The sequence below is a fragment of the Sander vitreus genome, chromosome 14 (genome assembly GCF_031162955.1).
Source record: "Sander vitreus isolate 19-12246 chromosome 14, sanVit1, whole genome shotgun sequence".
NCBI lineage: Eukaryota > Metazoa > Chordata > Actinopteri > Perciformes > Percidae > Sander > Sander vitreus.
The window spans coordinates 15,537,537-15,651,758 of record NC_135868.1 but is presented as its reverse complement, the minus strand read 5'-3'; the positions used below and the strand labels follow the sequence as shown (position 1 = coordinate 15,651,758).

General features: G+C 40.6%; 8 protein-coding genes across 13 annotated transcripts in view; 3 read left to right on the top strand and 5 right to left on the bottom strand.

Moving 5' to 3' along the window:
* Window positions 1-2,833: 2,833 nt before the first annotated feature.
* fam91a1 (family with sequence similarity 91 member A1) lies at window positions 2,834-31,655 on the bottom strand. 4 transcript variants are annotated; one of them, XM_078267105.1, is made up of 24 exons: window positions 26,789-27,084; window positions 25,924-26,008; window positions 25,099-25,250; window positions 22,055-22,112; window positions 19,502-19,569; window positions 18,948-19,061; window positions 18,255-18,345; window positions 17,433-17,495; window positions 17,092-17,198; window positions 16,857-16,895; window positions 14,840-14,952; window positions 14,313-14,422; window positions 13,634-13,746; window positions 13,428-13,514; window positions 13,192-13,321; window positions 11,092-11,240; window positions 10,317-10,451; window positions 9,169-9,282; window positions 8,899-8,971; window positions 7,907-8,053; window positions 7,347-7,448; window positions 7,028-7,151; window positions 6,843-6,912; window positions 2,834-5,180 (listed from the first exon to the last, which is right to left on the bottom strand). In XM_078267105.1, exons 1-24 carry the CDS (start codon window positions 26,858-26,860, stop codon window positions 4,995-4,997), a joined length of 2,502 nt encoding a protein of 833 aa, XP_078123231.1. In that variant the 5' UTR covers window positions 26,861-27,084; the 3' UTR covers window positions 2,834-4,994. The 4 variants fall into 4 exon arrangements, with proteins under 4 accessions (XP_078123231.1, XP_078123232.1, XP_078123234.1 ...); XM_078267106.1 differs by having other exon boundaries at window positions 7,347-7,433; XM_078267108.1 differs by lacking the exon at window positions 16,857-16,895.
* On the top strand, window positions 31,645-34,693 carry klhl38a (kelch-like family member 38a). Its single transcript, XM_078267110.1, has 3 exons — window positions 31,645-33,000; window positions 33,210-33,315; window positions 33,847-34,693. The coding sequence occupies exons 1-3, from the start codon at window positions 31,645-31,647 to the stop codon at window positions 34,134-34,136; spliced, it is 1,752 nt and encodes a 583-aa protein (XP_078123236.1). The 3' UTR covers window positions 34,137-34,693.
* A 3,039-nt stretch (window positions 34,694-37,732) lies between these two features.
* On the bottom strand, window positions 37,733-71,639 carry spire1a (spire-type actin nucleation factor 1a). Of its 2 annotated transcripts, XM_078267402.1 has the most exons (18): window positions 71,096-71,639; window positions 67,288-67,319; window positions 56,415-56,675; window positions 52,519-52,644; window positions 49,292-49,366; window positions 48,999-49,163; window positions 48,653-48,739; window positions 48,096-48,225; window positions 46,149-46,196; window positions 45,658-45,812; window positions 44,876-44,957; window positions 44,625-44,767; window positions 42,595-42,624; window positions 41,544-41,681; window positions 41,371-41,441; window positions 40,799-40,826; window positions 40,505-40,668; window positions 37,733-40,400 (listed from the first exon to the last, which is right to left on the bottom strand). In XM_078267402.1, the coding sequence occupies exons 1-18, from the start codon at window positions 71,445-71,447 to the stop codon at window positions 40,130-40,132; spliced, it is 2,358 nt and encodes a 785-aa protein (XP_078123528.1). In that variant the 5' UTR covers window positions 71,448-71,639; the 3' UTR covers window positions 37,733-40,129. The 2 variants fall into 2 exon arrangements, with proteins under 2 accessions (XP_078123528.1, XP_078123530.1); XM_078267404.1 differs by lacking the exon at window positions 42,595-42,624.
* A 965-nt stretch (window positions 71,640-72,604) lies between these two features.
* LOC144529124 (uncharacterized) lies at window positions 72,605-75,924 on the bottom strand. The gene is made up of 3 exons (XM_078268075.1): window positions 75,624-75,924; window positions 75,241-75,365; window positions 72,605-73,838 (listed from the first exon to the last, which is right to left on the bottom strand). Exons 1-3 carry the CDS (start codon window positions 75,760-75,762, stop codon window positions 73,713-73,715), a joined length of 390 nt encoding a protein of 129 aa, XP_078124201.1. The 5' UTR covers window positions 75,763-75,924; the 3' UTR covers window positions 72,605-73,712.
* A 3,417-nt stretch (window positions 75,925-79,341) lies between these two features.
* Window positions 79,342-87,846, bottom strand: atp6v1c1b (ATPase H+ transporting V1 subunit C1b). Its single transcript, XM_078268005.1, has 13 exons — window positions 87,680-87,846; window positions 86,350-86,530; window positions 86,196-86,263; window positions 85,908-85,993; window positions 85,597-85,691; window positions 85,081-85,172; window positions 84,699-84,797; window positions 84,002-84,070; window positions 81,538-81,630; window positions 81,079-81,172; window positions 80,632-80,729; window positions 80,356-80,479; window positions 79,342-79,548 (listed from the first exon to the last, which is right to left on the bottom strand). Exons 2-13 carry the CDS (start codon window positions 86,479-86,481, stop codon window positions 79,450-79,452), a joined length of 1,149 nt encoding a protein of 382 aa, XP_078124131.1. The 5' UTR covers window positions 86,482-86,530; window positions 87,680-87,846; the 3' UTR covers window positions 79,342-79,449.
* Window positions 87,847-94,687: 6,841 nt separating this feature from the next.
* On the top strand, window positions 94,688-101,495 carry azin1b (antizyme inhibitor 1b). Its single transcript, XM_078267530.1, has 11 exons — window positions 94,688-94,872; window positions 95,678-95,821; window positions 96,256-96,454; window positions 96,613-96,786; window positions 97,007-97,179; window positions 97,332-97,545; window positions 97,789-97,863; window positions 98,190-98,355; window positions 98,637-98,746; window positions 99,660-99,874; window positions 99,982-101,495. Exons 3-11 carry the CDS (start codon window positions 96,353-96,355, stop codon window positions 100,055-100,057), a joined length of 1,305 nt encoding a protein of 434 aa, XP_078123656.1. The 5' UTR covers window positions 94,688-94,872; window positions 95,678-95,821; window positions 96,256-96,352; the 3' UTR covers window positions 100,058-101,495.
* Window positions 101,496-103,962: 2,467 nt separating this feature from the next.
* adnp2b (ADNP homeobox 2b) lies at window positions 103,963-112,733 on the top strand. Its single transcript, XM_078267175.1, has 4 exons — window positions 103,963-104,263; window positions 105,077-105,198; window positions 108,644-108,745; window positions 108,972-112,733. The coding sequence occupies exons 2-4, from the start codon at window positions 105,091-105,093 to the stop codon at window positions 111,675-111,677; spliced, it is 2,916 nt and encodes a 971-aa protein (XP_078123301.1). The 5' UTR covers window positions 103,963-104,263; window positions 105,077-105,090; the 3' UTR covers window positions 111,678-112,733.
* Window positions 112,734-112,929: 196 nt separating this feature from the next.
* The window catches only part of ggcta (gamma-glutamylcyclotransferase a), a 2,348-nt gene continuing 1,055 nt past the window's right edge, over window positions 112,930-114,222 (bottom strand). For both annotated transcript variants that reach the window (XM_078267176.1, XM_078267177.1), the window contains exons 2-4: window positions 113,795-113,940; window positions 113,574-113,706; window positions 112,930-113,441 (exon numbers count right to left, since the gene is read on the bottom strand). In XM_078267176.1, the coding sequence (XP_078123302.1) occupies window positions 113,319-113,441; window positions 113,574-113,706; window positions 113,795-113,940 (402 nt within the window). In that variant the 3' untranslated portion in view covers window positions 112,930-113,318. The remainder of the gene's footprint in view (window positions 113,442-113,573; window positions 113,707-113,794; window positions 113,941-114,222) is intronic.

Sequence of the window (114,222 nt, the reverse complement as noted above, 5' to 3'; positions counted from 1 at the left end):
TCTCCATTACATTTGTAGTGGCTTGTGGCCTGCCTCGACTTGCTCTCAGTTATGGGCTATTTTCTCACAACTGTAGCAAGGGGAATGTGCTCAGTATGCCCCAAAAATGGCACACGCTGCAGCAGCCTCCATGTGAAAACACCTGTCCTGGAAATGGTATGGCTGGGAGTGAGAGACTGGGAGAGATGCTAAGGGGTAAGAGCATGCCAAGCTGTAAATGGAAACAATTGTTCAACTCTGTGAAGAAGAAAGACAGAGACACCCTTTAAAGGTCCAATGTGTAGGAATTTCTCCCATCTAGCGTTGAGATCATATATCGCAATCAACTCTCTCGCACAACGCAGTTCAAAGTACGTATTACAGCTACGGTAGTCTTCACGCTTCAAAAAGTCGGTCTCTTGCTCTTTTCAATATCCTTTTTCTTTTTCTGGGCGAAGAAGAAGACTCCTTTTCCTGAAATTTTTGGATTTTGAATATGTGTGGTCCTCTATGTTTCCTTCTTCAAACTTGCCGGGGCCGGGAAGCTACGACACCCATTAGCAGCATTAGCAGCACCTGTGAGATTATCATGTGACAGCGAAAATGCGAAAGGCGGAGCAGTATGTCCTGTATGTCCCTTACTGGCTAACGTATTTCAAGATGACGCATGAATATGGAGCGTCTACCCCAGTTCATGCGAATGCAAATGTAAAATTTCAAGCCAAAAGGAATACTTGGAATTGATGGTGGAGGTAAATATTCATGAAAAAGGACAAGTTTGTGAACGGGCAATCAAGATTTTGATAATGAACAACTAAACACGTTACACACTGGACCTTTAACAGAGCAGATCAATATGCGTTTGACCTTAACACTGTTCTGAGTACCCACTGCGGGGGCCGGTTACAAACAGTACAGTAGATATGATAGAGGACATGTCTCAACAGAAAAAAAATCTCCTTCTGATCCATTCATCTAGTTTAAACAGGCAGAATGGCCTCATTGGCCACAGTGGACTCAGCAGATTAGCATGGAGGCTTTTGGGCAGCACTCCCTAAGACTATCAGGTTAGTTAAGAGACTGAGCTTTCTTCGAGTTGCACAGGATCACGCTGTGGGATTTCCAACTCTGACTAATCCAGACTGAATGTTTTCCCTGGTTAATACATTTTAACCTGGGTCACAGGGTTCAAATCAAATGTCTTCATGCAGGTTTCCAAGTCAAGACAGAACGAACATTTAACGATTTTAGCTGTACAAGAAGCGTGGCACTGTGTCAAGGTCCATCTGTTGGTCCACAACTATTTCATGGATTTTTTTGCAGGCATTCATGGTCTCCAGAGGATGAATCGTAATGACTTTGTTTAATCCCCTGATGTTTCCTGTAGCACCACCAGCACACGTCAAAATGAACTTATCCGCTAAGTTCATTTTGCACAAAATTTTGTACAGACATTCATGATCCCCAGACAATTTATCCTTATGACTTTGTTGGTCCTAAACTTTTCCTCTTGCACCACCACGAGGTTGACATTTGTGGTTCTGAGTGAAATTTCTATTGGATGGATTGTCATGAAATTTGGTACAGACATTCAGGATGAATTGTAATAACTTTGGCGATGCCTTGACCTTTTAACTAGCACCAGCACTTGGTCCAACACTTTTGTTGACTAAATGCCTTCAAAATGAAGAACATTCCCCTCAGCTGTACCTTAGATTAGTGCTTTAGCATGCTAAACTAAGATGGTAAACATGGTAAACATATCTGCTAGGCATCTACATGATAGCATTGTCCTTGTGAGGGCGTTAGCATACAGTACAGCATGCATACAATGCTGTTCTTAAGTACAGCCTCAGAGAGCTGCTAGCATAGCTGGGTTTTTGTCTCCTTAGGCAACACAGCTACACTTTTATAAGTTCTTTTGGAGTCTAGGTAAGTTCAATACAAAAGTGGGCATCTATGACAGCCTACACCAGGATGGATGAACTATAGCATCGTGAACTGACGTCATAATGATGCAATACAATTCAAAGGAACATTATCTAAGATGTTGTACTTCCAGTTTTACTTGAAATGATGATAAAGCAGCACAAAAATTCAGTGTTCAAGGGGCCAGTATAATTTTGCAATCCTGACCTTTCATCAGTTTTGTCTCAAGCCTATATGTACTGTGCATGTGCACAACCTTTTGTTAGTATTCTTCTATTCATGTCTTTTCTCCCATTTCAGCCGAAAGCCTTGCAGCAACTACAGTTTGACAATGATGGAAGTCAAACATAACAAATCTGCAGAATGAATTCAGCAAATGTATTACACATTTCCCGAGCATCAGTGCATTTGACCGCTTCTTGGAGCGTCTTATCCTCTGGTGGCATGACCCAGTTTATGCCCTTGGTGCACCCCGGTGACACACTGTAATTTGTGGTGCTGGGAAATTACTGGAGCAGGGAGGCCTGGGAGACATAGTCAATTAGGCGGGGCTCCACCTGTCCATTAGGGGCATAGCCAACCACAGACTGACACCTATAATTTTCCCCTAAAAAAATGTGGGTTTTTCATTCTGTAGCTTTTTTTTTTTTTAAAGGTTTCACATCCGCGTATCAGACTTGTTTTTCAGCTAAGTGTTCATTTAAATCTACAAGGATGGGTGAACAAGTCTGTACTTGAGGCCGATGGACATAGTATCCAGACCACTGCATCTTGCACACCATCTGTTCCACCTGGCTAGGAAAAACATCTACCAAGTATGGCTTAATATCATATAATGTGATCGGCTACAATTCAGAGCCAGTAGGGGCTGAAATCCGTGATATAAAACCTCAAAGTATAGCTCAGGAAAAACGAGACTGAGACATTTTTAGGGAGGAAAAAGTTTGTTCTTATTACATATTTATTTATATTTTCATATACTTTTTACATATTTATTTATACTGTAATAATAACATGTATCTGGAGCAAGGATGGAGGAAGGGCATGTTGAAGGAATGTCACTTTGTTTTTTTTAACCCATTTAATTACAAGAGCATCATCATTATTCAGTCAGTCAATGATATTCACAGTCCCATTAAACAAGCTACAACAAAGAGTTCCTATAATATAGGTTGACATATAAAACTAGCCTTTGTTTTTTAAACACTGGTGGATGTATACCTGGGGGAGGATGGGGGATATCTTGGATGACCAAGCAACTACAACTAGATAACAGACAGGCAGGATGGGAGTGGGCTCTTATTGTGAAAGGTAGGCGTGTATTAAAACACACCAATAGTGAAGTGTACAATACACACGCATACACAACATACACACAACAGTTTGTACACAGTCATCATGCTTCAATGGGACCTCATGTTAGTCTTTTTTTTTTCTATTTTAGCATCACGGCATTAGAAACAACCACAAGTGGGTCAAAAACTGCAGGAGGCAGACACCTTCAAAAAAAGAAATAATCAACAAAATAGGTTAGCATTAAATGCAATAAAAAGTACTCTATATTCTTGGCGCCACACTAAAAATTCATGACAGACTTCAGACACTTTTTGGGCCATCACAGCTCTGAAACGCTGGGCAAAGCATTAGCATTTCCATCCCATGGGTCTGTGACTGCCTTCACAGCGAAGTTGCCTTCTACTCTCTAGACTACAAACCCCATTTTTCAAAACATGGTGTAAACAGAATCCCTTGGAGAGTGTGGCGGGCTGGCCAAGAGTGCACTGCACTACACCGCACTGCACGCAAACTGGAGTCGATCCAGGGAGAGATACTGGCAGGCATCAGTGGCAACAGGCCTGGGTCAAACAGACCTGACTGTTCCAGTTCTATGCAATTAGGTACACTTGGTTAATCTTGTCAAATTCTTGAACATGGGCAATGGTTGGTAGTTTGTGGCCCAATGTTGTTGAGTTTATTGGTTACAAACACCATTCAAATATCATCAATATCATTTATAAAATCTGAAAAAAGGTGAAAAAAAAGATAAGCAAATCAAATCCAGAGATTTGATCAAAGACCTATTAGTTTTTGATTGGCTGACAGCGATAAGGCAGCGAAATAAAAAGGACAGTAAAACAGAAGATAAAAAAAAATATCATTATACAAGAAAGGAAAATGGTCTTTGGTGTTCTCTTTTAATGATAAAGAATGATAACAAAGAATTAAAAAAAACTGCAGTTTCTCTGATGCCCAGTCAATTTCCAAGAGGAAACACTTTCTTGTGTTAAACGTGAGCTCTAAAACCATGTGCACACTACAAGGGATCCAACGGTTTTAAAAGAAATTACATGTCTTCTTCCACAGGTTTGGAAAAATCCTGCACAGTGCAAATAATAAATGCCCCAAATATTGACTACAAGTAGGAAAGTATTCTTTTATGGTACGAGTTGTGCAACAGTATCATGCATCAGATCACTTAACGTGAAACAACAGCAGGGAGGCAGCGGGGTCTGTATCTGTACTCTGTCTGGGAAGTCCAAAAACTTGGTCCTAGAATATGCATTGTCAAATGATTCCTGAAGATGTCTGTTCAACACTTCATTGCTTATTTTGTGGGTCATTTTTAGAACATCTATACAATTATTAACCACTTTACACTCCGCTCTCAAGAATCACAGAACATCCAGTGATTGAAGGGTAGTGTGGAGGGCTAGTCGGTGAAGAACGGCACAAGTGTTTCCAGTTAAATGGCCTTACAGGTCATATGCTGTTGACCTGCATCACTGTTATATACTGTGATAATAGCACCACTCCAACAGATAACAATGTCTTGCTAAGAATATGAGGAATCACAGAGGGGAACAGCTAAGGGGGTTCAAACTAGTGTTGGCAACTCTGTCAGAAGGATGATTCCTCATACGAAAGGTGAATGAAGTGCTGGCGGGGCTAATTTTCCAACAACTGGATACTGATAGACAAGATGCAAGGTTTGAATCACAATTTCCTCAGTGAAAGGGTGGTCTTTTTCAATGAGATGATGTTTTTCCTTGTGACCAAATCTGAAGGTTTTGAGGGGGGGGCGGGGCTTATGAGGGTTGGTCCTTCTGCAGAGCTGTGATGTCCAAAGGAGGAGGGGCCCGCCCGCTCCACTCCCTCAACTGCCCGTCCTTGAAGAGGAGGTTGAGGGCAGGCAGGGGGACACCGGACTCCGCCGGGGGCTGACTGAGAGGGTTCGACACGCCACTGTCTAGGTCAGAGGGCTGGACGCCGTCCTGCCAACACAGGGCAAATGTCACAGATCAGAACACCAGATAGAATGGATATGTGGGACAAGGATACATTTGTGTGATGGTTCCTATCTGATTTACACTACAGTATGTGGCCGCTTTTATAAAACATCCATCAGCACTTTTAAACACTAAATCATGTGGCTTAAAATCTGTGTATAAAATATGCAGAAAGGGTAAGGAGGCTCAGTTACATCAGGAAGGTCTGCGACACAAAAGAGACAGGATGTTTTAACATTTTAAAACTAAAACTAACATCATTCACCATGCTCTTCCACTTTCTATTAAATAGTTTTTCCATTCTGCTTCATTTTGTCTTGTTTTTCTCTTCTCTCTCTCCTCACCCTTACACACATCCATCGCAGACTGAAACAACCACCAAAACATTTGCAAATCAACAGAATATCTCATATCTAATTCAACCCAACTCCCACATAAACCTGTGTTACTGCACTCAATTTCAACTATGGTTATTGTTTTGCATTTTTGTTTTGTTTGTTTTCTCCCATGTCCTTTTGTTTCTCCTTTCAACTTTCAGGACACTACATGTGCAGTACAATACACACTTACTTTATGTTTGGTATGTTAATGCTTTACTTTTTCCAATAAAACAAAATAAAACACTTTAGTCGCTATATTTACATTTAATTTGAAGTCTCAAACTGGCTGTGGGTCATCTCATGATGAATATATTTATGGTGTTAGCAAATGTACAGTATCAAACTGTGGAAGAATAGTATTCTGTATTATTTAACCAAAATAACGCGTTAAAAAATAACGCAGATTAATCCATTCCATATTGACGTTTGACCCGGAGCCATTCTAGCCACCATTCAACTGTAAAATGAAGGAGGGAGATGAGAATGTGCTGCCTGGATCATTAATTGGAACATTTACTTGTAAAAATCTTTTTCCTGCCAACCCTGGCTACCGAAATCTGGTGCCACTGATATGTCTGCGGTTCTCTCTGATGCTCTGAAAACGATACAGGCAACACAAACACCGCTGCACGTGACGCTAGTTAACACTATACTCGACAGCAGCTAACGTTAGCCTACCGCTAGCTAGTAGCTGGATTAAACACGGTTACAATGCTGACAGCTAACGCTAAACGGTGTAAAGTTTGACTGTGTTTTACTGTAGAGGATTCAACACCGGGATGTAACAATCTGCAGCTGCCGACGGAGAAACAACACAGACGGTGCGTTCAATGAAACTGGTAAACTACAGCCTCGTGGTGCATTTTAAGTTATTGTAAATGTCCTTTTCCCATCTGGTTGTTGTTTTTGTCGTTCAACAGCAATTTACTAGTGAAATAAGTTCGTGTTATACATTATTATTAAATCATTTAATTTTGACCATATGGCCTTAGCAATAAACAAGCCGTTCTTTAATGTCGCCGACTGTTGTTTCGTACTTTTTTTTTCTTTTCTTCTTTTACTTTCTTAAAAAATATCGGTTCAGGCACCGTTAATTATGTATGCGATGTATGCGAGTATGTAATTAATTAGATTACATTTTTTAATCGATTGATAGCCCTAGTAAAATTAAATTCCTGACTGCTGATATTTCCACTAGACATTGTTATTTCTTTTCGGTGAGTATTCTCAAGTGGCCACCTGAAGACACGGCAGTGAGTGTTTTTACCTGGAATGACTGAACAAAGCTCAACACCTTCAGGGATAGCTTTCTGCTCGAGTGAAGTAGCTCTTGAAGGCTGAAACAACAACAGAGCTAAAGTTTAGCACCGCTACAACACACATCTTTACACTTTTCTCAATGCTTTAAACAAAAGTAAAATCTTTGAGGATGTTGGGTGGGTTTATTTGTACCTTTCGTTGCAGCACAGTTTGTGCGAGGCAATTTTTTGACACACTTTGCGGTTTAGCTCGGAGCTGAAGAGGGGCATGCCGAAGCACAGTTCGAGAGGGACCCACTCATCTTCAGATGAAAGGCCTAAAGAAAGGGATTGGCAAGGAAGAGCAGAGATGGTGATGACAATGATACATTACAACATGACACAAATACAATTAACACGGACATTCTGGTCTTTACCGTCTCTTCCAACTCTCAAACATTGGATTGAGTAACTTGAAGGGATTCTAATAGAAAAAGAAAGAAATATATACATTAACCAAAAAGTTGACTTACTGTCTGTCTTTCCTTTGCTTTCACCGTTGTTTTCTTCTGTCACGAGCTCAAAGGACTCAGTGCTGCCGTTGGTGTCCAGGCCTCCACCTAGATGGGTGTCGCCTTGAAGAAAGGCAACACATCTCCATCAACATTACAGAGAGGTTGTTTCACAGCTAGATTACAGCTTGAATGCCTTTCAGTTAAGAGGCTTCATTAAATGCACAACTTTTTGAACCATATCCCTTTTGCTGAATAAATATCAGAGGTCTGTCAATTAACAAAAACTGTGCAAAACTTTTAAAGTTAAATAAAATCTGTGATCAATTATGTCAGCAACATTCAATCAGTAAATCTCAAAAAGTAAAGGCTAATACTGTTCGATCCATGTCCATTAGCAAAGGCTATCGCAATAAGGGATACAATTAGGCAGACAAACAGAATAATTAAACTGGACTGTGAGCAATCTGTATCTAATTTGCACCATCAGTGTCAATGGCCATCAGAGGCAAGGACATTGTTACTAATTCAACTATATGTCTCGTCTCTCACGTGCAAACATCTGCATGTGCACACGCTACCTCTGCACTCAGTGCTGTCGCTGCCCCTCCGACGGTGCCTGTTGTTGGAGTTGAGCATGGTGATGTAGCCGCACTGGTGCTCCAAGTCCACGTTCTCCTTCAGCTTCTGCAGCGCCTTGTGCACACACATGTTGGAGTAGGAGAACTCTGCACAGGAAGAAAACAAACAATAGGAGGGATGCTTCAAGTCAGCACTGAAACTGATAAAAAGGTATCTTTATTATACTTCTATTAATATCTGCGTAGCATAGCTTTCATATAAAATGTCTTTCTCCAGACGGTGTAATATTGTGACAGCAAATGTATTAGGGGGATGAGTGTTAGTGTTAAGCTTCACACACAAATTCACAAGAGAAGGATTTCACAGGATTCAAATCCTTTTTATGATGTTTGACGAGTTAAACCCCCAAAGTCAAAAAGTGAATATTTGAGTCACCAGAGAAAGACGCACAGCTTGACTGAGGTTAATCATTCACGCACAACATGGCCGTGACATTCCATTAATATTGACATTACTAGTGTATTATTATATTATCGGTTACTATGTTAATCCTGCTGTATACCAAGAAAAGTCTGGCTTTTATCTCCCTGACCCCGAAGTCAAGGGATATGAATAGCAATGTGAATGACAAAGTCGGCCATTCCTTTCTAAGATAGCCAATACTAAACTTCATTCTGTGGTTTTAAGGTTTTTGAGAGAATGGAACCTGCTCACAGAATGAAGAATGAAGAAATGAGAAGTGATGCTAAAATAAAGGGAAGAAATGTCTTTCCTTTAGTTTAGCATCACTTCTCATTCTGTGCCAATTACGTAAACATCCGATAAAAAGGCGCCACATTCAGTTTTGTAAAATAATGTTCTTTGCAAATAAATGTAAAAACCTTGCACTGAATTACTTTGAGTGAATTGTTCTTGTATTAGCATAACATATAGGCTGTATGATGTCAATTACTAAGTGATTTTAAAGCTTTAGCCATGTATAATAACTCACCTCCTTTCAGATCTTCTGCATCAAAAGGGAACGGGATGTGAACAGTTTCTCCATGGCCATGCATACCGTGACCCTAAGGGTTACACACACACACATACAGTACAGTTTATTAGTTTACCACAGTTTATATATTGCACCAAATATGTTATTGTTGGAAACACATGAGGAGTAGATACATAACATTAGATAATGCAATGTTGACAGGTTCAAATTCAAGCAATTACGCCAAAAGAATATCCTGAAACAACCGCTTTGTAAAACCTGGATTACCTGGATTAGCACAGCAGAGTGTGTGAGGGCATCGTTGAGCATGGTCAGTACGTTGGATGTAGGCACGACCCCGGGATCGTGACCCCAGGAGGTGATCAACAACCTGTCGTAGACCTGAGTGGAGAAAAACAGGTTAAGGAAAGCATTCCTCCACAGCTGCTAATCACGGAAAGCATCTGTGGTGTGATGGTGTACGGCATCATGGGAGTACAACAACTCATCACTCACCATATTGAGTAATGATAAATAAGAAGAATGCTTTTCATAGAATATAAAACTTGACTCTTGACACAAGGTAGAGGGAAATGTTTCAGTATGTATGTCCTCTATAACAATAATTACATATCTCAGTCAAAAACAAAGTCCAAGTACTAAGTAGTTCATACTAGCATGGCAACTTGTCAACCTTCCAATACGCCCAAACATAAACTGATTAAAAGAATTAAACCTCCACCCTGCGGCTGATTTTACATGTTATGATACTTGCAAGGCTTTCACTAACTGAGTCAGAGCTTATCCATGAAATGAAGGTTTTATTCTTTTCTGTTTTGGTAACTATGTTCAGTTGTGAATAAAAATTGCGAAGGAAAAACATCCTACAGTTAAGTTCACTGTGAAGCAAAACAGTTAAATTGAATAAAATGACAAGTAGACTTTTGGCCTATTTGCATATTATTACTGGTCCTCCCTTGAGAATGTACTTCAAATTCTTTTTTGTTCCCTGTCCCACATTCCCAAGATAGTTAAACAATTCCAAGACCATCAGGAAGCCTTGGAGGGGGGGAAATGCAGGTGCATGGTGTGGTATGACTGTGATTGTCCAGGTGCTTTGTTATGAAATGAAGATTGACAGGGACGAAGGAAAAGCTTTGAATTTTACCACCAGTGCTCTGATTACCAACTGTAACTGCGGTCAAAAGAAGGTCAAAATAAGAAAGGGCAAGGAGTTAAAGACAAAATGAAAAAGTGTCCAATTGCATCTTTGATTGGGCTCAAAATGTCACATATAGGGCTTTTCTTATCTGACTTCAAAGAGCTTTCTTTAGCTTATACAGTTTCTTTAACAGCATACATTAACTTACACAACAGTGTACCTACAGTACACGTATTAAACCTACCTACCTGATTAATTATTAGTTTGGGCTAACCTGGAATAGCTCTGGCAGTTTGCGGAGTCTGGAGCCTTTGGAGAGCAGCAGAGACGGCGGGCCTTGGCCGGTCACATGGTACAGGTATAGCTTGAACCAGATGGAGCTCACCTCAGGGATGGCCGGTCCAATGTGCTGCAGGGAGAAACAAACATGAACACATACATAAGTGTACAGCAGTAGAGCTAATGCATACTCACGTAAACATCCTTACACGGTTTTTCCATTTCATTTCTTACCTGAACACATTCTTTAAATAAACAACAATGTTCTTCTGTCGGAGAAGCAGAAATTGAAGCAGCTTTTAGAGATGTGAGCAGAAAACAAAGAAGATAATTCATGGAATTCCACTTCACCGAGTCCCAGCAGTGTGAGAATACACAGCAGCGTGAATGGCACAACAAGAGTTTAACTTCTTTCCTCTGTCTCTCTGAGCTCAGCTAGAAAGCTGGAGTGTGGCCAGGCAGAGGAATTACTCATGAGCCTTGCTTCCCTTCCTTCCTCCCTTTCTCTCTCTTTGTGTAGCCTTGTTGTTGGGGGCAACTGCAGGCTGAGTGCCCACAAAGCATACATACACACAGTCACAAATCACTCCAGGCACACAAGTGTGTACACACAGCAAGAGGGCAAACACAACCAAACAGAGCACACACGCACAAACACATGAACTGTCGAGTTAAACACAAACACAACTCTAAGACAGTCAACATTTGATCCAACATCCCAGCGTGACGCACAGTATACCCTCTGCTCTCCCTCCCTCCAGGCGTCATACCTGAGGCGTGCAGCTGCTGATGGGTCTGATCTCGTTGCTAAGCGGCGCCATTGAGACCAGCAGCTTGTAGTTCTTGTTGAGGACACGGCTGCAGGTGGCCTGGTCCAGACCCAGCAGGCTCTCACAGCGCAACATGTCCAAGGGGAAACCTGGTTCAAGGAAAAACCAAGGCCAGTTACAACTTCTATACAAAATAGGCTGGGATCCAAGTGCGAGTCAGTAGGTGTATGCATGTAGTATGTACATAGTTTGCATTCTTGTGTCTTGTGACATGACTAAAGACTAGAGTAACTGCATGGATAGTAGAAGAATAGAAGTAAGCAAAAGCAGAACATTTTGGCTGTTTCCCCATGTTTCCAGTCTTTATTCTGAGCCAAGCTAACTAGCTGCTGGCTGTATCCTTATATATACACACACTGGACAGACATGAGACTATTCCTTGAAATGAAAAGGAGCATAGGGAGACTGTAAATAAAGATCCTGGAAATGAATCTGTCAAGTGTGGATATATCAAACAGTAACTGGGTTGAAGCAGTGGAACTCAGCCAGAAAGCACAATAAAGAGTCTCTTTATAGCCGTGATGCTAAGAAGAGTGTTCTCTCCAAGGTGACTTGTAAAGAACGTCCTCTCAAAAGGACACAAGTGTCAACTTGGCATTTGTGGATTTAATAATCACCTCTTGCCTTCTAGATATACATCTAAGAGGCAAGAGGTGTCTATGAAGTGCTAATGTTGATAATTAATGGGATAAATCAGTGTAGTCAAGTTTTCGCAGATGCAATCAACTGGCTGAAACTGTTCAAGGACCATATTTTTTATACATGTTACAACATAGAGTGGAACAAACCCTTACAAAGGCCAATTACAATATGCAATGAGACTGTATCTTCATACTGTATTGTCTAAAGGAGGTTTGGATGTTGATTTTTGTAATGCAACAATAATTTATTATTATAATAATTTGTATCATTGTGAGCTTAGTTCAGCTTCAGCCTGTGGGCTCTCAGTGCTCTCGCTCCTCGGCAGACGCCTGGAGCAGCAGCTGAGGACGACTGCGATAAGACAATCACAAGTGAGGCACTCTGCCAAACCAAACAAACAGCATCTGGTGGCACAACAGTTGCAACAAACTAAGAGATTTGCTTTGTCGTCATTGGAGGACTCACTCTCTCCTGCTCCCACTAGAGAAACCAGTAGAACAATACAGCTTCACTCTGGATTTACTGGCATAATATGAACATATTCAAAAGAAACTATTTAGACACAGGTAAGAGACGAAAAAGACAGCAGAGAGAGAGTGATACAAGTTTGCCAAAAGCAGCACAAATAGAAGACCCACTTCCTCTTTGTTGCTTCCAGAAGAGTTTACAGTCTTATCCAGAACCTTCACATGAAAATTAGGACTGCATGATTTCTAATAAAATAACTTTTTCTTTACTTATTGATTTATTATTGAATACCACAGAGCAAGCTTAAGGAGTTGAATAGGAGTCATTTACAGTAGTTGTTTGCTGCAATTGTGGTAATGATAGCTCAGAATATAGAGTCAAGATGGTAATTGGGAGAAAGTTGTAAACAGCTGCTGATTGTTGAGAATTTTCTTTTTCTGAATTTCTCATGGTTTTTAATATTTACATAAATAATTTCTGTTTGTCACTGAAAATAATGAGTTGTGCTTTGAGTCATACACACATTTAGACACAAACACACACACACTGTTCACTCTGTACGTCCCAGCTCTCACCTTAATATTCTGTTTGATTGATATTTGCAGACATGAAAGTGATTTTGAAGCAACCATTATAAAATGTTGGCTGCATTTGTATCACAGATGATGTCAACTGTTGGCAACAAACGAACTACAAAGCTAGGGAAACTATGAACATAAGAGTTTCTATTTCATTAGCTTGCTGCTGAGGCTGCAAAGGCAGTAAGAACTTAAAACCAAAACCAGCATGCTAGCTGCGTAAAAATATACAAAAACAAATCTGGCCTTCAAGCTGCCTATTGATCATATGTATAGAGATGTATGGCGCCTGGACCGTGCATACATTTACCATTAAAAGGGGATGAAAAAGAGGGTGCAACTGTATAATTACCTATATTTGGGATATCAGGTCCTTGGTCTTGAGTGAGTTCTTTGTTGTAGCGCAAGAAAAGAATGGTGTTTTTCAGGGTCAGAGCATGGTCAAAGTAACGCTGGGCCTCGCCCTCTGCCGTGCTCTCCACCTGGAGACAGAAAATAGGAAATAAATACGAGTATCTGTGCGCATGTACACATAAGGCTATAATTTATTTTCTACTATTATTTCTTTGTTTCCATTGCTGGTCTCACCTTCTCTAACTCAGCCATGAAGCTGTCCAGAGTCTCATCAGACAGCTTACCCACCTCAAACATGGTCACTGCATGACTCTTCAGGTTCTGATAGAAGGACAAAGACACATGAGATCACAATGTACAGTCCATGTCCAATTTACTCTGTCTCTATTAAGCCTTTTAACATTGAGAAAGTGTTCTCATGTCCACATTCAGTCACTAACCGGAGACAGGTTGCCCATCATGAGGAAGGCTGTGAGAGTGGAGTCAAAGAGGAAGGCAATCCTCTTTGTGGGTGGAGCTGGGATGCTCAGGCTGCTTACGCTTCCTGTGTCTGCTACAGTGACACAGAAAAATAAAAGACATAATAATAGCAATAACTCTGTGCAGCAACATTAATGCATATAATAGCACAACTGATTGGCTCATAAAATGAGAATATGAGATTGTGAGCTTATGAAAATGGAATGTGTTCACAACCAAAACCATACCTTTTGCTCAAATAATTTTAATTGATTATTAACATGTAAATGTGGTTGATGAACAGCCACTTTGATAATATCCAATTTGTTAGTCTGAGCAAACCAACAGTGCTGCCTTAACATTCATAACAAAGACCACAAATGAAACCTTTTTAGACAAACACCTATTAATGTGAGAATTGCTTTCAGAAGCATAACTGTGCTTTCTTTCAGATTAATTAGCACTGCTGCTTCAAAACTTCCCAAGTCACACAAAGCACTTTCATTCAGAAAGTGCTTTGTGTGCATACATCAAGATGGGTATTCATTTGCATACACTGCAGCGTGTGTGTGTGTGTGTGTGTGTGTGTGTGTGTGTGTGTGTGTGTGTGTGTGTGTGTGTGTGTGGCGTGCGTGCGTGCGTGCGTGTGGCCACACATACCTTGGTCCTCCAGACTGGTGGTGTCGGTGTCGGTGGCCGAGGAGCCCCCCTCCATGACAGGACTGCCCTGCTCCCAGGACAGCAGCATCTTCTGAGGGTCCATGGTGCTCCTAACACATAGTGATTAAATAAAAGAGCAATCTCACCACAATCAAGACCTCATGTGTAGGGGTTTATTAAATTAAATTAAATATTTTAACATGTAGAGAAATGTATTTCTCCTGATGGAGAGCTTAAATGATTTACTAGGTGGATGTAGGTGGACGAATGGATGCGGGAGACCCTAAGTGTAATTTTCTTCCAACATGACAGTAAGTATCTTAACATACCAGTATGTAAAAAGTTAATTCATTCAACAACAAAAAAAATAAACAAGCAAAATATTATTTCGTTAACTGAAATGTTTTGGGGGGGGGGGGAATTTTCTTAAAATAATGCAAGTTAACAGGCAAACATGGTTCAACATATGGCGCCACTTCCAGTGTTTTGATGTGGTGGATGGTTTGATATTGGCTGCCTGTACGTACTTGAGTCTGTTGAGAGATGGGGCATTCTTCCAGGTGGGGTGGAGCTGGTCTGAGCTGATCACCTGACCTTTCTTTACAGCAAAGCCAAGGCGACAGTACATGGAAACTGCATTCTGATAATAAAAAACAGTATAACACAGTCAAAAGACCTTTGATACAAACAATTCAGATACTCTTTCACTGTCATATATCATCAACCTGTGACCTGTCACCCTCCTGGACATTCACTATTGAGGTGAGTTATATTTTAGGTGGGGAAAGACAATGAGAATGGGGAATGAAAGAGAAAGCGAAAAAGTGGATTGCACCACTTACAGTAAAATGTCTGGTAGGGAAAAATTGTCGTTCTCCTTTTTACAATAGATTTCTTCCTGCATGATTGCTGGTACATCTCAAACATCTCAAAAGTGCTGCTCTTTGACATTTTTATCACAGATTGTTTTTCTCCTACAGAACTCCATAGTAGCTACAGTGAAAATAACGGACACTACATTGTCTACTTTTAGTCAGGTATGTACTTCAGAATTGTCTATACAATGTGAAGGATGGATGAATGTGTAGTCCAAAAGATGTAATCACTTTACTTGGACTTGGTTCGCTGGTTATAAGAAGACTGCTTCTCTATCGCATAGTCGAATTCTACTGATGTCAATGTTGACTTGTGAGGTTCTAAAAGAGACTAAACACTAGATGAATACTCTTTTGGGAGATGCTCTCTCAATGCCCAAGAGGATCTACATTAAAAAGTCATGACTTAACGTCTAGTGACTCAAACCGATTCAAAAAAGAAAGAAAAAGGTAACTGTGTCATTTCTACTCAACAGTTTGCTGGCTTTTCCATTATTTACAGTCCTCAACTTGCCTTGCCTTTAAATATTTGATTCAGGCTGAACAGGCCACCTCAGTCAAGTATAGTGGGCTTGATTGCTTTCTACACCTCAACACTCCTGAGGTACAAGCTTAGGTCATCCTCTTCTCATATCAAAAAAAGCTCAGTGAGTTTTTTTTCCCCCCCTCAGGCCATGAAGCCATAACACAAGAGACAGTTAACCTCACGAACTGATGGGAAAAGTCTGTCTTGCACAAAGCAGACCTGTCAGACATCTCAATCATCTCTGAAGTTACAGAGTTTCTCCTGGAGAATCGCTGCAACCGCTGCCTTCAGGCACTTCTCTTAAATGCTGCTTTACAGCGGCGGGAATGGAATGACACGGACAGGGGAAGTTCAGCTCTTCACACTGGAGGTCGCAACACTGAGAGGGAGTTTGGCTCCATGTCTGATAAAGAGTGAATAGGAAACTGGGGAAAACTGGGTCAAACTCGAGCACCAATTCAACTGGAATGGTGCTGCTTAGCTCTCTGGATGAGTCATGGGGCATCAGTGTCACAGTCTATCTCTTAGGTGTATGTCTGTGTGAGAGTGTATGCAGAACGAAACAGCCAAATTGTGCAGAAATATCTACTTGCTGGGCTACATAATATCCCTGCTTGCACAATGCACACAATTTCATCTGAACTGCCTACAACCAAAGAAAGACAGCAATGCCAATGTACTTCTGTATTAAAATTATATAATATATATACTTATACAACAAATTGCCGTTAGTCAAATTTAAAGTAACTGGAAATCACATTCAAATGAATAAGGAACTGAAACTTAAATCTCTAAATATTTGGCTACAAAACATCAATTAGCAAAAAATGAAAAAGGCTGATTTGTATTCCTCTCTGCTACACTCTGTGCCTTCAAGTATACAGAGAGGCAGAAAGGATGTCTCAAAATCTGTTATAAACCACAGTGGAACCAGAGGAAATTACCTCCCTGTTTTGTCAGTGTCAATTGTAGAAAGCGGGGCCATATTCCCCAGATCTACTTTTTTTTTTTTCCCCCCCTTTCTCTTCCTTTCTCCTCAGGTATGACTCCTGGAAGGAGGGAGAGAGCTTTCTCTTCTGAAACAGTGCTTTCGTCTCTACATTACAATAGGACTCTCACGTTCTGAAGCAAGTGGCTACCCACCTTCACTAAGTCCAAGTCAATCTCCAACACATTCGCCAGCTGAGAGGCACAGGGGTAGGAAGGATCAGGAAAGAGATGGAGAGAAGAAAAAAATCTCGGTTGAAAAGTTGATAGATATAAACACACACACACACACACACACACACACACACACACACACACACACACACACACAGTCATTTACATTCAATGAGCACAGCAGGCGAGAACAATAACACACATTTCAAAAGCCTACCTCCGCTACGTTTGTCTGCTCATCAATGGACACAAAGATTTTGTAGAGAAGCGTTTCAAAGTAATCGCCTTGGACACGGTTCATTACAAAACCTTCCAGCGGGGGCACTGAAAGACACAAACAGTGACAAACAGATGTACAAACATTTCCACAAACTTTTTTTTTTTTTAACATCGTTTTATTTTGAAATTAAATTGTTCTTTTAAATACTGTATGTATCTGTAATAATAGCATTGTTTCAGGTCAGTCTATTAGACATTGGAGGATGTTTAAAACACAGACAGACGAGAGAGAGAGAGAGAGAGAGAGAGAGAGAGAGAGAGAGAGAGAGAGAGATGTACCAGAGATACAGCTGTCATCAGATATTGGAACATCCAAGTAGATGAAGCCCCGGTTGTACAAGCCTGGAATAAAAAAACAAACATACAATAATAGTCTGTTAGCATAACTGACATAGTATCCATTAACATTGTTGTTGCCATTTTCAGAAAAACAAATCTAGTAGTTTTTGATTATGCGTACAACTTTCTGTTCTGTGTAGAACAGAAAATTGCACATATGAGAATGGTGAAAGAAATCTAAGCCGATCAAATTTCATTTGAACACATTCTTGTATTCAAATTGCCTTTGTCTCCTGTATTTATTTGTATTTGTTTCCACTTAGTCCCCAGCACTCCAGTGGCCGAGGTTCATGACTGTCAAACTGTGCTCTAATTAACATTTAGGCTGCATGAACACAACCTCAGTCCCTGTGCTTCATCAGTATTAGCCACTATGCCCACACTTTAGCTGTAAAAGATGTTTGCCCATTGGTAGCTGAATTTTAAAGATGTAAACTCATTTATCCATTAATGCCACTAAATCCCATTACTATTATTTTCCTGAGAAACAGTTACATTTTGAAGGTTAGTTCATGCTGTACCAGCATGAACCGTAAAACCAAGCTGAAACAATAAATCCAACAGAGTTTCAAACAACTCTTTCTGTCTCCAACTGCTATTGCACTTTTTAATGATCTGGTCTGCTCTGCACTTATATTCTAGTGTGAGATGTTGGTGCAAAAGGATTGTAAATCAATTAAGAAAGTATCTCGTTTCCCACCCTTACATCCTGTTGAAACAGGATGTTTAAAATAGGAACATAACATGTGACAGATTACTCACTTAAAACCACGTTGTACTCTGTTGATCCAGCCAGCTGAGGACCAGAATCTATCATCTTATCAATGGCTTTCTTCTCTCCTGGAGAACAGATCTGTAATTACACACAACAAAAACACAACATTAGAGCGTACCTGTACATGTGGCTTTGTTTATAAAAAATAAAAAAAATCCCCTCCAGTGAACAACAGTGGTATTGCAGTCTCTGGGAGGATGAATGCATTTGCATATAATAACTGTGTGGATTCCTTCGACTGTTTTCCAGTGTTTCTTTTTTTCTTTTTCTCGTGGAGGGGAGAAGAACTGTTGGGAACTTGGCAGGTATTTATTTTCAGTCAGGTGAGATCTCCACCTGCAGTGCAGGGGCTCATGGGATGAACAATTGTAGCTTGGTGGGTAACATGTATGAATTTCAAAGAAAGCTCAGGGTAAAAGTAATTTGAACACATTATTCTCTCCCTTATTTTGTAGATAAAGGATACATGTAATGTACATAGAAGGAAAGGAGGATTAAAAGAATGAACTGGAACTTCCTAAATCTATTTGCTTGATAGAAAATGAAATATCTTAATGTGGATAAATGTGAATGTTGTCCTCTTTCCTCACACTGTATCCATCCCAGCCTGCTTTCACTAAAAGTTAAATATCCAAACGCATGCCTATCATCAAAAGAAGAAAAAAATAAGCAAACCTGACCCTGATATCATCCTCGGTGATGTATCCCGTATGTGCCATCCACCATGGCTCAACAGAGATTTCCACTGGTTTGGCCGGTAGCAGGTCCCGCGCTGATTTCCTGCGAAAGAATTTCTGACAAAAGAGACAAACGGGGACGCAGTTAATAACAGTCTGTGCCTTCAGCAGCAGAATAACATGGCTATTAAGTGCTAATATTGTAATTTTTAAAATGGAATTATTAAAATAGTGGAAAAAGATTTCCAAACTATGCAGAAATGTTTTGTTAATGGTGTTTAAGCTTGAGTGCGCTACATTTTCTGGCTATTATAGTCACATGTATGACGCGGTGTCTGCACATTGAGAATTGCTATGCAGTTTGTTGTTGACCAGCCAATCAGGGGAGGTACAGCTGGACTAAATATTCTAAATCAGCTCAACTAAATACTAAAATCAGTATTCCCATATGAATTTTTACACCAAATGTGCAAACAAGAACAAATAAATGAGCCTAATGTATGAAATGTTGTTCTATAAATGATCATTTAAAAGGCTTTATTAGAAACATGTCTTACTTTGGAAGACCTGCACTGGTTCATTAGGTCTATGTATTGGTTTCTCCCGATGCCAAGTAGCCGCAGACCTGTGGGATGATGAGAAAAGGAGCAAGTCAGTAAGACTGAATCATGCCTAAGTAACTGGCCATGAACTGGTAATCGCTGCTCTAAGGCAAATACATCTGGCTGGAGTGCAGCTGCAAGTGTCTCTGCCATTTTTTCAATTACAGGCTGTGAGGATAAAAAAAAAAAGAAAAGAAAAGAATTACAACAAAACAAATTACATAAGTTTGAGAATTAGTTTTTCTGGATATTCCAAACTTCATATTGGAGAGTTACTTTGGAGAAAGAAGAAGCTTGACGAGTAGCAACAGTGACTCATCCAAATTCATCCAAAAGGGAGTATGTCAACACAAATACCCACACATCTTCTCTGAGACAATCCTGACACTGACACACACACACACACACACACACACACACACACACACACACACACACACACACACACACACTACACACACACACACACACACACACACACACACACACACACACACACACACACACACACACTTCTAATCCATCTATCAACATACACAGAGTGCATGGATTTTTATCTGTAATTAATTCTGGCCCATAAAGCAAACATTTCATAGCCTGTATAGTGGTAGAGGTATGCATATTTTGGCTCCAAATCCCACCTTGCCCCCTCCTCTAGCCCATGATGCACAGGCCTGGAAGGGGCATAGCAAAATGTGCTGGGAAGGCTGCCAGTTCAAACCGGGACCAGTCAGGGATGTTCACATTTCGGTCTTCTAACGCAGTAGAATGCTGCATGCATATCCTGCTGTTTCACCAAGAATCAGACGCAACACACAAACATGCGCCCACGTAAAACTCTCTCACACACACTCTCACTGCCTCTCCATCCACCCACTTCTGCATGACACACTTCTAAACCTCCTCCAGAGAGATTAGAGGAGAGAAGCCCCTGCAAGCACAGCTCTGACGGCCCACTGGCAGCCTTCTGTCTCCACAGCATGAAGGTCCTGTACAGCCAGGACTCAGACTGGAGTGACTTTGGCGGCCAAAGCCCATTTCACTTGACAGCAGAAAGTCTAAGAACTGCCCATACACTTGACTTTCAGCTTTGAAGCAATCTTAATCTGATTTTACAATAATGTCTGAGGAACACAGCTCCATTGTGATGTAGTGAGGAGTAATTTTGATTCACCATGGAATGGGATATACTATATATCAGGCAATCCTAAAACCACTTGGCCAGTGCTCTGGTTTGGTTATGGAAATACAAAGACATGTTTTAGGTGGATTAGTAATGCTATTCAGTGGGTTTTGAAAACCATTTCTCTCATAAACCATGAAAACCAGCAAATCGAAAGAAAAAAAAATAGAGAAGCATCTGTCAAGAAATATGAGCAACATACATATGATACTCCATCCAAAAGGCTGGCATCCAGCTGCCAATCGTTATCTTTATCAACAGACAAAAATAACCCAAATAAAAATATTAAGATTGACTTAATTTACTTCTGAAATGCTCTGTGTTAGAAAACCAGTTTTACAAAAGCAGAAAAAAACATTTCCTAAAGCTGAAGATGACGTCTTCAATTGCTCGTTTTGTCCGACCGAACAGTCCAAAATACAAAGATATTCACTTTATTGATACAAAACAGAAAAACTGAGAATTCTCACAAGCTTGAAAAGCTTGAACCAATAAATGTTTGGCATTTTGCAAAAAAAAGAAGAAATATTACGTTAACAATTTATCAAAACAGATAACTCAAATAATCGGTTGTTCCAGCTTCTAGTTTTCTTTTAGGTGCTGAAGAACTTATATGCACAGTGAATAATGCTACAATGTCAGATAACCCATGAAGATTCTCAGTTCAAAAACGGTACCCTGAATTCAATACCGGTTCCTGAACGATAATGTTTTCGATACAATTTTTTTTAATCCATTTTAACAAAAAGAAATTACAACATTATTGTACAAATCTTTTTTTTCAGCTCCTTTACACCTATGTGAGACAAACTGTCTTCAAGTCTCTCAAAATACCACAACAAACACACGTGTGCCCCGTCACTGTCATTGCATGCCGCTACGACATGTACCATTAAACAGCCAATCATAAGCACTACTGGATCTAGGTACAAGAATGCTGCATGCTTATTGGCTCACTCACGCTAATCAGATTTACTCCTTAATTATTGAAATTTGGTATTGAATGAGTAGGCTTTTTTTCCCGATACTCCTTACTATGGAGGCAATTTGGCCTGTGCCTATAAGTATCCAAGTTCGGTACCCAGCCCTACCCTCCATTGACCTCATGACCCTGATTAAATCCCTAAGCTTTCTAAAAACTTTGCATCTTTTCACTGTGACTGTTCTCCCACCTCATACACTGACAGCCCTTCAAAAACAGAAACTGGGAAAGATGTAAAAACACAGAGCGCAGAAGTGGGAGGTACACAGAACCCCAGTAAAGTCATTTCAACAGTGTGGGAGAGAAGGGGGGAAACTGAGAAAAAAAGAGGGAAGGAACTCACAGTCAGCAGCAGTGAAGTTGGGCAAGGAGTCATAACTCTTCTCACTGTTCATAATATCCTGGAGGTGCAAAAAAAGAAAGGAGAAAGGAGACAGGGGGAAAAAAAGAATTAAACTCATTTTCCTCTTTCCCTTCCTATGTCCCTCTGCCTCTGATTAATAACAGGATTAGCAGATCTGGGCGGCCGTGCTAATTTCTACACCCCATTTTCATTAAGTGCTTAAAACGGATTATCAGAATATGACATAGCCTTCGGCAATTCAGCGGCCACAATTAAAGCTCAGTCAAGTTTTTGCATAGGAAAGTGGGTGAAGCCTTTTTAAGTATAAGCTGAAAACTAAATGGTTCATCTTTATTCATGTGTATAAGTTAAGTCATTAGAAAGCACTGGGCATATTAGTCTGTTCTGATGAAAGGGGAAGTATGCTGAATGTGGATCAATCAAATGTGGCAGCTTGCATCTGCACACACACCCTTTCTGTGTAAACACACAGGGTGCTGAAGTTAAGGAAATACATCGAAGGGCATTATGCAAAGAAATTACACAATACATATATCTGTAACCAACTTCAAGTGCAACAAAACAAAGGAACCAAATTGCAAGTGCATTACTTTTATTAAGAAATCATAATCATAAATTGTTATATGGGTTACACTACCAGCCGTGTGAACACATAAGCTCAGTCTTTGTAACTTGTCTTTGTAATCTAATTGATAATGTCAGAAGTCAAGGAGAACTGGCTGGTCAAAGTCCCAGAGAGGCTGGTGCTTTGTGAGCCTGACTGTGCCGGCCTCAAACAACAGACTGGCCTTTATCAGGGAGAGTGAGCCGTCATGCAGACAAAGCCCAAACTGACTGCAGAGCAAACAGCAAGATTTTCTCAGGGTGTGTTTGTCCTGGGATCAGTCCTCTGTGTCTCCCTGAGCTGGTAGTACATGAGGCTTCACTAGACACTGACTGACACCTAGTGCCTGACTGATGCCAAGTTATCAACATGGGATAGACATTACACAACATGCTCTTCTAAAACTGCAGAATATTTTATAGACTGACTAAATATATTGGATAATGGTGGTAATGTATGCCATGTTTCATATTATATTCCTTCTCTTTTTTTTTTTTTACATGCAATTGACATCTAATTTTAAGTGTATGACTAACTAATGCTAGCCAATGACATACAGACATTTCTACTCTATACATACTGACTATACAGTAAAGGTGTAGCTGTACAAAAGGATACCTTTTAGTAGATCTATTCAGGTGTACCATGAAATGTGGTATATTTCCAAGTATCAAATTACACAATAAACATGGCAGCAGGGGGATGTAAAAAGCTCAGATCCTTCTTATTATAATGGCTTCTTAGATTCCCTGTTTTGTCTGAAACTGCCATTTCCGCAGTGGTTTCCAGGGATGCCAAAATAGGAGACATTGTTAAATGAACAGAGACTGGATGTTTCTAGGGCTGGGACGATTCGACATAGTCAACGTAATCAATTACGTAAATGCGTCAACGCAAATAATTTGTGTTGATGCGTCACGTGTAGAAATCTATAAATAACCGGCTGCCTCCAGCAACAGCGCAAGTATGGATTCCTCGCAAGTTAAACAACACGTTGAGAAAAATGCTCGCACACGATCTTCTAAAGTGTGGGAGTATTTTACTCTTAATGCCAACAACAACAACGTGGTAGTCTGTAGACTTTGTAAAATGCATCCCTGAGTCAGGACAACAGCAGCAAAACACCGTAAGTTCTGCTCACCTTTTTGTCCCTTTCCCTCTCAAGTAGAGTTTAGATTCTCTAAATATATTTAGAGAATATTTGGCCGATATGTCCCCCCACTATCCTCGGGGATAGAGGGAGAAAGCTATGCCTCTCCAGCTTCTCCCATAGCTCTGGGTGTATGTCCTGCACTGACTTGAGTGTGAGGTAAACTGTGCTAAAATCGTGTCTCCCCCATCTGTAGCACCGGCTTCGATAATTGCGCAACCAGGCCAGATTGTTTCAGATATCTCACGAGTCCTTTATAACGGCCCACGTATTAAAAAATTGTCGGGTTAAAACGTGCTCAGGCTCATAATTCCAGTAAATGTGTCGGGCCGGGTTCGGACACAATGTGCACTGTAGACGTGTGCGATTATCAACATAGTGACAGGGAATGTGTTCCCAGTAGTAGCCCAACGGTACGTTAGTCTGTTGATTCGTTTTAATGCCCCGCTATGACTTAACATCAAGCATCATCAAACGCTGTCAGTCGGCAGTGTTATTTTTTTGGTTTACCATCATCCTGAGTGACCCAATCGATTACAGACTGTTATATTAGACACTCTGCAACTTGCCTTATGTTGGATTTATTTGATACATCTGATTTCATATGTTGCTAAAATTGCACTTTTTTTTTTTGTAAGATTAAAGGGAGAAGAGCTTGGATGTTAAACAATAGTTTATTCATTATTTTACCTACTACTGTTAAAAAAAGCAAATACAGGCTACTCTTTTTGCACTTGCTCTGTTTACTTTAAGTTTTTATTTTTGTATTCCTCCTGAAAGTGACTTTATTTTGTTGTTGGACTGATAGCCTACATCTGGCTTCAGGTTGCACTACAAATTCATTTTACTTGAACAGTGCAGTGTTAAACAATTTTAATAAATAGAGATTTGAACCTCATTGAAAGTTGTTTTGTGTAAATTGTTAATAAGTGAGCAATGGGAAAATAATCGCTAATTGAAAAATGAATCGTTAGATTAGTCGACTAATCAAAACAATAATTGCTAGATTAATCGTTTAAAAAAAGAATCGTTTGGGACAGCCCTAGATGTTTCCAAACCAATTAGAGAATTTTTGGTGCTGCACAACAAGAATTCCTGCTCTTTGCATTTGAGTTTACCTAGCTCATTGTTCTGAAAGCACAGGTGCAATTCTGAAATCACCATTATGTACTGTATGTACAAAGATAGATTTTCTGGTGTATGAGAAGCTCCCCACATCAAACACCCATCTTCTCTTTTCTGTTCTGCAATGCAGCAGAAGTGGTTTACCTCCATGATTCCTATGTAATATGAAAACGGAGTGACTCGCAGCCCTTTGACCATGATGTCAGACAGGTGGTAGGGGTACAGCATCAGGTGGTCCCGGCTGTACTTCAGGAGCTCCTCATAATACTTGCGCTCATCCTTCCTCACGTGGCGCACTGCTCATAAAACACACACAACAGTCAGGTCACAACCAGGGCTGAGTGTTCATACAATAACACTAAACCAGCTCAATCCAGGTTTAAAAAAAAAAAAAAAAAGTATTGATCAAGTGCTGAACAAGCTCCAGAAGGTCACAAGGGAAGTAAGACAATTAATCACATAAAGTGTTTATTATTAAAGCTATTTAGAGACTATTGCACATTATTTTAAGAGACATATTAAGGATTATTACAATGTATAAATATCACTAAATCTGCATTACCTGTTCATACACATGTACCAAGAGGGGAATCAAGTATTACTGTGATTCCAAGTATATACCTGTGATATAAAATGTTTGTTTGCAAGCTGACCGGGCCAAGTGCAGTTACAATTTACACTAAACTGCCAGTTTTTAAATACAATAAGTTAAGGCTAATACAGACCAAATAATGTGATTTAGTTTTTGCAGGGCATTCGCAGGCATTCGTTTTAGCTAAACAGTACCTGATGAACTGGAAACTGGGCATACATTTGGTCAGTCCATAAACTTACTCACATGCTTTATTCTTGAACTATTTAATGCAAGAATATTTGTTTGCCCTTTGTCTTTTAATCTCACAACTAATCATGATGTGTCCTACAGTACAAGTATGTTTAGCACTGCCATGAGGGACAAACTTAACTCACCTAGGTTATTGCGGAATCGAAGCTGGTTGCGGATGCTGTACAGCAGCACATGTTTTTCATACTCACGCTGAGAGTTCCCCAAACTCTGCAGAGCAAAAACACACAGCACACAGGTGAGGATCATGGCTGGATTAACTTGCAAATGAGTTACTGGGCCCCTTTTAACCACACTTTCCTTGCCACTGTCCATGTAATGTGTATAATTTCCCACACTTGAATATTTTCTCACCCCAATTTACCCATCCACATTAAATTCAGTTTCTTTTGTCGGTGTCATTATAAAATAATAAATAAGATTCTGAAAACTTGGTGCATCCCTAATATTTTCAGTTATATAGGCACAGATCAGTTGACACACAATAATGCCTAGAAGTCTGGGTCCCCTGGAGGTATGGGGCCTCTGAGCAGTTGCCCACTTTTTCTGCTTGGTAATCCATCACTGGTGAGGATGCACACAGGGATGCAGGCAGGCAGCTCAAACATCAGCACAAAGCTGCTTTAACGTTATGTACATACACCTGCCTCCACTTCACCACGATATTTGGCGTATAGGCACAACGTATGCAGGAGGAGGGATTTATGCAGATTATTATTAAACAACCTTCGCAATATTCGACATTGCAAGTACATCCACGCGCTAAAATCATGTGACGCCACCTATCAAAATGTCTGTCATGTGATGCCAGTGTAGTTAAGGGCTGTAATGTAAAGATGGCCAGCTGTGGCTCCGGCTGAATGGTGAAAGCCCTGCAGAGGAGGTTAGCAAGTCGTGCGACGCTGACAGCTGCTGTATGACAGAGTGCACCCCCCCAGGACACAGCGGTCTCCCCCTCACCTTGCCCTGTGAAAACGTTAAACATGGTACCTGTTTGACATTAGCTGGGAGCTTGGTCCACGGATAATTCTGCCTGATGTGAAATTCCACGTCCGTGTTCATCGCTAGCTAGCTGGCTAAAAGCAGAATCCCTCGAGACGATCAGAAACGGGCTCTCGGGCAAGTCCACGGTGACTTTACCCCCCGATACCCAACAACCGAGCGAAGCGACCCCCGACTTGAAGAGAAGTTTTATCCGGTGATTATTTTCCTTTACAATAAAGGGTCACTTCCTTGTTGTATTTTCGAACAAGCCGTTCGTCACGCTCGTGGCTACATTCGTCACTTCCTGTCGAGGCGTGACATTGGATGTGAATGGAGTTCGAAAGCGAGGTGACAAATGTGAGATGATGGGACTATCAAACCTTATTTATGTCATGTAAAATAGTGTTCGCCGTGCATCTCAAAAACTCGTCTCAAATGAGGTCTATTTTTTTATTATTTACTATTATACAAACCTAATGAAAAGAATAAGCTAACAGTTGGTCCACCATCCCATTACGTTCCGACGACAGCTTTATTCCTTAAAGGTCCAATATGTCATATATTTATATATAAATCCCAAAATGATTGATGAATTAGACCTATAATCTATTTATACGTTCCTCTTTTTTTTAAAGCCTATCGAATTTTCTTAAACAGCGGGTCATTGTAGATTTTAGCTAACATTACTCAAACAGCAGTAAATAGTGTAGCCTATAAGGGACTATTTTCAGTTACGGTTATGTGGGATTGACTCAAAATAAACAACAGTGCCAGTGTTTATTCACCCAGTGTGCCTCATTGATGTGTTTTTAACAGTTTTAGGACAACAATGGAGGTCTATAGCTTCAGAGGAATATGTTATATAGCCTAAGGTTTGTGTACCACTTTAGAATAACATTAAATAGGCTAGATAACAAAAATAATCTGATTTTAAAAAATAGTGCAAAATGAAGATTAACCACTGCACACTTTCAATGAGCTCTGTCAGTGGATTTAAATAAATGTCCCCAAAGCTTTTCTGCAGCAGGAATATTATTGGATCAAGAAAGTGAAGTTTTAAGTCAGTAAAATGAAGCAAAAGTGCAATGCACCTCAACCTGAATTTATTAAGAAACTGGTCTTAGTCAGATTTTGAACTTGGCCCCTGAAGGAGTCTGCACACCATTACCTGCATGAAGCTGTCACTTGGTAACTGGTAACAGAGTGTAGGATTTCACTGTGTGACAGAGTCCACCAAAGCTGCGTGTGCTCACATGTCATGATGTCTGACTTGCTGACAGCTCACTATCTTGCAGCTTTGTCATTCAACCTATCCACATGTAACTCCAGTTCCTTGTCATATGCCGCTAAACAAACATGTCAATAATTAATCTCACTGCCTCAGGAGCTGCAAGGAGTACAAGTGAAAGAGGGTCTGAAGATAAGCCCCCCTTGTGAGATAAAGAAATGCAACTTAGAGATATCAACTGTGAGGAAAAGGAGCCTTAAATGCTTCAGAACCATAGCTCTCTCCGGAAGGTATGAGTGGAAACATGAGGTTATGACATCAAAGGAGGTGTAGTTAATTTCTCCTTTAATCTTGCCCATCAGTGACTTTAAATAATGTTACAAGAGATTCTATCCAGAGTAATTCATACCTTTCAGCAAGGTACGATAGTACACCGCTTTTTCCTCCCTATCGCTGTTTCCCAGCCTTTTTGGCTCCTGACTCGTTATAATGAAGCAATGTCTACTTGTGACTTCTTGTCAGAGGTTCTGGTTAGAATGTGGATATGAGCTGGGAGCAGTTTTCCTTCTCAGGCTGTTTCATTTGAAGAATGTGTATAGGCCTTAAGAGGTGAAGGTAGACATAGATATTAGAAAAAACGGTCTGCATCAAAAAAAACTAATTTTGTTAACATAGGTTGCAACCCACTCATAACACTGTTAAACATCTCCATAATATCAAGGCATTTCAATTTGAAACAAGTTGACGTAGAAGTAGTCTCACTGCACTGGCAGATTTGTTATCAAACTCCGTTTTGGATGCTATGATATTTTCTAGCAATAGCCATCACTGTATTCACACTCTGTAATCACTCTCTATATAGTGATTTTTTCATTGTTAGTGGCGGAGTCCACCATTATCACCCTGGAATCAAATGCACATGTGGGATTTGCAGGAAACAGTGCATGTAATCGTAAGTTTGACTGTTTATAGCCTCACTTTTTGTTGTTCACTCTTCTAACACCTTATCAGAGTGGCATTAAGTTACTGCTAATGCAAAGTAAACAGTCCCTCCAGGTGCTAGTTCACATTTAAAGTGTTCAACTGGAAAAACACGGTGACCACTAGTAACCACGAGTGTCACCAAATCAGGACCCAGCAAAAATGATTTGGTAAGAAGGATATTTTTGCAATGATCTTAAAATTTGATTTCTCTTGGGACCCCCAGGTTGGAAACTCAATATCAGTCAAGAGTTCTTCACACTATTTTAATGGGGTAGTATTTTTAGAATGGAGCAGTATAGTAAAACAATATCATATGGATTATCAAACAATGGCCTCAAATACAATCACAACTTGATTTCATTGTCCAAATATGCCAATGAGACCACAGTACATATATCTCCACTATATCCAGGATTGAGGGTTTTGTGTGCTATTTGGCAACGTGACACATACATGATAACTGACACTTAAACAGGTGAGTAGAAGTAGTCGTAGTAGTAGTAGCAGTAGTTGTAGTAGTAGCAGTAGTAGTAGTAGTAGTAGCAGTAGTAGTAGTACAAACAGTAGTCATCTTCAGTTGTGCATGAACCATCGCACAGAAACAGCACCACATCTTGACGCAAACTGTTCTTACAGCTGTTTCTCCTGATCAAGCTGGCCCATCAGCGCTGCTCTATATTTACACTTACCCTGGGTTACCCTGGGTTGGAAGAGGAGGAGGGGAGGACTTAAACAGCACAGGAAGATGGACAAGGGTTAGCAGCTCGGGGAGAAATTGATTATACACCAGCTTGGGTGTGCTCGATGGCTGAGTCAGGAACCTATGATGGTTCTCCCTCCCCTGAATGTAAACACTCTCTCCACTGGACCCTGGCAGAGCTGTTAAGCCGGCAACTGGGTACCAAACAGCCCTGTGTCACATGAGAGGCCCGGCTGGAGTCACAGTGGCCTGGGATACTATTCTTAGCTGCAGGAATGTACACAGTGGCCTCATGGCGAGCTCCACAGCCTTGTCGTTTCTCTGTGTCATGCTTCTTTTCTCTCCCTGACTACTCTACCCGCTTTCTCTCTGGATAATGTTTTGGTCCTCTTTTGATTGGAACTGATACTTTTTTTTCTGACCAGACAGACCAGACATTTTGGATATTATTTATTTTCTGAGCAGGAGGTAAGGATTCACTTAGTCACAGATGTTGCTAATGTACTGGCAACAGGTTCATCAGCAGCCCGTTTCTTTCAGTGCTTTTGTTCAGCAATTGCTTCAGTATCTGCATTAATTGTATTAATTGATTTTGATCATAAATGGTCTTATTGAAGTTTGGGAAATCAGAAACTAATATATATATATAAAGTATATATATATATATAATTTAAACCTGGGTTTTATATATAAAACCCAGGTGTGCCACATTTACAATAACTTAAATAACCATTACTGGAATATTTTGTTTTGATAATATATTAAGAAATCAGATTTCTTTATGGTCAAAAAAACGTTAGTTGTGAAATGTCACTCACAGTCATTTCATAATATACAATAATGATCAGAGGTCCAAATATATCAACCAGGCTGGGCCCCGTAAGTGGTAGTAAATCAGTAGCTGTCACAGGGGGTGATTAGAAGACTTAGTGTTGCTCATAGCCCCATGATAAGTACCACTCTTTAAACCATCACAAGCCCTCTGACCAGGGAGAGACAGACTGAGACTATAAGAGAGGAGGAATATAGTGGAGGAAAAACATAACATATAGAAAATAGCAAAAGTCAGGGAGGGAGAGGTCCAGAGAGAGACATTAGAGGGGATGGAGAGACAGACACAGATGGTCTGTTGACACGGTTCTGTTAATGTTAGCAGTGATGGGCTGCTTGATAAGGGAGATATGGCCTAATGCTTCATTGATGCATCAAGCTAATTTAGAGGGGTTAAAAATAGAAATCAGTGACTCTGTAATCGTCACATTAAGGACAGCTGCTCAGCCGAAGTGTTAAGAGTTTGAGAGTGGGCTAATAAATGAAAGTGTTTTCTATCACAGGGATCTGCATGGTTAGTTTGAGGGCAAAGGTGAAAGCCAGATAAAATGTCAAATAATGCTATAATCCCTACATTCCTTGAAAGCATAATTCATAATACACTGTTTAAAAATAACTAACCTTACCTTATTGGCTGAAACACCAGCTTCTGTCCTGGTAGAAAAAAAAACACCAGGACAATATGTGTAATTTGGTAGGTTATTGGTAGATCCAAGTCTTTTTGTAGCGGCATTACTTTCTACTTTTGGACCTTAAAGGAATAGTTTGACATTTTCAGAAATAAATGGTGACTTCCTGGCAACCTTACGGTGAGACTCCAGGAAGTCCCTTTGAGGTTCAAGAAAGAGTCCAGCACCTCACCTCCTGTAAAACCACGTTTTTACGTTTTTGTTTTTTTACGGAAAACAAATGAGATATAGAGATGAAGAATGTGTTATTTAGTGAGATTTATGGTATGCATATATATATATATATATGTGTGTGTGTGTGTGTGTGTGTTTTAATAGAACTGTGTAATGTCAGAGTAGGCCTGTGTTTTTGTCAATCATCTCTTCATTTCAGTGGACACTAGAAATACAACACTATGATCATGGAGTCTCTCGTTTCCTACTCCACAGAATGGCCTTAAGACCACGAGAAGTTTTCTCTTTCAAAGACTCAGAACTTCCCTCCCACCTTCTTGCCCAGCTCAACATCCTCCGTCAGGAGCGTATCCTGACAGACGTCCTGCTCTGCACCGAGCACCAGGAGATCCCCTGCCATAGGAACGTCTTGGTGTCCAGCAGCCCATACTTCCGCGCCATGTTCTGCAGCAACTTTCTGGAGAGCAGTCAGGCCCGAGTGAATCTGAAGGGAATCTCTTCAAATGTCCTCAGTGGCATCGTGGACTATGTCTACACAGGCTGCATCACTATCACCATGGAGATTGTGCTCCCACTCATGCAGGCAGCCTCCATGCTTCACTATGGAGGACTCTTTGAGGCCTGTTCTATGTTCCTTCAGGAGCAGCTGAGTCCAGAAAACTGTCTGAGCATGATACGACTCTCTGAGATCCTTCACTGTGAAAGTTTGAGGGAGAGGGCGAAGGAGATGGCTGTGAGGTGTTTCTCTGATGTAGCTGCTACAGAGGACTTCTGTGAGTTGTCTCTTCCTGAGCTCATGTGTTACCTAGAAGACGACCGACTTTGTGCTGAGGAGGAGCAAGTGTTTGAGACCCTCCTGGCGTGGATCCACCATGACCCGTTCTCACGACGTGGCGCAATCCATGATCTCTTCAAGAAAGTCCGCCTTCGCTACATCCATCCAACTTACCTCTTCCAGTTCATTGCCAATGACCCACTGGTGCAGTCCTCCACCCTCTGTACTGAGATAATCGAGTCAGTGCGCCGCCTCATGCTTACAGTCAGCACCAAGTGTAGCCGCGAGCTCAAGCCACTTTGGACCACACCACGACGTTACACCTGCAGAGAAACACTGGTGGTGGTTGGAGGACGCAAAAACAATGAGCAGACCTCACGAGAAGCCCTATTATATGATGAAAGGACTCATCGTTGGCAGTGGTTGGCCAAACTCCCTCTGCGCCTCTACAAAGCTGCATATGTGTGTATTCATAGCATCCTCTATGTGCTTGGTGGGCTCAGCCTCTGCATGACATCAGGTGACAGCTCAGTCAGCTCCACAGTTTACACACTCTCCCTGAAGACCAACCAGTGGCGAACTGCTGAGCCCATGTTAGAGCCACGATATGCCCATCAAAGTGTGTCCTATCTGCACTTTATTTTTGTGTTAGGAGGTATTGGGGTAGACAAGAAGATCTCTCAGTCAGTAGAGAGATATAACAGTATGTTTAATCAATGGGAGGCCATGGCACCAATGCCCACAGCAGTGCTGCATCCAGCTGTTGCAGCCAGTGATCAGAGGATCTATGTTTTTGGAGGAGAGGACGCCATGCAGAATCCAGTCAGGCTGATTCAGGTAGAGTCAGACTTCTCATTTTAGCTGCATTGAATCAGTGTTGAAGTCCAATTACTGCATTGTTGCCACTCAAATACATACATGGCCTTAAACAGAATTCATTGTCATTAATTGCAGATAGAAAATTAGAAATTCACTAGTTGACTAATGTCACACAAGCAGTCAGAAAACTGGTTGACGGTCTGTTGATATTTGTGGTCTGTCAACAGGTGTATCACATCTCTCGCAACTTGTGGTCCAGGCTAGAAACAAGGACGGTGAAAAATGTTTGTGCTCCTGCTGCTGTCATTGAAGACAAGATCTACATCATAGGAGGTGAGCTCAGAGAATGGTTTCCCCAGCTGTACAGTTTTACATTATAGATGTAGTTATTAACATCTTTACAGTAGATGGGAATTTTAATGGATTTTTAAAGGCATTTACAAATCTGTTTCTGGCATTGCTGCCTACTGAAGATGTAAATCTTGAAAAAATAAAATAAAAAAACACCTCACAAATATATAGTTAAAGTTTTTTCAAGGGTATAACTTCCTAAAACACCTGGGCACTGTAGTTTTTATCAAACGTTACAAAGACTCAAAATAAACTACAGTACCCACGTTAACTGTAATAAAAGAACATGTCTCCCAGTGCAACAGTGTGACTCAGTGATGTGTTTTTAATAGTTTTCGAACAATGGAGCTCTATGACACAGAGAAATAAACTAAATCAGGCTTTGAATACATATACTGTAAACTACTTGTCATTGTTGTTTTATTGTCTTTTCATTGGATTTGTTGAAAAAATATAAACCATCACCACCAAACTGATTCTTTAAAGTGTGCTCAATGAAAATCTAATTTCCAGGATACACCAGGCGAATGATCGCCTACGACACCAAAGCCAACAAATTTGTCAAGTGTGAGAACCTGAAGGAGCGACGGATGCATCACAGCGCTACAGTGATCAACAACAAGCTCTATGTCACCGGTGGACGCATCCTCAACGGTCACGATGTCATCGAGGACTCGGACTGCTTCGAATGTTACGACCCCAAGACAGACGTTTGGACCTCGAAAGGTTCTTTGCCGTACAAGCTATTTGACCACGGCTCCTTGCCGCTAGTCTGTGTTTCCAACAGACCCAACCCACCATGACCCACCAACTACACAAATGAACCACTAACCATTTTAAACTGACTGCATTCCTTCATGCAGCTCAGTCTCTGCCATAACTTAGCAGCATGTTAGGCCAGGCTGACTTTCATTTGAATCAAAGGGGAGCTCAGCAGATGAGCAGAGGTGTCATCCCTTAGACACCTGGGGTGGATCTGAACTGAGAACCCACGACATGACGAGAGGCAGACATGCTTACACAACAAGCAGCTGTTCAGACACAATCCAAAAAGCTCTTTCCGTAGATGGCTGCGCTCGTTTCATGGTAACTAAGTGTTAATGCTTTAATTTCCCAGACATTTATACACAGCATACAACTGCCTGGCAGCTGCAGTTGAATTCCCTCTAACAATTAAATACATAGGGAATGGCTGCTTGTTAACTCAATTAGCTCTGCTTCTCATGTAAAACTAATAGATCAGACAGCTAATATAATTTGCACTTTATAGTAAATACATTCCTCCTTGACTCACAAGCTTCTATCAGAGTGCACTCGCTGAAATGTCAATGAGAAGCACAATTTCACTTAAACAAAATGATCTGGGCCAACTTTATTCCAGTTTAGCTGGCTGACTTTGAGAATTTTTACTGCAACCCCCCAACGAAGCATGTTCTCTATAATTGTCTCTGTTTTTGCTTGCAACATAGTGTACGTATGTAGCGTATGCAACATGAAAAGAATAAAAAGATGTTTATATTAGTTGGAGCACTGTAAACACCAAGGTTGGTGTATTTCAGTGGTGGTTTACTTTTAATTTCACCACAGCACAGTTGCAGTTGTTGTTGGATAAAGAAAATGGCTTCACAGGCAGCTATGTTGATGTGAGGACATGTGACAATGCTGGCTTAGAGGCAAGGGCATGGGATTCTGCAGTGACCTGATAAAGACAACTATGACTGGAAATGGTGTTGGTGTGGGGAAGATTTTCAGGGTTTGCAGCCTGTACAACAGGCACATGTACACATGTAACCCGCAGATGGTTTCTCACAAACATTTCCACTGATCTGAAATCAATCTTTTATTCATCTGAGAACAAAAGCTATAATGTATGGGAGTAAAATGTAAGACAATGAGACTATGGAACTACTGTTACTTCCGTCTTGGTCCTTATGGAGCATACATTCAGTGTTGTGCTCCAGCCCCTACCCCTGGTAACAGTTGCCATGGCAACCATATTATCACCCCTTTGGATCATGCATGGCACGCATCCCTGTAGTGAGTCTATTTAAGATTGCATCACTGATCAAGTGACAAGTGTGTTGCTGTTACTTGCACAATTGACTTTCTTTAAAATGTGTTCTTTCCTACTATACACTATGCTTTTATTTTGAATATTGATTTCCCTGTTTGCGACTTGGTTTATAAAGGAACACAGTAATTTATGTATGTGTATGTGGTGATACTGCAAAGACAATTTCTTAATTTAGTGCTTTAAATTTCTATGCACACGAGAACAAATAATGAATCTGTTTTGGACAGTGGTACAAATGTTGTTATTGCTTTACTGGTCTTTGGTGCAGATTTAAATGGGTATCTGTCTGCAGACTGGCTGAGTCATGTTGCTATTATACCCAAGGGAAACATTGTTGACACAGGCATAGAAACATGTTAGCTGGCTATCAGGTGACACATTTGTTCTCCATACATCATTAATGTACCAGTGCAACAAATATACTTTGGTGTGGTATTATAGGAATTATGATAGAAAGTTAAAACAGTTTAGCTGGCATTAAAACAATACATGCTTCATGTTACAGTATGACTAGCAACCTCTTGACCCTTCAGGCCACATTCTCATCATAAAGAGCTCCACATGTAGACTAAATATCTAGTTACCAATTTCCCTCCTGAGAGGCTCACTGTTTGCATGGTATGGCCTGATTGTATGCAGTCATCTGGTGAAGCTGACCTCAGGGGAAAAGATGCAGGATCATATTTCACTTATACATTTTAATCCCGGCCCATTAGTGGGGAAACATTAAAACTTGCCTAGGAGCAGTGACCAAAGGGGAATTTCATTACACTCCACATTAGCAAGCCCAGACTGTCATAGAGTTAAATGGCTCCTTGTTAGCCCGGTCACTTTGAATGACTCACAGTAACCCTCTGTGTATGTGTTTGGTGTGGATTCAATACCTGATGTCCAACCAAATTATTATCAAGACACAAACTGTGCAGAACGATACATGACAGCCAGCAGAATGTCTAAACTCAAACATGGAACTTTAAAGTTTAAATCAATTAAGACTGTGACCATTATGAATAGCTTGCCATCAGCTGAGTCAGATGTCATATGCTCAACTCAGTTAGCCAGAGCAGCATTTCAGAACAACACCCTGTTAAACTTTTTATTGAGCTTCTGCTAAATACACAGCCGTTTGACTGTGTGTTTGCTTGCTGTCTTTCCATAGAAACCAGTGTGTGAGGGTCACCCTTCAGAGAGCCTGTGGCCTAGCAGGTTATTTTCAGTGTCTGTTACTAACACATCAAGGGATAGCATTTCATTTCTAGCCCTGTCTCTGTGTGTGTGTGTGTACACATACAGCAATTGTTAGAAGAATTATATGCATAGGAGCAACATACATGCTGCCATCAACATCTACTTACCCTACGCTACATAACACGTAGGGGAAAGAAATGGATTATAAAATATAACCTAAAATCAATCAGTAACATCCCTTTTCTCCTTTTTTTAACAAATGTGTCAATGCCCTTTAGTTCTTGATTATAGACTCAGATCTCAATGACTAGAAAAATACAGATTAGTTTACGGTCTCATTAAAGAGAAACCACAAGTAGTTTTAAGTACTAAGTGAGGGTTTCCCTGCTGTGCTATGTGAGTTGGCCTATTCCCAGTCTGTAACCTTACCCCTGTATTAATGTGATGGACAGGGGGATTAAGAAGGTTTACACCTATACGGCCAGAGGTGGAGAAGAAATGCAAAGAGATATTGCCTATTCTTTCACAAAAATCCTACTAAGACCAGATACATCACCCTCTTCGGATACAGTATGACTTTAATTTGAAAATTAGGTGCACGCTACAACTAAAGGTTTTGTTTGATATTGTTTCGGCAATAATGCAAAATTGGCTGCAATATATACACTTAACTTTCAGTACTCTGAAAATTCACTTAATTCTGAAAGCTACTAAGCGAGAAGAAAGTTACATTTCAGTAAAAATAAGCAACATACAATTTAACATTGTGAATTATTTTTGATTATTACTTATTTAAAAGTCTGTAAAATAAGGAAAGTAAACTATTAGATTAAGTTAAAATAGTACTACTTGCTAAGGGTTTGAAATGTAATGTACTTTTCTAAAACGTTAACTACTGCATCTGGTCAACTGCAAACATTGTTTGTATGACAACAATCAATCAGCATAATCGGACACATCAATTCTGAATATGGCAATACCGGTAACTTAAAACTGTAATACACACCTTCCACCACCTGATGTCCCCATGACCACAGGGTGATGTGAAGTGCAACAGAAGGATTTCCTCTCATTGTACCTCCATCCCCCTCTGCTGTCCAATACTGCACATTCCTGAAACTAAATTTAACACCAGGCTTTAAATTCTGCATGAGTCAAAGTATGAATCATGATGGTTTTATTAGAATTCTTTTGATAAAAACAAACAGATCACAGTACAGCATGCATACATTCGTTACAGATGTCTAAAATAAAACTGGTCAGATGTACGGTTTCACTGGCACATAGCATCGTTATTGAACAAGCTGGTTAGGCTTCGTATTCATTTGGTAACGGTCACAAAACACACTATATGAATATATATGCGTGCGTGTGTGTGTGTGTGTGTGTGTGTGTATATATATATGTATATATAAATAAAAGTCTTTTGAGAGGAATAACGCGTTCATAAAGCATATTCAATGACCGTTATATACTTGCCTACATTCAATGAATGGAGTGTTTAGTTTTGGCCATTATTCCATTCCAAAAAATCTGCAGCCATTCAAACACATTTTCATTCATGGGGAACTCTGGGAAATGGCACTATGGACCCCCCAAGAGGTGAAAAACAAGATTTTAATTATTATTATTATTAAGACAAGAACCCAACATAAACAATAAACTGGTCCAACAAAAGTGCGATTTAGAGGAGTATTTTAACACTGAGGAGTTTATAAACTATACAATAGAAATCAAATTTTAATATTGACACAAACATAACAGTAACAATAAAAGGTTTCAGAGAAGAATTTCAAATAAACTCCAGAGGCAGAAATCCTAAAACATGGTAAAATTATACTACTGAGTTAAGTTTTTTTTATATTAAATTTAGAACAATTAAGATATACAGCATGTACACATTCACAACCCTACATTTCTGTGCTTCCGTTGCCTAGCTTTTAACATGGAAAGGGCCAGAAACCTTGGATTACCCTAAAAAGGTCCCCCATTAAGTTTATCACATATATGTACAATAGGTCCATAACTACAAAAAGGCATTTAAAGAAAGAAATTACATTTTGGCACCAGGCACAGAATTGAATATACATTAAAACTCATAGCTAAAACCCCACCCAGAAAAATAATGTGACTATTCTCCCCTTCAACGTGTCATCCCTACAACATGAGAGAACAGCAAATATGCATTTAAACTGGCTAAAAAATGAATGATGTAACATTTGGCATAATTGTTGCTGGAAGAATAAGAGCGGGGGCAGGGGAGTGGCAGAGGTCTACCACAAAAACAACTGACAGGAGGATCTACAGTGCATTTCTGTCAAAAGACAATCTGTTGTTCATCCTGAGTGCTAGAAGTAAACAGGAACTGGAAAACGCATTTATTAGCCAAGATTAGGGATGGGCCGTTATACTATTTACACATTATCACTGCTGCTTTTGGCTTTCTGTATCATCTGATCACGCCCGTGTCAAATATACATTCTCTTACCTGGTTCACACTAGCGACATCAGCAACTTAAAGGTGCAGTAGGTAAGCCTTATAAAACTAACTTTCTGTCATATTTGCTGAAACTGACCCTATGTTCGAGTAGAAGTACATGAAGCAGCTGGTGTCTAAAGGCCGTTTTATGGTTCTGCGTAGAATCGACGGCGTACCCCTGCAGACCCCCGCAAACCCCTCTGCGTCTACGGCGGACCCTACGCTGTAGCCTGACATGCACCTCTCGAAAAATGTAACTACACGTCGCGGCCATGCACGTCGCTCGGCCGTGGCTTGGTAGCGTTGTATCCCCCCCTCCGACTAATTTCCTGGTTCTCCTTCTCCATAAACAACATGAAATCAAGGAGAGGGTTAACTTGTCCTGCTACAGATTTCCCACCGTGGTCAGAAAACACAGGGGAGACACTTTGTTTCTCTCACTATGCCTCTAGAGTCACAACTTGCTCCGAAGATTATCGCCGTCACTCTCTCACTTTCTCCCTCGCTCTATCACCCACTCCCCATACACCCTGACGCAGAACTCCGAAAGGGTCACGACGACGTAGGAGCGACGGCGTAGCTACGGTGTAGAGTTTACGCACAACCATAAAACGGCCTTAACTGTGTATCAATCACTTCTCATGCACACGCATTCATTCTCCATTGTGGGGGGAGGGGCTTAAGAGACTGTTTTTGGGCTTCAACGGGAGGGGGGACACTGAGAAGTTGTCAATGTTAAAAAAAATTCGCTAAGTCCTGGATCTTGGCAATCATACCTACGGCACCTTTAATTTAATTATTTTACCCACTGTGTCCTGACGATCACTGACTTATAGAAACATGGCTCTCCTTTGTTATCTGGCAGCTCTGATACAGTCCTGACCAGTCATGACCAATCATAGCGTGCCAACCTTTCCTGAGACGGGGTAAAGTATAATAACCTTTACTAACTTTGGAGAGGGATGGACTGGCTTCATTAAAGGTTGTTTCTTCTTCATTGAACAACTAAGCTCTGGGAGAGGCGTGAAGAAAAGTGCACAGGGCAGTCCCGCTTTCTACACCTCATTGATGGCGCGTTCAGACGGCCTGAAGTTGACCGAGTTAGACGAGGACAAATAGAAGGATTGGGTTTTGCGATTGAGACGGGCACGTTTGGTGGCCACGCACAGGCTGCGCTTGCTGGAGGAGATGATCTCCATGATGAACTTTTTGCAGTCTACGCAGATCTCCATGGTGACCCAGTCCTCAGTAAACTCCTTGGGCAGCTCTGGCTCGTCCTGCGACCGGCCATCTTTGCTGCTACTACTGCTGCTATGCTTAGATGACCTGAGGACGGAAAGAAACAATGAACTGATCTGAAAAAGCATGACATTTTCACCATATTTCCTCAGTAGATTTAAAAAAGAAAAGGGAGTTCCACAGTAACATACTTGTAAACACTTCTGCGTTGGCTGTGTCTGCTGTGTCCAGACCCAAATGGGTGCTTTTCTGGCTCAGCAGGGGCAAACGCTCCACTTGCCTCTTCTTTAGCCACAGCACTGGGGCCCAAAGAATAAATGGGCAAGGTGGAGTAGGGCTTAGGTGGCAGTCGCATCTGAGGTAAAAAAACAAAAAAAAAAATATACACAAAATGTTTTTTTCTTCTTTTTTAAAAAGAAATGGAGGACCTGTTGCGTTGTGAAGAGCGTCAAATTAAAAAAAGTGAGTGTTCAACAGCCGCCTACCTTTTTAGAGCACTGGGAACACACAGGCCTGAAGAAGAAAAGAATGAGCCGTTATGTTGAACATTATTGAACCGACACTATACTGAAACAGCACTCCACCAATTTACTCCGATAACAATGTTAGAATCATGGTGGACAGTTTTAAACCAAAAGGATCAGGACTGATGCAGCAGAACCAGAGATATCTTTTTTTATTCCACACATTCATTAACCACAATGCAACACAACCAGAGACAGTTGGGTCGGAGATTTGAGTGTGTTAAGCTAGTAGCGGTTAGTCTCGAGTCGCTAGCCTCAAGCTTACATGAGAAGCGGGCTACAGAGGTCTGTAAGCTCGCTTCCTTTCTAACTCCACAAACGTGTCGTCTTCAGACCCAACTGTGACTGACTCAAGTGACATCACTTGAGGAAATGTAGCAGATTTCATACAGGTCGGAAGCCACAAAAAGGCTTTATACTACTTTTTTAACATACAGTAGTACTCCCCAACATGTGTAAACAGACTTTGAGGTGTACAATTGGTGGAGCTCCCCTTTAAGTTGAGTAGATCTAGTATTAGTGATTCAATTTACCTTTTGCAGAACTGGCAGGTATATGACCAGGTAAAGAGAGAGAACTTCTTCATCCGACATGAGAAGCAAACCTAGAGAGGAAAGCATGAGGTGAAGAAGGTACATAGAATCTGTTGCATTGAATTGATGAGTGAGGAGAATTATCACTCCCGAAAACTCTATGCGGTGTCTACCTTTCCTTTCTTGAGGGCGGTGTAGATCTCTTTGTACTGCTGAAACTTCTCCAGCTCGGCCTTGACCAGAACCTGTCTGATGTGCATCACCTCCTCCACAGTCAGAGCCAGACACTCCACCGGGTAGCAGAACTCCTCCTGCAGGGAAAAACACACATCACATCAGCAAACTACTCTTATATATGCAGATTAGGAAACAGATTACCCAACAACAACAACAACAACAGCAAGGAGTGATGTATCTACTGCCCATTGCACACCACGTAACCAAAAGACCAAGCATGCAATGAGATGGTGAAGGTGAAAACACCAATCTTCTATGCTCTCTGTGACCCACAAATGATGCTTCCACTGACATGACAGTGTGACAATAAACAGGAAATGCAGAGCATGCTGGTAATGAAACATTCCAGTCATGTTGGTGGTCCACAGCTTTTGGCTATCAAATTTACTTTATTCCTGATCACAGGTCCATATTAAAAAACAGATCTCTGATAAGATTTCTAACTTTAAAATTCAGCCAGCTCAACATAGAGAATTTTCTTTTCTTTTTGCACCATGCGTTTACTTTTGACATTACTCAATGGACCTATAACGATACTATGGCTGGTTTATAACCACTATTTTCATGCAACCAATTTGCAAGCTGTAAGCTGTGGTCGCCAGGAGATTTGTGACATAGTTGGGAGCCTATTTAACATTTTCAACATATTTATCCATCTTTTGTCTGAACTTAGTAGCTTAATGCACCCAAAGTCAAAGTGAAAATTGCTCAGGGAACTTCTTCACCAATCATTTGCTCTCACTGTACTTCAGTTGGCTTGGATTAGAAAGTGTTAGACTCTGCAGTAAATGTTTACAGATACTTTTTTTTTCCCCTTTCCAACCTTCCCCGAGCTATTTTCAGTATGCCGCAGATCTCCCATTCACACACAAATGGTCATACCACAAGGTCCCAATCATCTAAAACAATTTAAATAGATGGCATTCTGGATGGGTCCTCCAGTGTTTCAGTATGTGCCTTTGATGATATGCAGTAACAGTAACATACCGTGCCCTGAGCACCACTGGCGGCTTCCACCTGACCAGCAGACAGAGGGAACAGGACGTTCAAACAGAAGCTTATATTCTACCAAGCTAAACACATACAGTATGCATAAATACAATTTAATAAAAGATTGATCTAAAGGATATTTTTGAGAGGCTGCCAGTTACATTATTATTTATAGACAACTTTCAAAACGTTCACCCATTATTTCACAAACACTCTCCTAGCACAAGCTTGTACCATTAATATAATAATAATAATAATAATAATAATAATAATAATAATCATCATCATCTGGTGTGGCATGAAATTTAATTTAATTTAATAACCGCAAGTACCATGACAAAACTAGAATTCTGCCTCTCCTTTGTATGCTTCTGCCAACCAGTCTGTCCAGACTGGTCTGTTTTTGCAGAACATGATGATGTCACAGTGAACTTGACCTTTTGGATGTACAATAGTATTACTTCATCATCTTAACCTATTAAATAGTTATGTGAAATGTTGTTAGCATAAGAATTCTTGAGTTATGGCCAAAAACGCTTTTTGTGATGTCACAATGACCCTGACCTTTGACCTCCAAAATCTAATCCGTTCACCCTTGAGTCCAAGTGGACGTTTGGCCCAAATTTGAAAGAAATCCCTACAGGGGGTCCTAAGAGATCGCCTTTACAAGAATGTGACAGACGGGCAACCTGAAAACATAAGGCCTTCGGCCACGGCTGTTGCAGAGATGTAAAAAAAAAAAAATCATCTGACAGCAACCTTCTCAAAAGGAGAAGTGTTCAATGAGATAGCAGTCTTCATATCTCATGGCAGGACAAGCCAGCCGGTGTCTAGGTCGGATGCTGCCGACCTACATCTTACACATCCTTGATAGTCTTCCCCGCTCTCCTGGTTCTCCCCTAATCTGTCTCGCTCTGGTTTTCTAATAATATGAAGCACAATTTTAAAATGGGGTGATGGATAGAGAGAAGGTTGACCAGGTTACCTTGGCGCTGGGATCCGCCATCAGCTGCAGCATTATATAAAATAGGAAATGACTGCAAGTAAGTCTTTGGGGTTAGACAGCTATCCAGTTTAAACATTTTAATGAAATATAATACAATTACCAGAAAGGGAGGGGAACTGCAACAAAGACCTTACTGTTTAACATCTACTAGAGAAACTCAACTTCTATGTATCTATGTGAAAGGCCACGCATATTTGAGCATGTGCTTGTATCAAAAAAGGAAGTAGAAATCTGTAAATGTTTGAGTTTTTCATACCTCAATCGGTCACAAAGAAGTTTAATTATTCTCATTTTTAAATGAGGCAAGACAGGATTTAATCACTAACATTAAAGGCATAAATATATAATAAAATGGTGCAACTATCCCCAGGAGAGCAGTCTCCAAGGGTTTAAAGCATATTTCTTCTGATTGATGATTGAAACCAGGGCCACTAGTTTGGCGCCAGAGGTCTGTCATTAAATTAGCAAGTGGTGAGAATGAACCGATTCCATCTAAAATCGGCCTGTCCTGTGGTTTCAATTACATCCATCAACCTCACTAGAATCATACGACCACTGCAGAGTTATTCAGAAAACCAATGACCTCATAGCAAATGAATGATCGGTCACAGGACGGGAGTAAGTACAACAGATACATACGGTGGTCTTGGTAGATTAAGAGTTCATTTGAATTGTTATGTGTATGAGTAGTTACTCTACAAACTCTGCAGTTCCACATGTATGCCTGCACTTAACCACTTTTTACTCTTTTCGCATATTTCATTTTGTTATATTTTATCACTGAGCAGACCGATTTTCATTTTGACTGATAAGAAGCTGATAGAGACATTAAAAGGAGAATAATCTCAGCTATACCAATAAAAAATGTAATTTGACCATCTTAGTTTATAACCTAATATACGTTATTTGCAACTCTGAAGCTCTGTCATCACCCTCAGAGGTTTCATCCATTCGTTCATCAATTCATTCATCCAGGCTGCGATTGGTTAATCCAAGGAGATAGCTACCACAGTTTACATACCAAAGACTTGGAGCTCTGTCTGGATGGAGGTACAAAGGGGCAGACGCTGGTGGGGGCCTCCTTCTCAATAGAGTGCCGCCTCTGTGGAGACTGACGCTTGTCTGGCTGTGGCGTGGCCGAGACAGGCAGGAACTTTGGAGGAGCTGGAGACATAAAAGAACAAAATGTGAACATTCTGAAGACAACTTATGTTTGAAGTGGCCAAAAAGCAGAATTTAATATATTACAATATGTTTCAGGTAAGCTCATACCCTTCTTCCCTGTGACAGACTCGGGTGACGTGTCCTCCATCAAAGACGTGGACATACTGGAGCTGCTCCGTGTGGGCTCCTCCTGTCAACCACAAAATGACACTGATTTAGTTGCATGATACTGCTTTAAATGACTTGGAATATTGCATGGCAAAAATAAATAATTATTATTATAAATCCAATGACTTTCTTCTTTTGGAAAGTTGAGAGATACTGCATCAACATTGTTAAAGCTGCTAACTTGGAACTGGATTAAGGGGGTGATAGTCTACATCCACGACGTTCCACATCCGGGATTGCTCCATTGCCGCCAGAAATTCCGCCGGATTTCACCCTTTTCGGCCGATGTACGGTAACTTCCGCTTCCTTTGTGTTGGAATTTTAAACTCCGGTCGATTTATGAGGACTATGGTTAACTGCTCCTCAGATCTCTGCAGGGTAAATCCAGACAGCTAGCTAGACTATCTACTATTAATCTGAGTTTTCTGTTGCACGACTAAAACAACTTTTGAACGTACACACGTTCCACCAAAACAAGTTAATTCCCGAGGCTATTTTGCATGGACAGCGTGGCTCTGCCCGGTGCTTAGCACCGCCCATGACGATTGTAATTGGTTTGAAGAAATGCCAATAAACCAGAGCACGTTTTTCTCCCATCCCGGAATTCTGTGTGGACTAGCCAGACCCTCCTCCGCAGCGCTGTGGAGGAAGGTCTGGCAAAGTGAGATTAAGGGGGTGATGATCATTTTATGAGCACGGACAATACGAGTCAGACATCTTACATCAGATTCGGAGCTGTCCAACTCAGCCAGCGGGGGCGCTTTGAGCAGCCTCTTCCTCTGGCTAAGGGGCGGCGCTCCACCTTGATTGGCTCCCAGGGTGCCAATGGCCAGAGACTGGGTGCTGATGGCTAATTTTCTGGGCGCATCAGGAGTGTCTGCGGGTGAAAGATAAGATTTAACTTGTATTACAAGTGAACCATAAAAATTCTAGTGAATCATCTTATCTTAACAGCTGGCCATCATAACTCCTTTGTAAACTATGGGTGTCTTTGTATTATTACTTCATGATGCCACAGAGTCAGTATACACAGGCCACATGGTGACCAAGATAAGCCCCAACCATATGCTTATTATATTACAGATTTCTCCTCAATCATTTCATCTAAATGAAGGAAACTAGACTAAAAAAATCTTCATGTATTTTGGTACAAAAGGCCAAAAGATGACACCACTGATACTGGCTCCATACACATGAGACATTGCTTCTTTACCTGAACTGCGGAACAAGTCCTGAGGAGTGCTGATGCTTTTCCCTGCACCTGTGAAGGAATTAAGGGGAATATAACTGTAAGTAGGAGCACACACACATTTATATTTTAATTCCTGATGCCAGACTAGTACCACAGGGAGGACTTGACAGCAACAAGCATCTGTCAGACCAGGTGTTTACTGAGGGGATGCTGTGTAGTTGTGGGCTATGCTCACACAAATATGTTGTGCATAGCTGGAAAGCACAGAGGGAGTGGTAAGTGATGGGGAAGTGCCAGGGGAAGCAGAGAATAACAATGAGTGCAGCCACAGTGCAAAAAGTTTTTCATACACCCATCTGGATTGCGGTCATCCTATGAAACTGTAGTGCTACATTCAGATGGTCATCTACCAATCAACCAATCATCTGGAGGTAGACTGCTGACACTAGTGTTATGTAACTCGTCATATTCCTCAGTGAGAGCGGATTAGGGTGACGAGCAGGGGCAGACTGGCTACATGGGCAGAGTGATTATCTGTAATCTCACCATACTGGCTCAATGGCTATCCCTCATCACCTAGATCACAGATGGTCCCTGTCAGAAACTACAATATCCTGGGAACGCTGTCAAACTTACAGTATATCATTCATAATGACATGCCTTAAATTGAGGATTCCTGCTCTGAAGCTTTATGTTTTTATTCTGCCTCCCAGCAAAGACCAAGGTGACCATTTCACACAGTCTGAGATTAGATTGCACTGTGTTGACCCATCTTTTCTGCAGGTACAGTAGTAGATGTATGTATCGTAATTGCAGAGAGAGAGAGAGAGAGAGAGAGAGAGAGAGAGAGAGAGAGAGAGAGAGAGAGAGAGAGAGAGAGAGAGCGAGAGAGAGAGAGAGAGAGAGAGAGAGAGAGAGAGAGCGAGAGAGAGAGAGAGAGAGAGAGAGAGAGAGAGAGACACAAGGGTGTGTTTAAAATCAGGGAGAAGCAGGAGCTAACCCTAAAAATAGCCTGGAATGAAACACAAGGTACGACAATAGGAACACAATAGGTGACGTGAAACTTTACCTGATGAGTCAAAGCTGTAAGACATGCTAAGAGGTCGCATGACTGACAGATATGCCCATGTTTGAAATAAAAGAAATGGGAGCAAATAGGAGAAAGAGAAATCCATGAGAGTTAAAATGCATGGTGAAGTCAATGAATCAGCCAAGACATATTTGCAAACATAGACAGTTTCTGAAAATCGAACATTATGAAGGACATATTATGTTTAGGATCTATAGCCTCCCATACGTATGATTATGCAACCACTGCTCCATATTACCCCCCTTAATCCCCTTACAAAAGGCATCTTGTGTTACCACATAGAAGCACTGTACAGTACACACCGACAACATATTTGCTGTTTTTATCTGATTAAAGCCTTAAATGGTTTGAAACATTAGATCCAACTGGCTAATTATGACGACTGCATACCACAAGGATTATTTACCTCAATGCATTGCTTTTATAAAAGTAACCACAAAGCAGCATGACCTACCGGAATCATATTATTAAGTTCAAACCAAAGAATTTATCAGTTATCAGTAGTAATATCAGTACATTTGTCAGTAACCACAACTCTTACTTTTGCAGTGCAGATCTAGCAAACAACTCGAGACTCGCTGCTGCAGTAAACGTGATCCTTGTTTAAACACTATGACACTTCTGATTAAGTGAAGTAGGAAGAGGTCTGTTAGAGTAATCATGATGGATGTGGTTAAGACATGGTTAATGGTTTTTGTCCTGAGTGAAGGGGTTAGGCTCGTAAAGCAGAAAGTTAACAGACATAGCTCACGGATTAGAAACAATCTTCAGATAAAACAAAAAGGTTTAGTAGATAGTTTGAACAGAGTGTCCAGAATGCTGCAGTGTTTCATACATTTGTGCAGGTATGTCAATGTGTGCAATTGTTAGCGGCTCACCTAGGCGGCTTCTGCGGATCATGTCTGGTGAGACTGGCCTGAGCTTCCTTTCAGCTTTGATGCCCTCTAGCAGTCGCTCGTGGAGGCTCCGGGGACGTGGTGGGTGGGGTTTCAGTTTACGGGCTGCAACCTGTCATGAGTACACCAAGTGAGTACTCAACTGCCATCACCAGACCCCCCCCCTCACGCTTCCCAGGAAATAGTGTATGCTTTGTAATTGCATTAGGCCTTTAACACTTCTATTAGTCAAAGTTTATCACTTAAACAACACCACCATGTGATGATGGACATGCATGTGACATTATGTTTCCCATCGTTCACACCAAGTCATTTGGCTTTTACTGTGAATTCTGGTATAACAAATGACAACAATCTGGTTGAAACATGAGGATTATCACGAGGCACTCTCTAAATGTTACCAAACTGAATACTGAAAATACATCAGATATCAGTATTATATACTGAATACTGTATAGACTAAAACTGTAAGGGCACTTTGAACTACGTTTGGGGAACATATCTTCTGACATACTGGCACGGTGCTGTGTACTACTCACAGGGTTGAGAGGCGGTCGCGACCTGATGAATTCAAGAATGATCTCATGTGCACTCTTCTTTAACTTTGGCGGGATGTCTCCATTCACCTGGAATGACATTGTTAAATTTGATGTGGATTATGACTTAAATTAATACCCGCACTGTAGAGGTTGTCTAAATCTGCAGAGAGAAATTACCATTGCCATGTAAGAACATTAAGAAATGTGACTATTATTAACACGGAAAAATAACCTAAGCAAAAAAAATCAAAACATCTCATTTTTACGTTTAGGTCTAGAGTTTTTCCAAACAAAGAAAAAAGCTTAATGAAATAGAAATAAATGCTTGTCTTGACGTTTCCCATACCATGACTTTTCGCAGCTTGTAACGTTTGGAGCGGATGTCGTCCATCAGCATTTCATACGGTGTCAGCTGGTATTCTATGGGTAATGGGTTATACTGACGCTCCTGAACCTTCTTTAATTTAACACCATCTCGTAGATCTCGCATCACCTGCACCCAGAACCGTGCCTGGTGGGGACAAAAAAAAAAAAAACATGCAATATGATTAAAATACTGCAGCACATGTTTTGTAATTACCAACACATGATCACAGAGTTAAATCTATTGGTGCTTCGTGTAGGAAAAAATGATCTTACCCAATCTGCATTTTGCAGCTCATCGAGGTCTTTAACAGGTTCCCCTCGAGTACTGCCCTCCATTTTTCGAAGGTTCTGGCAAAGAAAGAAGACAAGAAATACATAAGAAGGGGGGGGGGATTTTTTTTCAATGTCATGATATTCAAAAGTTGTACCACTGCATTCACAGTACTGGCTGAAATTAAGTTGAGGTAACTGGCAAACTGCCATGTTGAACGTTGTTTCACATGAGTGTGTCGATATCAGTCTCATTCTTTATGGGGGAAAAAAAGAAGCCAATAGTCAACTAATGGCTGCTATTAACGTCCGCCTGTTCAAATGTCAAATGTCGTCAGCTGCATGTGACGAGTCTAGATATTGTAAACAGTTACTCTGCTGTCACACTATTCTTTCAGTTGAGTTGTTTTTCACTGACTGACTATCATGACAATGCAATGAGTGAGGACAGACAAAGTAGCTTCCCAGATTGGATGGACGGGACAGGATGCTTTTCTAGCAGCTCCACCACCAAAAGAATACGGCCACTTTTAAATTTCCTCTATCATAGGCACAGCCAAATACTATACTCATATTATAAATAAAAATCTATATTAAGTTTTGATTTATCTGTTGTTTTAGGTCAGATGAAACCAAAATGATCTACCATATCACACTCAGATCAAAAAAAGGAAAAGCTGGGGCACCCTGGTAGCTCACTTGGTTGAGCGTGCGTCCCATGTACAAAGGCTCAATCCTTACCACTGCATGCCCCGCCGCCTACAGCTATGCTATCAATTAAAAGGCCCAAAAAAGCCCAATAAATTATGTTAAAAAAAGAAAATCCTAAAGGGTCCTCTGTTGACAGCTGCAGCTGCTTTTCGTCTTATCTACACATCTATTCATCCGCACGACACGCCTGTGTTTACTGTTGAAACTCCTTCCTCCTTCCTAAGCCTAATCTTTTTTTCTGTTGACCTGACCTTTCTCTTCCAATATCCAAATGCATTTCTGCTACCTGCCAATTTACCCTTTAACTTTGTTACCAGGACTTCCTTCCTTTTTTAAACCGTGGCAACATTTAACCTGTGGCTTAGTGAGCTTTCACAACAAATGATATAATAATTTGGTTTATCTCTAGACTGGCAGAACAGACCAGGGAATCCAACAAAAAGAAGCTGATAGTTACTTAATGACGACTCTAAATTACATCTGCTTGGGAGACAGAAGAAAATTTGGCTAGCCGGCTCAACCGCAACCAAGAAAATGATAGCTCAGTGCTGGCTCCCCCCCACTCGCTTTGTATAAAACAGTGGTTGGCGTACTTCCTAGACATAATTATGCTGAGCTCTCTACAGCAAGGATTAACAAAGCCAAGTCATCAACTATAGACCTATGGAAAAACGTAGCAGTACAGGTATCAGTCCTAATGACCTCAGCATCACAAGAAGTAGAGTAGAGCGACTAGGCATGGTGTGATTTTTGTTTTGTTTTCTTGTATATTGGTTTGTTTTGTTTACCCTGAGACCGCAGAGGGTGGGAGAGGTTTTGGTTCTTGTTTGATTGTAGTTTGTTCTGTATGTTCTATGTTCAAAAATATAAAAATAATAAAAAATGTATCATAAAAAAAAGAAGCTGATAGACACTGACAGAAAAGAAAAACAACAATGAGAGAATCTGAAAGAAAGACTAGCCTCTTAATTTTTAAGCATGTACGATACTATGTTTAAAAATATAAAATAGTATCACACATGATAAGTAAGGATGATTACTTATTAGCAACTGTCCAGTGACATTCAGTGCTACAGGGAGTGCAAAGCAGCCCCTATACCCTGGTGCCCCCCTCCTGTAAGCTTCTTAAATTGCTGTAATAAGGTTAAACTTGATTCTATAACCATATATTACATAAGGTTGTTTGCATGACTTGCACCTCCTGCAGAGGACACAGCCAGGACATATCGCATGAGTGTGTACATACATATTGTGCAGCAAAGCTACACCGTCTGACCGGCTATGGAATAAGTCATGTGGCTACATCTACTCTAAACCTCAACCCAATCAGGGGACACAAAGTGTGTACTTGTTAGAGTGTATAAGAATGTAATTCTATTTTGAATACTTGAGTGGGGTAGGGCAAATGTTTTTTTTTTTTCCCCCACCAGCTTTGTACTACACTTTTCTAAGACTTTATAAAAGGTTGTCCATTAAAATTTCTACAAGGGTAACAGGGCCTTTATTATTATTTTTTTTAAGAATTGCGTTTATGCACAACACTTTCACACACAAAATATTCACATCATCCAGAAATTTCTTACGGTTTGTATTTTGTGCCAATAATTACACATACATGCTGGTCTGTAATATCTGGGTCTGCTCAAGCTGCTTTTGGACATCTTCTATGGTGTATTTCTTTAATAGTATGTTTTCATGCTGACACATTTTCAATGAATGATTAAAAAGAATGAGCACATCTTGATTAACAGTTAACGGTTAATAGTCTAAAACATGCTGTATCTAAGAAGCTCTATAGGGAATCCATCACCAATCAGACTCAATTACTTCAGTACCGATACTAAATCAGAAACAGGATGCCAAATCATGTCCATGAAGAGTAAAGTCATGCCAAGTAGCGTTAATCAATGATGAGTTCCTAACTGATCTGACAAGGAGGTCATACAGGGACACCACCATAGTCTCAATCCTTCTGGACCATTACCACTTTGTGGGCTGTTTTGTTGTTATTGTGCAGTTTCTGGTCATCACTCTGGTATTTTCTTTTCCCAGTGTTAAAAAGCCTGTTGGCCTTAAAGATCCTAATTCAACCAATTTAATTCTACACAGTAAGTCCACATACCTAGCAGCAGAGTGGTAACCCCCAGGGACAAGAGAGTTTGGTACTTTCTCTAATCTGTTCTGTGCCTCCAAGCACAATTTTCCCTAACACTTTTACTTCCTTTCATATTTTGATTTGAGACGTGCAAATGAGTCAAATGTTTTTTAAGTATGACTCATGGACAAAATAAGCCAACTTTGGGAATGGGGATGAATGATAATTATTTAAAAGTAAGAGTAGAGGTTACTTATAATTTCTGAAATAGGTTAAGGTGAGTCACTTCATATGCAAGTGTATGTTCAATTGTTGTGGTAAAGAAAAGGGTGAGCAGATGGCATCTTAGGGTTTTCAGCTTGACTGTTACTTATTCTCACCAGATTTATCAATAACTCGCAGAAGTCACAAGCCAGTTTCTTACCTCCTTGGCACTCTTTATCTTCTCCAGAAAGGTGTGTAGTTCCCTGGTTTCGGCATAGAGAGCACGACACACAGCCTGGTAATGGCTGGGGGCGTCTGATGGGCTGGGCAGGTGGGAAGAACATAGCTGTAGAGGAGAGAAGGGAAATAATTAGTTATATATAGTGATACTTTAAAAGGGACCATCTTTATTTATGTATTTATTTGTTTATTTAAAAAGGGACAATGCACATCAATTGACATTTTTTGTTTACACTCAAAATGTAAATGTGCCAGAGTTAGCAAAAAAGCTAATTGTCATCTGAAGTCCCTTGACTTGTAGTCCCTATAGCACTTTGAATGACATTTGTGATATTGGGCTATATAAATAAAATGTATATAGCACTTACGTACTTATGCAAAAATCAGTAACTAAACTTGGCCAACATAAAGTACATATATTTTGTATCCCACATAACTTCTTTAATCTTGTATAGTTAAAGCAAGGTGAGTCTTTTTGATCAATTATTTATTACATTTTGAAACAAAAACATGCATATCAAGAATATACACAGAGACAATTATTACATTATTCAGGCACAATTTTATGGAAATACCCACCATTTGGTTAACATGTACAAAGATAATATAGGCTTTTCCATCTGTTGAAATCATTGACAAATTCTTCGGTCAAACCCAAACCTTGTTAGCCTAGAAATCTAGACGCACCCTAGTGGCAGCAAATGTAATTTGCAGCCAGGGTCAGTCTAGCAACTCTCCGTTGGCTTGCGAGCTGGAAAAACCAAACTCTAGTCAGTCCAATCACATCGTGTATAGAGTCGGTGGTTGGGCTTAACATAATGACGGCAGAGTTGCGACAGTTCCGCGTGAATTCCCTACTACTTGAAAACAAAGAAGATGGCTGCTGCTGCTGGCAAACAGTGGTCTTTCTTGGGGGTTAAGCTTTTCTTTGAGAAAAGAACAAAGAACGGCACTGAAGTCATTCTTAAAAAAAGGATGATGCGTTCAGAGTTTTGCCGACCGGATACGGCAAAAGTTTAATCTATCAATTAGCGTTGCTCTGGTTGGTTGTAGCGCTATCCTATTGCGTGCAGAGAGAATTTGAAAGACAACCGTTTATCCCGCCCCTCGGATTGAGCCCTGCCAATGGTTTGGAGTTCCCAGACCCAACATCTTGATGTGGGTCTGGCTTGTCAGGCTAAAACCTTGTACTAACAAGACTAAGGGTCTATAGCCATGCTAGCAGCTGAGGCACAGTGGTGCTTCGAGCTAAATGCTAACATCAGCATGCTAACTTGGTTACAATGACAATGCTAACATGTCATATTAAGCAAGTATACCGTTGACCATGTTCTCCATCTTATAGTTTAGCATGTTAGCATGCTAACATTTGCTAATAAGCACTAAACCCAAAGTACTGCTGAGGCTGATGGGAATATCATTAGTTTTAGTATTCTTTCTAGTATGGCTAAAAACAGTACCAGAGCTTTTAACAGCATGAACCTGATTGTCCAGATGAAGAGACATTGCCTCTCACTAGCATCACATATGCACCATTTAAAGCTCTGACCCATATGGTATTTGACTGTGATTGTTAACACAAGCTGCCTGCCAGAGTAATGGATGAGCTGCCAAATTATGTCCAGTGACACAAAGCAAGGAAACTTCAAATGAAGGAACAGTCATTACTCATCACATACATCACTGGTGCCAGGCCTTTAGCATTGTACATGTATTTTATTGTAAAAGAGCATTTTTGTTATCAATAACTAAAAAACCATCAAACTGTTAGCCACCTCTATCAATGTTTCCTATTATTATCATCATCATCATCATCATCAGAAGGTGGCACTAACTGCCAAATTTTATATGCCTCAATTAATCTAGATCTTTATCATTGACCAGTATTGTGTTAGTGAATTAACTCAGTTAGCATTTGCACTTGGTTTAGCTAAGGTTAGCCAGCAATATCTCTGTTGAGAGGTCCTACATTAATTTGGAGATAAAACCCCGTTGGTAAGAAATAATCCTGGTGAAGGTGTAAAAGACACAGGCAGTGTTGGTGAGTGACAGAAAATGTTACGTTACAGCCTCTCTAGCTTAACTGTCATGATTTAAGTGTCGGGATTTGCCCCATTTGGTCATTTATCATGATGTAGAAGCTATCTTGGACCAAACAGGGGCTTGAGTTGAGCATTATGCAGCTGCTGGCCAGAGCCATGATCTGTTTGGAGACCAACAACAAGGAAAACAAATGTGCACATTTAGATTAAAAAACAATCAGTCAACCTAACATAATGCATTTTATTTGTATGATGTGGAAGCATTCTTCACTCAAAAGGTGAAACAACACATATGATGGGTTATAGTGGGACTTAACCCCAACCCAATCCCAACCCATTAACTTCAACTAGAACTAAAATCTGGCACCAATGCAAATTTCTAATGAAGTAGGAATCTTCCTTTTTTCGATTTTCCTCGACACAAAAGAGAAAACCAGACGAGTGACATATTCTCACGTTCTCCTGATGGGCTTGGCTAGCCACAGGAATGTCTGACTCAGCAAAAAGTGTCTTCTTCCTCATGATGCGTGAGAAGGGAGTCTTTACGTCCATGCTTAAAATAACGCTACATCGGTGGTTTCCACCGTTATGCTAAAAACGATGATCTGTCTCAAGCACGAAACCTTATCTTTTGCAAAAAAATAAGGGAAAGCAAAGGTGGAGTCTGTAATTCTAATCCAATAAACAGTTGTCTATTTTGAGTGTGCACTGAAAATCCAGTGTTTATACACTGCCCTGGATCTGTAAATGGGAAACGCGCTACGTTCTGTTCATGCTTGTGCACAGGGGAAAGGCCATGGATGTACAGAGAAAGACAGCGGGAGGGATGCTATATCTGGTACATGCCAATGTTTTGAAGGAGTACTAGGAGTGGTGTATTTGTTTGTCCAAATGTCTTTCTTCAAAATCGCAGACTCCACCTATATCAGCATGTACCTCACATTTCAGCATTTGATGAGCCAGAATTAAAAAAGGGACTACAATCCAAACTCCAGATTGACAGCTAAATTCACTACATTTCACCAAAGCAATGAGGAAACTCATTCAGCACATTCAACGTCTAACTATTCCTGTTTTAGTGGGATGCTTCACTCGCAAGTCAGGTCATCTTTTGCTAGCTTCACGTCTTGCTGAACTCTTATCGACCCAACCTACCTCTGCCTGACAGCAGAGTACAAGGAAGGAGGTCAGTCAGGAATGTGCAGTTATCTACTCCAGCCATGTCATACCAACATATTGCAGTTTACACTCAAGAGAATGATTGTTGGAGAAATTATGAGCCAGGCAAGGCAAGACACGCCGCACTGACAGCAAACAGACCTAATGTTTGTGTTCTACACCAGGGTTTATTATATGGAAGGAATGGGCTGTGAAAGTTTCTAAGCCAATTCCCCAAATACCAGAGTGTTTACACAGCTATAATTGCCAGTTTCACATTGAAAAGCTATTTGGGGAATTTACAGCATTACAGACACATATCAAGGGAATATGTTTGGAGGTGTATTAATGACTACATGTGGATGCACTGCTCCCTTAACAGATCTGATGTAAAAAAAAGAAATTTAAAAAAAAAATGGGATAAAAAGGAGGAAATAGTCAAAGCAAAATAAAAATCTGAACATTTAATACGCCTATGACAACTTCGATCCGTCTCTGATCCCTCAAAAACATGACTGATCAAAATGTTGCAGTAAATGATAGACTTATTATGGGAGTGTGACAGAGTGGGAGGATTGTACTTTAAACACACCTGATGTATCTTACTTGAAGAACCCCCCCCACAAAAATCAAGCGTTCATCAATCCGCAATCTCCCCCCCCCAACAAGAACCTACCGTGATGAGGTCTCGATAGCTGCGAATGCTGGTGACTGAAGTGGTGGTGGCAGAGACGGGCTCCTCTTCTTCCTCTTCGCACTCATCTTCCTCCTCTGTGGCTTCGTAGCCCTCGTCAGGACAGGGGTCACTCTCGGTTTCTTCTGTGTTGGTCATCATGTCGATCAGGCGCTCCAGCGGCGGGCTGAGTTCACGCTCCTCGTTTTCTTTGAGGCCAAAGTCCAGAGCTTTGTAAATCATGACACCGAGTGAGTCAATAACCTGTGGGACAATGGACAAATGGGATGGTGTAGATTATTATTGTGTACTGGAAAATATACATTTTATAGACTTTGGTCCAATGGAGGTAAAAAAAAAAAAAATAAAAATAACGGTGCAGGATGGGGTCTAGTTAAGATTGACATCCACTGCCTTCCACAATATCAGATGTTTTACTTCTAAGCTAGATATGAAAAGATAAAAAGAATAATTAGAATATGAACAATTAGTATATACACACAAATGAATGGCTCTTTAGCTTGACAATTAGGTAGGGAAACTGAGGGACATTTCTAATTTAGCAAGGTAGTAAAATATTTGTTTTCCTGTCCACTGACATTTTTTCCCTTGCTGTTATGTGTCAACATGTGTGCCACAATGTTCTATATAAACTATATCTACAACAAACTCAATTTACCTGAACAGACAAGAAGACAGTTCATGTCCTCATACCAGATGTGAAACGAGGCCACAGTGTTCCTCCAAACAGCGCGATTATTACCATAATCTGGGGATGATTTTATTTCATCACTGCTTCCCTACATTAACAAGCAGGGTATGACCTTTGTTTTGCAGCTTGTTCCAAAATGTCTCAAACAACTACCCGGTTTAGGACGAGACAAAGTTGTTCTTTCACTGCAGAATGACAAGTTGTCCCCTCTTGATTTAATCAAACCACTGATCTCCGTTCAAGGAGTGTCTAGAGCTATCGGTTCTTAGTCAATTAGATCGGACATCTGGGCCTTTGTTGACCAAATATGTTTGTTTAGTTAATTAGTAATAAAAGAAATGAAAGATATTCTTTTGGTTTTTACAAATGAAATAAATGTTCTTTTAGGACTTCAACTTTAACTGACACTTTCAACTATTTCCAGCACTTATATTTTAACTGCCATTGAAGTTAAGTTAGTTTTTTTTCCCCCCCGTGATCCAACAGAAGTGTATTTTCCTAAATACAGCATTACAGCTTCACAGTGCACTCTAAGACAGCAAGAAAATATACTTGCATCCCTTTTCCTATTTCCAGTGATCTATTATAGAGTGGCCATCATTTTTCTACAACATCCAACAAGAGAGTTATGTCAGTGTACAACTGTTGTGGCTATAAGGTTTGCACAGGATTTGAATGAGGATAGAAACTGCTGGCTGCAATCTATTTGTTTGTGCACAAGCAACACCTCAAAGCTATTCTGAATTTGTTTTGAGGTATAAAAATAAAATGATGGGCTAACTCACTGCTGCATTACGTCATTACTGTACTGTATGTTGTTATTCAGAAAGGAATGGAGCGACATTGTTGAAAAAGGGAGGTGTCCCAATAAAAAAACAGTGTTGATGTGGGTGGAGCTGGTGTTGTCAGGCATGACTGGCTATGCTTGGGTGAGGTACCAGAGAACAGTACCTGGGCTGTGGTGTCTGGGAGTGTAGTGCACAGAGGAAAGGGCTTTGACTGAGCATGTTCGGGATTATTGACTGCAGGTACAGAGGCGGAAAATCATTAGATAACTGACTATACTGTAGTAATACTGTAGAGTCAAAGTGCCACCCCTCAAGTTTGGACTAAACTCACTTAGAGGTTTCCTATAGATACTTTTTTTACATTGATCTTTCTAAATAGCATGACATTTCTCAACATGTTGCACTGTTTCTACATTTAACAGTGAAAATGGGAGCCTATTACATTCAAATTATAAGCTGGTATCCACTTCCATATTTATCTACGTCTTCTTCATCTCTGCATTTAAAATGGTGTAGACATCACAGTTCTACATCACCTGACTAACAGGGCCTGTCTCTACCGCTTTAGCTTCATGTCTATAACAGGACAGTCGGGTCGTTTCATGTTCGTGGTGTTAAAGTCACAAGAGCCTTGAGAGAGAAATCATGTATAATAAAACTTGGTAGAAATAACAAATAAACAAGAACATTTGTATTTCTTCACTATGTTCGTCTTGTCAAAAGAGTTAAGTGTACAACACTTTTGAGCAGGATGGTAGGTCTATTTCGGAATTTGTATCATTATTATTCTTTACGGATCCAATCCCTGACCTGTCAGTTTAACTCTACTCCCTATTCAACATCTTTCTATAAATCTATGTACAGCATCAGTAGGCTAACATAAAATACCAATACCGTGAAAGTAGCAACAGCCTTCTGAATGTGAACTTATTGATCAAATTTTTCCTCTCCTTATCATGTATCAACCATCTGTGTGTGCAGATGATAATCCTGTCCCAGGGCCAATATATATCCTTTTCCTTAGTGTCTTATTATGTAACCTTATAATCCAGCTGTAGGACAACATGCACTGTAGTGGGCGGAGACTAGGGAATTCTGTGCAGACAGCACAAGGGGTGTCACTCATGGGCCAAAGGGACGCAAGGGTTTACATTGGACCAGGCAGGTACAGTGAATTAACAAAATGTGTGGAAAATCCTCTTGTATCCATGTGTAATTTAAGCAGTTGCATTAGACTAGATTTACATTTAAAAAGGTCCAATAGTAATATATTTACTATAATAAATCCAAAAATGACCCCAATGAGTCATCAGATATTAAGGAAACATGCTAAGTTGAAATACTATCTTTTCTGACAACAATGCCAATGCCAGTATTTTCTCCTTTTGAAATTTCCATTCCGTGACGGAATTTCTTTGTGTTTTGGCCTGTTTGTTGTTATCAACCCGCCCAGTTTGACAGGCAGGCCGGGTTGCCAGATATACCTGTAAAAACGTAAACCCAGCACACTACAGCTGTAAGGTTAGTACAGCCATAAAAGCAGAAAACCAACGAACAGGATCAACGGAGATTGATTTTACCAGACAAAAAAAACGGCACATTTCTAATAGTTGCGTGACAAGAGACGTAACAAACCCGTCTGGGTAAATATTGGAGATATTGGGCTGTAAATCGGAAAGAGAGGACCTTGAGTTTGCAGTGCGTTTAGCGATTGTTGCCGTAATTCTAAGCCAATAAAGTGTGTTCAGTCGGGTGGAAAAGGACGGCAAGGTAGTGGTATTTTTAGCGGTTCCTATCGTAATTCTAAGCCGAAAAAGTGTGTTTGTCAGTTGGGTACAGAGCTCCGCGTGAGCACGGGCTTTTATGACAATAAAGGCCTATGTCAATATAGCCAGCATCTAACGTTAGCTACTCCGCTGTGCTGTGGAGTAATGTCTGGCTATGTGAGACAAGCGTCTAGCAGCATTGTTGTGGATGCTCCGGTATCAGCGTGGCAACCAACGTGAACGTGGGGAGGAGGGGGCGGGGGAGACGACTCTCCAGTATTTTGAATTTGTACTGCAGTAACTATTTTAAACACTAGTTGTCAGTATTACATATTGCACCTTTAAAGGGACATCTGCTATATGGACAAAGCATGGGTAGATTAACAGTTATTGTTTAAATCCAATTTCCCAACACAAAATGGCTTGTAATAATTAACTGCCTGGTACAGAATGGCTCGCTGTTCAATACAGCATTAATTACAGAACCTTGTACAATAATCTGGTTTATGTTGTCCAAGCTTTAGGCACTCCAGAGCATAAATAACAGCTTAGACTCAATTCAACAAATACAGTTAAGTCCAGATATGAATGGCTAGAAAAAAATGTAAGTGAAGGCTGTATAACTCCACCAACATGGTAGTATTGCAACAGCTTCATGATTTTGTGATCAAAGAATGACATCAAGTCCACTATGAGCTGATGGCAGGTGGAATGAGGAAGAGGCATCTTAAGTATCGATAGCCAGCAGCATCCAAGAAAGAAGAAAAATTACAGCTAGGTTTTCCTACAATCTCATTTGAAGACCTGTGACTCAAAGGAATGAGGCACGGAGCCAAAGCAGAGGAGGAAGGAGGGGAAACAAGTATGCGGATAAACAGTTGGGGAAAAACAGCCAGAAAATCCACTGCTGGGTTTCATGCACAGGCAGAAATGCTTGGTAGCAAAACCGCTAATTGAAACCAGGCTCCACCCAGGATAGGTGGAAGCCTGCCACGGTGGATGAAACACTCATGTTCCCATCGCTGTGGTCTTGGACAACCACAGGTGACACAGAAAATCGCCTACATTTGCATCAAATGCTGAAATGTAGCAGGATGAATCATCTGGGTGCAAAAAGAAAAAAAAAATAATAATAATAGTACCCTGTGTGTCACAAAAAATACTCCCAAAAAAATCCATTCAGAATATTCCTCCCTCGGAAGCAATGTTTCTCACGCTCCACAAACAAATAATGATGCCAACAAGCTTGTGCATGACATCATTGCTCATATTTTCCAACAATGAGTTGTTTTATATTACAAAATCTCCTCACATGAAGACCCGTGTCAGAGACATCAGCTTGACAATCAATGACGCATAGGAAGAGAATGTTTTACTCCTGAATAACCTTTGTCTCCTGAAGGAACGCTGCGTTTCACATCAAATCCTAATTGCTAGAGCTAGCCAGCATAACAGTACAAAATAGCTAAACTCTATAAAAGTAAGACTTCAAATGATGGATAAAATCATTAAAAAAAAAAAATAAAATAAAAATAAAAATAGGACTGGGCACACTCAACTTGCGTGTATACTTCAAAAGCTTTGAAGGTTGGGTGCTGGATCCTAAAAGTGAATAATCATAAATAAAGCTACTAGGACAGCACTCCAATTTGATCGTTTCTTGCCACACAACGGACGTTTCGGGTAGCGCCCAAATCATACAAATGAATACAGATTTTTTTCTAAAAACATTTGTGCCCATAAAAAATTAAGAGCACTTTTTCCACTTAAGCACATAAAATGGGTCAAGCACTTGGCAAAACACTGGCCTTTTGACTATCAGGGGCATATAATTAAAAACATCTGTTTGGTGTGCTCTCATGCCAAACAGCTCAGACAGGCAAGCAAGCAAGTTTGGTCACTCATGAGAATAAATGCGATCTCTGTTGAGGCTAAAACTCATGCATTTACCGTGTGTGCTGCTTTCTTGACCAGAACTTGTTCTGAAAAGTGATTCATTCTAAATACGACTACCTCCGGTTAGACGATTTTAAATAAATGAAGAAAATCTCTGATTAACTGCCAGTTTAATTCATATTGGGCAAACTGAAAGGACAAATAATCCTAAAAAAAAAAAAATTAAATGAAAAAAAAAAATACTAGATTGAAAAATATAAATATACATATTCTCAGTTGTATAAGATGGCTCAACAAGCAGTGCAAGAGGAGCAACCATAATGGGGAAAGCATCAGTTATCCAACCAGTACGCAGAAAGAATGAGTCGTTTGTGTGAACGTTAATGATGCTCTTTAACACAAACACAGGAGAAAAGGAAAAAGTCAGGCTTATGTGCTGCTGAGTCTTTTACCACACAGCTCAGTTTACACAGAAATATACAACTACTACTAGTTTTCCATGAATTAATTGTCAATACATATCAGCTGTCATGTTGATGTCTATGGATATGCCAACATCTAGAGCTGATGAACTGACATGCTGATCTGCACCATCGCAGGTGACTTCAGATTAAGATGGAGTTAAAGCTAGGGCACGTCTGGGAGAGGAGGACGTGGAAGTATCATAGTGAACAATATGAGTTATATACTACGACGGAATATTTACCAATTATTAGCCCAACAACATGTCCTTACAGCAGCATGGCTAACACCAACAACAGACGCTAAAGTTACCCATAATCCATCCGGTGTATCTCAACTAAGGATCTTATAGTAGCCCAAAATACACAACAATATGTGCTCCATAAAAACTGATGAAAATCCTTTTTCAAATATATGAAAATTCATTTGAAAGCAAACATCTGTATTCTTGCAGACTACAGCAAACAGGCCGGACATCATTTTTGGGTTGGAGTTAACACAATCACATTCTTGCCTTTGTAGTTACAGCCCAAGGCAATACTGTGACCATCTGAGTTCACAAAACAGTCAGCTAAGCAGCCTTCAGCGTTTGCTGCAGTAGTAGAGCAAAGCCATCACAACACAGACAGTTACATAACCAGAGCTAAATCTAGAGGTATTTCACTGCAAGAGCGGATTCTGGGCCTCTTCCAGTCTGAAGCGTCATTATTCATAGTGGAACAGAACATGATGATGCCCATTCATATCTCCTGGTCAAAAACTGTCCACTTTGCATTCATATATGAAGTCAGCTGAGGACTGAGAAAATGTCCCTGTGCATCAAAGAGCCATCACTGACATGTGTCATAATTTCAAACTACCAGGGTGATATAGGCATAAAAGCTGATATTGGAGATGCAGGTTAGATAGAGAAAATATATTTTAAACAAAAAGCATCTCCAGATAAAACTCAAATAGCCTTAGCGTTACATGGTGGTGCACATGGTGGTGCACATGGTGGCACAAAAAGTGAGTATGCACTATATGCGGCGCATAGGGGCGCAGCACCATGGGGGGCGCCAAAGCCACAAAAAAAAAAAATAATATTTTTTGTTTGGTATTTTCAATATGTAGCTGCTGTATCATTTATGCATTTTCCTCAATGTTATATAATAACATTTGAGAGGACTAACAGGCTAGAGTAGGCGCCCTGTCTCATAAGATTCCTCATAGAATGTTGACATAGAAGAGGGAGGGGGAGGGAGCGGGTGGGCGCCGTGAGCGCTGAGTTTCTAACAGCTACTGAGAACATATGTGATAAAAGATCTGATAACCTTGTAAACTTGACAGACTGAAAGGTAATTCAATTAATCTCTCAGGCCTGACTGGACCAGAAGAAAATGAGAACTAGATTTCTTCTGTGGTTAAATAAATAGAATAACCCGACACAAAGAGCTCAGACTACTTAATAAATTGCATTTCTGTGGTTAAGTGCTTGCTGTGAATATCCCTGTATAAGCAAAAATGTAACCCTAGGGGGCTGTAATATGAGCCGCTTTTAAGTGTAGCTGTCAATGCCACAAAAACCAATTGATTGATTGATTAGGATAAAAAGCAGGATATAACAACTAGGTCACTGGTAAATGTCAGGCATACAGGTACCAAACTGGGTGCCAATCTCCAGGGGACTACTGTATGTCTGGACTCAAAAGCCACAGACAACTGGCCCAAAAACACACTAGGGCTGCTCGATTATGGCAAAAATCTAAATATTGAGAACATGATTGTTTAACAGGTCTACTCACTGACTTTGGAAACTTCAATTATTGAACTGAAAAACGAAATGAATTCTTGAATTTTAAATATAATTCAACAAAAAAAATAAAAAGCAATGTACAAAGATGAATAAAGAAATATTCATTTTTAAAAATTTGATCAAAATAAATATCAACTATTTTGTAAGTCAACGTTAGTGCACTTCCACAACCTACTAAACATATATTGAATTTATAAAAAAAAAAAAAGTAGACCAAAATAAATTAAGATAAGCTTTATTGTCATGGCCAATCAAGAAAACATGTGACAGCCACAGTCTATATACACCACATTTACAAACAAACTACAGTTAAAACACACAAAGAATATTGCATGATACACTACAGTACACTATTTAATATATTGCACACAGTCGCCTTCAATAAAAGTTATTGCATGGCCACCACCTCTGGAAAACTATATACATTTAGTAATCTCTACTGTATTCAGCATATTCCAGTAGTAACAACAAAAAACAGCCAAAAAGCACGCCACTGTAAAGGGGAAGAGTGCGCTGGTTTATAAATGTATTTAGAGAAAACAGAGCATAACTTTGACAACAGAATGCGGCTAATAATAATTTTATCTTGATTATCTTGTTTTATAATTGTTGGAAGCCAAAATCGTAATTGAAAATATTTTTAAGAAAATCTGATTTGATTAAATCACCCAGCAGAAAAAAGCCATCATTAAAATTATGTTAAAAAAAAAAAAAAAAAAGATGTCTTTCCTCTTAAAATGTGCAGTCTGGAGTCAAGAGCTGACAAGAGTAAGAAACAGTCTTTATGAGACAGAGCTCATTGCCTGCAGTGACTGGTAAGCAGGGAAGGAGACACACACTAAACACAGACACCTCACATGCAGATCGTTCCAGCCCCTGTTCAACCAGCTGCAGCATGGGAAGCCATTACTGTACACTTTACATGCAAAAATATGCTCCGCTAATCTGAGCCAAACAGCCAAATGAAAATAGAATAAGTGAGAATGGTGATCGATTTGAATCTAGATTTAACTTTAGAACATGAAAAAAAAAAAGGTCTGTGACTAAACAACGCTTCGAACTTGGTGAATGACGGGTCCATATTATTTGGAGAATGAGAGAAAATAAACCTTTAGACTTCTCGCTTTAACTACCCAATTGCTGACCGACGACTAAGCTTATTAGAACCATGTCAAAATCAAGGCTTCACCTTGTCTTGGCCCAAAATGATGCTACAGGGACCCGAGCAGACCTGGAAAACTAGAGAACTGTAGGATACTACAACTAATCTCACCTTAATCTTTAACTGAGGCCCAACTGGGTTAAGCTTGTCCTGAAGGCTACAACAGAAGGTGCAAATCTCACAAATTTCCTCACAAAAAATATATTTACTACTAGCCATGAAGGTGACAATAAAGCACCACAAGAGAGAAGCTTACTCATGACCAGATTTAAAGCAAGTAACAAATCAGTATCTTGTTTGAGATTACTGATGATTATCCCAGCATAGGTTCTATGGTGTAAGTGAGGAAAAGTGGGTCACCTCAATAACAATGTCAAAATGAGGGACGCAGGTCTATGGCCAAGATGTGACCAAGTGGGAGATCACTGCTGTGTATTATCAATCAAAAGAGTAAAACAGTGTTTGTGTTAGTTGCTCTATGCACTAAATCAATTTACTCCAAATTATCTGAATATAATTAGGCCAAGGAAAAGCACCAGGGTGAATTTATAGTTCCATTTAATGTTCTCTAAGAACATTAAATTACATTGAGCACATAAAAAAACCAACACAAATCAAACAGACTACAGCTATGCTCTGTTGTGAGGCAACTGTGCTCTGAGCTAAATGCTAACTTTAGCATGCTAACATGTTCATAATAATGCTAGCATGCGTATGTTTAGCAAGTGCAATGTCAACCATGTTCACCTTCTTAGTTTAAAATGTCAACCTGCTGGTGGCACTAGAGGAAAAGACAGGGCATCATCAAAAATCAGTAGGGTTTATCCTCAGGGGATCATGAATGTATCAACAACTATTGGATGGATTGCCATGAAGGTTTGTAGAGATATTTAAGTCTGGACTAAAATGGTGGACTGACTGACGGGCCAACATTGCCATTGTTTTGTTTTTTAGCATGCGACTAAAACAAGCCACTAACAGAGAGCTCACGTGACAATAAATTATATCTGTGCTTTAACTGTCAGTTCATGACTTTTTTTTTTTTTTAATATATAAACAGGTGTGTCCTCGAGGTTTGGCCATGTGTTTGTGTCTGTGGGATTGTCATGCTGATGCACAAATAGCCATTGTGCAAGATGTTGCATATTTCCAATTCCAACAAAACAAGGCGACACACTTTGTTCATTCGTAGAAACATAGTACAACCAAAGCTAATGATGCAAGTAGCAACCCAGCATCAACTAGCTAAAATGTAGTGTAAAAAGAAGAGGAAAGAGTGAGTTGAGGTAGGGGAATTATATTTCCAACTAAGCCACGCAAAACCACACACACTGTGCATGCCTGTGATCACATGAACTAATACGCAAACATGAAGGCCGATCAAACTGCTCAGAGCTGACAGACGACTCTCTGTGTAATTAGTCTATGTACACATAATAAAGCTTTAAGAGAGACTTCTCCTCCCAGGATTATACAGTGTACCTTGCTTGGCCTAACAGACACTGGACACATGTCCTCTTCACGTGGTTTCGGTGATGAGTGTATAATAATATAGAAAGTAATGCATTTAATAAAAAAAGAGAAGAAGTCGTAGTCTCTCTTAAGTGCTCTTCTGCATCAAAGTGCAGCAAGCACAATAAGTATAGAACAAAGTACAGAGTGCTATTTGCACAGAGCTCACTCCCACTCACTGTGATGCCCACTCACTCGTGTGCATCACAGGTCAGGGCTCAATCGCTGGGACAAACACTTGAAAGGTTGTCATTTGGATAGGTAACAGTTTATCGTTATCTTGCTGCTGAGCATTGGAATGTCTACTTTTCTACCAGTTCCTAAAGAGAAAACTACACACATGAAAATACCATCCCTTTTCACCAGCATTGATAATCAGTTAATGTTCATATAAATGTCCTTTTGTATTGGCTTCATATAGAGGACATTTTTTTTCTCAAGGTTGTCAATATTATTGCAACACAGAGGCCACACCAGCCTACTTGTGGTACAATTGCTCACTAGTAGATCCAGTGGTGGGCAAGCTGTGAAAACAGTTTGTGAAATATTTTTGTCATAAGCGAACTAACTAATGCATGACAGTTGTGGTGTGGAAAAAATGTAATCTGATAACTGAATTAACATTCTAGTTTAAATTTAAAAAAAAACAGCATATTCTATCTTGAGGATAATAAAACTGCATGACCACGAATAATAGCAAACCACTCTACCAGCACTTGTTGAAAACGAAAACTCATTTCTAAAACTGAACTTGTAGCAATTAAATAGACATGTGAAACTCACCTCCAATGATGTAGGGGCAGGTTGGTATTTATCTGTAATGACAGAACATTAAGAGTTATTCACACTCATAAAAACACTGGATAGTTATTCATTTGTGCAAACACACCCTCTAAATTATTTGTGGACATGTTCTGTATAACTGTGCAAGACATCTTTAAAGACAGAAAAAACACCTCATACAGTGTTATAGAACATAAAATATTAAACTTGGGAATGGAGACAAGACTAAATTTAGCGGGAGCTGAAAAGCATGATTGCTCGCCAGCGCTGAAGACGTCTGTAAAACTGAGTGAATTAATGATTATGTTTTCTCTGCAGACACTGAACACTGCCTGAGGCAAACTGAGGTGTCAAAACCTGCCATCGGGGGCTAGTTATAGGGCTGTGACTCATACTCGGGAGAAAGACATTGCCCTCTCTCAAAATGGAAAATCAAAATAAAGAACCTTAACCATGACCTTTTAAGTAAGCCTTTTCTTAACAACAACAAATCACAGGAACCTAAATGGATGGGAAAAACCTGAAGTTTCTCTTTCCCTTATTGGACAAAAGATAAAAGCCTGTACATCTGGATTTTCATGTAAGCGCACATATTTAGAGGTTTATTCCTCGACGCAGAAGTTCCAGGGTTCGAGTCCGACCTGTGACAATTTCCTGCATGTCTTCCCCCTCTCTCTCCCCTTTCATATCTAGCTGATATACAGAATATCGTTCCCACACTCTATTATCATTTTTACATGCACTTTTACTTTTGACAGCTAATCACTAGGAAATCGTGATTGGAACATGGAGTAACTGCCAGTAAGAGTAACGTCAGGGGTGAAAGTACAAATAGAGAGATAGATCTGCAGACTTTGACACCAGTCCAGAGTGTAAAATGAGTTAATTGCACATAAATAAGACACTATGACCAGACGTGTCATCTCCTAGAATGCTAATACAAGTGCCATTTCAGTTTAAAATCCCATCAATTGAGGAAATGATTGAGTAATAAAAAAAAAAAATGGACTACTCTGACTGCTGTGGCTACACACTATGAATTTTTTTATATATACAGAGCTTAAGGAGACATTCACGGAAAATACTTGTTTCATAGTGTAGCTCAGGTATGCGCAGGTCACTATGAATTACAGCTAACAGACGGGAGCAAAAAATAAAACAGTCATCCACCAACGCTCATTTGGGAAACACTAGATCCTCTGTTTGTCCCAGCCAAGGAGAGATGGCTTGGCCAGGGCCCTGGTCTCTCCTAGACCGAGTAAGTCACAGTGGGCATATGTGGAGCAGTGTGCAGTGTCACCCAGACTATCCTATTCAGAGAAATGCAAACCTGTGGGCTGCTGAAAAAAGGGGTTCACAGAGAGTGGGATACAGATGGGTAGATGTAAGATTTTTCTACAAGACTGAATTTTTTTAAAAAGGGATTTTTTTTTACCCATGTCTACTCTAAGAAATTAATACACAAGAGATTGTAAATCCTTATTTAACCCCCTTCAAATGAGATAATAACCAGATCAACTATGAATAACATTCCAGTTTGCATGCACCAAATCAACAAATCATCTGCACTGTATATGAATCATTGAAAATATTGGAGGTAAACAAGAGCCTCATCTTGATGCAGCATTCAGGTCTTTTTCTAGGCAAAGTGGCGTGGGAGTGAACATATTCTTCCCCGCGCTGTGTGTGAATTGATCGGACTGCAGCAGGAGCAGCGTGGATCTCGTATCAATTGAGCCGAAAATAAATACTTGCTGCTTATTAGTCTGATTCGGTTTACTATGCTTCACAAAAATACACACTTCCTGCAGTGTTTGGCTCAAGATGACATCTTGATACAAGCAGTGAGAAGAGTGACTTGAAGACCTCAGTGTTGGTGGTCTGGGTGTTAGCCCAAAAAAAATGCCACCTTGTCACTGACTCATGTACAGGCCATACGTAGATTGCATAAGCATTGATTTTCTGCTGGGGTAGCAACCTCTGAAACTGGCTGCCGAGCTACTGAAAGCTTAATAGGTCTCACGTCTCTCTCATCACCAGGCCTAATAAGAATCAGGACATGGCAGAGCTGTCCCAAAATACCTCAGCCACTAGCCAGAGGAACAGCAAAGGACTCCGTGTAATCTCCAAACTCATCAGATTTCTAAAGTCTGTGCATCTAATCATCACATTTATTCTATTTTTAGCAGTGACAAGACTCAGCAGCACAGGCTGAATTATAGCAGTTTATACGGAGAGTGTAATTTCCACAAACAGCAAACATAACTGGTTGGTTAAATATGCTAGGATGGGGGAAAGCTGGACTGAGGAGTTAGCTCAAGAGAGAGCTTATGTGGGGGTATAAACAGGGGAGGGGAAACTAAGAAGAAAAGGTGGCTAATAACTTCCCAGGAGAGATAGGATAAAACCTCAGTGCCAAGGCTATGCTGACAGCCACACCTCCTCCCACACCCAGCTTTATCTCTCACATATTAATGGAATGCAGTTAAAAGGCTTTGAGACACTCGTTGCACCTGGTGTACTAGAGAAAGCCTTTGAGACCCAGAGTAATGGTAGTTGTTCCAGTAGTTGATTGCTTTCAGCTTTGCAACCCCGAGTGTAAATCTATGCATCAACTATATTACAAGACAGCAGGGTCCTAGTCATTCGGACTGGAATTATTCGATACATTCTGCCTGTTCCTGTCCGTGAGGCCAGACAGGTAGCGTGTTGTTAGGTGCATTAGAAAATGTTTTTTTTCCCCATTAACAATTAATAGTTTGGTCTATAAAATGTCAGAATATAGTGAAAAGGGTCTTCACATTGCTGGTTTTGTTCTAACAGCCCAAAACCCAAAAGTATATCATGAAAACAAGCAAATATTAAAGCATTTGAGAAGCTGGTATGAGTGAAATCCTGGCATTTGTGCTTAATGTCTTATCAAAATTGTTGCAGATTAATTTTCTGTCAATGGACTGATCAACTCATCTAGTCATCGTTTCACCTCCGAGGCAAATAATCAAGTAGGAACACAAAACGACAGGAAAGTGGACCTCACTAATCAGAATTTAGTGGATCTACTATACGCAGCCCATGTGCATGCAAGCTTCCAGCTTACTATTTTTACCAAACTATATTAAAACGTGGTTCCACTGGGTTTAAAATCTCCCAGGTGCATTTAGCCCACACCAAGCACCTGCTCTGATGCCCACACTAATCTGTGCCTTTACCCAACTGTCACAACACAAATAATGGGGCTGTAAGGCAGCAATATGAGTCATCTGTGTTGGTTTGTTTTGCCAGTATTTCACTGTAGTCTTGATGCTGGTATTGCTTTGCTCTGGACTGGACCCAAGGTGCTCTGCAGTTTGAATCCCTCACATGGTTCATTGTTTACTGTTGCCAACTGACCGCTGCGGGAGCATCATTTCAAACACAAACCCAAGCAGTCATTCTGAGCCAGCCTTCGAACACACCAGTTTGAATTAAGCAATAATATGAGCCCCGTTTATAATGCAAATATTAGATCATATCGTGATAAAAAAAAAAAACTGTAGGTTCATAATTGATAATACAGCTTTCTATCTGTGATGCATTTTAATAACCGCATCGGGCGTCTGTAAACAAATTCACCACATGGCTTGAAGCAGACAGTCACAACAATATGGCCTCTTTGTAAGGATGCTCCGTTCGTTTGGCCTGCGACTGATGTGAAGGAAAAGGCTTTATTGTTGGCAGCCTGTTGAGATAGCAGTCTTCGTCGTTTTAGCTGCGCAGTTACTCAAACCAGACAAATGTTTGTGTAAATCCCGACACATGGTTCGTTTACCTGTGCAGTCTTCAAAGTGCAGTTTCACAGTCCCGTCTCTCCCGATCCTCACATCCCCGGGTCCCTCAATCCTCCTCGGATAGTCGACGGCTGAAGCACCGGAAGACTTGGAGCTTTTCCTCCGAGATTTCTGCGCTAAAGTCCGACAACATTGATAACACACCGCCCATGCCTGTTCCTCGTTTATCGGCTGGCTGTACAGTTTTAGGATTTCTTCCAACGAGACCTCCGCGGCTCCGTCGCTGCAGTCCATGTTCATGTCCCCGTAGTTCAAATCGGAAGAATCCCGAAGTATGGTCGCATTGGTCGGCGAAGTCAACATCCTGTCGTCCGTCCCGGGTCGCTTGGCCATCCTCACCTCATTATAACCACATCATTTAGAGAGAAAAAGAAACGCAATTAATATTTCAGAATCACTCGGCTACATAGACTCAGACTTTAAGCTCTCAATCAGCTGTTTTCTCTCCGGTGAGAATGAAAAGCACCAACTGTTCACTGAACGACAGCTAGCTTGCTGCATCACGTTCCGCCTGGTCCCACTGCCCGCCGGCTCACTGCGCATGACTCGCTTGTCCGTCGGAAATGGTAATTTTAAATATACCACAGAGCTTCCGCCATCAGGTGTGTAGTCCAAAATCCATATTAAAGAATATTGTGATAACACAACAATAAGTGTTGTTAAGGCTAAAGGGTCTGTTATAATTGTGAATTATAATGGTCTGAATAGGTGGAAAGTAACTAAGTAGCCTACTCAAATTAATTTGCAAAAACAGATAAAGGCCATTCTTAAAATAAATTAATAAACCAGCACCAGTGTGATTAATATTGCCTTGAATGCACAATTTAAAAAAAACATTACTTATTAAACTTTTGAGATGTCTTATCAAAACATGCCCTTAAGTCTATGTCCTGTAGTGCAAAAAACTTTACTTGAGTAATTAAGTAAATATCTCCTGCTGAGATGTAACGGCCTAGCTAATATTTGTTCTGATTAATATAGATTTGCATACTACTGTATTGAACATATCTGTCATTACCAATTTATATTATTATGTTACATTATCAGTCAGATCTAACAGACTATGGTGATGTATTTTATTCCATGGGGGAAAGAATAAAGGTCTATTTTTGGCATTTTCTTAATCTAACCTACACATTTTCTGTATGGATTTGTGATGAACCTACAACAAAACAAAACATGTTTTGTAGTAAGCCCAGGAGTGATAGCAAACAAATTAAATTAATATCAATGCATGTGATGCTTGGTAAAGGACAGTGCAAGAAGTGTACATCTAAAAGATATGTAAGGTAAAGAAACAGATCCATGAATTCATAGTAAATAATATGACGCAAGATATTGGCCTATTGATATAGGCCAATAGGCCTATTGATGTAGGCTTTGCCTGTAGCTAACGAGAAATTACTGCACATCTCACACTTCTGAGTTTCACAACTTAAGAAGCTGACAATAATTTTAATTCAAAGAAGAAAAAAGTGGTAGATCCCATGTTTAAATGTTCCCATGTACACATTTCAACATTATCATCTCAGTAAATCATCAACAACTCTTGACAAACAACAGTTATCACAAGCAGAAACTGTTAGGTCAGCCTCACAAGAGACCTCAGCTGGTCAACGGCGCCATCTACTGTCCATAACATTTTCCTGATGACAGATCCTGAATGTACTTCTTAATGCTTCTTTTTCTATTTTCACGTGTACCAAATAAAAAAGCAAAAAGTTTTATTTCAGACAGCTTGCTTTTGATTACGTTTGGGTAAAGACATTTTGTCATCAATGCTGAATCAATTTAAGATTGATTTAAACATGCAGATCAGTGTAAGCCACACAAATGACTCATCATTACAATACTTATGTATATGGTAAATAACAAAGTGTAACATCATATAACATAAAAGAAAATTTGAGAGAACACCCAATACTGAACAAAAGAAACTCTCAAAATGAAAACAGGAGAAGTTCAGATCAAGATGAGTTGTAGGCACATGCGGGTGTGTTTTCTTTTTTATCTTGCAAAGGCTGGAAAAGACAGTCTTCAGCCTTCAAGTGTCAAACCAGATATCAGTTTCTAAACAGCACTTCAGGGTCTTTTAAATGAAAATCATTTACAGCATTGACTGAGGTTAAACAGCATAATCATTGTTTTTTCATTCACAACAAAAGAAATATACTTGCACAAAGAACTGAAGCAAATTCTTAAGGAAGGTCCCCACACAGAAAACATTTGATGTGCAGACTGTGATTATCATGTGCATATGGGACGGTCTGTTTTATTTAAAATTGGCTTAGCACAGTGGCTCATTCCCTGACCGGTACCATAAGCATGGGAGAAAAGCATGGTGGAGAGCGTGAACACTGTTTGTGATCTGCTCTCTGCTTCACTTCACGCATGCATTTGCAATGGCACAACAAAGATGCAGCATCTCGAGATCTTTGGATGGAGACATTATGCAGGTGCTTATGTTGTAAATCACTGAGATCGACCAAAGTCCCTGGCAAACATCATCCATACACTTCTGTAATTCGCCATCCCATCTTCTGGTGAACTTTTACACAGCTCCGACCCTCTTCTTCTTCACAGAGTCTTGGCTTTTTTTCATCTTTCATCACATACGTTCCCAGGTTCAGCGTCTCCGCTACTGTTGATGTTGACGAGCTGCCCATCCTTAGACAACGCAGCGGCCTCCTTTGATGCCCTCCTTTTGGAGTCACGAGTGGTTTGCTGTGAAAAGATGTAAGAGTTTTGAATGTCATTTAAATGCCACCACGCTAGACAGAGAGTGAGTGGGCAACGATAGCCAACTGAGACCTGAGTCACTGAAGGTATGCCCATAAGTGGAAGGTTAAATAAATAAAACACAACGGTCTATGTTTTTGAGTCGCTGAAAATGTAATTTATTAGTTCAGAGGATTAGATTTTTTAGATCTTTTTGAAATGTTAAATGAGCTTGTACAGAACAAAAAACATTTGCAACTTAGTCCTCAATAACTATAATGAATTTAAAACATGCAGAATAAAAGTGTATATACGGTGTTATTATATGTCTTTCTATCTGCTATTCATGAGTTTAAAGCCCATACATTTGCAGAAAGCAGCATTTGCACTCAGCGTCTTTTGTGCATTAGCTCTCACGATAAAAGATTAGACAAACTAGAAAATGTTATAATCCATATTCCATAGAATCCAGAATATTTTAGACAACTCATCATTCTCAGTGTTTACTGTGTGTACATACAGCTACAGAAATATGGCCAACAGACACCCAAACATTGATATTTAAGTGTAAATATACTCTATCAATCAATAAATGCACATAAAACCTCCATAGGTCTGCAACTGATTCTTATTTTCACAACTTCCCTAGAGTGACATCTTTGAATTGCTTCTTTTGTCCAGTAATGTTTAAAACCAAAATATCAGTTTACTGTGATATATGGCAAAGAACAGCAACAAATCTTCACATTTCATCAAAATAGTTTTTTTTTTTTTTTCAACTTTTTCTTTCAGCTCTACACATCTGTATTTTGAGTAACTTATTATTATCCATATTATTTATTCAAGCATTCTTTGCACTACCATGCTCTCTTGCACTACTTACCTTACATACCCCAACCCTGCATTTAGTATAGGCCTACAGTAACACTGATCTATATATAGATACTGTATGGTTGTTGTTGTTGTTGTTGTGGTTGTTGCTGTGTATGTCTACATTTGTATCTTCCTGAAAATGTTGCCTGTAAATATTATAAAGCCATTCTAGGCAAACCTCAATTATATCTTTGCGAATGTATTTCTCAAAGTTCATCTTGCAACCATAATTTCAGATCACAAGAGACAAATATCTGCTGTCTGCCCTTCCTTCACTAAAACCTTGCTCCAGTCATTTGGAACAGTCTATAAAAGGATGTTAAATTGAGAAATGTGGCATTTTTCACAAAGTTGATTCTGCAGATTTATCATAAGGACTTTCAAACACTGCATATGAGAAGTAATGTCAGAGGACAGGTATGCCATGCTACTAGGTCTCATATCCTGTAACGTCACCATTTGTGCAAAGACAGAGGCTGTTAGTGTTCATATTTAGCAGTTGGACGTGCCAATACCTGCTACCAGTGACACCTACATCACTCAAGGAGCGTCTGGGTCTCCTCTGGTGGTTGGAGCCAGTGGATGTGAGGGCCTGCTTCCCACACTGGGTGCCTGTGTTCACCATCCTCTTCTCCCTCAGACTGGCCTCCAGAGCTTTACCTTTGGACAACAGTTGAGGGCATACAGGTTATCATGTGAAACACAACCAAATTCTTGTCTTGGCTTCTTTCAACATTAAGACAATAGTAAAGATGCAAAACTGCTGTGTCAGGGAGTTGACAGCTGTGTTTCGAGTGGTTCATTTAGCTTTCTTGTGATCCTTTTTGTATTATTTTCTCATTTCTGAGGCTGTAATGTGGCCTATGGTAGCTACATGCAATGGATGTTAACAGACAAAACAGAGGTGAAGGCTCTTACTATTTGCTACTGGTAGAGAGGTCTCTACGTCCGTATTGGTAAGCCACGTCGATTCTGTTTCTCTGGTCCAGCTCTCATGGTACCTCGGCTCGATGATCGCATCCGCCCGACTCCCTCCACAACCCATCGGGAAAATCATCCACGGCAGGTGCAGCTGACACGGGCTAAACACGGCTCGGTTTGTCTCACAACAGCCGCAGCATTCTCCCAGGATCTCTACTGCAGCTCCATCCGTGTTTCCGTCTCCATCATCAGTCGGAGCTGCTGCTGGTTGATGCTGCTCTCCATAGACAGCAGTTGGTCAGCATTAACACACACCATAGATATCTGCGTCATCCAACTGCATCCAGTCTGACCGCTGATAGGCTGTGAGGGATATGAACTCCAGCTCGTGTCACCATCATCATCATGCAAATATGCACTTACACCAACCAAAATCACTAATTTAACAATTTACTTTGGGTCCCTTTATTTCGCATTTATAAGCACTAGGCCTATACAAACATTTAATATATAGCCTATATAATGCAGTAGGCTAAGACTGTGGCACAAAAAGTGGGCATACACTATATCCGGCGCATAGGGGCGCAAAAGCGATGGTTAAAAAAAATATGTAGCTGCTGTGCGTTTGTAAATCATTTCTACATTTTCTCAATGTTATTATATAACATTTCAGAGGACTAACAGGCTAGAGTAGGCGCCCTGTCTCATAAGATTCCTCATAGAATGTTGACATAGAAGAGGGAGGGAGCGGGGAGCGCTGAGTGAGCAGGTACGAGCGTACGAGTAGTAAGTTTTCGCCTATGGAAAAAGAGCAAAGCAAAACAGCAGTTGGGGCTAAAAATAGAAAAAGAAAGAGGGAAAATGAGATGACCTGTCCAGGGATGCAACAGCAGTTAAATAAGTGGATGGTGAGAGGCAACAGGTAGGATTTAAAGTGTGACGTTTGTGCTTGGAGGCTTGCAAATAATATTAACGTTAACAGACTAGCTAGCGTTTGCTAACACTGGGAATGTAGCAGCCAAATGGGGGTTTACCATGGAATCATGCATAGATTTGCTACCAAACTTGGAGGCTTGCAAATATTCATGTTAACAGACTGTTGACTAGCTAGTGTTTGCTAACACTAGCAGCTAAAGTGGGATTTGCGGCTAGCTTACAATATGCAAAACCAAGGTTGCTGAGCTGAAAACTTATAAATATAAGGTAGCATGTACAATAAATGACAACAATCTGGAAAACATAACTAATGCTATAACTCTGGTTTATCATTGAATCATGCATAGATTTGCCAAACTTGGAGGCTTGCAAATATTCATGTTAACAGACTGTTGACTAGCTAGTGTTTGCTAACACTAGCAGCTAAAGTGGGGTTTGCGGCTAGCTTACAATATGCAAAACCAAGGTTGCTGAGCTGAAAACTGATAAATATAAGGTAGCATGTACAATAAATGACAAAAATCTGGAAAACATAACTAATGCTATAACTCTGGTTTATCATTGAATCATGCATAGATTTGCCAAACTTGGAGGCTTGCAAATATTCATGTTAACAGACTGTTCTCAGACTAGCTAGTGTTTGCTAACACTAGCAGCTAAGGGGGCATACCCCTCTGACACTGGGTAGTTGCGCCACTGGGCTAAGATAAGAAAATGTAGGCTATACTAGCTATATATCAATACTTATAACTGCTCCTATGAAAACACACTATATTATTAACACATTGTCATTCAGAAGGCTACCTGTTTATGTGCCTTGTCATTTTTAAGAATAATGAATTGATTCATACTGAGTAAAATAATAATGAAAAATCACAAGAGGATAGTTTAAATAATGTAGTACCAATCACTATTAGGTTCTTTTTATTGAATATAAAAAATAAAAAAAAGTTGCCAGTTTGTGAAAAATCCCTTTGGCAGGTATAGGCAATGTATCCATATATTTGGTAACAATGCAGTTATACATGAAAAAAAAAAATGATTATGTTATGATGAATTAAAATGATATATTAAGGAAAATTATGGTTCATTTATTTAGCACTTATCAAAATTAGGGATTACACAGTGCTTCAAAAATCCAAACATAAAATGATGAAACAATAGGAAAATTCAAGTCAACAGGGAGAATTTAAGACAAATTAGAAAAACTCCGAAATACCAATAATATATACACATACACACACACTTGTTTGTCTGCTAAAATGTAATCATAAGAAAGTGGTTTTAAGAAGCAACACAAAAGAAGATAGATTTTGAAAGTTTGACTTTCAGCATGTAGCCTAATAAAGAGGTTTTACAACAATCCATCCAATCTGCAGTTGTAAATGTTACTACGTAGTCAATAAAACATTTCCGGTCCATTGGAGCAGTCTTCCTGGTTAATTAAAGAGGGAAAAAAGCCAAGTGTAGAGGAGGATAAACACCAGCTAAAGGGATTTTCCATCATTTAGTAATTCCAAAGTTCTTATTAATGGTTTGATCCATTATAATAATTTATTAACCATTAATACAACCATTAGTTACAATGTATAACCCCATTTTAAAGGAAGCTTTATTAGAAAGGGGTACCAAACTGAGATATGATATGAACTTAAAAACAAAACTCTTGAGCTAGCTCCATAGCCCCCAAAGGCAAACCGTCATTTCAAAATGAAATCATTTTCGTGGTGAAACCGTATTAAAGACATCTCTCTTTTGTACTTCAAGTTCCATGTGGACTTACTTATGTTTCCCAAATATACTTGTCGTCTGGATCGAATCTGTAGCACAAAAGAGCACAAATGTTCGAGCGTGACTCAAAACATAAAATCTTGAGCAAATATTTGAATCTATTCTGGTAAACTGTTTGCTTCCAATATGTTTTCATTATATGTCCACTTAAGTCTAGGTTTTAAATGGTGACCAGTAGAATTGATTTTCCATTGTTCTTCGCCTCATATGGGATTGATAGTGATTGTGAAGTTGGTTTATATCAGCCTGAGAAGACTTTATCAGTCTTTATTCTGCAGTTAAAAAGGACAGTGAGCAAAAGTCAAGTATATATCACATAGAGTATTTTATTTTTCACATTTATTTTAAATATGTGGTGTAATTTCCAGTTATACTGACAGTACAGTATTTGCACATAAACCTTTATCATTATTTTTCTTAAACTGCTTGATATGCAGAAATTATATGAGCATACAATCAGCAAACATATTGCTTCTTTATACTGTAAAATGATTCATCTCAGTATTTCACAGGATTACAGCTTTAGTGGGGCGAAACGATGCTCTACTTGTAAACAGACATTCCTTACATGGAGCTAAAAACACATCACTTGCAAAAACTGAACAAACAATAACATATTCACTGATTTAGAGGCTTTAAATAAATACTATATTTAACATACATTTATTTTTTTCCCCATTTCCCCCACATGTGTACTGTTGTTGTTGCTTTGAATAAAGTAGGGCGGCAGGAAAAAAGAAACAATAAAAATGCAACATTTTATAGGTCCTTTGATGGGGAATGTCAACCATTTTGATGGGTGCACACTAGGGAGCTATTCACTTTTACAGTGTGGTACGAAGAGAAAGTGACAAATAACAAAGAAGCCCATATTTCAGCCAATATATTTAGAACAGAAGTTCAACAGCGTATTTAATATGGACCCAGGAATGTACCATGAGCATGAGGGAGGGAAAGAGGATGGGAGGACATAAATGTTATTAACACACACACAGGAAAAACAGGGTGGAAATAACTCAAAGTTTGGGGATGTGAACAAGTCACATCAGAATACTACTGCACAGGGAGGGAGATGATGATGATGGCGGCGATGTATCTAGACTTTGAAGTCCAGCAGGTTGCAGTCGATCTTGTAGTAGACATAGGGGTAGTACTCCTGCTGGCTCAAGTTCAGCCCTGGGATGTCCATAGAGGCCTGCAGGCACAACAGAGACACCGGAAGAATTACACACACATAATTCTTGTTTGTATCCATATTTCAATACATTCTTTCTTATACTACAGTAAGTTCCCATTAGAGAAAAGCCTCCGATACTGCCTAAAATGCTGGTATTGGTATCGGAAAGTACTGGAGTTTATGCACAGATCCGATACGTAATTTAGCCCCGAAGAAAAGAAGTAGTTGATTTGTTTTTTTTCCATTATGACTCGCTGTCAAAACGGATAATAAAAGAAAGTTCTTTGGCGTTCATGTTTCACAAATAGTTATCGGCAGAAACGCAAGTTCCAGTATCGGAATCAGGAAGGAAAAAATGGTTTCTGAACATTTTTAACAATAACGATGACTACTACTACTACTACTACTACTACTACTACTACATAGTGAATGAGCCAGGTTTTCTGGGATCATGAAGGAAACTTAATCTTTTGAATTTCAGTCATGTCTGTTTAAAATAAAATGCCTTTTGCATGCCTGAAACATGACATAATACATTGCACTGATGGCAAAAAAAAACTATGAAAACCTATAGTTTTTTCCACAAGGGAAACATTTGGTTTGCAGCCAAGTCCAGTTAAGAAAATGTATGTTTAACAGGCCAATGGCAACAGACACAAAGGGTGATTTAGTCCCTTGAAGTGACATCCAGTAACTCCAACACCCTGAACAAGGGATGATGTCATCTTCCTAAGGACCCTGTTATCATAAAAGTCAAAGCGCTGGACCTGCCTTCCTCCAATAATTTCACTTGCCACTGTCAGAGAGCGTGTGAAGGAGACTCACATCAATGATTGCAGCACTGCTGTCCAGGTGTTTGTACAGTTCAGAGAGCACCTCTCTCAACTTCTTCATGTTCTTCTTGTTGGGCTGCAGCAGCATGGCCTGGAAGTTCACTGGCAGCCCATATCTATGAAACACAAGAAGTCTATCAGGCTGTCTTTTATCTTTCCAAGGAAAGGATGAATGGATGGATGGATTACCAAAGTCTGGAAAGAGTCGCAGACCGATGAAGTTTACTGAGGGCGTTTCATGGAAGCTGCTGGGTCTTCATTTGCTTACCTCAATACTGACTCGACAAACACGCGCAGGGCTTTTATGTGAATCCACGCGATGAAGGCTTCACTGAAATTTACTTTCAGCCATCGTACCAGAGGCCCCTACGTGGATAGAAACAGTATTTTAATAGTTTCCAATAAAGATAAAATACCTGTCAACTGGCTGAAATGGAGCATTCCCATTTTCGATGTTTTTTTAATAAGATGCTCCATATAAATGACCAGTAAGCATGATGACAGACTTATAGTATAAATGCTCATTGGTTTTTAGTCTTTCAGCCATTACATATAATACAAGCTGCAGGGCTGTGTATGCTCTTATTAAACATTAAATAAAGAAATAAACATAAGCAGCTAAATATCGAATTCACCGAAACATAGTGAGCTCTATTAACTTCTTCCGTCCCTACTTAATCAGTAGTACTGTTTGTAAAGAAAACAGCAGCCGTACAAACTGTTTCTTCTTGTCAGTGGACAAACGTGTCATCTCTTCTTTGTCTGCCTTCATCTCCTCTTCATTGTACTGAAAATCACGCACTGTAAACCTAGGTCAGACACACACACACACACACACACACACACACACACACACACACACACACTCCTGAAAAATGGGCTACCGCTACATACAAAACAGACAAACATGCACTGAGATCCAGACAAAGTGCAGACAAAATTGTGTTTATTATAAACTCTTTTTTTTAGAGCATAACAAGCGAGTTCCTGCGTTTACAAATAGGTAGCCTACTTCAATAATGAGGTATCATTAATGCTATTTATATTTGTGGTTAATTTTCCAAAAACCCATTCAGGGAAAACTGAAAAATAATCCGCAATTAAAAAAATCTGTCAAATGGCTAAAACTGAAACACAGCTCAAGAGGAACACCTAAAAATATATATGAATTTACTTGTTTTCCCTGGCCTTGTGCTTGAAGTCATCTATAGCCTTCCTGAAGAGAGTGACACTGAACAGGCCGCTGTCGTGGTCTTCAAACAGCAGCCTGGAGGAGAGGAGATGACCCATTAACATAAGAGCTGGATACATTTCAGCACTTTTCATTTTCATATACAAAAGGACCTTCTTGTGACAAAAATAAGCACAGTGTTACCTTTAGACTTTACACTTTGTACACCACCCCCACTACTTGGTGTAAAATATAAATATCATTATTGATGAGGTTATTCGGTCTATTGTTGGAGCATGTGATGCATGAAAATTTCCGTGTGAATGGGCAATAAAGTTTTATCTTATAATTATGCAAAAATCCTGTATATATTCAACATTGTTAGTAATAGTAATTTTCGGTGATTTTGCAATATCTCCCATAATTGCCCAAAACATCCAGAGGTGTTAAAGCAACACTAGAGAACTTTTCCCACTTCGGTCCCCCTACAGTTGGAAGCGGAATTGTCCATTACATTACATTATGCAAGTTTGCCAGATCGGGTAGTGGCTCTGTAGTTCGAATGAACTGGACAATGTAATGTAATGGACAATTCCGCTTCCAACCTGTAGGGGGACCGGAGCGGGAAAAGTTCTTTAGTGTTGCTTTATGGGTCCAATGTGTGGGAATTTTTCCCATCTAGCGTTGAGATCATATATCACAATCAACTCTCTCGCGCCACACAGTTCAAAGTACGTATTACAGCTACGGTAGCCTTCACGCTTTTTTCTGATGACGCCGTCTCTTGCTCTTTTCAATATCCTTTTTCTTTTTCTGGGCGAAGAAGAAGACTCCTGTTCCTGATTAATATACACTTACATGTTTAGACTAACCTCTCTTTGTCCCTTATCTCTTTTGTGGAGCAGTTTATGCTCCTGTAGAGCGGGGTCATATTATACAAAGCTTATATGATAGCATACACCATTTTGGATTCTCCAGTGGCTTCTGTTCCCTTCATCAACACTGTCAAGATGGTTGGGAATTGGGCAACGATCCAGCTTGAAATTGGTCAGCAAAGATAAACTCAAACAACCAAATCTGCTGATTTCACCCGGATTTCCTTCGATACATATGGGGCCTTATTTTAACGATCTAAGCGCACGGCATGAAGCGCATGGCGCAGGTGCATTTAGGGCGTGTCCAAATCCATTTTTGCTAGTTTGACGGTGGAAAAAAGGGTCCGTACACCGGACGCATGTTTCAAAATGGTTGTACTTAGTGTCTTCATTAATTGATAGGTGTGTTTTGGACGTAACATGCAATAAACCAATCAGAGTGTCATCTCCCATTCCCTGGGAGCTGACACTTTTGTACCTTGGCGCACTGCTATTATGATGGCGGATTTGAACCGTAATATCTTTATTTGTAATCTTTTGCATGTTTGTGTGCTGCTGCGCTTCCCTGTGTGTGTGTAACAAGCATAGTGTGCGCACGCTATGCATAAGCCTAGGCGCATTTTATTAATTTGCTGTTAAAATAACAATGAAATGCTGCGCTATTGACTTTAGACCAGGTTTTTGTTGGTCAATGCCGCGATCACTTCCCGCTGCCTCAAGATAGCAATACGCCAAGAATTCACCTGAACACACCTCCCTGTAAGTCCAGCACGCCCATGGGCGCAAAGATGGGCGCAGGTGCATTTGCTATTTAAACGATGCGGGCGCTGGACGGGAAATTGACTGCGTCGGTCTTAAACTAGCAAAGACACTTAAGTCAGGCTTTTCGCTGCACCGGGTGCAAGATAGGGCCCCTGGTGTCACCAGCTACCTCTTCTTCTTAGCAACAAGGACATGATCCCTCACTGGCTTCTTACTCCCTGCACTAGCTGCTCAAACGTAAGATGTTTCCCGTTTACAGCTCACATCAGTAGATGGTGCCCCATATCTGTTCTGGAAATACAGGTTGCTAGGTTACCACACCACAATGAGCCACGTCTGTTCAAAAGCCAGAACATAACGCCTCAAATCATCTGGCTTTGTTTGCAAAAGGTAAATTTCTTTTTTGCAGGTCAACCACATTATGTTTTCTATTTCAATATGAGTCGTTTGCTTTTTACAGGTCAACCATGAAATGTTTCCAATTCTAATCAGTTACAGCCCAAAACCTAAACCTTGCTAAAGCAACTTTAGAGGACACTAGGGTCACAAACTGAGAAAGCAAGGCAAATAGTCTGGTTGGAGACATTTTTGAAGAAAAATAAAATTGTTTAAAGTTAAACGGACACAAACTACTGTCTATTGATAAAAAAATAAAACCTGTCAACAATAGGGAAAGTAGAACTGTTATATCTGTCTGTACAGTATGTGGCATAGTGCATGACATTCATGAAAAATTCAGATACATCACAGAGCAAAACTGTGTTCTTCCTATGGTTGATCATTGATACATTTGTCCAAAAAACGCACACAAATAATTTAGTTATCCTTACTTTGTGGAGCGTGGCACAACCATTTCTGCAAGGGTTTCATACTCCTTCTGCCAGTCAACATAGCTTGTCCTGGAGATGGTAGAAAGTGGGAGATAACATGTTATTTACATCTCAAAATAACATTTTAGGGCTGATCCCAATACTGATATTCTCAGACAAAAGAAAAGCTAATTTTTATTTTATTTTAAAATTTAATGCATTACAATTTGACCATTTCCATGGCCAAAATTTATTCAGTTATGAGGGTGAAGACACCACATGGGACTGAACTGAAATTCTTTTCACTTGGTGTCTTCTTAAACAAGTGTAAACTACCCCGTGTTACTGACATTATACCTTTAAAGGGGAACTATGCAGTTTAACTGAACAGCTTCAGAGTCATTGGAATGGTTATATGTCTTTTTTCGAGTTGAATGGTGGTCGTCTCGCTCCCCCCTAGCACCTGTGAGCGGAAAAACCACCCTTTCCAACTTTCGGCCGGCGAACCACCGGCCGAAACAGCAAAGAAATGGCCAAAACTGCATAGCGCCCCATTAAAATGTTAAATTAATATTTTTGCCAAATAAATATCAGTTTCCAGACTGTTTTTATGTAGCTGTAATCAGAAGGGAACCGCCATCACATCTACCATAAATACAATTACATGAAAATTCTCACCACATATTGAATATATAGATACTGATGTAAGTGTACTTGCTTTGGGACAACCACCAGCATGGTAATCAGGTACTCTGAGTCCAGTACAAAGTCCTCTTTCTTCACTATGTCAGCCAAACTCCTGGTCAACAAGCTCCCCCTAAAGGACGACACATGCAGTTCAGATTGTCAGGCAACTTGAATCTTTCTCAGGAAGACATATAAATATGTTTATTAAGCAATTTTAAATGTTACATGTGGACTCATTTTAACATCATTCTGTTGTATGGGAAAATAGCCAAAGATAAAAAATACAGGCTAATCCTGTGTGATCAAGCTAAAACGTGCCACAGTATTTAATGCTTCTGTAGTAAAAATTACAGACAACATACAGTAATTATTATTATTATTATTATTATTATCATTATTATTATATTACTCACGCATTCTTCCTCTCCAGGTTTTGCAGGTTTCCCTTTAGGTTGTTGTAGGCTGAAGCTCTGGCCTTCAGGTCATTGTCTATCTGAGCTGCTTGCTAGATAACATAAGAAGAGGATGAACACTATAGATTACTTCAGTGAGGATCATTTCCTGTACAAAACATATAATACATAATAATCTTTGATCACAGGTGTGGGCAAAATCAAACTATGTTTATATGCAATTGTTTAAGATTCTGTTTGTGGCTCTGTAGTTGTTTATTCTGTTGTTCTCAGATAGTAAAGGGGGGAGAGAGAGGGGATGATACGCAGCAAAGGGCCACGGGTCAGATTCAAACCCAGGCCACTGCCAAGGACTCAGCCTACATGGGGCACACTCTACTGGGTGAGCTAGAGTCGCCCTGCAAAAGTGATCTTAATGCCTCAATGATATTGCCTGATTAAAATTAAAAAAAATTACAAAAGAAGAACAGTTAGCATAATAGTCAAACATTATGTCTACAAGTGAGCAGATTTTACCTTGGAGATGATCTCAGAGATGTTTTTCAGCGACTGTTTGATTGGATACTTAGCCATGTCCCACTGGAATCTGGTGATATAGGTGACCAGGTCAACTGTAGAGAGTTGAAAAAAAAGTTAAAGTCATTGGCATTATTCACCTTCATTTCCATAGGCTTTGTACTGTATAATGATTGTATATCTGAACCCACAGTAACCCATCGTGTCTTTCTGGAGTTTAATCATCAAAATCACGCTGGCTGTTACTTTCTACTACCAGCAAGAGAGTGAATGTCCGTCACCATTCTGATGATTAAGTTAACAGCCATTACCTCCATTAGCAAGTAGGTTCTCCTGCACTTTGTCTCGGCTGTCCTCCAGGACATCTGCCATATACTGAGCGACCTTCTTCACCACACTGAAATGCAACACAGGGTGAGGAGAAGGGTTGGAGACCACAACAAGGGGTCCCAAATAAACAGAAGCAATAGATGACAACAAGAGGCAGAACTGTACTAAAATGAGACATTGGTTGATCTAAAAACTGTCTCCTACTGCCCAGAAGATACAGAGAGCATTTTCAAATGCTTTCAGCTAAGAAATAACACGTAGAAGTTTACCTTTCCACAAAAGTGTCTAGTTTAGCCAGTTCATCTGACAGACCCACTAAGACATCTAGTGTTCCGACCTGTTAGAGACAAACACACAAAAATATGCTAGACTACTTGTGGAAGGATTTAGTGGTTGGGAATACACATGACTGCTGTGTTTGACCTTGAGATCGGGGATGTTAAACTTGTTGTTATCCGAGAGGTTGTTGGTGCGCGAGGTGGCCACCATCAGCTTGTCCCAGGTCTGCTGGCACGTCTTCTCCCCCGGAGCGGAGATCAACCAGAATTCTGTCATGGCTGCTGGTAAGAGGTTTGTCCACTGGGCCTTTGATGCAAGGAAGTTACTGAGGGTGAATAAAAAGAAGGAGTATTAACAGAACTCCGCTGTGACTATTTCCAGGGCTGCTGTTCTGTCGCTGACTTAAAGTAAAGAGAGAATTGGTGATGATTAAAATGTATACCATGAGAATCTCATGGTATATGTTATCATCATCACTGACTGAATGATTTTTATTGTCTCGTGATGAGACAATAAAAATCTGTCAGCCGTCTGAATTAATGCTGTATCATTTATACCACGGTAAATATACCTTGAACATTTCTGGGTGTATTGTAGTTTTTACTTTACTACACTTATCTGACATGTGTTGCTAGTTACTTTGGATGTTGAGATTTTAAGCAAAACATATGCTTAACATATAGGCAAATAAAAAGGATGCCTTTTTACACATTAAAATACACAACGGTATTTGAAGTAGTTAAAAAACCGGCTCCTCCTCAAACTTCTACAACATTAAAATGTTGCTTACATGTTAATGCATCATCAATAATCCAATAATACACAAGGATACTATAATTCTGCATGAGTACTTTCAATTTGGATATTTACGTTCATTTTGCTGATACTATTTTGAAAACTTTACTGAAACTATATTTTGAATGCTTGATTTTTATTTGTAACTGAGTTTTTTCACATGCAATTACTACCTTTGCTAAAGTAAAGAGTACTTTTCCACAACTGACGTGTAAAGATCCCTCCATGAATCAGAGTCATAATATAAAGCGCTTTGTTCCTCTTTTGACGTCTACTTTGCTTCGGATTCATGAACTTCCTCACATTTCCCCTTAATTGTAATATGAACACTACACACACTGGTTAATGCAGCAGTAAAGCACAGTAGAGACAGGCAGGTCTCCATGTCTGCTGATTGACGGTCATATGATCAGTGTCTGTGCTGCAGAGGACATGTTAAATACTCATCATCCTCTTAACTGAACACTATGTATGAACAACACATGGCGAATAACTGCTGGTCTTTAGGTTTGATTTGTTAATCATTCTCACTTAAAATCACTCATTGTATTAGCTAAATATACCTGGTTGCTATATGGTTAAATTCAGTGTTAGCCTGCTGCTGACACGAGCTTGTTTGCATCGCAGTCTCACGCTGTCACGATGTCAATAATTGGTGTATTTCCATAGGCCTACTTACCGGCGTGTTTAATGGCTTCAGTATTTGGTCCACACGGTGTAATACAGTTAAACAGTCGCAGCTTCCCATACATAGACCAGATAATAACAGCTTTTCGACTCAAAGGTGCTTCAACACAGCATCTCACAGTCAGCTGATTAGGAGCAGTTGTTGTGCGACTGCGCAAAGCTGCTGCGCACTACACTGAACCTCACGTGACAAGTCCTCGTGAGGTTCAGTGTCAGAAAAGTCATAAAGTCAGAAATAGTCATAGATATAAATATATTTATAAATGAGTCAATATAGTTCAATAAATAAATACAACATGTTAAAAAAAAAAAATTTTAATTAAAAAAATTACAACACTTTTATTTCTTTCAGGGGACTTGTACACATGTATTTAGATCATGGGACTTTTTTTTAGAAGGCCACATTTATTTATTTCAGGGGATTTTATTACATAAGTCCACACTAATTTATTTCCCTCTCTTTTTCATCTCTTATAGTCAAATGAAGGGGCCATGGTTATCTCAGATTTCAAGCAACTAGTAGCCTGACATCGATTGCAAGCATTTCTGCCAAAGCAAATAAAACATGAGTGCGCAGCTAAGATGCTGCCCGCATTGTCGGACACAAGCAGGTTCCTGGAACCACTTGCGCATTCGTGCGACCGACACAAGTCCATCAGCAGCTGTCTCCGAGCCTGTCGCCAAAGCATCCACCTGCAAGTAGGGCCGGGCAATATATCGATATAATATGCTATATCATGATATTAGATATCGTCTTAGATTTTGGATATCGTAAATGGCCTAAGTTTTGTCTTGTCCTGGTTTTTAAGGTTTAAGGAAGTGTTGTTATTTTCTGAATTTACCAGACTGTTCTGTTCTATTGCCTTTAACCATTAGTCATTGATGATTATTTATCTGAAATCTAGGCTAATTGTCGCCGCTCATCCGGGTAATTTTATACGAGTAGTTGAACTTTTTTTGCTTCATGCCAAAAGTCCGTTAGTTAGCCTGTAGCTATTCCTTAGCTAGCTAAAAAGTCGGTTAGCCTAACGTTACTTATGAGTCGGCAGAGAAACGCAAATTCGCCTACAGAACACTGTTCGCCAAAACAACCAGACACATTTATCTTCCTACAGGCTGTCAGTCAGGGGCGAATAGGATCAGACTTTTAGGGAATGAGAATGTGACACGGATACAGTGTCTTGCAAAAGTATTAAAACACTTCAATTTGGGTTCTAATCTTCACCATGCAGTAACTAACTTCTTCTCTGGGGACGTTAAACTTCACAACCGCACTCCTGCTCTCCCTCTGGCAGATCAGAGACTCAGCCAAAGGCGGGAGTCTTGCACAATCACCTCCGATTGGCCAACACTACGATTACAGGTGCAGGTGCATAGCATAGCTTTGGCGACAGCGAAACGGGATATTAAACCTGTTTCAAGCCCTTTGAATATGTAATTGTTTGTCCTTTGTCACTAACAGACAAGTTCTCTAACTCTAACTTGAAGCACTAAAATTGATTTAATAAAAAAAATATATATTCATTTTTATGGGGGCTGAGATATAATTTAGGGGGTCTTGAGCCCCCCTAAAAAGGGTCTAAAATTGCCAATGCACTGATGAACACTTAACACCAATCCATAGTGTCAGGATCAATCCCTAAGGATTGCTTCTTTTTTTTAGCAGTTAAGAAATAGATTGTAGCATTACCCATTTTCTTCTCCGGGAACCATCACCTTATCGTGGTGGAGAGGTTTGTGTGTCCCTATGAACCTGAGGGCTGTGTTGTCTGGAGCTTTGTGCTCCTGGTAGGGTCTCCCAAGGCAAAGTGGTCTCAGGTGAGGGGCCAGACAAAGAATGGTTCAAAAATCCTATGAAAAATCGAGGAAGGGATGAAGTGACCCTGCCCGGAGGAAGCCCGGGGCCCCCGTCTGGAGCCAGGCCCAGATGGAGGGCTCGTCAGCGAGCGTCTGGTGGCCGGGTTTGCCACGGAGCCCGGTCGGGCACAGCCCGAAAAAGCTACGTGGCGGACATCCCTCCATCCCATGGGCCCACCACCTGTGGGAGGAACCGCTGGGGTCGGGTGCGCTGCCACATGGGTGGCAGTGAAGGTCAGGGGCCTCGACGGACCAGACCCGGGCAGCAGAGGCTGGCTCTGGGGGACGTGGAATGTCACCTCTCTGTGGGGGAAGGAGCCGGAACTTGTGCGGGAGGTGGAGCGCTACCGGTTAGATCTGGTGGGGCTTACTCTACGCACAGTCTTGGTTCTGGAACCATACTCCTGGATAGGGGTTGGACTCTTTTCTTCTCCGGAGTTGCCCAGGGTGTGAGGCGCCGGGCGGGTGTGGGGATACTCACAAGCCCCCGGCTGAGCGCCGCACGTTGGAGTTTAACCCGGTGGACGAGAGGGTCGCCTCCCTACGCCTGCGGGTTGTGGGGGGAAAATCTCTGACTGTTGTTTGTGCATATGCACCAAACAAGAGTTCAGAGTATTCGGCCTTCTTGGAGACCTTGAGTGGAGTCCTGCATGGGGCTCCAGTCGGGGACTCCATAGTTCTGCTGGGGGACTTCAACGCGCACGTGGGTAATGATGGAGACACATGGAGAGGCGTGATTGGGAGGAACGGCCTCCTGATCTAAACCAGAGTGGTTGTTTGTTGTTGGACTTCTGTGCTAGTCATGGATTGTCTATAACGAACACCATGTTCGAACATAGGGATGCTCATAAGTGTACTTGGTACCAGAGCACCCTAGGCCAAAGGTCAATGATCGATTTTATAATCGTTTCATCTGATCTGAGGCCATATGTTTTGGACACTCGGGTGAAGAGAGGGGCGGAGCTGTCAACCGATCACCATCTGGTGGTGAGTTGGGTCAGGGGGTGGGGGGAAGACTCTGGACAGACCTGGTAAGCCCAAACGGGTAGTGCGGGTAAATTGGGAACGTCTGGAGGAGGCCCCTGTCCGACAGACTTTCAACTCACACCTCCGGGCGGAGCTTTTCGTGCATCCCTGTGGAGGCTGGGGGCATTGAACCTGAATGGACAATGTTCAAAGTTTCCATTGCTGAAGCTGCGGTGAGGAGCTGTGGTCTTAGGGTCTTAGGTGCCTCAAGGGGCGGTAACCCACGAACACCGTGGTGGACACCGGTGGTCAGGGAAGCCGTCCGATTGAAGAAGGAGTCTTTCCGGGATATGTTATCCCAGACGACTCCGGAGGCAGTTGCAAGGTACCGAAGGGGCCCGAAGGGCTGCAGCCTCTGCCGTGAAAGAGGCAAAGCAGCGTGTGTGGGAGAAGTTCGGAGAAGACATGGAGAAGGACTTTCGGTCGGCACCAAGGTACTTCTGAAAACCGTTCGCCACCTCAGGAGGGGGGGAAGGGGAACCATCCAAGCTGTGTACAGTAAGGATGGGACGCTGTTGACCTCAACTGAGGAGGTAATAGGGCGGTGGAAGGAGCACTTTGAGGAACTCCTAACCCGACTAATACGCCCTCTATGGTAGAGGCAGAGCTGGAGGATGAGGGGGGATTGGCATCACTTTCCCTGGTGGAGGTTGCTGAGGTAGTTAAACAACTCCACAGTGGCAAAGCCCCAGGAATTGATGAGATCCGTCCAGAAATGCTTAAAGCTCTGGGTGTGGAGGGGTTGTCTTGGTTGACACGCCTCTTCAACATTGCGTGGAAGTCTGGGACGGTGCCTAAGGAGTGGCAGACCGTGGTGGTTCCCCTTTTTAAAAAGGGGGGACCAGAGGGTGTGTGCCAATTACAGGGGTATCACACTTCTCAGCCTCCCGGTAAAGTCTACTCCAAGGTGCTGGAAAGGAGGGTTCGGTCGATAGTCGAATCTCAGGTTGAAGAGGAACAATGCGGATTCCGTCCCTGGTCGTGGAACAACGGACCAGATCTTTACTCTCGCAAGGATCCTGGAGGGAGCCTGGGAGTATGCCCAACCAGTCTACATGTGTTTTGTGGATCTGGAGAAGGCGTATGACCGGGTGCCCCGGGAGATACTGTGGGAGGTGCTGCGGGAGTACAGGGTGAGGGGGTCCCTTCTCAGGGCCATCCACCTCTGTACTACCAAAGCGAGAGCTGTGTCCGGGTTCTCGGCAGTAAGTCGGACTCGTTTCAGGTGAGAGTTGGCCTCCGCCAGGGCTGCGCTTTGTCACCAATCCTGTTTGTAGTATTTATGGACAGGATATCGAGGCGTAGTCGGGTGGAGAGGGGTTGCAGTTCGGTGGGCTGGGGATCTCATCGCTGCTTTTTGCAGATGATGTGGTCCTGATGGCATCATCGGCCTGTGACCTTCAGCACTCACTGGATCGGGTTCGCAGCCGAGTGTGAAGCGGCTGGGATGAGGATCAGCACCTCTAAATCGGAGGCCATGGTTCTCAGCAGGAAACCGATGGAGTGCCTTCTCCAGGTAGGGAATGAGTCCTTACCCCAAGTGAAGGAGTTCAAGTACCTTGGGGTCTTGTTCGCGAGTGAGGGGACAATGGAGCGGGAGATTGGTCGGAGAATCGGCACAGCAGGTGCGGTATTACATTCAATTTATCGCACCGTTGTGACGAAAAGAGAGCTGAGCCAGAAGGCAAAGCTCTCAATCTACTGGTCAGTTTTTGTTCCTACCCTCACCTATGGTCATGAAGGCTGGGTCATGACCGAAAGAACAAGATCCAGGGTACAAGCGGCCGAACTTCGTTAAACTTCACAACCGCACTCCTGCTCTCCGTCTGACTGATTAGATAGAGACTCAGCCAACGGTGGGAGTCTGGCGCAACCACCTCCGATTGGCCAACACTACGTTTCTGTTAACCCTTTCCTTGACTGGGTTACAGGTGCATAGCATCGGCGACAGCCACACAGGATTTTAAACCTGTTTCAAGCCCTTTGAATCTGTAATTATTTGTCTGTCACTAACAGACACGTTCGCAAACTCTCACTTCAAGTAACAAAATTGAGAAAAAAAAATTAAATAACAAGGTTTTTTTTAATATGAGCCCCCCTAAAAAGGGTCTAAAATCGCCCATGCTTATATCCGTTCGGTCAAACAGTTAATTGTTAACATCCCTATCTTTTAACATAACCCTTTTTTTTATTTGTTTGTATGCCCGGAGTGTTGAGAATTGATTATAGATGCAGTTGTTTGTTTATATCCTTAACTTCTGCTGCAAATTGAGTTTCCTTCCTGATGACAGTCAAGGAAATTAGCTGAATTTAGTGGAACTGAAGCACAAAATCTTATTTTACTCCTATCCTCGTGGACCTTTGAAGCATAATATACTTTATTTGTTGGCTTTTATGCACACCTTGTTTTTGTTGTCATTTGTCTATGAGTTATAGCTCTGTAAAGCACTTTATTTTGTATATATATATTTTACACTGCACACAATTACTTTACAAATAAGCCTTGACTTGACTGTACCAATACAAATAGATTTAGAAGCCATATCTTCTTTCTCAGAAATGTGAACTGCATGGCTCAATTTGATTAGCTCTTCCTATACCTTAGGGCAATTAGCATGACTGTAGGCTACTGCATGAATCCATAATCCAGTCACTTGGTCTCTGAACCTACACATCTTAAAATATCAGCATGAGAGTGCTTTCATAGAGAACTTTCCTTGTTGTTTAGACACTTTTCTAGGCCACTTTGTTTTGTTAGGTAAACGCTATAGGACAGCCAGACAGACACATAGATGAAGCCATGCAGCATGTAGCTCCCATGTCACAGAAATACAAGTCATACGACTAAGGGTGGCTGCAGGCTGAGTTTTTGTGGCATTCATTCAGTGTTGTACTGAACTCCTGACCACCATGCTTAATGAGAGACATTTCTCAAAATGAATTTCTTACCATCAAACTGAATAGCACAAACTATTCAATTATCAAAGTTAGTAAGTGTGGCTTAAAGACTAATCAACAAAACATTCAATAAGCTCTTGAATCTTAATAATCCCCCAAATCAGATTTTGTGAGACATTAGCAGGAACACAGTGAATGTCAAAATATCTGCTACCTAGACAGAGGCATATTATGAGACATAAAACAAGGCCATATTTTAGCAGTCCTTTGGCGAGATGTTTTAAAACCAGTAAGGAGAAGTGAGAAGAGTTAACAATACAAATAATACAAATATCCTGAAGACATCTATGTGTATTCAAAGACAGCTTGAGCCAGGATGCTAACACATGTTAAACAGCCTATGTAAAGTATTAAAAACCAGGTTCACCACGAGCTTCACCAGCTGTAACATTAAAATGCTGCTTGTGTGTCAAAGCATCAGTTATAATATTCCAAAATTATTTATGTTTATGTTTTGTACACACTGATAAATACATAGCCTATATCTTAACAGTGGTGAAAGAATGTATATATTTGACTTATATATGATATATATATAATATAACTCTGAAAGGGCCCAGTCTGCCCAACAAGTACCTCTACTTTAATACTTTAAGTAAATTTTTGCTGTTAATGCTTTTGTGCTTTTACTTGAAATCTTGAATGAAGCAGTTTTACTTGTACCAGAGTATTTTTACAAAGCAGTATTGCTACATAAGTACTCTACTTCTTCCACCATTGTTTCACAACATTGCAGTGTCACTGTGAGAAAATTGCACCAATGGTGGCTTTTTAAAAAAAACATTATTTAGCATTTGTTTATCATTATGCTTAAATATAGTTTTTTTATAGCTGTGAGTGGACTGTGTAGAATTAGTGGTCTTGGGTCCATCTCCTATACATAAATGATAGCAGCTGGGATTGTTCAACAAGTGTATCTGAAGTGTCTCATGAAAAAAAAGAGCAGCTGAGGTCTTAGGCTGGTTGACTACATCGTGTGGCCATCTACGGGAAGTGTATGGTTATGTAACCTGAATAAACATCATCACAGATCTACGGCGGCCTGTAAGATATTCGGAAATACATATTAGGTATGTTCTCAAAAATGCAGAAACCTCATTGGTGGAACGGAACGTTAGGCCCCGTCCACTGCCGTTGATTACCTTTTCCACTTCCTCTGCTCGTCTTCAGTAGTCCTCCGCCCATCAACCGATAGAGAAGACGCTACTCAACTGACGCTCGTCCATCTACACATATGGCAAAAACCGCTCTCTTTCTTTCTTATATCGTTGTGCCCACTACTGTTTAAAAATTCCGCCGAAAAAGAAAAGACGAGTTTCCAAAACATTCTGGCCGTTATCTCACGTAAGTAAAGCGAAATACTTGGGTTGAGTTCCTTGGATTTAGCAGGCGGACGTAACATGGCGGGCTGGTCTTTCTGCCTTCTAGCCACACATGACAGACCGATTCATTGAAATTAGTGTAGCTGAGATGCCTTAATGTTCAATTGAATGGTATTAGTAAATTATGAAGCGATCCTAGGACCTCAGTCTAGTGTTTACTCTTGTATTGTGCCAGTGTTTGGGTTTGTTTGGGGGTTATTAACAAAATGCAGTGCTAACATAAGCTTCTTCCTACGACGTGCAGTCAACAGCCAGCTCAACATTAGCAGCGCTCCCGTTGCCGAGAATATCTCAGCAGCGCGTTTCCTCGCGATGGTGTTGTTAAATACAGCTTCACTTTTACGTGTTTAATGTAAATGTTAATGACATATGTGCGGTATAAAATTTCATGTTGTTTTTGTGACTCATAGCAATAATAATGTGTCATTTGTCAAGTTCTGACACTATTTGCACACACTCGCGTGTTTTTTTTTATAGACAACTATCGCATAATAATGTGGACTAATCGTGATTAAAACAGTCGGTTAGTCAGGAATAATCTAAAGGGTGTTTATTGGTTTAAAATAAACTACGTCACTTATCGGTTGTGCCGGTGAAATGTTGACCGCAGTGACAACAATGTGAACCCATAATAGCGGAAATGACCGACAAGCCTAGTCTAGCCTAGCCAAAGACACTGCATTTCATGTGATAAACGCATGGTGCATGTCTTTCTTTTACAGTGTATTTCCTATGTTCAAATCTAATATTTTGTGTTTGTCCCTCAGGGCTCCCCTGTCTCTGCACAGGTGTATGAGCGCTACCCAGGGGGCCTAGGGGCGGCTCTTTACCGGGAGCACTTTGACTTCAACGCTGAGCCACCTTGGGATCCTAGCTGATAGCGGGACAGGTCCGTCTCCTGACTTGTCCATGTGAGTGACTCACTGTGTCTTGTACACACCAAAGAAGCATGCTGGCTTACACGCACATACTTGTAGCAAAGTCCAGGGGCATTGTATTCTGGGTGGAATTTGGCATACAAACCATGGTGTGAGTAAACACGTTTGTACTGGTTTTGAAGTGTTTTTTAGGGTGAGTATAGATTTTGTTAAAAGCTCAATGAGGTGTGGAGTTTACTAATTTTCTAATTATGCAAAAAAGAATGGGGTAATGTGTGTCCAAAGGGACTACAGTCATATATGTGTAGCTGTGGATTTTAAACGTGGAAATTAATCTAGGTAAAAGTTCATCATCGTCTATGTATGGCCCTGTGTATTTTACCTGGTTAAATTGCTGTAAAAAAAAGTTTATTGTGGTGATATTAATAGTCATGTTTTTTTTTTTTTCTCCCTCCTTTTCTCCCTAGTTTGTTGCATACCGGCAGGACCCCATTGGCTCAGTCGTGACCCCTTGATTTGCTTATCTGTTCTTTATGATTGACGGCTTAGCGTAATACGGTTGAGATGAAAGGACTCGCTGACAAACCCAGCTACATCATTGAACTCCTGGAGGGAGGAGTGACCCTTGAAGATGTTATTGACGGACGAATCTGTGAGCAGGCTCTGGTCAGTTCACCATGAAGTTCTTTTTTTTTGGCTTCAGTTGCAGTGGAAGTCCTTCTCAAAAAGCTTCAAATAGCTTTTATAACACTGTCATTAACACTTTGCAGGTTTGACCAGTTGCTTTTGTACTCAGTGCAGACTTTACCTCCTTGTGCTCCCAGGTGGAGAAGAGTGCATTTGTGGTGGGTGACCTCGGTGCCCTGATGCGGCAGCATGTATGCTGGCAGAGCGTAGTGCCACAGCTACAGCCTTACTACCCAGTCAAGTGCAACAGCAGCCCTGTTGTCATTGAGGTGCTGGCATCTTTGGGCCTGGGCTTCATCTGTGCTAACAAGGTAAGCTTTAAACTTCAGTCAAATTTAGGTAGCTTATTTGCACATTGCTTCACCCTTTTGTGAAAGCTATTGACATTTTGGGGCAAATACATTTCAAGCACTCAATTGATTACAAGTCAGCTGATGACTATAATCCTTTCAACTTATGCAACACACTTAGTACTGTTTTGATGGGGCTTTTAGACTTTGGTGCGTTAAGCGTTTGTCCACTTTCCCACAGACTGAAGTGAGCCTGGTACTGGAGCACGGCGTGCCTCCAGAAAACATCATTCTGTCAGGCGTTTGCAAGCAGCTGGCACACATCAAGCACGCTGCCAAGAACAACATCCAGCATCTTGTGTGCGAAAATGAGGCAGAGTTGTCCAAGATTTCCCGCCTGCACCCCAGTGCAAAGTAAGTGATCAAATTAGGCAGCAAACCTGAAGAAAAAACCCAGAAGATTGGGAAAGCTGTTGAAGGTGTCAAAAACATGTTATTTTGCTTAGATGGATGTTCTTTCGTGTTTTGATCTCTGGCTGATGTTCCTTTATTTTGGTCTCTCCTAGGTTGCTGCTGCAGTTGACCACCAAGGCCCACGCAGCTGAGACCAGCATGGCCTTCGGCTTCTCTCTGAAGAGCTGCCGGCACCTGCTGGAAGCAGCCAAGGAGCTTGGAGTCCAGGTGGTTGGGGTGACCTTCCATATCCCCAGCTCCTGCCAAGACCTGCAACAGGCCTACACCCATGCGCTGTCAGATGCCCGCTGTGTGTTTGACATGGGGGTGGGTACTGTCTGGAAAATATTCTCCATTATTTCTTTTCATTAAGAAGGACTCTTTGACATGCAGGGATCAAACTGCCAATTTTGTGGTTGAAGGACGACCCACTCTACCTCTGAGCCACAGCCACTCCATAAAATGAAATTATTAATTTAGTAGATATGAGTCAACTCAAGACTTTTATTTCAGTATCCTAAATGCCTTTTTAATCCCTTGTTCTTTCTACGGTTTGCTGTTTCCTTTCAGGTGGATCTGGGCTTCAACATGAACATCCTGGACATTGGTGGTGGATTTACTGGCTCAGAGTTTCAGCTCAAACAGGTAAGTGCTAAACGGCGGTGTTATTTCTGGGAATGCTTTAATCGGACTGTCAAATGACAATGAACAGGTTCTGCAAAGACTTACCTTAACTGATTAACAACACAAGTGACTCTTAAGTAACACTTAAACAAAAAAAGCCAGTATATCCAACTCTGGATGTTCTGCCATCTATTTGTAGCTTAAACATCGCATCACTTGCCTCTCACTAACAGCGTGCATAAAATAATGTATTTCAGCTTTTAATGCCTACAACTAAAGTTTTGCACGTTTGTTTTTATCTGGAAATGCCCTCTGAATGCATATTTGCTTTAACTTTGTGTGTGCAGGTTGAGTCTGCAGTCAGGCCGCTACTGGATGCTTACTTCCCCCCATTGTCCGGTGTGCAAGTGTTGGCCCAGCCAGGCAGCTTCTACGTGGCCTCTGCTTTCAGCCTGGCTGTCAACGTTATCGGCAAAAAGGTGGTTGCCCGCCACTGGGACAGCATCGCTCAAGGTGAGTTACTTAATCCTCTGAGGTTGTCTTTGTCCCGTGTAATACAGTTAAATCTGACTGGAATACACTTGTCTTTGCACTCTGGCTGTGAATATATGCCAATAATCATATGCAGTTTTAGAAAAGAAAAAATGGTTTGTGTTCTCATATTTTTTTGTCAAGATTTTTTACACATGGGTGTGGCATAATCATAACAAAGCCATCAGAGGTCAAGTCCTCGGTTTGTAGATAATACACGATGTTCTATATTTCTGACATGGTCAACCACTGTATTTACACAGGTGTGAACAACGAAGATACCGAGTTCCTGTACTACATGAATGAGGGTGTTTATGGCCCATTCAGCTACAAGCTGCTGGGAAACTCCATCGCTGCCCCATCAGTGCACAAGGTTAGTAGGCCTCTGAATGAAGAATCTGATAGCAGCTCTAGTTGAGTAGGGAAAATGGGGTCATACATTATGACTATTTAAGGAAGAAGGATCATAATTGCTGGTGAATTATATTGACCAGTGTAAAGATTGGTTCTGGGGATTTCATACAAAGCTGAGTTACAAACGGTGTTCTCTCAAAGTGTGACATTAGTCAAAAAGGTTGATAGCGACTCACAAACAGCTGTTTGCTACCCAACTGTACTCCCTACCAGATCAGGACCGCCAGTGACAGTTGATGCTTTTCCTCTTCTACGCTCTGTTTACCTCACAATCATTTGCCTGATGAAGATTTTTTGTACCGAAACGTTGCTAATGTAAATGTATCTTTGCAAGTTAGACAGTGTGCAGGATTTTGTTTGCAGCTTTTGACCTACTTGTTCCTCTCCTATGCACCTGTGTTTACCTCACAATCATAAAATAACACAAACTCCACAACATAAAACTGGAGCTGCTGTTAACTAATAATGGAGGGCAAAATAAACTGAAGAAGATGGCTTGTGATGTAGAAATTGTGTTCTGGTGCTTCAGGGCAGTTTTAATTCATATCATATACCCCAGACCCCTGATGCTAATGAGCTAACGGTTGTAGTCGGCTATATTGGCTAGTTGATAATGGCTATCCAGTTTTAGGTTGCCTGCTAGCTAATAATCAATGGTTGGGATATCAACAATAACATCTTTGAGCTACCACAGGTATGCAGTTTGCAAATGATGATGCATCAGGCATTGATAATTTCTTCAGTTGCAGACTATAATCATAGATATTGCTCTTCTCCTATAATTAGGAGTATATTTTACATGTTCAGTAGAGATGTCATTACCTGTGACAGATGGTCTTGCTCACTTAGGGTGACACTTTTCTTCTCTCCAGCATGTGCGGTGTGCTGATGGAGTGTATCCCAGCAGCCTGTGGGGCCCGTCACTGGACCAGCTGGACCAGGTGGTGGAGCGCTGCCTGCTGCCTGAGCTCAGTGTGGGAGACTGGCTTTGCTTCTCCAACATGGGTGTGTGTGGCCTGGAGGAGTTCACCTGCCTCTCCGGCTCCCCCCAGCTGCCCGTCTACTACACTGTCTCCACCTGTGACTGGTGAGTATAGAGTGAGTTAGCATGTGAAGGCTCACCACTAATACAGATGTTGTAAGGATATGACGCATTTACAGAGAACTGATTCTGATGCTTTGTGTTGTCCACAGGTACGAAATGCAGGAGGCTGGTGTGGCACTGGACGGTGCCATGAAGAATTTCTCCATGGTCCAGTACAGTGCGTAACTACCCTCTGCCCCTGTCCCATATTATATTGCACAGATTCTCCTTAACTTCTGCTTTCACCATGTGAGAAGAGGGGTGAACGAGGTATTTGGGACAATGGGCTAAATGTGGTCAACATTCCAGCCACCTTAGCAGTGTTCTATCATTTCTTCCAGGAATTTTACTTTTTTTACCTCAAAATGGGAAACAATTGGTTGTCTAAATTAGTTGTCTAAAATTTGATCTGGAAGATAATTTTTCTCATTCTCGCTCCTCCCTCTAAAATCAGTCAGCTAAAAGAACTCCAGCTCAAATGACATTATGCAACAAAATGGACGACTCTTTGGAGATGGGACCCCCCCAAACATTTTTGGGGTGGTTTGTTTCCTAAATCAGTTTACAAAATGTACAATTGATTTAAATCATGTTCTCTATTGATTACTGTTGACAGTCGTGTAAAACCTGTCTGTTCAACCCCAATACATTTTGTCTGTAGATGATTTTTGAAGTGTTTAAAAGAATCAACGCCTATTGTAGATTCTGTACTTCAAACCCCTCACTTTGCATAGTTTAAATGAAATTATGACAATGTAACCTATTTCTGTATCGCAGCTCACATCAATGCATTTTTATTTATTGGATTCAGATATTACTGGGGCAAATTTAAAGCTCCATCTTTAAGTGTGTTTTGCCCAGGTATTATGCTGTGGCCCATCTAACAGTGTTTTCCTGATAAAATATTGATGTGTTTTTTAACGCTACATGGATTAAGTGTGCTGTGATTGCCATTTGTGACCTCAGTGGTTTCCCTTTACTCAAAAGGCATGAAGGAATTTCTGTGGGAGATTCTGTCTATGCTGAGCTATAGCTTGAATACAGAGAACTGCATACACCCTAATGCACTCCTTGCCACTAATAGAGAGGTTAATCTGGTTTAAAATGCACAACTTTTTTGTAGGTTAAATAAGTACTGTGACATTTAGCGCAGCCCTGATTTTTCAGATCTTCATTTTAGTGTCTCTTTCCAAGGGATTGGTCCTTGTTCACCCAGGATCTGAAAAACCAGCAAAGGAGCTATTTCTGATGAGTGCTCAAACATAGCGAATCTGTAGGTGGCAGATGTGGACTTGAATGTCTATAGCTCTCACATGAAAGACATGCTAGTTGTACACAGACCTCTGAGGCAGTGCAAATGGCAAATAACATGCCAGACTTTTCCTCATGTCTCTAAAGTTATGAGGGGCAATATGCACTCTCTTGTACAGCTATGTCTGATAATATTAAAGGTGACCTGACAACTGCAGTTTTTAAAGAATCCAGCCCTTGTGTGTTAAAATGACTAATGTATTAATTACTTACTTGTCTAAGGCACTAATGGACCATAGCCTGTTTTTGACTGTAAATTGTGCTTGTTAAAGTAATGAAAGTGATTAATTTAATACATTTCTGACTGAAATCATTTGTCTTGTGTATGTGTGATCTTTGGTGTCAAGGGTGGAACAGTTGTAGATTCCTACACGTTCTGGATAAAATCTTCACTGTTTGCCAACCTAGTTCCAAAACAAATGTTTCTGATCTGTTATGGGTCTGGTATGTGTTGTGATTACACAGTAGTTGAATTTCCTGGAAACAATCTAATCCAGATTTAGGGCTGCTTAGGCTGTTTGCAGCCAGGAATGAGCTCTCCCTTGCGGCCTAATAGTACACTAGTACAGTATCCGAATGTGTTTTGATGATAGTATGTATTTTCCAAAGATAATTGGATCTGTAAATCAGTTTAGATGTATATTACAAGATAGCGGAGCACTACAGTGTCATCTTAAACAAGAAAAAGAGCATTTCATCAGTGAAATGGGCTGCTGCTGTTTGTTGTAAAGAAAACCGGCATGTGCTTTGATGACAACTACAATAAATGCTACTTCAATTACAGTCTAATTAAAGAGCTCAGCATCTACAATGTGTCCTCTTGGCACTGTACATTAGAGTATCTGTTTATACTGTATATGGTTCTGAGGCCTGTTTCAAACTAACCAGCCATCTGTAAATTCAGTAATTAAAGAAATTTAGAGGTGGAAATTCAGATCAGGTTGCCAGGGTGACCTGCTGGCTAGACAGGACAAGACAAATGTTGATAATTTTCCATACTGCATGCACATTTTCTTACATGTCCTGTCTATCCCTGAGAAAGACCTCACCTGCTTATAAAGCTTCCGATAAGATCCTTGCTTGATTGTTCATAAAGCACAATGTACTGCTATCATATACTGTAGTAGGTAGCTTTAGCCATTGCTCACTCGGAGCCTCAACATTATTAAAATACTAAGGACAGATTAATGAATACACGTCTAATGTGTAGCCATTGATTTCCTCTGCTTTAAAATGAATTAAAACCCTTTCTGACTGTCTCCTCTGTACACATACTCGCTGCATGTCACCATGGTCAGAAGGTGTTTTATAGAGTGTATAAAGAAGAAATGGTCATGGTGTTTGATAGTGGTGGTGGTGGCAATAATACAATAGCAGCTGATTAACTAGTCTACAAATTACAAGGTTACAAAACAGATGATAGATTTGAAATGACTTGAGGACAACTTGGTTTACAGCCTGTTCACTTTAAGCAAGCATGAATGAATTCTTAAGTGGTTGATTCTGATTGGTGGCATAACCTTGTATTGGTTTCACATGAGGGAATATGACAGTAAAAAAAATCTCTTCTCCCTTTCTTCTCTACTTTAGGTTTAGCGATGATGTCATCTAACTCAGTTGTCCTTCAGCAGTCTTACCTTTGGGAAATGCTGCAGTACAATCAGCTGCAGCACAGCCATTATAATTGTTGACACTTCATGTTTTTCTGTATGCCCAGAAAATTAAATCATCCTGGTTTGCATTGCCTGATGTGATCTTGTTAGTCATCTTTTAAATTAGGTCGTTACGTTATTTTACACTAAACTGCTTCATGCAACAGAACTTCGAAAAGCATTTCCAGTGGTCAAGTTAGGGATTGGATAAGTGGGGGAATTGTAATGGCCAATTTACAGCATGTATTGGTGGGGATCAAGGACTGTATTAACATCTGGGCTTGTGGTACTGTGAAATAGCTAATAAAATGCATTCTGTTGTTAGAAATGGTGCGGTAGATTGATAACGCAGGAAATTGTCATGAGTCCAAGACGAACCTGTAGTAACGTCAAATTGTTGCTTTGATGAATTGGCGATTTAGCTCCAAACAAACTGACCTTTGTTCGTAAAGTTTATTTGGTAGGCCGTAATTCAGACTTGGGTTGGATTTTGCTCAACTCCTGCAAGAGTGAATGTTTGTAAATTGGTGGGCGGCCGAACATAAGATTGTTAATGTAAAGAAGATTTGAATCTACTTTTACAAGTAGGTATGACTGACCATAAAAATCTAAAATTAGGTCTCGTCATTGGAATAAATTGCTACGCGATGGTAGCTAGCCATTTAGTTTTTCTGTAATCGTTAAACATTAAAAAGTCCTAAAACGTTATGCTATGCTAGCTAAAACACATCTAACCTACCAATTTCACTTCCTCTCCTATCAAAATGGTGGTTCAATGTAATTGGCTAAAAAAAGTAGCATGATATGACGTCATAAGACATGGACCCACCCATTTAGCTCATTTTTTCGACAGCTCATTGGATAGCCTTAGTCATGTAACACGTGACTGCCAGTGGGTCGCAGTAGCCACGCCCCCCGACCTAGCTATCTGTTGTAGAATACAAAAGTCCAATTAACAAGTCAGTTATTACATTTAATTCAAGAACAGGAATATAAAATGGGTCACTTTGACACTCTTGAACAATGGCTGAGAGTCTTGGTAAAAGAATAAAAAGTTATTTAGTTTTTATGCTGGGAAGCCTCCTATTGGTCAGTTTGTGCAGTATGCAAATGAGGACTGCTACGTCAGATCCTGAACTTGTGCGCCATTTTTTCCTTATTAAGGGGAAGAAAGGGACAAAAGCGGGACCAAAAATAACTTATCTTTGGAGGTGGTTCACAAATATTATCATTCATATTTGACTATATTCTTAATGCAGCGGTGTGTATAGACAGAGGATGCTGCTCGGATGAGTATCTATGTGCAGCGCTGACGCAGCTCACCGACACACACAGTTGACGGCCAGTGGAAGTGGAAAACGTTAGCCCTGTCGGAGGTGGCACAGCGACAACTAACGTCAACGTTAACATACACCGAAAATTATACGAGGTAAATATCTGCGAGGAGGCTGTGGGCATCCTCAAGTAGGAAGAAGCGCCGTGGCCGGCTTATTGCTGTCCGCGTGCTATCAGGGTCTTTTTAATGTCTCCAGTGTGGCAAGCATACACTGAGCAGTGTTAGCATGAACGGCAAGGTTTTAGTTTGTAACGTTAGGTGATCTAAATCAAACACTTTAACTCGCTAAAATAAGTTTAAAGTGAATGGTTCGTAATCATATATTATTAGATACTTAACGTTGTGTGAAATTAGCTGTTGCACAGTAACTTAGCTAACTGTTATGTTATTTGGATACCACAATGCTTATGCAGACAATAAATATGTGCAGTCATGATGTTTTAATTTTTATAGCAATGTATGTTGCAGTTACTATTTAGCCTCTCAATTCTTAGTACAGTAACGTTAACGTTATATTATTTTTTTTGTATAGGAGTACATTTCTAACAACTTTTCTTAACATAATAAACGTTGGATAGGCTTGTCCTGCACATATTAACTGACCACAGCTGATTGCATTGATTGTGTTTGCCTTTTCCATTCTCCCCTGGGTGTGCATTTTTCTGTTTGCTATTCTTCATTTATACAGTCTCCATTCACCAAACTGTACAATATTTGGGGCTGCAGTAAAAAGTGGAAACATGATTTTACTCAAATAGTGGTTACTTTCTAGGCCTTGACTGGGAAATGCTGTAACTATGAATTGAAAAAAAAAAAAAAAAATGATTTAGTTAAGTACTTTTGTTGTAGCTTTAAGTATTTTTTTTGTTTTGCTCCATAACATTAAAGCTTGTTTTCCTCTACAAGGCTTGTGAGGAATAATGTATCAGTATCCAGTTGGAAATATTGACAAGATCCGAAGGGGTCGCAAGGCGGTGAAAAACATCCTAGGTGAGATCGGCCTGGAAGATTGCCAAAACCTGTTGAAGGTATGTTTTATCTTGGAAAATCATTAAAGATGCCTTTTAATATTTGGGTCTGATTGAAAGCCAGTAAGTGTAATTTACACTTTATATAAGATAGGTTGGCTTAAAATTTATATATTTTTGCTTTTTATAATAGCTTTAAACAGTTACAAACACTATGGTAATTATAGTTGTGATAAATGTGTTTGTCATCAAGGTTTCTGTCCAAAATGTAACTACTGAATCTTGAAATACTGACGTATCTGAGTGCAGCCACACGTAACTTTACTGACTGCTGTTTTGTCCTGTTTGTGTCAGTCAAATCAGTGGCTACGCATTCAGTTGGAAGTACAATTTAACTTGTGTTTTGTCAAATTCTTAAATCAATTTACCATTATTTGTGACTTCAATGAAACAAGTGCGGCAAACAATTGCATAGTGTTACATTAACATAAGTAACTGGAACCAACTCAATCTTAACGAAGCTAGCTAGCCTGCTTCTAGCAAGCAATTCAACAACTATTCCGATTGATCAGCCGACGATCGTTATTGGCCGATATTCAACATAAACTTTAGCTGTCTCCATGAAGCTCCCAGCTAAGCACTTACAACTCGCTATGCAGTTAGGAAACCAGAACGAGCTAACTAATGTTAACCTAAGGAGGGGTGTCACGATACCAAAATTTCAGCAGTCGGTGCCAATACCAAGTAAAATAACACGATTCTCGATGCCGATTTCGATACCACGGTAAAAAAAAAAAAATTTAGATTTTCTAAGATTCCATGTACTTTAACTTGAAACATGAACTTCTTTATTAAAATATTTGAAACTGTTCAGTTAAAACATGTGCAATAGAGCATAGAACAACATAATAAAGTGCAATTAATGGCCATAGTGCAACAACTAGTGTCCCCAGACACATTCCAGACTTTCAGGCATCTTTTCAAAAGGTACTGTGCAAAAACAACAGTGTTTCTAACAGTTGCGTGACCAGAGAAGTTAAAAACCACAGGTAAATATTGGAAATGTATTTGAAAGATGGAGACATTTTATGTCATTTCAACATTTGTGTAGCTACTCACATTGAATTATATAGCTAGAGTACCCGAGTTGGTTACTCGCAAAAACAATTGACACTGCCAATAAAGTGATCTCGACTGGTCCTGGCTAACCGTGGCTAACGCCGCCATGCTAAGTGCTAGCTAACATTACCGGAGGAGCAGGCAAGCGGGCCACGATTGATTACAACGTGTAGCCTGTTCAGCGGCCGTAGCTGACAACGGTGAGTTATTTGAAGCCAAGAGAGGGGGGCTCTAAATCAGGAAGAGAGGACCGTGAGTTTGCAGTGAACATGCCATTTTTTTTTATTTATTTTTTTAGGTTGGGTAGAATCTTATCTCCGTAGACTCTTGTTCATAGTTTTTCGAAATTCTCTATGTCCCATGTACCGGAAGTAGAAAGGGGTGACTTCGGTCACTTGTTCGTGACCTCCTACTTCTGAATGTATCGACTGGAATACTCTGAAGCGTATACTGCCCCCATCAGTTCCAGAAGAGGCGCAGCACCGATGCTGCTAACACTGGCATCGGCGCTAATGGTGCCTACGGTGCTTCAAAAAAATGGGCATCGTCGGTGTTTTGTCATTTCAGAACCGGAAGGTATCGCAAGTATCGGTTCTCGTGACATCCCTAAACATAAGCATTTTGGCTCGGTGGATGTCGATTTTAAAGTCATGTTAAAACTATTTCCCATCCTTCTTCCGATTTCCTGCCACAGCCTGTCACTCTCCCCTGTACTAACGTTACTCGGTACGTAACGTTAGCTCGCAATGCCTTGTGTTTCTCACTCCCGTAACTTATTGTTCATTAGACATGACATGGGAAGAGGGAGATTAGCTAACGTTAGCATATATATATATATATATATATATATATATATATATATATATATATATATATATATATATATATATATATATGACACATCGGCCAAGATTTATTATGTTTTAACAACTACTATCCCTGATATTATTTCTTTATTATATCTTTGTTGTCGGTCTGGCTCAGGTTAAACTCTTTGTGAAACATGAATGCCACAGAACGTTCTTTTATTATGCAGTTTGACAGTCAGTTATAACAGAAAAAGAACATAAATAAACTATTAACGTAGATTTTCTTTAGGGCTTTATTACGTGGTATCGGATCGGTGCATAAACTCCAGTACTTCCCGATACCAGCATTTTAGGCAGTATCGGAGGTGATACCGATGCTGGTATCAGAACATCTCTAACGAATATCTCCTCAGCAGGCGATCATCACTCGCCTGCATTCGCATATGTGTGACTGTCCCTAATACTGCACGAAGGGGGAAAAAACACACTGGGTTGTTTTTATTTTTTTAGCCAATCACCATTGTCCTGGACGCCGCTAAGCCCAGGGTGCAGCAACAGTGCTCGGTTAAACCGGTAACATGCAGATAGTGGAAGGGGAGGAGAATTCGGTCTGAAATAGGCGGCCAATGGCAGGCTTTTACTCAGTCAACGTCCTGTGAGTCAGACTAAGTTCACGGTGAATAGTGTTTTTTTTGGGGGGGGGAATTAGTTGGGGAATAAACATTTTAACAGTAATCTTAAAACACATTAAAATCAGATTAGAATTTAATGATGATGGTCACATTGAAAGAATGCAATTCAGAGGGTCTTTGGTTGTTATGGCAACAAGTGGGGTTGGGCGATATGATGTCATGTCAAGTTAAACTATTTCTCAATTGCACTGCATCTATGAGCGCACAGGTTTAACACAGAGGTGAAGATGAATGACGTACTGTGTTGAGGCGCTGGTACTTGATTTATTTCCATATTGTGTGACTATACTTCTACATTTCAAAGGGACGTACTTTTTACTCCACCACAATTATCTAATGGCTGCTTCTAACTTTTCAGGATAAAAATGTATTTGTGAAACATGCACTCAGTTGTCAGTTTATTAGGGTCAGTCCCCTAAAACTAACAGTCTTAATAAAATGAATCCTTCCTTCATGAAGATTATGTGAGGTGTTGCTTCAATTTAATTGTAATTTTGGACTCTGTAGTTTGTTGTGCTGCATTACACAGAAGTGCTTTTAATTTGTACTCCACCCATAATATAAATGGGGTGGACAAAGTATTGGAAACCTCAGCATAATACAATACAGTTCAATACAGACTGCAGTTTCAACAGTAACTGATCATTATAACTTTCATGAAGGTAGAATTTATTGCAGGGCTTTTTAATTATACTGCAGTAGTTTAAGCTAGGAGCACAGTAAAAACTTGCAAATTCCATATATAATTCATACTGTATGATGCCTTGCTATTTAAACTGTAGGCCAAATGGCCTTATTTACTTCAACAACTTTAAATGTATGTCTTCTAATACATGAATTTGTTTTTTTACATTGTGAAAATGTGTTTGTGTGTTTACTGTGCAGGATCTCAATGAAAACTCTGAGAAGAACTCAGATGAAGAAGAGGCCTTTCAGGAAACTGATTGGGATGATATCACATACGGATACAAAAGACTAAAGAAAAGGGTGAATATGACACGTTTGAATGATTATTTGCTAGTTTGAGTATTTGTTAAAACATTCAAAATGTTACTGATCTGTAAGTAAACCCATACCTGTCTTGTGGATTAAAATGTCATTAAAGAGGAAAGTAGTCATTCCATATTTCTGTGTATTTCTATGTGTAGCTTGGTATGAATGTTATACCTAGTGCCCACTGTGCAAATTTAACTCTGTTCATTTTTCTATTCAGTGGCCTTATCGGTCTCGACCTCTATGCTGTACCCTGTGCAAGTACTCTTCTACAAACATCTACAACTTCAGGAGCCACGTCTCTCGTTGCCATGGATATATGCAGTCATTCTGTGCACTGGCACCCTGTGCTCAGTGCGTCTTCGTTGGAACCCCCAAGTATCTCAAGAAGCACATGCTGTTCTTCCATGCCAACTCTATACAACGGCAGACGGGAGGGTCTCAACCCACCCATTGTGGAAGTGAGCGGTATCAATGTCGAAAATGTGGATTTCCAAACTCCTCTATCTTTGGGATGAAGAAGCACATCATTCTCAAGCACCTGGACAGGTTAGCAGAACAGTATATCGGTTACAGATTACACCCTCAAGGGACTTCGTCGATAAAGGTCTACTGCTGTAAGGTGTGCAAAGTGAACGCTGGAAGCCTAGACCAAATGTTGCATCACATGCTGGTTGAGCCATCACACTATTCAGTCAGTACACAAGTGCAGAGTATGATTTATGAGAACAAGAACTACACCATTAAAACAACACCTAATGGGAATGGCATGTTTGTGACATTTCCAAGCATTGCTCCTAAACCACAACAACCTCAAATGTTGAACAGTAAGTCCTTGGCTTTACCAAGCAATGACCAACCTACTGAGACTGTGGTGGCATTACAGAAAATACAAGGAACTCCAAACAGTACGACTCTGATCTGTGCCCCCAGAACCAACCAAGCTTTTCTGCCCCCTCAAGCGTCCGCGCTAGTGCAGCTAGCTAGTGCGGAAGCTAAAGGTTTGCTCCAGCCTGGTGCCACAATAGCCATCCGAAGTGCTTTGCCCCAAGGACAATCTATGGTCCAGCTTCCCATGGTTTCTAACGTGTCTTTGAAACGGGCACCTATGGCTATAACTCCTGCTTCTGCTCAACTACAACAGACTCCACAAGTGCAGCAAATCCTTCTCCCGTCAGGACTGCAGGCCAACATGGCAGCTGGAACAGGAGCTGTATCTAAGCCTGCTGTGGTCACACAAAATGCACCAGCGAACCAAATCGCCCTTCAAGGTACCATGCTGACTTCACAGTCCTTGCTGAGTCACCTGATTCCGACTGGCAACAAAATAAATGGCATGCCCACATACACTTTTGCTCCACTGCAATTAGCAGTGCCTGTCTCTCAGAGCACAGGTACCAACCTCAAGACTGTTGAGCAAACCAGGAACTCCACACCACCAACTAAGAAGTGGATTACCTGTCCCCTCTGCAATGAACTTTTTCCTTCCAATGTCTTTGACATGCATACAGAGGTTGCTCACCAGACAAAATCCACCACATCCAAATCAGAAAGTGTGGCGGCACGAGCTGCATTCTTGAAGAAAATGCCAGACAAAACTGTCAAATGTCTAACGTGCAAAATTCTTCTATCAGAAAAAAGCGTCTTCCAACACCTGCTCCATGGCCTGAATTGTTTGTATTGCTCAGCTTTGTTCTTTTCAATCAAACAGCTCGCTGAGCATGTAAAGCAGCACAATCCCACAAGCAAGCCATACTGTGATTTTCTGAGGCAGAAGTACAGGGTCTACTCTAAAGGTATTGGAGGAATCCTGTTCCCTTACTTTGACGTCCACACCACCGCACCAAAAGAGGTCTTAGGAGACACCGAGGTCAATCTTGCCCTGGTCACAAGTTCCCTCGACCTGATCTTCTTCAAGTTGCAGCCCAGCAGCCAGCCAGAAATCTGCTCAGCACCTGCGAAAATCAACAGTGCCTATTGTCCATTCTGTGATGAAAAGTTTGAAAATGAATCCAAACACCTTCAGCACCTGAAGCAAAAACACTTAGTAGCACCCACCATTCATGCTATCCTCAAGACAGAGGCTTTCAAGTGCATATACTGCAATGGTGTGTACACAGGAAAGGTCACCCAGCAGGCAGTGATGCTCCACATTCAGCGATGCCGGTGTTCACCAAAACAACAAACGCCGCCCACGACTACAGGAGCACCACCGCAGCCACCAAAACCAGCTCAGAAGCAACTCTACTTTCTCCAAATGCCACAAGCGCAGACTGTGAAACAAACTATAGCTCCAGCGCGTGTGATTCCAGCTGCACCCGCTGCAGTGCGTCCAGAGAACGTAGCAGAGCTGCAGTCTCAGAAGAGGCTGGAGGTTGCATGGAGGGAGGTCATGATGACCAACCAACTAGAGCGAGAGAAAAAGGCGGCTATGCGCAAGAAGCGAGAGAATGAGAAGTTGCTGCCCCCGCCAGAGCCTGTGATTCAGATGGATCCCACAGTGAAGCTGTTGTTGGAACCCAACCCGATCGAGCGCCGCTACGGCGATCAGCGCAGAGACTTCATATCCAAATACTTCAACCTGAACCCCTATGCCACCAAAGCCGAGACCGAAGAGCTGTGCAAGAGGCTGTCCCTCACAAAACCAGAGTTGGCGGCCCACTTCAGCAAGAAGCGCAGCAAGTGCATGAAGAGTCTCAGTAGGAACACTGCTGCCATTTTCCTCGGCTTCAACATGACAGAACTGAACAAGGTCAAGCACAATCTCATGATCCCCGAACAGAAGCCGGCCGACACCACAGAGCAGCTGCCTGCTGATTCAACGGAGCAGATGGAAAACGGTGAAGAGGGACCAGAACCAATGGATGAAAGTGGAAATGAGAAAGATACGGATGGGGAACAGGTGGAGCAGATGAAATTGAGTTAAAAAAAAGTGTGAAAACAGAACAAATACAGATGTCCCTAATTTAAAACCCAGATTACAAGATAACAACCCAGATACTTTAATGATGGCCTTTTGTGTTGACAGTCAATAGAAAAGTTCATCATGCAGTTACCTGTGTGGTCAGTCTTTTAATTTAGACCACATCAACAGTGTTTTGTTTGACTTCAGTAAATTGTTAGTGGTCCATATCCCAATTTCCACATGAATGCAGAGAACATAATTAAGATACAGATTCATTGTCTGCGAGATATAATGGTGTCAGACTGAATGGCAACAGTATTTAGCTGGTTACAATCTTTCATTCAACAATGGCTACTGACTTCAACTCGAGCACTGATTTGCCCATGGAAGCAGCTTTTCTTGCACCCTTTATTTAAGCCTATTTTGTACAAAATTGTGATTCCTACATCATGCTAGTCTGCTGATATCAAGACTTAAGTGCACACTTCAACATAGACTTGGTTTTTCATTATATTATGCTTTTCTTTCAATACCCCCCACACACACACACACACACACTTGGACCGGTTTGTGCAGTTTTATTTTTCTTTTTTACTTTTAGACGAACGCCACTCTTCTCCCCCCCCCCCCCTACATTTAAACTGATTAAGGGGAACATGTTTCTTGGTCAACAACTCCTGCTGAAGGTAGAAGGTGAATGTTCATATTGCGCTTTTGAAGCTAAATTCTTAAGAATGTACAAATGTTTGCGTTTTCAGGTTTCTGCATTCTTGGTTACTATACATCTCTGACCATGTTGCTTGCATGAACCTTTTTGTTTTATTGTCAAATGAAATTATGATTTGTGCCATTGTGAAGTCTACATATTTGCTTTTGGAAATTGACCTAGATTCAACAAAATATAAACAAGTTATTGGGTGTTCACCGTATATTTTCTCCTGACAGCTGTTTTTTGTACTTGCACATATTTTATAATTCCTAGAGGACTGACAAATGTTAGGAAAAGTAGGCCTACAAATTATCATTCTGTCCAATGCCACGGTGTTGTAACAAATAAAGTGGTTTCCTTTTACATAAGTGATTCAGTCATTGTAATTAAACCTTTCATTTTTAAATCAAGCTGTGTTAAAGCACCCCCAAGGTTTTTTTTTATTTCACCTGTAACTGAATGACCTGGTAAATAATGCAAAACTTCCGGCCAGTCTTTATTCCTTACCAACAGAAATAGAACATATTGGTTAAAGTCAGAATAAATGCTGAGCAGAAGGAAGTCTTGAGGTTGTTTCACCAGTTTATTATTCCCCTGAAAACTAATAAAATGTAAGGATCTTCTGCCTGTCACATACATTTTGAGTCTTCAATTATGATGGCTCTAAAATAAAATACATAAACTGTTCGGTGGCTCAAAATAAAAGACATGATATGGTATGTGTTGTGGCACAGCCACGTCTCATTATGTCCATGCATTACAAACGTCTGGCCTCACAGTGTTACAGATTCAGTTTTAACCTTAGAAATAGTTTAAAGAAAAAAAAAAAGAAAAATGTAATTTTGTTAAAACTGTATTTCATTGTTACTATTCTGCACCTTAATGGACCTTGTGGTGAGGTTGTTTTTTCCAACTGGTGTTTTCAAAGAGTAAAGAATGTGAACTTTCAATCTCTACTTGACCGTTTGGATTTGATCAAGGATTGAGGGGCCAGTGTAGTTGTTGGTTGGAATGGCCTTCAGCCTCTTCAGGTAATCTCCCGGAAGTCCATTCTGCTCTGCACCTAGACACACCACCTTATATAAAACAGAATTTATTCAAAAAAACATGGGACTAAGTGAATTGGAATGTGTCCTTTATTGCATAGTATAGGCTTTTTTAAGTCAAGTGTGTTGTCTTTGGACCTGTTTGTGTTTACATGCACACACCTGTTTGTACTGAGGAGAGGGAGGACAGGCGTGGAAATTGTTCATCTGATAAGACCTGCAGAGCATGAGTCCATTTTCAGTCTCCACTGAAACCTCCAGTGGAGAGTACTTTCCCTGACTCACCCCTTCCTGGCTGAGGACACAACGAGAAGAACCACGCAGTGGGTTGGTTAAAGTGACAAACATGAACAGAAAGACAGCTGTGTGTTTATGCGTCTCACTTGTCTAGGCTCGGGAGGTTTTCGTTGCTCAAAGTCCAGATTACCCCCCACACTTCTGCCCCTGGACAGGATTTAATGGTGGCCACTCCACCATGCCAACTGTTGTCCACATGGTTCTCCCACAGGCCAAAGTTCAACTCATAATCCTGCACACAACACACAAGCAAACAAACGGGGTAAAAGGTAAAGGACAAAAAGCTGTGAACGGCGATGAGAGATTTTGCATCTTCAACAAAATGCCTTTTGTTTCACTGTGATGTAAAGAGGGGTTCTAGGTTTGTGTTTTCAGCAGTGTCCCCAGTGAGCCTGTTTGCTGTTAGTCATCACACCATAGCACACTCTGTCCTTGTTGTTACAGCTGATGCTAAAACTAGCCTAGTAATCATTTAGGTGGGCCAATGTGTGAAAATAATGAACGAGGAGTTGTG

What these genes read in the sequence shown, in the direction of transcription:
- klhl38a (XM_078267110.1), top strand. Translation starts at nt 31,645, where the DNA reads ATGGCCTTAAGACCACGAGAAGTTTTCTCTTTCAAAGACTCAGAACTT. An exon ending in ATCCAGTCAGGCTGATTCAG is followed by an intron (nt 33,001 to 33,209) that starts GTAGAGTCAGAC and finishes GTCTGTCAACAG; the next exon opens with GTGTATCACATCTCTCGCAA. An exon ending in CAAGATCTACATCATAGGAG is followed by an intron (nt 33,316 to 33,846) that starts GTGAGCTCAGAG and finishes TCTAATTTCCAG; the next exon opens with GATACACCAGGCGAATGATC.
- atp6v1c1b (XM_078268005.1), bottom strand. Translation starts at nt 86,481, where the DNA reads ATGACAGAATTCTGGTTGATCTCCGCTCCGGGGGAGAAGACGTGCCAG. An exon ending in TTAACATCCCCGATCTCAAG is followed by an intron (nt 86,264 to 86,349) that starts GTCAAACACAGC and finishes TGTCTCTAACAG; the next exon opens with GTCGGAACACTAGATGTCTT. An exon ending in CTAGACACTTTTGTGGAAAG is followed by an intron (nt 85,994 to 86,195) that starts GTAAACTTCTAC and finishes GTTGCATTTCAG; the next exon opens with TGTGGTGAAGAAGGTCGCTC.
- adnp2b (XM_078267175.1), top strand. Translation starts at nt 105,091, where the DNA reads ATGTATCAGTATCCAGTTGGAAATATTGACAAGATCCGAAGGGGTCGC. An exon ending in ATTGCCAAAACCTGTTGAAG is followed by an intron (nt 105,199 to 108,643) that starts GTATGTTTTATC and finishes TTTACTGTGCAG; the next exon opens with GATCTCAATGAAAACTCTGA. An exon ending in ACAAAAGACTAAAGAAAAGG is followed by an intron (nt 108,746 to 108,971) that starts GTGAATATGACA and finishes TTTTCTATTCAG; the next exon opens with TGGCCTTATCGGTCTCGACC.
- LOC144529124 (XM_078268075.1), bottom strand. Translation starts at nt 75,762, where the DNA reads ATGATTTTCCCGATGGGTTGTGGAGGGAGTCGGGCGGATGCGATCATC. An exon ending in CTCTCTACCAGTAGCAAATA is followed by an intron (nt 75,366 to 75,623) that starts GTAAGAGCCTTC and finishes TGTTGTCCAAAG; the next exon opens with GTAAAGCTCTGGAGGCCAGT. An exon ending in CCAGACGCTCCTTGAGTGAT is followed by an intron (nt 73,839 to 75,240) that starts GTAGGTGTCACT and finishes ATCTTTTCACAG; the next exon opens with CAAACCACTCGTGACTCCAA.
- fam91a1 (XM_078267105.1), bottom strand. Translation starts at nt 26,860, where the DNA reads ATGAACACGGACGTGGAATTTCACATCAGGCAGAATTATCCGTGGACC. An exon ending in CAACTTCACTGCTGCTGACT is followed by an intron (nt 19,570 to 22,054) that starts GTGAGTTCCTTC and finishes ATCATCCCACAG; the next exon opens with GTCTGCGGCTACTTGGCATC. An exon ending in AACTGCCAGAGCTATTCCAG is followed by an intron (nt 9,283 to 10,316) that starts GTTAGCCCAAAC and finishes TTCTCCACTCAG; the next exon opens with GTCTACGACAGGTTGTTGAT.
- spire1a (XM_078267402.1), bottom strand. Translation starts at nt 71,447, where the DNA reads ATGGCCAAGCGACCCGGGACGGACGACAGGATGTTGACTTCGCCGACC. An exon ending in GCACTTTGAAGACTGCACAG is followed by an intron (nt 67,320 to 71,095) that starts GTAAACGAACCA and finishes CTGTCATTACAG; the next exon opens with ATAAATACCAACCTGCCCCT. An exon ending in GACAGAGCTCCAAGTCTTTG is followed by an intron (nt 42,625 to 44,624) that starts GTATGTAAACTG and finishes TCTGCTGGTCAG; the next exon opens with GTGGAAGCCGCCAGTGGTGC.
- azin1b (XM_078267530.1), top strand. Translation starts at nt 96,353, where the DNA reads ATGAAAGGACTCGCTGACAAACCCAGCTACATCATTGAACTCCTGGAG. An exon ending in CGCCTGCACCCCAGTGCAAA is followed by an intron (nt 97,180 to 97,331) that starts GTAAGTGATCAA and finishes GGTCTCTCCTAG; the next exon opens with GTTGCTGCTGCAGTTGACCA. An exon ending in CTGGGACAGCATCGCTCAAG is followed by an intron (nt 98,356 to 98,636) that starts GTGAGTTACTTA and finishes GTATTTACACAG; the next exon opens with GTGTGAACAACGAAGATACC.